Source organism: Polistes fuscatus, unplaced genomic scaffold (genome assembly GCF_010416935.1).
Source record: "Polistes fuscatus isolate 324 unplaced genomic scaffold, CU_Pfus_HIC Scaffold1, whole genome shotgun sequence".
Lineage (NCBI taxonomy): Eukaryota > Metazoa > Arthropoda > Insecta > Hymenoptera > Vespidae > Polistes > Polistes fuscatus.
The window spans coordinates 2,650,781-2,794,959 of record NW_025112997.1 but is presented as its reverse complement, the minus strand read 5'-3'; the positions used below and the strand labels follow the sequence as shown (position 1 = coordinate 2,794,959).

The following is a 144,179-nucleotide window of genomic DNA, read 5'->3' as shown; positions in this document are numbered from 1 at the left end:
TTTATATTATATATATATGATTATTGTTTGATTTTCTTATATAGATCCATTTGATTATTTTTTACTCGACGACGATACGGGAGAATTGAGAACAGCTAAACCATTAGATAGAGAAGCATTGAAAGATTCAACGGGAGTGTTAACATTAAAAGTGAGAGCTCGTGAGTTAATAGATGGTATACCAGGTAACGATGAGTTGACAGTTTCAACAGCAGAAGCCACTGTCACGATCAAGGATGTCAATGACGAAGTACCGACGTTCAATAGACGTGAATACAATATCGAAATTCCTGAGAATGTACCGGATGGTACACCGTTACCTCACTTAGACATGACTGTTAAAGACCCGGACGTTGTAAGTAGAAATTCAATGAACTCTAAAAACGTTTCTAATAAAATAATACATCTCATCATTTTTATATTTTGATCACATCTTTTTTTCCGGGTAGGGTTTGAATTCCGTATTTTCTTTACGTTTGGAAGACATAACTGGTGCATTTACGGTAGAACCAGCTATGGCTACCGGAAGTACTTCAGTAAATATTCGTGTAACCAACGGTTCATTAGATTATGAGAATCCCAATCAAAGAAAATTCATCATATTGGTAATTTTAATGAATTTCTTTGAATATTCTAATAATTGTAATGAAATTTTGATCATTTTCTTATTCATTTATTTTCATTGTTAGGTTGTTGCCGAGGAAGTACATACGAATCCTAAGCTTGTATCTACAGCGACAGTTACTGTAACAATAACTGATGCAAACGACAATGCACCTTCTTTTAGCAGTCCAACTTATACAGCATTGGTCTCGGAAACTGCTCTTCCAGATTCACCGGTAATTACGATCACTGCCAAGGATCGTGATAGTGGAAAGTAAGTTGAATAAATAATAAATGGAAAAAAAAAAAAACAAAGAAAAAAGTTGGATCATTGACAGGAAAGAATTTTGATTCGATGATTTGATATTCAACAGATTTGGTACATCTGGTATAGTTTATCAATTACTTGGACAAGGCTCAGAACATTTTTCTGTTGGCAAAAAAACTGGTGCCATCACTGTTGCATATTGTCCAAATCCTGGCACATCACCTTGCTTAGATTACGAGGAACAAACTGAATATTTTCTCACATACAAGGTATGATAACAATTTTGAATAAATCAATTTACAATATAACGAAGAGAAAAGAAATACGACAAATGTTATTTTTAATAAATATTTCATATTAAAAGGCAACCGATGACAATGGCGAAGGACAGACAACGAGCGTATCTCTTCGCGTTAGTTTAGCAGATGCTAATGATAGTCCACCGCGTTTCCTTCAAGAAAGATATCGTGCAGTAGTGGACGAGGGTGCAGAAAAATTTGAACCAGAATTGAAGGTCCAAGCACGGGACAAGGACAAGACATCAAAGATTGTTTATAGTTTGATCGGCGGAAACAAATTAGATTTGTTCGAGATCGATCAGGATACCGGTGAAATCAAAAATAAGGGTCCAGTCGATATGACGAATTCAACTCACGATTGGATAGCCCTCGTCGTGCAAGCGAGCGACGGTTTATTCGTTGACACTGCTCTGGTCAATATCACCGTACGTGACGTGAATAATAATGCACCGGTATTTCCTCACGACTTATATACCGCCAGTATACCTGAAATTTCACCGGTCGGTTAGTATCCTAAGATTTTATGGATGCTTTTCTTCGATATCACATATGTTACATCAAATTTTATTTATTTTCTTTTATAATTGTATGCATTACAACAACAAAATACCAATCTCCAAAATTGATATACGTTAAAAATTGTATTTAACGCTAAACGTATTAACGATAGGATCAAATGAGATCTGTTGTCAAATTTTTTTGATAGTATTATTTGATAAATCGAGAATTACATAAATGGTATATTTTTTATTATACATATATCCGTAAAATGTATAATTTTGGATTAAATTATTAATTTATCTTTAACACGTTCCATGTCAAGTGTACCGTTTTATTGTAGATACACATGGCGTAATAATAACACTTACAATTAATCGAATGCAACTCGGCATGGTAACATGATTAAAGAATCTTCATTTTAATAATTATAATTATAATTAATAATATTATAGGTACCATCGTTGAAGAGGTACTAGCAACAGATGCTGATAGTGGTCTCAATGCTGAATTAGTTTATAGAATACAAAAAGGAGCCTTTGATGATTTTGCTATTAACGAGACGACAGGTGTTGTTACGGTGTCGAGAAAATTAGATTTTGACGATAAGGATACTTATCACGTTGAAGTAATAGCCTTTGATAAAGGTGAAGATTTTGTTTTTATTTTATTTATCTATACAAATTGTTAAACAAATTTGTTTATATTATTTTTTCTTTGTACATTTTTAGGAACTCCAAGTTTAACAGGAACGACAACACTAATGATCAAAGTTGAAAATAGCAATGACAAGCCACCATACTTTACACCTGAAACTCAACGAGCTGAAGTAACAGAAGATACACCGATTGGCACGGTTTTTACCACGTTAAGAGCTACCGACCCGGATAGCGAAAATTCAGAAGCTTTGAACTTTGCCATTTCTGAACCAATTACGGCGATCGATAGGAATGGTCAACAAGTTAACGATAGCAAGTCATTTAAAGTATGTTAATAAAACAATGTAACTTGTATTAAAAAAAAAAAAACATTTTCTGCATTGCAATAACGTTTAAATTATTTTTATACATTTTTTTAGGACTTCTTTGCTGTTGATAGAACAACAGGACAAGTTTCAGTTGTCAGACCATTGGATCGAGATGTTGCAGCAACCGTCAGCGTTACTATAGTTGTTAGCGATACTACTGCACCTACTTTACAACAAGGGAGAGGTAGATTATTATTATTATTATTATTATTATTGTTTGTGTTATTATTTGGTATACTTTGTCAGCACAATTGTGATGTATGTTTTGTGTTGCTCACGTATAGGTACCTTGATAATCACTATAATAGACGTGAATCATGTTGCACCAGAATTTTTAAAACCCTGGACTAGAAATAATCCAAGATATTTAATCGAAATGCAGGAAGAACAACCAACCGGTGCAGTCGTAGGTGCATTCACTGCAACCGACGTTGACAGTAACATAGCAGGATACGCGATTGAACCACCAAGTCCTTATTTCAACATAGACAATATTACTGGTTGGTTTATTAATAATAAAAAGAAAATAATTTCCTATCCAAATTTATTTTCATCTGTTTAATTTTAAATCGATTTTATTTTAGGAATCGTTAGAACCAGTCAAGTTATCGATTACGAGGAAACGAAGCAATTGGAGTTCACTGTTGTAGCTTATGATTCCGGGGTACCACAATTATCCGCAGCTGCTAAAGTGATCGTTACGGTTATTAACGTTAATGATCAGGATCCGAAATTTGAAAAAGAAGCTTACAACGCATCCATCAAGGAAAATTCACCACCGGGATCTCACGTTATTGTTGTTAAAGCTACCGACGGTGACGAAGGCTCCTTCGGTGAAATTATGTACAGTCTGATCGGTGATCATGCTGCCGATTTTAACATCGGTACGTGGAAATAATTACATAATTTTCGATTTAAACAAACAAAAAATAAAATTACGACAATTGAACTTTTTTTTAATAGGACACGAAACTGGAGAAATAACCGTTGGCGGTGCTGCAGTACTTGACAGAGAAATTACACCAGAAATTGTAATAACAGTTATGGCCAGTGACAACGCTCATGTCAATTCTCGACGTAGTACGTCAATTCCTGTTGTTGTTAAATTGATCGACGTTAACGACAATCGGCCAATATTTTCACAACACAGTTACAGAGCATCGGTTGCTGAAAATTTGTCCGTTAATCCTCCAGCTCCAATTCTACAGGTTTCATTATAAAATTATATAATTTTTTAGTTTTAATTTAATCAATACATTTTTATTTATTCATTTATTTAATTATTATTTAGGTGAGAGCTGTTGATCACGACGAAGGTGTTAACGGAGAAGTTTGGTATACTATCGTTCATGGAAATGAAAATGATTCTTTCTCGTTGAATCGAGAAACTGGTATTTTGTATCCAGCCGCAGCTTTGCTTGGTAGAGCTGGTTCTTACAGAATTGAAGTTGAAGCAAGAGATGGTGCTGGAAATGGACCACATTCTGATAGATGTTATGTTGATATTAGAGTCACACCAGTAAACACTCACAAACCACAATTCGTAATGCCTGAATTAACAAATGCAACTGTCGAGGTACCCGAGGTACGTGCATTAATATAATTTAAATGTATGTAGATACGTTTGTAATAAATTAATTATGAATTTAATTTGTTTTACTGATAACATGCAAAATCATAAGAATAATTAACGTAGAAGATTAATGAATTTTAGAACGCCGGCGTACCAAATTATTTAATACTAACTGTGAAAGCTATCGATCGTGACCCAGGTGAAAATGGACGAATTAGTTATCATTTGAAAGTTGGAAATAAAAATGCTCAAGAAACCGAAGAATTTTCGATAGATCAGGAAACCGGTGAACTTCGATCGAAGATCATACTCGATCGTGAGATCAAAAGTAAATTTGAAGTAAGTTCTTTTTTTTTACAAATATAAATTACGAACAAATAAATAAATACGTATAAACATCATTAATTTTCATTTCAGCTTGTCCTAGTAGCAACCGATCATGGTACACCGACAGCCTACGAAGCTTTACGTCTTTTAACAGTTCAATTAGTCGACACTAACGACAACGTACCACAATTTTACGACGAGTACAATTTCCAAATATCCGAGAACCGTCCTAAGGATTATTTCGTAGGTAAAGTAACTGCTCAGGATGAGGATGAAGGTAGACACGCTAAAGTTTACTATTACATAGAAGCAGGTTTGTAATAATCATTTAATTTTGAAAGACTGTATCAATAAATCGCGTACTAATTGGTCTTTTTTTTTTATAATAATTCTAGGTAACGAATGTTACGCATTTTACATGGATAAATCGGATGGTAGCATATACGCGAACAAATCATTCGATCGTGAGACAAGAGACAAATATGTTCTATCCATTCTCGCATCCAACAATCCTGACCTATATATCAATCCAACGGAAGCAGGTCGTCCCTTATCACTAAGTTCAGATCATGGTCATGTTAACGTAACGATCTTAATCCTCGACGAAAATGATAATCCACCTATTTTCGAAAGAAACGATTATTATGCTGGAATTAATTCTATGGCTAACGTTAACGATTTCGTTACCAAAGTAGTTGCATCTGATTTGGATGTTGGTGACAATGGTACGCTTCATTACTACATAGCTGGTGCCAATTTGTATAAATATGGATCGGACAAGCCTAGTGGTTCGATAATACCAAGCCCATTTAATGTCACACAAGATGGTAAATTAATAACCAGTGGATATATGGCTGAATATAATCAGGATAGATTTATCGTTGAAGTTATAGCCAAAGAGACAGCCATTCCAGAGAGATACGCAATGACTCGAGTTCATGTAAGAAATTTTAATCACAATATTTATTGATATTGTCTTTCATTTTTGTTAATTATTATCTTTTTTTTTCCTTTTTTTTTTATTAAGGTATGGGTATTCGAACCATCACAATTAATAAGAGTGATCTTATCACGACCACCGGAAGAAGTTAACAGACAACGTGATGAGATTGTTTCTGAATTATCGAATGCTACTCAAAGTAGAGTAGTTGTAGATGATATTAGATATCACGTAGATGCTTCTGGTCATATTAGAAGAGAATGGTAAGATGATTAATTAATTAATAATACATAGATATAATTATTCGTTTTTTTTTTATAATTGTATTATCGTTTTTGATTTAGGTGCGATATGTATTTGCACGTGGTAGAATTAAAAAGTCAAACGATAGCTCCAGTTCCGCACGTTCTAAAAGTCATTGATGCCAAATACGATTTCTTAAAAGATTATTACGCCGGCTTTGCCATAGAAAACGTAGTGGTGAGTATTTTTTTTATATTCTAACTGTATTATAAATTAAATAAAAACTAAAATAAATTAATTTGAATATTTCGTATTTCAGCCAGCTTATGCTGGAGTTCAAGAAGAACCTTTTGATCCTGCGTTAGCAGCTTTGATAGCTTTAGTAGTCGTTTTAGTAGTAGGTGGTGTTACAGTTACAGTAGTTTGTTGCTGTTTACGGCATTGGTGAGTTTTCAAAATTATATATACATATATATAATTATATATTTTTTAAAATAAAATTCCACTTAAAATTCATATTAATTAATTTTTATTCCCCTTCAGGGTAATTACTGTGCCAAATGATATTCGTAAGAAGGATGGTTTGATAAAAAAACAAATAATCGATGAATTAAATACCACGGAAAATCCTTTATGGATCGAACAGTAAGAAATTAATTCTAACATATTTAAATATGTTCCAATAATTATTAATTTCTACAAAAAAAGAAAATATTAAATTTTATTGATTTACAGAAAATTAAAATTATACGAAGAGCAAGAATTAACGATGCAAGTATTTAGCGAACCTGAAGGTGGTCTTGGTTTGGAAAGACGTGGAAGTGGTGTAAGCCTTGGTATGGGTGATACATCTCAAGACAATACTTATGCTACTATTCAACACCCGTTACCAGCAAACAGGCATCGTTCTACTACTCCAGATTATACGACTCTTCCAGGAAATCATAATGTTTGTAAATTAATCTAAACGTTCGTCTATGATAATCGATTAAATTATTATCAAATTTATAATATTAATCATAATTATTGGTGTGTATTGTTTTTTAAGGATGTAGGTATTTAATTCGTAAAATTATTATACATTTATCATTTTTCCTTTAGTTATATGAATCGGCAATGGGATTTCAAGGTTCAACGTTTCAGCCATCGCCAAATGTAATGCCACAACTAACGCTGGACCGAGACGGCCAACCCCAATTTGTTTCAGGGCTAGTATAAAGATAAAATTAAAACAAAAAAATACCAAAACGAAAAAAAAACAGATAATACCTTGGCGCGAGAGAAAAAGAAAATAAAAAAAAAAGAGAAAACCCTTTTCATCTATACGTAATTATAAAAAAAAAACAAAAAAAGAAAAAAGAAAAAAAATCGCCGTACGTTGTACCTCTTTATCTACGGCTCTGTCTATTGCACGCGCCTCTTAAAGAAAAACTAATTAAAAAAAAAAAATTAAAAGGCTCGCATGCACACACCTCTGAGACAATAACAGAAGAATAGTTAAATGTGTTCCTTCGTGAACGGAGATGGGATATTATAATCGAATAAATTTGTTTGCGACAAATATAGACGCGTGTAAAAGAAGAGCAAGATATTTTTTGTTTTATATACCTATATTTTTTTTTTTCTCAATGTCCAATATAAATGATTTTACTTCGTTTTGAAATTCGAGCTCATTCCATGACGACAGTATTAACGAGTAAAAAATTTTGATGGAATGGAGAGGAGGAATATGAAAAGGAGGAGGAGGAGGAATATTTTGAAGGACAACGACGAATGATAGTCAATATATTAAAGGAGAAAAATATATCCTGTAGCCGGTGTGTGCATGTATATATGTGTGCGTTGCCAACCTGGAGTCCTATCTATAATTTATCGTTAGAATTTAGTATTAGGGAAATCAAAAATACTAGCTCATAGATCTTAAATGAAAATATTAAGGGGAATAAATAGATAGAAGACCGAAGCTTGGCACGACAGATATATGTATATAAATGAATGTGTAGATTCCGTCCAGCCCAGTTTTTATTATTATTATTATTATTATTAAAATTAATTATTATTATTGATTATTATTAATTTTTATATATACGGGGTGTTAGGTTTTTCCGGTCAAATGGTGTCAGCGTATTCTGTGGATGAAAATAAGAAAAAAATATTACACAAAAATAGGTCATTTTTAATGAATCTTTAAATGAAGCTTTAACCCTGACGCAATTCTGATGCAGCCCTGTATATATATACATATACATATATATATATTACAACATTTTTTAATTACTTTTAATATTTATATAAATATATATATCGTAAATTTATATGATATAGTTGTTTTTTAAGAGAGGTGGTATCGTTAGTTAAATGCCATATATATAAGTTACATCTTTTCATATTTTAACAAAATTTTAGGAGAAATTATGGAAATTAAAGTTTTTCGATTATACATATATATGTTCGTTCTATATATTTAATATTATTATATACTAAGAATACTTATGCTACAAACCTCTTATATATATTTATATATATATATATATATATGTGTTTGTAGATGGCCCTAAAACTCATATCATCTAATCTATTATACATAAGTTATTTAAGTTGACATTAAATGACTGACATTGTCTGATTAATCTGTGATTTGATTATGCTCGAGTTAGTGTGTGCTGATTTGTTTTTAGGTAACCCGTATATAACATTATGGAAGTTACTGGAGATGGGCGGATATAGTTGTATGAATTAGATAAATGATATTGCTTGCAGTGAATTTCAGTAGAATCGAACTTAATTAAAAAATGAAAAAGATTAAAAAAAAAAAGAAATTCATTCTACTCATGACATATATAATATCATCTTTCAAACATTCATTCAAAACCGTCCTTCTTCAATGCTAAGAAAATTAAAAAAAAATATGCGCAGTTGTCTTTGGATTTCACTGCAATCAATGGTCACCGTAAAATATATCTTATACTCCGAGAACGGTAACTTAACTTCGATCGAGTTATTTCTATGAACATGTACTGTAAAACTATTATCAGCATTATGATATTACTAGATGGTTATAAATATTCCAGTTAGCAAAAGTGTCTGTTTATTAATTACAAATTTATTGTAATATTGTAACATATTTTATGTAAGTGATTAATAAAAAATATTCGTACATCAAATTTATTATACGATATTAATGACTAAAATTTATAGACTACACGTCGTTCGGATCTACGTTGAGATTATTGTCAGATTTGTTTTTTATCCTCATATTATTAGTAGATTCAGTCTTATTATCGTCCTTTACTTTACTTTTATCACAGTCGGCAGACTTTTTTTTAGGAAGAAAATGAAGAGTTTCAACGATTGCTTCTGGCTGTTCTATCCATAATTTGTATCCTTTTTTAGTAGGATACATTTTACTATTCAAACAGATCAAACAAGTCCATTTAACTCCTTTTACACGCTTAGAACATAATCTAACTCTAGCTGTCTCTCCGGGTATAAGAGGAGAATTACATTGTTTGCATACAGTTCTTTTTAAATTTGGCTCCCTATATAAAAAAATATGATAAATCCTTAATAGAATTAAAATATAATTCTAAATGTTTATATTTATATATATAGCACCTACACTCGCAGTACAGCTTTCTTCGCACAACCCATCATCATACTTCCATAATAAGAAGCAGCAACTCTATTTTTTAACGATATCATATGACTAGCCTATAAAAAAAATATAAAAAGAAAAATGTTTGAATCATCTAGGAATTATTGTTGAGTATTTCTTACCTGATACAAATAATTCATTCTCTCGAAAATATCTTTCCCTTGACAAAATTTTGCTTCCTTACCTGTGAATATTAAACGTATGTATATATATATATAAAATTTATTTTTAATTATTAAAGAACAATTTTGTTGATTTAAATCTTACCCATTATTAATATAAAAATAAAATCACAATTAATATAATATATGTGTGTGTGTGTTATGTATATATGTATACTATAATCAAAACTTTAATCTCACAATTCTAACTTCAAAATTATAACCTTAAAAAACAGGGTATTCTATACGCGCATATAAAAATCGTTAAATAAAATATAAATAAAATATATCATTTTTGCACCAATAATTGTTTTATATATTAAATATTATACATAGAAAAAACGTTTAATATAATAAAAAATGACAATTTGCACACACAAAACTTGGTTTAATACTAGATGACTCTAGAATCGGATAACCTAGACGTAAATTGGCGCTCGTATAATTCGTGGCGGTTTTATGTTCAAAACTTGATTAACCTCAAATCTAGTTGCATGTTTAGGAATTAATATTAATATACAATGTCAAGTTTAAATACTATTACTTTTGCACATGTTAAAAAGTTAGGTAAGCTTTCCGTGGTTATAAGAAATAATTGATATATTTTAAGGTTAACTTTTTCTAATAAATGTGTGGAATTTTAAAAATAATATATTTAATTTTAGCGCACAGTATTGATGAGATTAGAGCAAGAGCATTAGAAAATATTATTTCTAAGTTAGATCTTGGCTTTGGATGTGATTCTGATGCTGTTAAAAAAGAATTGATTGTCAAACTATTTCATTGGTTTTCTTTTGACAACATACCTCATCCTCAAGAAGCTTTAGACTTGTTACATAGATTGATAAAGGTATACTAACTTTTTATAATAGTAATAAATATTTATAAAGAATCTATAACGTCATACATTGAATGTCTGTTAATTTCTTTAAGGGTGGAAATAACAATTACTTAAATGCATTTGGCAGATCGCGCTTTCGAAACGAGTTAGATCAATTGAAAAAAAAACTTGATGATTCATGGCACGAAAAGATTCATCAAATAGAACAAACTATTCTTAATCCAGATCAAGAAGAATCTGTCAGTGACAGATGTAATTATAAGGTAAATAATTTATTTTATACGTTGATCTTGTTTATACCACGTGAATATTTAATAATGATTTGTTGTAATCATTGTAGACGTTAGATCCTTCAAGAATATCATTGAAACAATCAGAGTATGTTACAAGAGTTCATAATTACGATAAGTATGGAAGTAGAGATTTTAACACAGACACAATTAATGCTTCCAATAATATTGGTACTTTTATATCTCCATTGGACAGGTAAATACATATACTTGGTCTTTTTGTATAATAACAATTTTTAAATTATATATTAAATATAAATATTATGATTTTTTATTTAGTACATTGCCCGCGGATCTTACTGTTCAACAAGACAATGGTACACTTGTATCCAAGACAGTGGAGGGTGGAATAAAATGGTTAGTAATGCCATGGCAACCATTAGTCACATCAGATAAGGGTGTATTAGGAGCAGTGGAGGAAGCTTTAAATAATACGGCAGATACTAATCTAATATTACATACATGTCAGTTTATAACTAATGTCATGTTACAAGATTTTCCAGCCGAAGTTTTCCTTCAAAGGCCAGCAATAGTATCTGTGAATATTAATATTATTAATCTGTTTACGAATATTATTTTTTTCCTACATTAATCTAACAATATCTTTCTTTTATTTTTCTAGGTGTTACATGCTCTACTCGATACAAGCATAAATATCATGGAGCCTGATATTAAATGTATTATACCGGCTGTATTGAAAACATTGCACAAATTAACAAGGTGTCTACGATTTAGAATTTATTATTATTATGATCCTTGCGTGGCTAATAAAAAGCAAAAGGTAAAAGTAAATATCTGTTTGTACTATTAACGTGTATGTGTATGTTTAATAATAATACAACCCTGAACTATTCGATAACTGATTACTCACTATATTAATTTGTATTTATTTTAGTTACTTACAGAAAAATTAGATAGTAATAGTTATCATTTATCAGAAGCTAGGGATAGTCCTGATGGAGGAATACCAGAAGCTAATTATCAAGCATATCAATCTGCTGTAAGTAATTTTATTTTTTTAAACCATCATATTTACTATAATTATAGATATTTTTCTTTAGGCTACAAGTGACAGAAGTGAAAGTATCATGGATAACGTAGATGAATCCGTATTACGGTTACAACAAATGCTTATTCCTACCTATTGTATTGAAACACTAAAACACGTTATTTCACAATTGAATATTCCTAACGATTCAACATTCCCATTAAAAAATATTAAATATATAGTTGACTTGATTCACGAATTAGTGCAATTATTATTAATCACAGTCATGCCAAATATATGGATATGCAACGATAGTATGGCAAAAAAGATGAGTGACGAATTGAAAATGTTGTTAACATTACTAGGAGATTCTTTGGAATATTTTGGAAGTTACAGTAGTATAGATTATCATAGGATCACGTATCTTCATCTTCTTTGCATTACAGTCAACTTATTAAGTAATATTGTGCCATTTGAAGTAGCCAATATTATTTTAACTAAGTCAATAAGAAATTCAATGTCTATTGCATTAATGGATGCTTCCATATATTTGATGTATCCAAAATTACACACTGCACTTCAAATATACATTCAGGTAAATTGTATAAATTAAAACAATAATATTTTCTTTTTGTTTATATTCAATATTATATTATATATATATATATATATACATACAGCATTTAGAAGATTCAAACGAATTAGCGACAATCAAAGTTTTCGATGAAACTCGAGTTATCATTAAATCGATGCAAGCAGCTATTTGTTCGATAAAAGATTCCTCTAGAGGATCATATTCCGATATGTTAAAAACATTATACGCATCTAAACTAAGTTTGCCTTATCATAAAAATATGAGCATAGTTAAAAAGGCTATTAAATTTCTACAAAATATTAACAGGCATGTATTGATTAATAATCAAATATTTATTTGTCATATTTTAATAATCATGATATATATAAATTTATTCACAGATATTCCTTCAACAAGGAAGATCATCTAACATGCACGAAATTAATATTAAATTTATTAGCAAATGGAGATACAGATATTCAAGAAACTGCTTACAAAGAGTGCCATAATTTAGTTAAAAGTATTTTAGGAATAGAATATAATAAAGAAAAACTTACTTGGGAAAACTTAATCTTCATTTTGGAACCAAGTGTTTTAACAGAGATTATTTGCTACGGTTTATCCAATGAAAATAAAAAAGTTAGCATGTATTATTTTATTTTTTATTAATTTATATGCATAACATTTTTATTAATTTTATTTATTAATATATTTTATAGATTAGAGAAATGTCTGACGAGATAATAATTTATATATTGAAAGGAAAAGTGCAAGCGGATGAGACAGGATGGTTAAAAATATTGGAAACAATTATACCAGTATTACCACTTCTTCAATGTTACGCACATTCATCTACAGTTATTGGAAGATGTATTACAAAAATGCTTGATCCTGATATTTTTAATAGTATACACTTACCATACATCGAAGTAAATTATCTATATTTTATTTATCATTTATATATAATGTTTAATTATTTAAACATTATGTAATATTATGTTTCAGGTTTTAAAAGGTAATTTAAGACTGTTGTATTCAGTTGAATACGATGTCAGAGAAGAAGCTTCTTGCAGATTGATTTGGTTACTCGGCAAAGAAAAAGATTCTATGAAAAAATTACCAAGATTATCTTCGTTGCACGGTCTACCTCTCAGTTCTCTTTGCATATTCGAACGTCCATCTGTTTTCAAACGCCTAGAAGGAAATTATCAGGTTCTATATTTAATCACACACATTTTTCTATTAAGATATAATATTTACAAATTAAATAACAATGAAATAATTATTTTAGAGAAGCAGTTTATTATCAGTGCTAGAAATGTTAAGAGATTCCGATGTTGATCCTAAAATGCGTAAATCTGCATTAGTGCAAATAAATGTTATGCTTACAGACATCTCTCTGCATAAATTATTCGTAAATGAAAATGGATTATCGTTAATCTTACATGCATTCAACAGTGCTTTGGTAAATACAATAATATTTTCTACATTTAAAAAACTATGAAATTTATTTAATTGTATTTTTATGTGATGGATTATAGGTAGAAAATGATTATAAAAATTATCCTGATTCTGTAATCCCGATACTTGCGATATTAAAATTAATTATTGCGAACGAATCGTCAGTGAGATATGAATTATCCACTAACGCTGACGTTTACATTAATATTATTCGTAGTACGTATACTATTTATTTCAATATTCTTAGTTTAATTATTTATTTTAATTATTATTTAAATTTTTAGGTATCTTTTTATTTCCAAATAATGAATGCGTCAAGGCTGATGGATCATATATTTTATGTTTACTTTTATACAATGATTATATTATTAGAATGAATGAAAAACACGTAGAAAGTAATGTTCAATTAACAATATCATTGCCTCACATTATTGTCATTAAAATGAGATTACCATTAATTTGTAAATCTCATTGGAAGACCAGTATACATAGAAGATCAGAAATATCAGGTATGTACATATATATATAATAATTTAATATATTTAATATATATTATTGTAATAATTTGTATATACTTATTATAGTTCTCCATGGAAGCAATCAAACGATACTAACATTTGTACGACAATATTGGGCATGGGAATGGAACGGTGGATGGAAAATGTTATGGAAAAATTACGATGATGTTAATGATTCTGAATTACCAGAAAAATTGAGAATACAAGATTACGAATTCTTTATTTTTCAATACAGTTGTTCATATTTTTATTGTCAAAAACAATTATATAATATACAAAATTCTACGACTCATGATGGGGTTTTAAATGCTTTGGATTATCTCATAATGTAAGTTTTCTTTTATTAAACGAAAATTATACACATCTTCAAATATATTTTTATAATAAAATATATTTATTAGGTATTTAAAATTTTACAACATGTTGAGATACGAAGAAATCAAGGATATTCATTCTTTGCCATGGGAACAAACATTCGAAAGATTTTTATCGTCGCATCCGTCGAGTAAAGAGGATTGCGATTTATTCGTTAATATTATTAATTTTTTACAATTATTTATCGGCACGACAAAAGGTAATTAGTGCGTATAAAACCTAGGATGATTAAATTATTTAATCCTTAAGGTATAAATTATTACTGTAGGTAAAAGTTCATGGATCAGTAAGATGATAAAAAATATGACAAAATCATGGACAGATTTATTTCAAAATTTGGAGATGGATAATCAAGATGTACATCAATCAATTTTGAAATTAGCACGCACTTGTGCAGCCATTGAAAGAAACGAAAAATCAGACATTAATCCGATGCATACGTGGATTCATTTTATCGAATTAGTTGTTTCTACTTTATGTTTTGGCAATCAACAACATTTTTACAATCTTGGTAAGAAAATATAACATTTTATTTTTACTTTCAAACTTATTCTAATTAATTTTTTGTTTTCTAGCATACTTGGATTGGCTGTTGACATGTTTAACATATTTAATAAATCAATGCGATTGGAGCAATCATAAAAATTTATTAGCATCCTTAGGAAACACACTAATCGAAATGATTATATCTTTTCATGGTGCTGGTACAGTCAGTTTCATGGGTTTATCTATAACCAGGAATTCTATTATTTGTCTCAATCATTTGCTCTATCAAATGCACGAAAATTTTAATAAAAATGTACAAATATTTTTATTAAATCAAACATGAAAAAAAGTTATTTATTTAATTAAGTTAATAATATGTCATTGTGTTTTTAGACGTGGATAGCATTTTGGTACGAAGATAGCAGATCTCTGAGTTGGTTGCCAATGCTTTGGCAAAACCGAGATCCTTTGGTACGTGCATCAGCATTGCAACTTTTGTCAGGATTATTAAACGAAATGAATTCAGCGTCCAAAATTTCTAATGCTATTGCTGTTGCACCTAACGAATTATGTTACACGTTATTGCAATATATTATAATCAGAGAAGAATCTTGTATCGTTCGAGAACAAGCGTGTATTGCGTTCAGCAACTTAATTAAAAATTACAACTCCATGTCTTTTCAACACGTAAGATATTTTATGGCACATATAATTTAATAAATTTTTTTTATTAATAATTAATTAATTAATTTTTTAATAGGAAGATTCGTTAAAAACAAATATCATATTAATATACACAGAACAAGTGAATTTTTATTATGAGATGAGCATATTGTATTCCAACATTTACGTGCTACCATCGTTAGATTTTGATTTGTTAAATAATCAACAACAAAAAGATGATAAAGTACCATCCATACAAGCTGCAACATCAGGAAACATTTCGTTAGTACCACGAACTATTTCATATTTATACAATTGTCAGGATGAATTGTTACCATGTAAGCACTTCAACTATTTTATTTATATTAATTTGCTTATATTTTTTATTACATGGTATTTGTTATTTTGTTATGCAGTTTCCACCGTGGATTCTGAAAGTGTGGATATGGATAATTATTTGCAATCTATTGCAACTCCTGCTTTAGTAACAGCAAGCTGTACTCTTTTAAATAATTTAATACTTATTGGCCAACAGGAAGTTGTACGTCACGTTTACGAACAATCATTGGATAAATATCTTATTGGAAGTTTAAGAGAAATTCCACAGAATATTGATACTAAAAAAGATGTTATACACTATTGCGAGATTTTAGAAATGTATACCAGCATTTGTGTGGTCTTATCGAATTGCATCGTGCATAGCAATGAATTTGCTGCAGTTGCCAGTTTTACTCCGGATTGTATTTATTCTTTATTCAATCTTCTTCATAACGATTTGTACAGTAAGTATTATACAGATAAAATGTTCTGGTAAATAATTGGAACACCTTGTATGTAAAAACTAATGTTAATTCTTTTTAAATATTTTTACAGATATTCATATGTCACGTTTGATTTCTTTGTACAACAAATTAAAAGCAGAGATATACAATTTTTTATCAGTACTATCGTTAACGGATGATCAACACTTTGAATCTATTCAAACAGCTTTGGAATTACATGGTCCGGATAAAGCACTGACTTCTATTTGCACAGCAATAAAAGATTCTGATACAGAATTACGAATGAGTGCTATCGCATGTCTTACCTTTCTTCTTACTCAAGAAATTCAGAAAGAAACTTCAGGAAAGAATAATATTTCAATAAAGATGATCTTAGATAATATTATATATATTCCAAGAAATAATCAAAGTAACAATTTACAAGAAGTTATATCCAATGTTAACAAGCTTTCAATAAGGAGTATAAATTTGCATTCTAAAAAAACAAATAGAAATGACGAAACCGAGGATTACACCGTTAATTCGGATAATATTCAAATGAAATCAGACAACGAGCACCAGTGTACGATTGGTGCTGAATTATGCAAAGTTTTATTAGCTCTTTTTATTGCTCATAATTATACGAGATCAAAAAAAAATCGTAAACATATAGAAAATAGAGATCTCATTGTCAGTTCTCTGGCTAATTTATTATGCGTTTCTGTGGAAGCTAAAAAAGTTGCATTGAAAGAGAACTTATCGGAGACTGCGTTGATGATACTTAAAGAATTGTATGTCAAATTAAATCTACAACCGTTTGAACTTTATAAGAATCAAGTTGAGCGTGAAAAAAAGGTACACGTTTTTATATTTTCTCACGATATTTATTTATATTAATAATTAAAGAGAATCTAATTATTTCTTTTTTTCAGATTAATCCTCTGTTCAGTGATATAAACAATATTCTCATATTATTAATGAATTTTATGCATGAAAATTTACAAGTTAAAGAAACACTTACCAAAGACGGCTTAGCTGATGTGTTGCATAAATTGTGGGCTTGGATAGCTTTAAATAAAAATATTTCATCTTGTGCTTTAAAATTATTGGCAACGTTCACCACTAAATGTTCCGCTGGTATAAATTAAAATTACGTTTTTTTTATTTATGTAATATTTAACAAACATATATATACGCAAGTATTTTTTATTTTACAGCATCACAATCTTTGACTTTAACTACAGTATTGCCAGGAGCAGGATTGAGAAAAACACCTAATACAATTGCTATAATACATATCATTATACAATTGATTTGTAAAGAGATCGATAAAGCTGGACACCTTTTTGATAACAACAAATTACATTTTGCATTTCATGTATTACGAAATGCTGTTCACGTGCACGAATGCAGAGTTTCTATTTCAAAAGTATTTACTTGTTTTTACATCACTAATATCATTTATTAATTTAATTTAATTTAATTAATCTTTTTTCAGAGTAATTTATTACAGTTTTTTACGAAGATTCATCCCGTTACCACAAAAAGAGTAAAACCTTGGCCCTTAGTAGAACTCTATTGTTTAGAATTTCTAATCGATTTTACATATTACGAGGAAGGACAAATTTGTGTGCCAAAAGTAAAAAAATATATAATTATAATTATAATTTTTTAATGCATGGAAGAACAAATTTGTATCATCGTAGTACGTTTAATTTGTTAATTTATTTATTTTAGGCTGTAGATAGTTTAGATGCTTTGATACATTTAGCAAAATGTTCATCATCGCCAACAAAAATTTTAGCTATTTCTATTCTACGTAATTTAGCATTTAATGTGACAAATAGGCCAAGAATTCTTAGCTCAGGTTTGTTTAAAAAATTGTTAGATTTAAAAATAGGTATATTTATTAATTTAATAAGGTTTCTTAAATTTCTTTTTTATAGTGGATATAATCAATCTTCTTCACGACGTTTTTAAAAATGGATCATTGTGTGAGATCAGAATAGCGGGATCAATGTTATGGTCGTTAATATGTAACAATCAAAAAGGAAAATTAATAGCACGAACTGCTGGATTTTCACAAAGTATACAAGAAGCGTTAGGTAGATTAACGTTATTAACAACAAATAACGTGGAACAAGAGCAAGATGTTGTTAAAATATTGGAATATGTGATACGTTTAATAAGTCCTATCGAGAATAAGTCTGATTAATTAAATAATAAGAATTTCTCACAACTAATTGTTATATAAAATCTATATATATATTATATATTTATAAATATTTATAATTATTCCATGAGAAATATTTTTAGATAAAAATTTGTATAAATTTAGGTATGAATTATTGTAAATATGCCTAGATTTTTAATACACATATTTTACAAGTAATGTAAATTATTAGAAAATGATTGTTAAAAATATGATTATTATTGTTTAAATAGAAACATTTTTGTTCCTTAGATATAGCCTAAAAACGAAGTTACATATACAGAAGACAACTTGTATATAAAGAAAAAATGTTAATAATTAAATACACGTTCGAATATAGAAAAAATGAAAGTTAGTATGTACGAGGGTGGGTTGAAAAGTTTTGAGCCTCAATGAAACTTATTCATCCATCTACATATACATATAAATAATTAATATAATTTATTCATATTTTTAACTTTATTTCGAAATTGTAATAATTTTTATATTAAACAAAAGTTTTGAATAGTGCGCTCGAAAAAAGAAGAATCATATAGATACCATAGGAAGATAAGAAGATTTGATAAAATAATCAAAGAATATAGAAGTACATAAAAGCTCATAAGTCCACTATTCGCGTAACTAAAATCATCTTAGTTAGTACCGGGACCACCAGTAAGCGAGAGTAGGTACTTAACGCGATTACGGTGCAAACTATCAAAGAATACTGTATTCTTTGGTAGTATATATAGTATATTTAAATAGTAATAGAATTTTAAATAATTATATTTAATTTTTAGTGTATAAACGGGTGTGTGCCTTCAGAAATGCATTTATATATATATTTTAAAATGAATGAAATAAAAAATAATCCAGAAGGGTTGATGATAAATCCAACGATGATCACCTGTAACAAGAAGAAAACTATATTAATCATACAATCAAGTGATACAATAGCCTGACATATAAGTGGTCCAATTCGCAGATGCACTTTTCAATTGAATCCTTTATATACTTTTTATCAAATCACTAATTACCGTTGCAATAAAATTAAATTTAAACGCGTGATTTTACATTTATATAAAATAAATAAAAATAAAGAAATAGGAAAAATAAGAATACTATGTTACTAAAAAAGTAATATCTATTAATTATTATGAAATACTTTTAAACTGCATTATATAGAAAAGAAAAATTGCAAATTTAATAAAATACGATCAAAGTGAAAAATTTAAAAGATGAAACAAGAAAAGAGAAATTACTGTAATATTTACCGAACGTTATTTAAACTTCAAAATTTAATAATACAAAAATTTTAATATTTCTGACTGTAACTAAACACATATGCATCTTTTGGACGATATGGCACACAGATTTGATGTGCCAAGGAGATGGAATGGTCCATCATCTCCGATTACAATTACAAATTAATGACGAGCAAATAAATAATACAATAGAATATAAAATATGACTAAAGAGCTATTTTCGAAAAGTTCGAACTTATTGTTGAACCTTTGAAAATAACTTAATAGTCTATGTAGTTGCCCTCTTCAGCCACAATTAAGTGGGGGCCTCTTCGGCCTTAGCCTCTTCTTTCTTCATCCCTGAAAACTGCATTGGACATTTTCAACGTGCAAGAAAGATAAGATATCTCATATCTTTTTTTGCAAATTAACTTTTATTTCGTTATGATTCTAATATGGAATTATGAAAAAATTAATTTATATTTAATGTTAATTATATTCAAGCTCGTATAACCATGGATGAACTTAGAGTTCATTGCATAATATTACACGAGCACAATTAATCAAACGTCCAAGCAGATAATTTCCCTCGATGACCTAATAACACGTCGCACTTTTAATATCAAATAACAAAATTCAATTGAAATTTAATAATGCAACAAATGTAATGCATTTTCTTGCAATATTTTCATTTCATTCATTTGTTATATTGAACTATATCAAATATTTTTCATTACAAGAGAAAATCGCTATTGTGCGAAGTGCTAATCTCATAATACTTAAAACTAAGTATCAAATTCATCAAAGGCTTTGCTAATTTGATTCGACTCCATCTCGTTCGAGATAGAATCGAAAAAGAAATGAATCTTCCAAGTGGTTGCAAATACCTCTATAAATTATGATACATACTCAAGATTACAGAAGAGTCACAAAATAAATTTACAAAACAAGTATAATAGAATGAGATGATAAGATTTTGCAACAATTCTGTATAAACCAGGAGGCGGAATTTCCACTCCGGAGTGAAAGTAAGCCTAGTGCCATCCTGGATCCTACCTACTTAAAATTAAAGTTTTCACATTCGCTCAAAGAAGTATGCTACCTGTCTGCCAATTAACCGTATTTAAAAAGAGCAAATACACATACGTACCCACCCACTCACTCCACGATTCTCTCACATACCACCAGGGTGCAAAAGCCTAAACTAGAGAGCATGCCCCGGGGCACCTCCGACACCCTAGTTCAAACGCGTTTTCTAAACTTATATGTAAAGGGTATACGTACTGATTGCTGTAATCGTCTGCCAAGGCTAGTGATTATTGCATAAAAAACTACAGAAAAATACAAGTATACACTAGTATATATGCATACTAGTAATATACGAGTATATCAAAGTTTCCACAAATAAATGCGGTAACTCTACTATGCAAAACGATTGTTAAAAAAAAAAAAAGTTCGTATCGTACACGTGACTCTACAAGTTATTTTTATTCAATAACTTTAAAAAATAATAAGCGCGGTATTACGTGACGCGAAACGATGTACAATGCACACACCTAAACGCACACACAGGTGCAACGTACACCGTGCAATCACTAGCACAATGACAGCCGCCAATAGGGGAAAAAACTTAAAACTAAACCCACACTAACTGTTTCTCACCTATACGAGTAGCACCTGGGCACAGGCATAGATGAGAACGCAGAAAGTATAGGGGGGAGAAACGGGAGATTAGTATATTAGAAGCTGAAAATCCTGATCTAAAAAATATGATTAAAAACACATATATACATAAGACATAAATACATTTTTATAGAAATTTATCTAAGCGGCTAAAGACTCTACAATTTATTTGATAAATATTAACTTTTAATATCTTTTAATATCTTTTAATATATTTTAATATATTTAAAAACCTCGGACGACTCCTTTCATTAAGTTGGCTGTTCTAATAAAAGAACTGGGCTTTGAGCCACCACTTAACTGCTAGAATCTATCCGTCGCGAATGAGTTTGTCTTCTTGCTCTTTATTTATAATATCGAAGTATCGATATATCAAAATTAATCGCGATTAAATAAACTAAGTACGGAACAATGCATGTAAGACATTTATTACATGCTTTTCTGGACGAAAACGAGTAAATTAATGCTCGATTTCGCCACTACTAACCACGAACAAAACAAGTAATAAAAAAGAAAGTGCATTAATTAATTGCACTGTTAATTAAATGATTTAACGATGAGACAAGAAAACCTATCCTGAACTAATAAAACATACAATACAATACAATATAATATACAATTTTCATGAGTAACTCCTAGAAAGAATTACTCATGTGCTCGTCACTAATTTATTGGAATAATTACAACCAGTAACTCGTGCCGATTAGGACCTTTCATCCTCGACATGATTGAGCACCGGAGGGACTTTAAATTTTAACTCACGGCATAAGAAGTTCTACGATGGCTCCAAAACACTCCTACTTCGCAGCAAGTATTGTAGAATGCGAGTATCGAAGATCCATCGAAGATCCATCGAAGATCCATCGAAGATCCATCGAAGATCCATCGAAGATCCATCGAAGATCCATCGAAGATCCATCGAAGAATTCATTCCACATCTTTGATAAGGTAGAAAGTCCGTCGTCATATCTGTAAAATAAAATAGAACAAACGATAAGTTATCTGCAATATAATCTAAAATCATATAAAATAAAATCGAATAAAATGTAAATAAAAATAGATACTTACAATGCATTCCAATGGGATGAAATTCAATTGCACCATGGCGATGCACCTCGCGTGAATCTAAAAACGCGGTATAAACGAAAATAAGAAACTATAGATGAGTTTCTTATCGCGAAACCGAAATTTTATTATACGACGAACAACACTGATTCTAATTCGCGTTTGATTTTAATTTGTTTTACGCCCGATCACTGATTCTAAACAACTAATTCAAAGACTGCTTTGCACACAGTCAATGCAAGTAGAAAAATCTTCATTGATGCACTGATTCTAATACGCGAACAGTCTGTGCGACTGTTTAAAGATAAAAATACAACTTTACTCGAACAAACTCTAATGCAATTACTGCCTTGGTCGCAGTTAATTTAATATATATATTTCAAAAATGTTCGCGAACGCGACGAATTGAAATGAAAACGAACGAACGTGCTTCTAATCCGTGATTTTAATTATATTTAACGATACAACACTCCCGTATATTGCTTCGCGCACGATAGCAATGCACGAACACTTGCAACACTTCACAAACACAATTCACAAACACTTCCAACACTGATATATTCCCATGATGATCTGAAACAGAAATAAAAACAAAATTATAAATATCATTGTTGTAAATAAAAAAATTATTATAATTATTGAGAAAGTGTTTAAAATAAAAATTGACTTACGTTTATTCTTCATGATGAATGCACGATGGGTATCCTACCCTTAGGATGACGATGAGCACACGTTTAAACCGAATAGAAGAAACTTACGGAGTTTCTTACCGAAAACGAAACTTTACATACGGCGTACAACACTGATTCTACTTTCCGATTCTTTTATATTTATTTTTACGATGCAACACACGAGTACCTCATTGCCTACGCGCTCGATTGCAATGATGTTCTGAAACAGAAAAAGAAAAAGAACAATTAATATCATCGTTATAATAAAAAACCATTAAAGTTATCATAGAAACGTTTAATAGGAAAATATACTTACTTTTAGTCTTCATTGATGACTGCAGGATGGGTATCCTACCCTTAGGATGACGATGAATAAAATAAAATTAAATAAAACTCTGAAAAGCTGAAACATACTAAAAAGATTATAGAACAATATATCCTGTGAATCATTCCTGAAGGCATTGCACACTTTTAAAGATATTTTATCATAAAGAATCAATATAAATTCAAGCAATATTAATTGCCTTTATCTCACTACTTGTATAAAATTACATATAAAGTATTTAATATCAGTAAAAATTGTTAATAAAAATCGATAACGTTATATATATATAATAGTTTAATACGTCACGTCGTTAGATCTTATTGTTAGCTCGTTGAAGGAATGATCTGGAATGAACACGTAATCGCGTCCTTCATGTCGAACGTTCGGCTGTCTTCGTTTTGTTTTCGGCTGTCTTCGTTTCTTCTGTTCTCACTTCGAGAAATTCCTGGAATATACGTACACATTCGTTATTGCCCGTAGATAGAATATTTTGTTTTCTTATTTTCTCTCTCTCTCTCTCACTTTCGTTCTCACTCTTTGTATACATTTCTGTATGGTTTAAAAAAAAGAATAACGCTTACCTCGATGAATATGAAGATAAAAAAGAGTAAACACAATTGTTAGACTGAGTATATGTATTCCTGCTGGACTCTCCTAATGCTCGGTACCTAAAAAAGGAAAAAAAAAGATTACATTAGTATAACATAAAGAAAATCAAATATATGAGTGTATGTGTACGAGCTACCTATACTTATGAATATGCTTGTATGTGTGTGTATGTACAGGAATCGAATTTAATACGAAATACGATCTTTGAATACATAATTATGAAAAATAATTAATTAGAGCATCATTAGAGATGGTAGTAAGTATCGATACCATGAAAAAAGCTGGAAATTAGAAGAAATATTGTTAAGTAACATTGGTGAGATTTGGCGGGATATCGAGATATATCGATGTTATATTCTCACAAATTTCTTACGAACTTTTTAATATTTCGTTTTGAAAACATTCACGTATGAAAATCTTATGTGTAACTATCGTTTGATATATAATAGGAAGGTGTAAAATACTTTTCAATTACCTGAGTTAAACGAGATGACAGGTATACAAAATGGTGGTCATCGCTGTGACGTAGCCGCAAAGAAACGAAGCGACATCTGAGACGACATCATGGCTGCTTCAGAATTTTGTTTTTTCCATCTATCATAGAAAAATATCGAATAGTTAAAAATAGGATATAGGAACATAAAAATTGTCGAAATATATACTTTATTAATCCAAACAATGAAAATTGAACATTATAAGTCGATATCCATAGAAATGATGCTGTAAAACAAGATATATATATGATTGCGTAGAAAAATGCATACCAATGTACACGGAATTTTTTTCTACGCAAATATTCTTTATCCTCGACATTATCGTAATCTTTCGATTATATCACTTGGAAGTCATTTGCTAGGAGAATCTATTAGTATATAGGAAGATTATTTACGTTAGAAAATACTTTTTAATTACCTGAGATTAACAGGACGACGTAGCATCCGTCCGATCTCCAGCACCGACGCCGCGAAAAGAAAGAGGAATGATCTGCAAAGAGCTCTGATTGGCTGATAATTATTGCAAAAGAAAAAGATGACCAATCAGAAATTCCCAATTACCATATAGGAATGTATTTTACGCACACGTACGTAACTCGCCTTTCTTCATGACCACTCTAGTCAAGCTTGATATGATAATTTATTTATTAAATAAATAAAAAATTTATTCTATTTTACTATTTAAGGCACACGTATCTTGTTAATATTTAAAAAATAACGAAAAGAATAAAGACAATATGCACTATAATCCTTATCACACGGAACAGAAAAACATACATAATTTATTTATTACAATAATTAAATATCAATTTTATGAATTATTATAATTATCTAATTTCTAATCTTATTAATAGTTATTGTTATCTAATTTATTTTTCTATTAGGTATACACGTTCCTTTATAATATTTAAAAAATAAGAAATAAAATAAAGAGGTTATACACTAAAAACCGCACAGAAAAACGCAGTCGTATAGAAAAGAAACCTCGTTGCAGATATTTTAAAAACAATTGACATACAGCATTGTAGCCATCCTTCAAGAATTAAAATAACAAGAGTTTTTCCATATCAAACCAGAGTATGGGAATTTATACTTTCATCGTTGGCATGAGAGATGTCAATTGTTTTGTTTCAATTTATTTTAATTCTTTAAGGATGGCTATATTGCTTTATGTCATTTGTTTTAAAGATTTCTATAACGTGGTTTCTTATCTATACGATTATGTTTCTCTGTGCAAGGTGATGTCAATTGTCTTATAAATATCAACAACGTGGTTTCTTTTTTATATAATTGTATTTTTCTGTGCAATGTGACAAAGTTTTTAGTGTATATTATCTTTATTCTATGCATTATTTTTTAAATATTAACAAGGAAAGTGTTACACGTATAATAAATACTTATATATTTAATTTTCTTTATATTATACCAATGCTATGTTATTTTATACTTTTTTTTAGGTTTCCAAACATTGGTAGAATACAGCATGAATACAGATACTCATTGTCAGTCTAATTGTGTTTACTTTTCTGTCTAAATAATAATTGTGTTTACTTTTTTATATTGCTATCAGCTGTGGTAAGTTTATCTCTTTTCTTTTATAACATAAAGAATAGTAATATTAAGAGTATGATAAAGGGAAAGAGAGAGAGAGATATTTTATACAAATATCATACATACATATATGTAGATTCGTTCAGTTTACTTTATACTTTACTAATACAATCTTATGATTTTCAGATTTGCAAGTATTTGAAGATTTTAAGAAGCACAGCATCGATTATGCTTTTTTATTGTTTCGTATATCAAGTACATACATAAAAGAAGAGTTTACAAGATTTTAAAATGAATCCAGGCAATTTTTTTATGGTATTCAAACGAACAAACACCTCAGCTTTCTTCTATCATAATGGTAAACTTTAATAATTCATATTTTCCATTAGTATATTGTTTAATAATTGTTTTAATATATTGGTTGTATAATTGTTTAGAGAAATGTACTTTCTTTTTTCATTTCCATATACGTGTACATTATGTATACATTATTAATTATTTTAATGCACTAATGCACTTTTCTTATATTGCAGCTAAATTTGACCCTCGAGGTCCTCACTGCGCAGGAGCACTAAAATAATTACACAAAAATTAAAAAAATACTAAAATAAGAACGTTACAATCTTAAATATTATGTATTAGACGTACGACACCCTTTATACACATGCGCAACGTTAGGAAAGTCAGATAAACAACGTTTAATAAAAGTACTTTCATAGAGGACAAGAGCTCATTTCAACGGTGGATTTCGAAGGGGACGGTACATAGATCGTATATTCCTAGCTTTTAGACAACAATAGACATTCCTATCGATTATTTAACAATTTTTTAAATATTCTGATGCAATCTCTTTATATTTCAGATTGTTTAAACACATATGTACTGGTTTAAACATTACATACTTATTAACATACTTTGAATATAAAATAATTTTAATGTGATATTTTTCTGGATAAAAATTTTATTATCCAAAGTCATCATTGCACAGGGATGTTAAAACAAATGTATATTAGTTTAAACAATTACATAAAAATTGAAGGAATGTTTAAATCAGAACGTTGCCATGTGATAAAGTTTTTAGTGTATATTGTCTTTATCTTACTCGTTATTTTTTAATATTACCAAGGAACGTATAACGTAATAGAAAAATTAGATAACAATAATTAATAAGATTAGAATTAGATAATTATAATAATTCATAAAATTGATATTAATTATTGTAATAAATAAATTATGTATGTTTTTCTGTTCCGTGTGATAAGGATTATAGTGCATATTGTCTTTATTCTTTTCGTTATTTTTTAAATATTAACAAGATACGTGTACCTTAAATAGTAAAATAGAATAAATTTTTTATTTATTTAATAAATAAATTATTATATCAAGCTTGACTAGAGTGGTCATGAAGAAAGGCGAGTTACGTACGTGTGCGTAAATACATTCCTATATGGTAATTGGGAATTTCTGATTGGTCATCTTTTTCTTTTGCAATAATTATCAGCCAATCAGAGCTCTTTGCTGATCATTCCTCTTTCTTTTCGCGGCGTCGGTGCTGGAGATCGGACGGATGCTACGTCGTCCTGTTAATCTCAGGTAATTAAAAAGTATTTTCTAACGTAAATAATCTTCCTATATACTAATAGATTCTCTAGCAAATGACTTCCAAATGATATAATCGAAAGATTACGATAATGTCGAGGATAAAGAATATTTGCGTAGAAAAAAATTCCGTGTACATTGGTATGCATTTTTCTACGCAATCATATATATATCTTGTTTTACAGCATCATTTCTATGGATATCGACTTATAATGTTCAATTTTCATTGTTTGGATTAATAAAGTATATATTTCGACAATTTTTATGTTCCTATATCCTATTTTTAACTATTCGATATTTTTCTATGATAGATGGAAAAAACAAAATTCTGAAGCAGCCATGATGTCGTCTCAGATGTCGCTTCGTTTCTTTGCGGCTACGTCACAGCGATGACCACCATTTTGTATACCTGTCATCTCGTTTAACTCAGGTAATTGAAAAGTATTTTACACCTTCCTATTATATATCAAACGATAGTTACACATAAGATTTTCATACGTGAATGTTTTCAAAACGAAATATTAAAAAGTTCGTAAGAAATTTGTGAGAATATAACATCGATATATCTCGATATCCCGCCAAATCTCACCAATGTTACTTAACAATATTTCTTCTAATTTCCAGCTTTTTTCATGGTATCGATACTTACTACCATCTCTAATGATGCTCTAATTAATTATTTTTCATAATTATGTATTCAAAGATCGTATTTCGTATTAAATTCGATTCCTGTAACATACAACACATACAGCATATATCATAAGTATAGGTAGCTCGTACACATACACTCATATATTTGATTTTCTTTATGTTATACTAATGTAATCTTTTTTTTTCCTTTTTTAGGTACCGAGCATTAGGAGAGAGTCCAGCAGGAATACATATACTCAGTCTAACAATTGTGTTTACTCTTTTTTATCTTCATATTCATCGAGGTAAGCGTTATTCTTTTTTTTAAACCATACAGAAATGTATACAAAGAGTGAGAACGAAAGTGAGAGAGAGAGAGAGAGAAATAAGAAAACAAAATATTCTATCTACGGGCAATAACGAATGTGTACGTATATTCCAGGAATTTCTCGAAGTGAGAACAGAAGAAACGAAGACAGCCGAAAACAAAACGAAGACAGCCGAACGTTCGACATGAAGGACGCGATTACGTGTTCATTCCAGATCATTCCTTCAACGAGCTAACAATAAGATCTAACGACGTGACGTATTAAACTATTATATATATAACGTTATCGATTTTTATTAACAATTTTTACTGATATTAAATACTTTATATGTAATTTTATACAAGTAGTGAGATAAAGGCAATTAATATTGCTTGAATTTATATTGATTCTTTATGATAAAATATCTTTAAAAGTGTGCAATGCCTTCAGGAATGATTCACAGGATATATTGTTCTATAATCTTTTTAGTATGTTTCAGCTTTTCAGAGTTTTATTTAATTTTATTTTATTCATCGTCATCCTAAGGGTAGGATACCCATCCTGCAGTCATCAATGAAGACTAAAAGTAAGTATATTTTCCTATTAAACGTTTCTATGATAACTTTAATGGTTTTTTATTATAACGATGATATTAATTGTTCTTTTTCTTTTTCTGTTTCAGAACATCATTGCAATCGAGCGCGTAGGCAATGAGGTACTCGTGTGTTGCATCGTAAAAATAAAATAAAAAGAATCGGAAAGTAGAATCAGTGTTGTACGCCGTATGTAAAGTTTCGTTTTCGGGTAAGAAACTCCGTAAGTTTCTTCTATTCGGTTTAAACGTGTGCTCATCGTCATCCTAAGGGTAGGATACCCATCGTGCATTCATCACTGAAGAATAAACGTAAGTCAATTTTTATTTAAACACTTTCTCAATAATTATAATAATTTTTTTATTACAACAATGATATTTATAATTTTGTTTTTATTTCTGTTTCAGATCATCATGGGAATATATCAGTGTTGGAAGTGTTTGTGAATTGTGTTTGTGAAGTGTTGCAAGTGTTCGTGCATTGCTATCGTGCGCGAAGCAATATACGGGAGTGTTGTATCGTTAAATATAATTAAAATCACGGATTAGAAGCACGTTCGTTCGTTTTCATTTCAATTTCGTCGCGTTCGCGAACTATTTTTGAAATATATATATTAAATTAACTGCGACCAAGGCAGTAATTGCATTAGAGTTTGTTCGAGTAAAGTTATATTTTTATCTTTAAACAGTCGCACAGACTGTTCGCGTATTAGAATCAGTGCATCAATGAAGATTTTTCTACTTGCATTGACTGTGTGCAAAGCAGTCTTTGAATTAGTTGTTAGAATCAGTGATCGGGCGTAAAACAAATTAAAATCAAACGCGAATTAGAATCAGTGTTGTTCGTCGTATAATAAAATTTCGGTTTCGCGATAAGAAACTCATCTATAGTTTCTTATTTTCGTTTATACCGCGTTTTTAGATTCACGCGAGGTGCATCGCCATGGTGCAATTGAATTTCATCCCATTGGAATGCATTGTAAGTATCTATTTTTATTTACATTTTATTCGATTTTATTTTATATGATTTTAGATTATATTGCAGATAACTTATCGTTTTGTTCTATTTTATTTTACAGATATGACGACGGACTTTCTACCTTATCAAAGATGTGGAATGAATTCTTCGATGGATCTTCGATGGATCTTCGATGGATCTTCGATGGATCTTCGATGGATCTTCGATGGATCTTCGATGGATCTTCGATGGATCTTCGATACTCGCATTCTACAATACTTGCTGCGAAGTAGGAGTGTTTTGGAGCCATCGTAGAACTTCTTATGCGTGAGTTAAAATTTAAAGTCCCTCCGGTGCTCAATCATGTCGAGGATGAAAGGTCCTAATCGGCACGAGTTACTGGTTGTAATTATTAATAAATTAGTGACGAGCACATGAGTAATTCTTTCTAGGAGTTACTCATGAAAATTGTACATTATATTGTATTGTATTGTATTTTTATTAGTTCAGGATAGGTTTTCTTGTCTCATCGATTAAATCATTTAATTAACAGTGCAATTAATTAATGCACTTTCTTTTTTATTACTGTTTTGTTCGTGGTAGTAGTGGCGAAATCGAGCATTAATTTACTCGTTTTCGTCCAGAAAAGCATGTAATAAATGTCTTACATGCATTGTTCGTACTTAGTTTATTAATCGCGATTAATTTTGATATATCGATACTTCGATATTATAAATAAAGAGCAAGAAGACAAACTCATTCGCGACGGATAGATTCTAGCAGTTAAGTGGTGGCTCAAAGCCCAGTTCTTTTATTAGAACAGCCAACTTAATGAAAGGAGTCGTCCGAGGTTTTTAAATATATTAAAATATATTAAAAGATATTAAAAGATATTAAAAGTTAATATTTATCAAATAAATTGTAGAGTCTTAGCCGCTTAGATAAATTTCTATAAAAATGTATTTATGTCTTATGTATATATGTGTTTTTAATCATATTTTTTAGATCAGGATTTTCAGCTTCTAATATACTAATCTCCCGTTTCTCCCCCCTATACTTTCTGCGTTCTCATCTATGCCTGTGCCCAGGTGCTACTCGTATAGGTGAGAAACAGTTAGTGTGTTTAGTTTTAAGTTTTTCCCCTATTGGCGGCTGTCATTGTGCTAGTGATTGCACGGTGTACGTTGCACCTGTGTGTGCGTTTAGGTGTGTGCATTGTACATCGTTTCGCGTCACGTAATACCGCGCTTATTATTTTTTAAAGTTATTGAATAAAAATAACTTGTAGAGTCACGTGTACGATACGAACTTTTTTTTTTTAACAATCGTTTTGCATAGTAGAGTTACCGCATTTATTTGTGGAAACTTTGATATACTCGTATATTACTAGTATGCATATATACTAGTGTATACTTGTATTTTTTCTGTAGTTTTTTATGCAATAATCACTAGCCTTGGCAGACGATTACAGCAATCAGTACGTATACCCTTTAACATATAAGTTTAGAAAACGCGTTTGAACTAGGGTGTCGGAGGTGCCCCGGGGCATGCTCTCTAGTTTAGGCTTTTGCACCCTGGTGGTATGTGAGAGAATCGTGGAGTGAGTGGGTGGGTACGTATGTGTATTTGCTCTTTTTAAATACGGTTAATTGGCAGACAGGTAGCATACTTCTTTGAGCGAATGTGAAAACTTTAATTTTAAGTAGGTAGGATCCAGGATGGACACTAGGCTTGCTTCCACTCCGGAGTGGAAATTTCGCCTCCTGGTTTATACAGAATTGTTACAAAAAATTTTTTTTTTAATCATTCCATTATGCTTCCTTTGTAAATTTATTTTGTAACTCTTCTGTAATTTTTATTATGTATCATGAGATTCAAAGGAATTTGCAACGATTTGAAAGATTCAGTTCTATTTCGATTCTATCTCGAACGAGATAAAGTCGAACAAATTCGCAAATACTTTGATGAATTTGATACTTAGTTTTAAGTATTATAATATTAACACTTCGCACAATCGCGATTTTCTCAATTAAAAATATAACGAATGAATGAAATGAAAATATTGCAAGAAAATGGATAACATTTATTGCTTTATTTATTTCAATTCTATTTTATTCTTTAACATTAAAAGTGCGACGTGTTATTAGGTCATCGATAATTGTCTGCTTGGACATTCGTTTAATTGTGCTCGTGTATATATCAATGAACTATAAATTCATTGATAGTTCACGAGTTTTACTATAATGAACAGAGAATGTATATTTAATTTTTTAAGAATTGAAAATTATCTTTCTCGCACGTAGAAAATGTCCAATGCAGTTTTCAGGAAATGAAGAAAGAAGAGGCTCAATGCCGAAGAGGCATTATGCCGAAGAGGCCCCCACTTAATTGTGGCTGAAGAGGGCAACTACATAGACTATTGAGCTATTTTCAAAGGTTCAACAGCAAGTTCGAACTTTTCGAAAATAGCTCTTTAGTCATATTTTATATTCTATTATATTACTTGCTCGTCATTAATTTGTAGTTGTAATTGGAGATGATGGACCATTCCATCTCCTTGGCACATCAAATCTGTGTGCCATATCGTCCAAAAGATGCATATGTGTTTAGTTACAGTCAGAAATATTAAAATTTTTGTATTATTAAATTTTGAAGTTTAAATAACGTTCGGTAAATATTACAGTAATTTCTCTTTTCTTGTTTCGTCTTTAAAATTTTTCACTTCGATCGTATTTTATTAAATTTGCAATTTTTCTTTTCTATATAATACAGTTTAAAAGTATTTCATAATAATTAATAGATATTATTTTTTTTAGTAACTTAGTATTCTTATTTTCCCTATTTCTTTATTTTTATTTATTTTATATAAATGTAAAATCACGCGTTTAAATTTAATTTTATTGCAACGGTAATTAGAGATTTGATAAAAAGTATATAAAGGATTCAATTGAAAAGTGCATCTGCGAATTGGACCACTTATATGTCAGGCTATTGTATCACTTGATTGTATGAGTAATATAGTTTTCTTCTTGTTACAGGTGATCATCGTTGGATTTATCATCAACCCTTCTGGATTATTTTTTATTTCATTCATTTTAAAATATATATATATATATATAAATGCATTTCTGAAGGCACACACCCGTTTATACACTAAAAATTAAATATAATTACTTAGAATTTTATTACAAATTTATTACTATCAAAGAATATACTATATACTATCATATACTATCAAAGAATACTGTATTCATTGATAGTATTGTACCGTATTCGCGTTAGATACCTACTCTCGCCCACTGGTGGTCCCGGTACTAACTAAGATGATTTTAGTTACGCGAACTGTTGACTTATGAGCTTCTATGTACTTCTATATTCTTTGAAATATCGTCTCTCGAATTCTCGAAAGATCGATGCTATCGACGCATCGATAAGGATAGGAATAGGGTAGTTGGTGGCGCCACAATCAACTACAACGACGGTGGTTTTCACTATGGCTGACGAGGAACGTGCCGTGCTTTTGAAGCTCATATACGACGAGGACGATTTATTGGGCTGACAACACCCGTTGTAATTCGTGATCATCGAAATTTCGTTTGATTAATAATTCGTGCGTGAGATTATGGATCATTGAAGGTGCGTGAACGAAGTATTTTATATCATTTTGTAGTGAACGAAGAAGGAGAGAAAGAAAGAAGAAAAAGGAAAAGAGAGATAGAAAGAAGGAGAAAGAAGAAAGGAAGGAAAGAAGAAACGTCGGTTTATCTCTCTCTTTTGGGGGTGCTTAGTGATTATCAAAGAAAATCAGTGCGTTTATTGAACGACGACATACGTGAATACATAACCTTTTTCGTGCAACATAAGAAGATCAATCGAAAAAGAAGTATTATCGTATTGGTCAATCGAAAAAGACCACAGCCGGTAAATGAGCGAGCTGACGAATGAGAGAGTGAGATAGGATCGTGCGAGTTGAAGGGAGAAAACGCCCCCATCTCTCGCGTATTATATTCTCTCTCTCTCTCTCTCTCTCTCTCTCTCTCTTTCTCGCTCTCTCTCTCTATCTTTCTTTCTCTCTTTCTCTCTTAAAGCTTCGAACGCGACCGCGCGAGTTACGCCCCTCTTCGTGCGTGCCAACTCCAACTGTGTGAGAGGGGGAAGGAGACTTAACTTTAAATATGATCGACTCTTCCTATTTACCATTATCGATACCATTTTCTTTTGTCAAATTTACTTTACGCGCTCATATTTCGCACCTCTTTCTATCTTTCATCTCTGATTTCTCTCTCTCTTTTTCTTTCTCTTTCTTTTTCCATCGTTTGCACGCTTCGCGCGCTCCTCTTCTTTTCGCCCGCTAATCAGAAACATGCGATTCAACCTCTCTAGTCATATATATATGTTTATTAAATTTTTGAAAAATCTTATTGGTTGATTTTGAAAGATAATTCAATCGAGGAAAGAAATAAATTTATTTATTCTTTTTTTTTTTCTACTAATTGGTTTTTATAATAATTTCGAACTTGAAAAAGAAATGTACGTAAATTTTATTAATATCATTATTTTATTTAATATATTATATTTAGTATATTATATAGAAGATAATAATCCTGACATCTGTCGAAAATCGGAGGAAACTTTTGGAACAATCCAAACTTGTAATACGTAGTGTCTCTCTCTCTCTCTCTTTCTCTCTGTACGTACGTATATTCATAAGCCCAGGTCGTATGCGTTTCTGTTGGTGTAGTAGTAATGGTTCGCACAATTTCGTTAGAAAGATACCGTGTACGTTTCTCTCGTTCGTTCGCGGCCGTTTTAACGTTTCTCCTTAACGCGCGCACACCGCGTAAAATCGATAGAGGGTTAGAAGAGGTGCGTGGAGAGAAGGCTACCACCAGATAGGAAGAGAAAGAAAGAAAGGGAAAGAGATGGAAAAAGAAGCACGTCGCCGACGAAAATAGCGGTGATCCTCGCGAATCTTCTCTCCTCTTCCAATATCTTCCCCCTCTTTTTCTCTCTCTCTCTCTCTCTTACTTTCACTCCTTCCATCTAAAAATCATTTCATTTAAAAAATTATCTTTCATTTTCATCTTATTCAAATTTAAAGGTAACGTAGATGGTTTCGTGATATAAAAGAAGGGCAAAGATACACACATAACACACATACACACACAGAAGGGAAAAATCAAAATTGGTTAATCAGTGTTCGTCTTCGTAAATTAAATAAAAAAAACCGAGCCGAGTGTGTTATGACGAGGACAAGGACCGGTGTAAACGGTTGTTCATCATTATTGTCGTCTTTATTGTCATCCTTTCGTGGAAAAAAGAAAAAGTTCGTGTCGGATGCAGTGATATTTAATATCAGACAGTAGGAACATTGAATGTTGTGCGCGATCTCGCGCTTCTTCGCTGAGACCAAAGCAGCGGAAGCGGTGTCGAGGACGAGGGTGAAGGAAGAAGAGGAGGAGGAGGAAGGAGAAGAGGAGGAGGAGGAGGGAGGAAGGATTCGACGACCTGCAACGGCCTGGCCGACAGGGTCGTCCATGGTTTCGACGACATGGATCGCAACGCGGGTGACGATCGACGTAAAGGACCCGCTGGCGAGCAACAACAACAACAACTATTACAACAGTATCAACTCGCTGGGGGTGATGCCGAACATTTCTCCGACGCCTACGACTCGCGACAGGTTAGTTTCATCATTTTATTTATCTTCTTCTTACTTTTATTTTGTTTCAGCCATTTTGATATATCTTTATAAATATCATTAAATTAGGTTAATTTTTAATAATAATATTTGTAGATACAAATTGCGTCATCTTATTATATTGAATGATTTTTTGTTTTCTTCTCTCTCTTCTAAGTATTTATAAAAATTAAGTAGTAAGCATTGTTATCGGGTAAAAGGGGTTGAATAGGAGCCGGCATTTTGTAATGTACGGTGGCACGAAGCAGAATCTCTCGCTCGTTTTCTACGAAATCGTATATTATCGTAATCGATCTTCTGTATCGTTATTATATTCATGAGAATAGTTTGCAATTGCATTCAGAATGTTGTTTTTTTTTTTTTTTGGTATTTTCCTGTAGTGAGGATAAATGATTAAATATATTTATTGGATAACTCGTTTTCGCAATTGCAACTGCTATTGGAAAAGAGTGAAAGCAGCTAGTTAACCCGCTTTCGATTCATACTCCAGATCTTTGACCGTTTATCGATCACCGGCAGATCGATCTACCATCGAGAAACATCAGAATTACGGTGGCATGAATTTTTTTTTTTACTTTGCCAATAAAAAGAAAAATACTTAAATAAAAGCTACAAGTAATTGTATACTTGTGTACGTTAGAATTAATTAATTAATTATTTATATGTTACTTTTGAACTTGAATAAACGAAGAATTTAATTGTATACTTGTGTACGTTAGAATTAATTAATTAATTATTTATATGTTACTTTTGAACTTGAATAAACGAAGAATTTAGGCAAGGAAAAGATCCACATGAAATTTAATTCAATAGGACAAAATGTTGTTTCTTGTTAGTTTAAAATCTCATACGAAAACAATTCGATTGTTAATCGTCTATGAAAGGGATAAAAAAAAAGGGAAGAAGGTTGGGAAGAAAGATAAAGACAGAAGTAATCACGTGGTCTCTTCATACAGAGACGGTAGTAAAGCTATTCCCGAGCTGTGACGCTATGACGAATATGGCGTTCGTTTCCTGTGTGCACAAGGTTATATATTGCGAACGACAAAATGAATGTGTTATATACCTGTACTGCTGCTCCTAGTCTTTTTAAATGTCGACTTATAACCACCAAGGAGACATAATTCTTCCTCGTAAAAAAATTAAATAATTTTCTTTTTTTGTATTATTCATTTTAAACTCGATTAACAAAGTCAAACGATGAATTTTCTATTCGACCGCCATTTTTGTTCCGCGGGAAATACGAATATTTCTTTAGGAACTTGGAACGAATAAACAATCGATACTCGAACGTCACAGCGACCTCCTTGACGCGATTTCTTTTCCTTCTTCTTTTTATTCTTCTTCTTCTTTCAATGCTTTGGCATTCGTCCAATGCTAAAGACGCTGTTTATTCTTTCATTTATTCCTTTTGCAAAAGTTATCGAGAGAATTTTAGTATTTTTGTAGGAGAAAGCTTTAGGCGTTAACTTCGACGGAAGGAAAAGTGTCCCCGAGGTAGAAACTAATAACTAAACTAAACTTAACTAACTCCTATACTAATTGTAAGTTATTTTGTTATCTCTATCTTGCGAACTTTACAAACTTATATCGGAAACCACATTACAATGTATTAGATTTGTTTGAAAAGAAATTTCCTTTTTTTTTTTTTTGCAAAAAAGATTTCGTTAAATTACGCTTGTCGAGATATTTAGGTTTACTTTGAATCTCAAAATCTTCGTTTATTTATTATTTAAAAATGAAAAAAACTAAATAACATTCCAATAACAACAGCATAATATTAACGCGTTGATAAATACCTTCAATTCGATTTTTATTAATTATTTGAAAAAGAATAAAAAAGAAAAAAAATGCAAAATGACGGAGAGAGTGATATTCAAATACGACGAATTAAAACGCCTTTCTCAACTTCGTCTGGTATTATTATGTTAGAACGAAATCTTTGAAAGTGTAATAGTCAGCTTGTAAGAGATAGATTGATAGATAGATAGATAGATAGATAGATGGATGGATGGATAGATAAATAGATAGATAGAGAAGAGAGGCATTTGTAATTACAAGTTGCTTTAGCACGAGTTCCTTCAATTGCTTTGATTAATATACCAATTATAGTCCTTGCTTTTTAGTCAAACAAATTTACTTTTATCTTTTCTTATTGTTATTGTTGTTATTATTATTATTATTATTATTATTATTATTTTGTTTATTAAAAGACAAATTGTTTGCTGCAAATTATTCGGAAATATAATTTTATTTTTACAACAATTTATATATATATATAACCTTTTCGTCTATTGTTTTAAAAATGATAAAAAAAAGAATCAAAAACAAATAAATAAGAAATAAATTATGAAGAATCGCGTGCACGTAGCAATGTATTCATCAAAGGTGATCTTATCAGGGAGTCTTAGAGGGGTCTTCGAGTCTCGATCGTTTCCGCCGATTAATGTAGCGGAAACTAATACGGAGGCCTAATCTTAGGTGTGTCTCTCTCTCATTTTCATACTCGCATGTTCAACTACTCCACAGAGAAGTTGCATAAAATATTTTCTCTTAAAGCAGTTTTATAAATTGCATTTTAATACGTACGAATCGATAAATATTTTTTTTTTCTTTTTTTTTTACCGATATTTTCATACGTGCAAATCGTTCAATTTTTCTTTCATTTTTACAATTATATAAACTATAAGTCAGGTAAATAAAATGGTTATTTTTTTTAACGCGTAGATTGATATAATTTACTTTAGAATATATATGTTCGTGTGTATGGGTGTATGTAAAAATAGACTGGTTGCGAAGTATGCGTATAGGAGTAACTCGTAAGCGATGTTCGATAACGATAAAACTCGAATCTGAAACTGAAAGGAAGGAAGGAAGGAAGGAAGGAAGTTATCGATAATAACAAAAAATTCTATTACAAAATATTTTATTTTCCTTTCATTCGATACGATAAAAAATAATCTACTTGTATATGTTATTCGTCGTACGATTTCGTTTAGAATTTCGTAAAAATAATAATCACGTTTTATCTTTCGTAACTTTTATCATGGATTTATATTTATCGTCCTATTGGATTAGTCGATGGTTTCGAAACGATATCACGATTTCTAGCAAACTCGAGAGTATATTTTTTAATTAGGTAGCATTTTTAGGATGATTCAATGAACATCAAACATTGATGTTTCATAATAAGTAGAATTTCTGTTAAGAGAAAAAAAATTAAAAGAACATTATTTATTAATCGATAAGGTAGAAAATTGTTCGTAACTTTCGAATAAAACGTTAAACATGAGTCGAAAGATTTAGTTTTTATATATAAAATCAATTTATTTCTATGTGTGTAATTTGTGTTTTTTTTTTTTTTTTCATAAATCTTCGCCTATAAGATAGATCCGAAATTTATTTCAAATTATTATTATTATTATTATATTTAATTTATTTTGTATTATTCTTTTGTATGAAACGATTAAATGGTATTAAATAAAAAAAAAAAAAAAGACAATAGTTAAATGTATCAACTTGATGTAATATCAAATCGAGAAAGACAAACTAATTAAATCAAAACTTGCTCCAGTGATCTTGAAAAGATTTATAGATCGATCTTGATCGAGGATGCAATAGAAGAAACTCGACTTCAAAGTTTTTCCGGTGCACCTGCATTCAAGATTTATCCTTTCTCGTTCGACTTGTTAAGGAATAGACTGGATTAGAGTAGAGTAAAGTAAAGTAAAGTAAAGTGAAGTGAAATAAAAGGAAGATAAAGGAAGGAAAATAAAAAAGGAAAGAAAAAAAAAATAAAAATAAATGGAAACACAGTGTACCTTCGCGTTCCTTACCTGGCAATTAACGTGCTCGTGACCCACACTCTCAGACTACTACTACTATTTTGTATCGTGCTTTCTAGGAAATGCAGGAATTGAAGAAGATCGTGTCTAAACCTAGATCAGTTACATCGTGATCGAGAAAGATCAGGGGATCTCCTATCTGTAAAGATACTTGATCGTTAAAACGAAACTATTCATTTCTGGTTAAAGTTGTATTTATTTTTAATTTTATTTCAACAATTTTACGCGACATTTTTTTTCCTTTTTTTATACAAACAATACAAATATAATCATCTTATTTATTTCTTTATTTCGTATTAATTCAATTGCAATAGACAATATTTTGTTAATTTATTGTAACAATAATATAATTGTTAGAGATATGATAATAAATCCAATGGAATCAAATTTTCTACGATTCGTAATATTAAATCCAGATGATTTATATTTAATATATATATATATATATATTCGTTGTTTTTATACGAACGGAATCGAATATTTCATTAATTCGTAAGATGTTTAAAAAGAAAAAAAACTATATAGATATATATATATAAATGTGTAAGAAAATTTGATGTTGTATAGAATAAACGTTGTTTCGTGCATCATCTAGTTCGTAATTAATGCAATTGGCCGGTGTAACGAAAGAAAAACGTCGTCAGGAAGGATCGTGACTGTAATTATCATTGTTATACAACGAATGACACGCTTCATAATATAGAAGTAGTATAAATGAAGAAGAAGAAGAAGAAGAAATAAGGGGCCAATCTTAAAGTCGCCTCGTGCGAGTCCTACTGCGTTCGCACGGATAAGAATGAAAATTATTTTACCGCATAACTGAACGTTTAGTTGTATTTATCTGTGTATGCATGCATGTATGTATGTATATATATATATATGTGTGTGCGTGTGTGCACCATGGAAAGAAATCAAGAGCTCTCCATTCTTATTTTTTTGTTAACTTCTCTTCGTCAACTTTCTCTCATATTCTCATAGGATCCTCCCATCGATAACAAATCATTATGATTATTATAATCATTTTCGCACGATCGTTAAATACGATCAATATTATTTTCGTTTTTTTATTTTTTACCTTCTTTCTCTATTTTTTTTTTTTTTCTTTCTTTTTTGTATAGCTTAGAAAATTACACGTATATTAACACGTTCCAATTTATATGTGATTATTATATTTATTTCTACATTACTAAACTATCATTATAATATTTTTCATCGTAATATTATAATTAAATAATAATAAATGAAATGTGTGTGTATCAATTACATTATATTTTTATTTATTTTATTGGAATATCATTGATAATATCGTAATCTATATGATAGAAATTAAAAAAAAAAGTTAAGATAATATCAAAAATATAAGATGAAATATAAGATCATCCTATTCGAGTTGTCCTTCTCTCTCGTGGAAAGTTCACCTCTTGGTTTTAAGATTACATACAGGGAAACAGAATCATAGTGACTCTTCCCTCTCTCTTATTCTTCTTCTTCTTCTTCCTCCCCTCTTTCTCTTCTTTTCGTATTGATACACCCTTCCTTTTCGATGTGCATGTATATATCCACATATATGTAATAGCAAAGTATTAAAGAGGGAGAGAGAATGATGATGATACATACCACACACACACACACCCGTACACTTATTACATACTTACATACATACATACATTTATACATTTATACACATGTGCATACATACATTTATACACATATACATACATACATATGCGTAGTGAAGCAGCTGACTCACGGGACCACGAGAAAGAGAGAGATGGAGAGAGAAAGGAGGTATAAACTATAGATAAAGATAGAAAAAGAAAGAAGGAATGAACGAACGAACGAACGAACGAACGAACGAAGGCTTGCGTTTCGTTTCTAGTCTTCTCTCAAACGTCGTCCGAGAGAGCTACGAGAATTCCTATACTTTTCATACCATAGTTTCACTCTTTTTACTATTTTTTCTTTTTTGTTTAAAGTCTTTTTCTCTCTTTAATCCTCTTTGCTGCAGACTATCATCATCTTTCCAGGATCATTATTCATTTTTAATGTGAAATATTATGGTGCGAAGGATTTAGAGAATTATTTCTTCTTTTCTTTTCCTATTTCTTCTTTAATTATTATTTCGTGTAAAATATATTTTTTTAATTATATTCGTTTAATGTGTGAATTCTTTTCTTTTCCCTTTTTCGGAAGGAAGGAAGGGGGGAATAAATAAATAATAGAAAAAGTTGAGTGTTTCTTTTGTGTATACGTGTGTGCGTGTATGTGTGTGTTTACCTTTTAGGCCTGTTAAAAAACAAGTTTCAAGAATTAAAGGTGAAACGTTTAGGTGGAATGGTGCCACTTTAGAGTAAAAGAGATAGAAATGTAAATAAAAAGAGACCTAGTGACGAGAAAGACATACAGACATACATACATACATACATACATACATACATACATACATACATACATACATATATACAGGCAGAGGTGTTATTACTTGCAAACCGAATTTCACAACAACAACAATCAATGTATCTATTTTAACATCGTGATAGTATTCTCACAATCAGTTTTATGCTTACTCTCGGATAAGTAACTGCTAGAAGAAGAATAGCGTGTATTATAAGTTAATGTGTGCGTGTGCGCGTGCGTGCGTGCGTGTATTAGTTCTTGCATGCGAGTTTTACGAAGGACGAGAAACTCTTAATGGAAATGAAAATGAAAATGGAAATCATTCTAATTTCAAAGTGAAATTTAATTCTCATTTTATATTATAATAATTATTATTGTTGGTTGTTGTTGTTCTTGTTACTGTGTTGTATTTCGTGCGTTATGTTACGATGGTGATGTTTAGTGTTGTTTAAAAAATATACCAAAAAGAAAAAAAAAGATAAAGTAGGAAAAAGAAGAAGAAGAAGAAGAAGTAGAAGAGTAAGGAAGATTAAAAGATATGGCGAGTGAAGTAATGTTGGCGCCGACAAATACGACGCCTGGAACATCAAGAAGAGAGATGAACGACGTCAGAGATATGATTAGAAATGCGACGGTCACTACCATTTACGTAAGTTCTTAACATATTTCTTTTTCTATAGTGTGAAAGAAGAAAATCAAATTCAACAAAAATGTAGAGAGAAAGAGAGTAATGCGGAAGAAAAATTAATAAATTATTCGACACACTGTATAGTAATCATTTTTAATCTTAAATCTGATTTTATTTTTTTTTATGTACTATAAAAAAAAAACTAAATCTATCCAATAAATTGCATAGATATAATAAAATAATAAATGAAATAATTTACATTTATATAATTGATATAGGAATTATATTATATGTAATTATAATAATTGGTAATAATTTTCATAGTTATTGTAATCAATAAGGATTGCATGTAAAATATTAATAATCGATTATCATTTGGATTGTAAACGTAAATGGTGGTAACCATTTAGCGTTAAATATGTTTTTCATTAGTGTGAGTTCCCCTGTGAGTTGGGGGATGGAATAAGCTTACAATGTATATCCCCCTGCTTGTCGTAAAAGGTGACTAATAGGGAGGTTGAATTTTGGCATTGAAATGTTAAATTCAAGGATGAATGGATGAAAGGATGAATGGTTGGATTTAATGTGAATGCGACAACGAATGTTAGAATTTATTACTCCATAGATGCATACCAAGGATATTGGATATTTTTAATTATAATAATTTTTTAAATTAATTAAAATTTTTTATTTTTTTTTTGCATTTTAAATCAAATTAATAATTATCTTAACAAAAAATTTTACATTTAAATATTTAATTTAAATAAAATTACTGAAAAACCATTATAAAATACATAGTATTAGAATTAAAACTTCTCATGTCATTTATCAGTTTCTAAGATATACTTATGGTATGAAAAAAAAAAAGTATTAATTAGTATATGAGGAAGCTCCGTCATTAGGTTAATTAACACGTTGAAATGCTCTTATCCGAATTTATTGGCGCACGCGCGCACACACACACACATATTTATATTAAATTTGATCTCATATATTAGAAAGTATACTGTTCCTTTTTTTTTTTTTTTTTTTTTTTAAATTATCACGGAAGAAATATCAACATTATTATTAATCGTTCCATAATTTTCCGTTTCTAATTTATTTCCAATGCATAAAAAAAAAAAGCAATAAAAATACTTTTTAATATCGTAAATTATTTATTTATAAAGAAAAAAAAAACAAAAAGAACTACTCGTATATTATTTCATTCAGGAAATCTTCGTAATAGATAACGAAAGTATTAAGGATATTAGAAATGACGTTAGAAATAATATCGTGCAGTTTAAACTATGCAGCTGCAGGTTCGAGACAAGTTTTCACGATAAGGAATAATAATAATGTTTATGGTATATAATAATAGAAAGGGAAAGAAGAAAGGGTTAGAAGAGGATGGTTTAAACTAAAACAGTTTTGTCGTCTTTGTCGTTGTCGTCGTGTGTTGTTGTCGTCGTCGTTGGATACTGGATGCTAGATCTAGTCACGAAGTAAAATAATGTCAAGGACACGATTTCGCTCTCGACTATCATCTAACGATCGCATTGGGATAAATCATCTCTCTAGAATTATTTTCTTATTAAAATCAACAATTGTATCATTTTAATTAGGATCTCGTTTAAATAATTAACACGCAAGGTGCATATTTTTATTATTTTTTTTTTTTTTTAAATAATTAATCGTATCTTTCGATCAAATAACCGTTATAACAAAGTAGGCCAAAAGTTTTCTACGTGATTTTATAAATTAATTTCTTTTTATTTTATTTTTTCTGAGACCCCTTTTCTTAAAACTAATTTTTATTATTTTTATAGAGTTTTAAATTAGAAATTTAGTTATGTAAATTAAATGCCTGTAAATGTTTTGAAAAAGGAGTGCGGAGGTAGTTTACAAAAAACCAAAAAAAAACTTTGTTATAATACTCTGCAATTTAAAATTATTGTTTTTTATTAATTTATTTATTCTTTGTTTTTTTTTTATTTTTTTTAGTATTCATTTACATATATATATATATTCTTTTTTAATTCTCTTTCTAAAAAGTTGTTAATTTCTTGCACAACTCAATTGATAGAACAATCACATACACTGTTTAGAAAAATATATATATACGCATGATCACACATTATGGCACACGCTTTTTACTCACGTAGACGATTCGTTTCCTTTCAGTTTGTATTCTGCACGCTTTGTCGAAATAGCGTAGGTTTGGTATGACGATCAGCTACCTACTACCTACTCACCTACTCGAAAGAAAAAAAAGAAAGAAAAAAGAAACTATGTACTAGTACATTAGTCTCTCTACGAAAACCTAACTCGAATTCTAACCATTCATTCATTAATTCATTCATTCATTAATTCATTCATTCATTCATTCATTCATTCATTCTACTTTTGCAACTACTATACTTTATCGATTTTATTTGTAACATCTTTTATGAACTTGATATCTTATTCAAAGTAGTATTTCAAAGTAGTCAAAAATGTTTATACATTTTTTTTCTCTTTTTTTAATTGATCTTTCGTTATATAATTTTGTTCAAATTGTAAAATAAGTTTTTACGAACGTTTGGTTTATTTTACGTAACAGTTGAATGAAATTTAGTTTTGAATGAAATTTCGTAGTAATTATAATTTTCTAATTGTTCAACTATGTGTTGTTCTATTACGAGATAGTGTGTTAGTATTTGACAGATGTTTCCTTCTCTTCCATCACGTTTCTCTTTTTTTTTTCTTTCTCTTTCTCCCTGCGAGAAACTTCAAATCGATGTTGCATAGTTTTAGTTACTTTATTTAATTTTACTTGACAGTTTAAAAAAAAGAAAAAGAAAAAAGAAGAAGAAGAAGAAGAAGAAAAATATTCATAAAACATCGAAAAGGAACTACTTTCACGTTTGAAGTTTGAATCGTAGGCGGTTCGAAATCGTGCAAACATCTGAACGTGTACTTATATGGTGTCACGTAGGATATTATTTTAAAAGATTTTTCAATCCGTACTCCTCGTACATTGTGTTGCGTGTGTATTTAAATACTAAAATAATTTCATTACTTTTTCTTTTTTAACAAATGCAACGAAATTATTTGTTAAAACAATTAGGAAAATATTATTCGAAATAATTCGTTTAAAAAAAAAAAAAAACGAAAGAAAACAAATATGTTTATAATCATATCTCGACATTTCTAAAGATTAGAACACAAAGGAGAACAAAAAATAATTACTATGAATTTTTTTCTTCTCTATCTCGTCAAAGGAAACACGGATATATTTAATGAACACGAGTAGTAGCAGCACCAGGAGAAGTAGGGGGAGGGGGAGGGGGAGGTAAGAGCACCCTCGAGCATTTGCTTAATTATAATCACAGACGCATTTGAATTTCTCAATGAAACTCTACCATTTCTAGAGCTCGTGATATTATAATCAAAAGATAACATTTATTATAAATACACTCTCCTTTTATTAACCTATTTTATTAAAAAAAAAAAGAAAAAAAAAACAGAAATAAAAATTATAATAAAATGTATTAAATCGTTCGAAAAGTATAATTTCGTTGAATCGAATAACGAAACATTTTACTCCAAATTTCCAAATTATTTTTAAATCAAGAATCCAATTAACGAATATATTACCTTCAATACGTCATTTAAAAATCACTTTTTACGTTTCCTTTTAAAAACTTATTGAATTTTACCCATATATGACAAAAAGAAAAACAGAAAAAGATATCGAAATTACTTTTCCAACAAATCTCTCTAAATACATTTATAATACGTGTATAATACGATTCAAAAAAAAATATAACAAATAGTTCCTTTTTACGGAAGAAAAAAAGAGGATAGTAACTTAAATCGAATAATCGGATATGGTTTCATAAATGAAAATTAACTTTTAGTTATACCTGTACCGATCAAAGCCTTTAACTGCGTTTTGCGTGGGTGTTGTACGAGTGGGTGTTCTTACTATGTATTATCTTTATCTCGATGTTTAAAGTTTCCTTCGAAAGTATATATACACACACAGACACACACTTTCATACTTATTCGCCAGATTTATTAGTACCATTATCCACAATAACGACTTTTCTTTTGATAGTATAGGTGCCTTCGTGTTTCTTCTAACTTCATAAATAATTATTCCTCGACGTTGCAATATGCATCGTCGATCGGCCCCTCCCTTCCCCCACCAACCACCCCACCCCACCCCACCCCTCATCTCTCCCCTTTTTTCTTCCTTCTGTTCCTCTTCCTTCCTCAACTGATATGACTTTTACTAACGATCGAAAGATTTGTAACCGAGGTGCATCGTGAATGCACACACGTGCATGCATGCATGCATGCCCAGTTACACTTGTTATTCGATGTTGTGCGACTATGTTCCCTCTCGTCTATTGTTTGATCATTCATACCCGTCGTGTTGTATTATATATTGGTATATTAGAATTGTTAAAGGAAAATAAAAGGGATAATATTATTATGTAACCTGTGGTTTCAGTAATTTGTAGGAGTTTTGAGTGTATTATAGAAAATTAGATAATGTTTATTTATGAGATCGCAAAATTGATTTTAATCGAAATATTATAGTTTTCTTTTCCTTTTCTTTTTTATTTTTTTTTTTTTTGGTTTAATTTGAAAGTAGTAATGTGTTTAGATAATTCATCGCGAGTTCCTACTTTTTATTCGTGTTTTATTTAGAAAGACGATAATAACGGGAATGATTAGATCAACAAATAATATTTGCAATTGTTTATTTAGTGAAAAATTACTTTATCCACAAAAGGAAAAGAAAAAGAAAAAAAAGAATAAGTAATATGTACCCCATAGAATTTTTCAAACAGCCTTTCTTTGTGTATAATTATCATGATTTTCTGGTTACTCAGGTGCATTCGAGTTTTATAGATAATCTTATCATGTCCCTAAGGCATAAGGGAACGAAGAAATAAAATCTCTGTTTATATAGTGCAATACTTGAACGTGATTATTATCTTTTAGATATGGTTATCAAAAGAAAAGAAAAAAAAAATATATATATATATATATATATATATACACGCACACACACTTGGGTTTCTTTATATTTGTATTTTCTTGTCCACGTTTATTTTATTGGAGGAATAATAAAAAAAAATCAAAAGAAAAAAAAATTATAATCATGTTCGAGAGGGAGAGAGAGAGAGAGAGAAATATCTTGTAACTAACAGGTCGTCGCGTTATTATATAGACGAAATTATTTTACAAATTAATTTCTCTTTCGTCTCCTCTTTCACTTCGCGTGTTACGACTCTACACACATACACACGACGTTCATATACATATATTTCTTTCTCTACTTTTTTTGTATATATGCATGCGTATATTCGTGTGCATGTGTATGATGTGTGTGTTTGTGTGTGTGTATTAGGCTGTGAAAATATGAGAAGACGAGAATACAAAATAAGAAGAGATATCCTGGGAATGGGTTTTCTTAATTAATGCCAACGTTAATTAACGTCTATGAAATCGTATCGATCGAAGGATGCATTTTTTTCTTATCGACAACAATAGTAATATCTCATCTTATTTTCCTATTTTTTTTTCTTAATGTTACTCATGATTAACGTGCATGATATTAATTAAAAGATAGATAACCCACCTTAAACAATTCGTTAGATATAAAATGTCGAAAATATAAAATCGTGTAAAATGTAAAACCTATGACGAATTTATTCAATGATCAAGGATGCGTATTATATCATTATCATTATATTCTTCTTTTTTTCTTTTTTTTTCTTTATATCTTTCCACTTTTTTTCTCTCATTCGTTCATTAATTACATTCTTTCTTTACACGCACATCCATATACCCATATATGTACAACTTCTTATTGAATGCAACGATGCAATCAAATCCACATTTCCAAAAGAACGTTCAATAGATTTCACCGATCTTCTTGAAGAACTGCATTCCAGGGTGCACAGGAGATTACGAGGAATGGATTAGGAGGAGGGGAAGGGGGAAAGGAGGTCAGTACGAAATCAGGAAACGTAACGATGCGCTTTTGCAGTCTCGTAGGTCCGGCCAATAGCTTTGAAGTATATAAATATAGCGCTAAAACGGCTCTCTGCAGCTTTTACCACGAACAGAATATGTGAATAGAGTATGCGAACAGTGCACTTATCCTCTATCTCTATATGTTCGTTCGTGTGTGTGTGTGTGTGTGTGTGTGTGTGTGTGTGTGTCCAGGACCCCAAGCTCTTTCTTTCTTTCTTTCTTTTTCTATTCTCCATTATCGATCATGTTCTTCCGTCTCTTTTCTTTTCCTTCTTTTTCTTTTCTTTTTCTTTTCTTTTCTACGTTCATAACATAATCGTTTATCGAATTGTCGAGTCGAACATTTTTGTTATCTATCAATTACGTTGTTAACATAAGTGAGCAGCAGATACACGTAATGAACAATTCGAAAATTGGATGATTGGATGATCGTAATGATTTTAAATGAAATGCAATTATGTTTGTTTTTTTTTTTTTCTTTTTTCGGTTATCTAAAATTATTGATATTTTAGTTTTATGTATCGTTGTGTTAGATTTATTTGAAGTGAAATTGAGTTAAAATGAAAATATCGAAAAGTAATCTGAGATTATCCCCATGGCTATTAGCAATTATGTTTTATAATACATGATAACATTTACGGAAGTTACGTACTAAGTAAGAAATCTCATTTTAGATGTGTGATAGGAAGTAATGTAGTATAGGTAAATAAGTATATGTAGGCTTGCAATGCGTTTAAATGGCCGACGCGTGAATCTGCATAAATATGTGTATAATGTGTGCATATATTTACACGTATGTATGTATGTATGTATGTATGTATGTATGTATATTTGTGGAATATGCGTGCGTAATAACGTGCATAGGCGTCGAAACAGATGTCAAGGAAGAAATTCTATACGTAATTTACGTTACTCGGTTGCTATGGTCAATTTTTCAGTTCAACGAACTTCGAAAATGTTTTTCCATCGATTTTATATGATTGATATTTTATAGACGAGAATTGGTGTCGGAATTGGTTAGAAAAAAATAAAAATAAAAAAAAAAGAAAGACAAAATTGGAATTTTGGATTTAGAAATTTTGTAAAATATTTTATCACGCTGATCTATTTATCTATCAATCTATTCATCTATCCGTTTATGATTAGATCGTAATAGGTTAGAAAAAAAATAATAAATATGTACATATATATAAATCTTGTGAAATATTTGATCACTGATCTATTATTTATCCTATAAATTTATGTTTCGGTCGTAAAATGTTAGAAACAAAAAAATATATAACTTTTGAATTTTGTTAAATATTCTATCACCGATCTAATTATATTTATCTATCAATTTATCTATTCATCTGTCATATTATCATTCGATCTGATTAGATTAAAAAAACAAAAAAAAAATTTAAGAAATTTCTAAATTTTGTTAAATATTCTATCATTGATCTATTTATTTATGTATCTATCTATCAATCAATGAATCAATCTATCCATCCATCTATTTGTCTATCTATCTATACATCTATACTACGTTACTCGGTCGTTAACCCACCGTTGTAATTAACGAAGTGGACATGGTCAGACGGTCTTGACTTTAAACGATCATTGCGTTCAACGAAGAAGAGGAAGGAAAGAATGAAGAAAAAGGAACAGGAGGAATCATCAGATAAGAATCGCTTGGAATTTCCGCTTACTCGGTTTTTACATTACCAACTTTGTTTGCCTTTTTTATTTTATTTTATTACATTTTATTACATTTCATTCGATTTTATTTATTAAGATTTTGTTCCTTCTTCGATTACTCGATCCCCCAACTTCCTGCTGAATATTTTGTCCTTAGTGCCGGATCAAATCAAGTTGGGAATGTTACACCCCCCAAGCGTTCAAAATTTCGAGCCCTTCGAACTGAAGTCAGGGAAAAAAAAATGAATATTACATAATAAAATCACCATTAAGTTATTAACAAAAAAAAAGAGAAATAATTAAAAATTTTATACCATAACACGTTAATTAAATTTACCAAAAAAAAAAAAGTAATTTTCCTAGAATCTTTTAATGAAAAGAAATTTGAAGACCTCGGGGGGCCTTTTTGGGACCGTTTAGAGTCCCAGTGCTGCCTTGTGTGCCACCGATTAATCCGCTACTGGATTTCTAATTCATTTTATTTGACTCGTGTATCTTCTTCATTAATCATCGATGTTTACTTTCGATCGAGAATTCTTTTTTTTCTTCTTCTTCTCTAGTATGTTTTATTAACGTAGCATAAGATGGTTGAATTAACGATGAGATAGGTGAACGATGAAAGTATTAGAAAGTCTAAAGGCCAGGTGTCATGCGTTAGTTTTCGAGCATTAAATCGGACGTGTAAAATGCGCGGGTGCAACGCGAAATGCAACGCGAAATGCAACGAGAAATGCAACGAGAAATGCAACGCAAATGTTGCAAAAGCTAGCTAGCTATGCGTTTCCGCGTGCGTCTCTTATTTGTTGTGCTATTTTCGCGTGTAACCGCTTGCACGTGTTCTATCTATGTATTCCTGTGTGTTTATATACTTATATGTATGTATGTGTGCGTGTGTGTGCGCGTGTGTGTATCTATGGTCTTCCCTTTTACCCCTTTCTCTTTCTCTTTTTTCCTTTTCCTCTCATTTTCTTTCTCCACTCTGTTTGCATTCCTGGAAAGTTACTTTCAAAGATTTACTATGTGTTACAAAGCTGCCAAAATTTCCCTATAAATTTTACTCAAACTTTCGAAGAAAGTTATACTACTGAAATATTTCACAAAGAAATTTAATTATACGTGTCACTCACATCATCACGTATACACGTATGAAAAGGATAAAATTATTCGTTAGTTAAAACGTGTCCACAAAATGTGTGTTCAGTCCTCCAATGAGTGTCACTTACAACGTACTTTCACTGACAAATTTTTTAAGAATATAATTAATCGATGCTTCTAGTATGTAATCAGGTGTAGAATTAAAAAAAAAAATTATGAATATAATTTCATGTATGTACATAGATAATACACACTCGTATGTCGTTATTAAACAGAGAAATATAGAAGATAGATGAAATTAAATGGTAATGCTAATTTGAAATTTTCAAAAAATCCAACATTTTTGTTCTTTTTGATTTAAAATATACCTGGGGGTCTTGAAATACGGTGAAAGAAATTTTATCGAGATTACAAGTTTTTCATGTGGGGGTGGACTCTCGAGAAAAATATTAAAACAACTTATATTACATTATATAAAGAATATTAATATTGGTATTTAATGATTTTAAGAATGTAAACTTTTTACTATAAAATAAAGTTTTTTTTTATGCTTTTTAGGGGTGAGGGGAGAATATTAAAAATTCAATAAACGTAAAATGTATGTTTTCTTTTCGTGTATGAATACTTTCAGTCCGATTTAAAATTAATGATAATTTTAGAGAATAAATAAAAAAAAATATATATTGAATCTCGAAAAACACCCCTACCAACTTCGCAATCTCCTCCTTCCTCATTCTCCTCCTCATCCTTACCCAAATTACGAACTTTTACAATATGTAGGTCCCCCTTTCCCCCGTTCCCTTTTGCACTTAATAGAACTTTCGATAGAAATTTGCCAAGAAATGAATGTTCTTTTAGGATGATGAAATTTTTCATTCGAACGGACGATCTCGAAAGGATGAGGAGGATAATATTTAACTCGTCCGGTACTTGTACTTCCTGGATCGTGTGCGAAACGATATATCTTATTATTATCGCATTATATATGCAAATTATAGGAGTTGAGTTAGTCTTGTGTTGTAAAGCGCACGCGTTCTCTTCTTTACCTTCTCGAATATACGATGGTGGTGATGATGATGATGATGATGATGATGATGATGATGATGATAATGATACTGATGATGATACTGATGATGATGATTCTTCTTCTTCTTATTATTATTATTATTATTATTATTATGATGATGATGATTTCGATAAAAGTTAGCAATGCACTTGTTATTGTAGGTAGGGGAGGACTGTACGAGTTTTGCTTGCTAGCTAGCCTAAGCTAGCAACCATAAACTCATCGATAATATCCGTTAAGCGGTTACTTCTTCTTCTTCATTCTTCATTCTTCTTCTCCTTCTTCTTCTTGTACTTCTACTTCTTCTTCTTCTACTACTACTACTACTACTACTACTACTACTACTACTACTACTACTATTGCCACTACTACTATTACCAATTCTACTTCTACTTCTTCTTCGGCTTCCTCTAAGAATTACTACATATATATACATATACATAAGTTTTACTGGAAGATAGTCGCACACGCATTTTGTGTGAACGAGGCTTAAAAAAGAATTTGCACCTATCGATGGTGTATGCGAAGCCAGAGCAATCGTGATCCCTTTCATCGTCTTATCTTCTACCGGATTATTGCGTGAACTTTAAGTTTTTTTTTTTGTTTCGAGATCGATCCATTTTCTTTGAATTATATCTATTAAAATTATTTATTATATCGTATAAATTAAATAGGATAAATATATATATATATCAAATAGTAAGAATCAACGTGTTGAATAGATATTTTAAAGGGGTGATAATTTAATGAAACAACGATCATCGGTCAATTTATAAATCGTCTTTTTATTGAGAATTTTTGCAAAATAGATCACACAGGATAAACAATGACGACAACAACAACGACACGTGTATATGGTGTGTCTTAGACAAATAAATTGATGAGTTAATATTTTAACGCTCAAATGAACGCGAATATTATTTTCCCGTATAGTTGATTGATTTACTCTATAAGATCGGTGATTTTCTCCTTTTGAAAATGAAACAACAAATATAAAATAATATATATTGAATATACAATATTAACACGATAAATCCGAAGGAAATTTTATTCAATACGGACGAACCCTTGATATGGAACAATAAATAAAAATTACGTAGTAGAGAGGGGGGGGATACGTAATAAATACTTATGATATTATATAAAAAGAATAAAGGTTTGGTTTATTGTTTGGCAATTGTGTAAGCCGCTTAAAACAAGAAGTGGACGTTAAATAGTTAACGTGGTCGTCGGTGCGTGGACCACGATCCACATACGAAACAGTGCGAACGTTCTTTCTTCGTGGCTAACAGCAGCAGCAGCCTGCAGTAGCAACAACTGCAGCAGCAACTGCAGTTGCAACAGTAACAAACTCCATTAGTGGTGGTGATGATCGCGAAGAAGGAGGTGTATTTTTAGAAGAAACTAAAATTCAATTTCTATTTTCTATTATTAGTTAAGAAAATAATAAAAAGTTGTCGGTTACGTTAATACATTAAAATATAATCGCGATGTATTTTATTATTATTATAATAATAATAATAATCATAATCATCACAACTCTGTTCTTCATTGTTAGAATCACGAAGTTTAAATGGACGACGATGAGTCAATTTTCGCGATGACCTGATCGATGATGATCTAATCACGAATTCCCAATTGTGTTTTTAAGATCGTAGAGTTTTAATCAAAAAGAGTTTAGAATTTTGTATTTATTATTTGTGAATTATTTTGTTGTTCTATACTTCGGCCGAATGATTTGGATACTACGATTGGTATTGGTAAGATTTTTTAATTGTAACTTTGTATTTTTATATATATATATATATTAGACTGTGCCAAATAAATCGACTATTTTTTTTTTTCGGTCCCATATCAAAATTTCGTTGAGAGTGACGAAAAAAAAATTGTGTCAAAATTTGAGCCCTCTATCTTCATTTTTCAGTTAGCGCTCGCTAAAATAAGAATTTTCGCCAAAAAAAGTTTTTTTTCACTTATTTTTTGGTTATAGACAATTCAATATACCAAATATAAAAAACCCTTGGTATGGTTTTGTAGGAAATTAAATTCTCTACAAAGATGATTTTTTATCGAACTTAAAAAGTCAACAGCTTTTTTTTTATAGCTGATTAAATTACATTTCGTTCTATAATTTTCATTTTTAATTATTGATGAACACTTATTAAACTACTTCCTAACGAAAAGAATATACTAATGCAATTTTTCTAGGAATATTTATGATCTAAAAAAATAGTTTTTATGCCGTAATGAATGTAAATACTGTTGAGTAATTTATATTCTTTACTTTTAAAATAATGAATTACATGTCAATTCTATTTTTTTTTGTTTTTCACCTTATTGATTCACACACACACACACAAAATTCGGTGAAATTTTTCTGTTTACAGTGAGAATTGAACAAACCAATGATTGTATAAAAAATCATTAGTATTTTAATAAAAATAGAAAATTACTAAAAACGAAATATCTTAAAAAATTTTAATAAATTAAAAAAATGATATGCTAATCTTTATTATTGTCTTTATTCATATGTTTTACTAGTTTTAAAGAGCTTACATTTTTTAAATAAACATTAATATAATTATGATAGACACACTTTTAATCTTGTTATATATAAATGAAACTAATAAGATCTTTACTTGAATTATTTTAAAATCAGTTATGAGATTCGAATAAACATATTACTCACATAAATTTCGTTTGTTACAATTGGGATATTTTTAGCGATGCTCAGCAACAACTTGTAATAAAAACTGTTTTTGTTCTTCATCACAAGTGAGACTATCATTATATTTATCAATTAATGCTACAGCTCTTTCGGCAATATCATTTACAACTTTTATCGATCGAACAATTTTTAAAGAAGCCTTGTACTCGTCATCGAATTCCCATTGATCTACAGGTAAATCAAGAAAACTTGTAGATAAACCGAACTTCTCGAATAAAACCATCGACTTTTAAGTAACAAAATCACTTATATCTTTTGAGCCGAATGATTTTAAATCTTCTTGTTTCAAACATAACTTTCTCGTATTTTCTGTTGTACTCTGTCGATTTTTTATTGCTTGAACCATTTTTATCTTGATGGCCGATGGAATTCTTTCATCGAAGAATGATAATGCCACAAGATCTTCGGCCAAGTACCAGAGATGTCTAAGAAATTTAGTTGATGCAGCTTCTTTTTTTAGATTAGCATATCATTTTTTTAATTTATTAAAATTTTTTAAGATATTTCGTTTTTAGTAATTTTCTATTTCTATTAAAATACTAATGATTTTTTATACAATCATTGGTTTGTTCAATTCTCACTGTAAACAGAAAAATTTCACCGAATTTTGTGTGAATCAATAAGGTGAAAAACAAAAAAAAATAGAATTGACATGTAATTCATTATTTTAAAAGTAAAGAATATAAATTACTCAACAGTATTTACATTCATTACGGCATAAAAACTATTTTTTTAGATCATAAATATTCCTAGAAAAATTGCATTAGTATGTTCTTTTCGTTAGGAAGTAGTTTAATAAGTGTTCATCAATAATTACAAATGAAAATTATAGAACGAAATGTAATTTAATCAGCTATAAAAAAAAAGCTGTTGACTTTTTAAGTTCGATAAAAAATCATCTTTGTAGAGAATTTAATTTCCTACAAAACCATACCAAGGGTTTTTTTATATTTGGTATATTGAATTGTCTATAACCAAAAAATAAGTGAAAAAAAACTTTTTTTGGCGAAAATTCTTATTTTAGCGAGCGCTAACTGAAAAATGAAGATAGAGGGCTCAAATTTTGACACAATTTTTTTTTCGTCACTCTCAACGAAATTTTGATATGGGACCGAAAAAAAAAAATAGTCGATTTATTTGGCACAGTCTAATATATATATATATATAATAATATATATAATAAAGTTTAGAAAATTATTTATTTTTATTTATAAAAGTTTACAGTTTCATTCGTTACCACGAATTTCGGTATTATATACATATATATATATGTGTGTATTCTTTTTCTATTCCCTCGTTCCATGATGGGGAAACCATAGGAAATCGTCCAACGTTGAGTATGCGTGTAATCGTCTTCGTCTATTGGTCGAGACTTCGACTTTCAACTTTTCACATTTACCTTCTCGTATCTAACGTTTTGGTTTACCTATTCTACCTCCGACAACGGAAGCTTTGCAAAACCATCGAACGACTATTTATATTTGTATATATATATGTGCGTATATGTGTGTATGTGTATGCGTGTTTGCATTCGAATCGAGTAAAAAGTATTTCTATTTTTTCATGCTTTTTTTTTTATTTGAGTACGTTGAAAAGAAAAATATTAAATACATTTTTGATCAGAACTACTACGATAGGAAATAGAAAATTGTTTAAACTTTTAATTGGTTCTGACGTTAACACAGTTATTTTGTGTGTTGATTTTTATTTTATTTTATTTTTTTTATTTCTTTTGAAAGAAAACAGTTGTAAATGCATGAAAATTTTTATTTCACACACACATATGTATATAAAATAAATAGAACATTTGTACTTTTATCGTAAATGAGGGGGGGGAGGAGAAAGGGGGGCAATTTTAGTCGGACAATAACAGTTATTCCGCTTTGAAAAAGTTTAAGTACTTTCAAAGAAATTTACCGTTCGGTGTTACATAGGTTAAGAGTACGTTAAGAGTACAATCAAATAATTGCATGAAAAAAAATCACGACTCGTTTACTCGTTTATATATAACCCATTATCAATTCATTAAATAATTATTAAGCGAGTTTTTTTTTTTTTGCATATATCACATTAAAATATACGTCGAGAAATAAATCTATGTTGTAAAAATTTGTTAATTAATCAAATATAAAACAGAAGAAAAAACATTGAATTACTTATAAAACAGAATTTAAAGGTGATCAAAATTTACAAAGTTAATTTAGAAGCAAAGAAATAATTTACAAAGGTTACAATATATGATAAAGTTTAGGAAATGAATATTTAATTTTGTAATAAAAGTATATATATTTATATATATATAAATTTATGATAAAAAGTTTACAAAATAATTTTTTATTTGTAAAAGTTTAAAGTTTTATTCGTTATCACGAATTTTGATATTATATTATTTGTCTTTATTTTTCACGTACTATTCCATATATCTCTTAAGAAATTAATGGGGTGGGGGGGGTGACAAAAAATGTGAGAAATATGAAAGAGACCTCGAAGAAATGAAATTCTTCGAGGATATTTATTATCCTCCTTTCTTGTGCCATCCAGGCTAAGTAAAGTCTCTCCTTTCTTTCTCTTTTTATTTTCTTCTCACTCTTTTTAACTCGAACTTGTCGTTATTCGATCGCCTTCGGGCTTGAAAGCTTCAAGTAACGAGGACTATCCAATAACGGTGGTTCTTTAAAACTAAAGATATTAAATATTTTTCAATCTTTCATCAGCAACACTGGATGGGAGGGGGGAAGGGAGGCTAGTGTTATATTTATTTCTAATTTAAAGCTGTAAATAATAAAATAAACTATTGAACAATATTCTAGAAACCCTAAAGAGTATTAGTCAATTTTGTCAGATTGTTTTATAAATAACAATAACATTTAAAAAAATATATTCACAGTATAATTAGTAAAACCTACTTAACCTATGGTTACTAAAACGGATGAGTGACCCGTTCGGAAAAATAAAAACCCAAATTCTTGAGTCAATCAATCCAACTGGCCCAATTTCGTTCACGAATCTTACAATTAACATTTATCTTAAACGTAAGATGACAAAATATGAACGGTTAACAAAACAAAAAAAACATTATATAATAATTTCTTCGATATTATTTAAATTAATAATGTGTTTTTTAAATGACTATTGTGTAGAATTTGATTATAGAATCGTGAATAATTTGTAGATGCATTTGCATTTGCATTTGATATTGCGTTAATGTTTGTTGCGTATGTGTGTAGTATGTGTATATACGTAGAATATACGTTTATTAGAGAAACTAACTAGTACGATCCTTGATACGACGATGGTCAGGGCTATTTGCCATACTACGTGGGTGGAAATTATCTGAAATTCGATCTAACCTCGCTCTTTTGTCCAATCATTTCACATATTATATATATATGTGTATATACATATTATTGTATGGGTGTAGATTTTTTTTATCCATGTACTTATTCGATCTAATGATAAATGTGAGCGAGATGGAACATTAGAAATGTGAAATGCATTTCTTGAATAAATACCTAATCGATTAAACATTTTTTTTTCATTTTGTATAATATTTAAATACAGTTAGGGTTAGTGTGGTGGGTGTATTATACTGCGGTTGAAAATCTACGATATATTTTAAATAGTTAATGAAATTAATTAAGTTAATTTCTATTTATTTTTATTTTAAATCGATATTTAATATTATTTAATCAATTATTAATTGAATTGTTATTCAAATGTTATTCGAACAACAAATAATTATATTTCATTAAATTCTTCAATTGAAACTTTAACCACACAACTAATACTTACACACTTATCTTAGAGTGTTTTTATCTATTATTATCAATTGGATAGAAAAATTAAATGAACAATTAAACAAAAAAAACAGAAAACAATAGAAATTAAACTAATTAAATAAATTAAATATATAATTAAAAATAATTAAATAAATTAAATATATAATAATAATAAATTAAATACATAAATAAAAATAATTATTATGTTAAGAAAGGAATAGAAAAAGAAAGGTAGATAAGTATATATATATAAAAGAAAAAATCCGTTTGGTCGACGAAAGGGAAGGAAGTAGTCGTTCAGTTTTGTTTGACTTGGCATAGGAAACTCTATGAAAAGCCCTACAAGAAGAACTACCAGTGATACAGAAAGAGAAAAAGGAAGATAAAGAGAGAGAGAGAGAGAGTGAGTTTTCAGTTCTCTCAGTTCTCTTTCTCTCTATACTACTACTTCTGTTTTATTATTTCTCTTGTTGTTCACACTCCTCGTAAATCGGTGAACCTTCGAGGAGACGTACCAGACATGCCTCCTTTCTTTTTTTGCTTTGATCTTCGGCCTTCCTTGCGAACCAAGTGCATACATGCGTTTTATTTTTCTTCCTATCGTGCCATACTATCTTCTTTCCCTTTCTCTCTCTTTTACTCTTTCATTCTATGTGCATATGTTAGAAAGAAAGATGTACCTACAAGAGAAGGGAAATGAGAGAATTCATGCGTTGAAACCATTTATCCTGAAAACGTTAACGTGTTTCGAGAAAAGGAACAAACAAGTGGAGAGAGAGAGAGAGAAAAGAAAAATCTTGTTTGAATTTTCTAAGATATTATATTATAATGTAATATTCAATTAATATTATGAATATATTTTTTTATTCTAATTATTTGTTATTGTTAGGATGAACCAAAAGTTTGCGCGTTTATTGTGTTGCTTCGGATAGGGCAATTTTTTGAAGCCAATAAAAATTACTTTATATGCAAGTGAAATATTCATTTAAAAACACACAAACTTTCGGTTTACCCTAATATATTTTTCTCTCTCTTTCTTTTTCATAGAATTTTAATACAATCATTCCGAAAAGTTACGCGATGATAGGTAATGGAACTAATGAAAATCGCATATGTCGAGGGTAGGTGGGTGGGGGTGGTAGTGTACAAGTTTGCATTTCGTAATAACTATCGATTCACTTATATATTTCATCATACACATACATTCTCACACAATCGAAAGATAAGCGGGTTTAGAAGGAAATATTTTATATCTGCTTTTTTACTTTACCGGTTTCTCATTTGTCAGTCTACAGAATATCTAGGAAATGTGAAGAATATGAATATATTTCCTACATTGCCGGATTTTTTTTGGCGTTGTCAACAATGTCGGAGGTCCCACTTTGCTTATAACATATATATACCTTTTAAGAAAGTAAAAATGGTGTCTTTCGTACCAACCAACTCTTTTCCTTCCGAGTACCCCTCCCCCCGCCCTTCCATAAGCGCACGCGTCGACAGAAGATAAAAGAGGCGAGAACGATGGTCTGTGTGTCTCTGTGTGTGCGTGTGTGTGTGTGTGTTGTTCTCTCGAGGATGCACCAAAAAAGGAAACGGGAAAGATACCACCCGTGCTTGGGAAGTCGTCTCTCGTAATGGCTCTTACGAAGAGTCCATCGATGCGTTGACTTGTTTGCTTGCATTTGCTGCATTTACTGTTGCTGCTGTTGCCGGTGGTGATATTACTCTTGCTCTTGCTATTTTTCTATTGGTGTTAATGTTGATGTTAATGCTAGGTCCCACCTTATTTTCTATCCAACTCATACGATGCAACCTACCAACCTACTCATGAGAGAGAGAAAGAGAGAGAGAGAAGTTTCCTTGGAAGTCGAGTCACTTAACGTTTACCTAGAAAATAGACACACACACACACACACATATATTATATATATATATACATATACGTTTTTCGTGTCAACGTGACATTTTTAGATGTTTGTGAGATATCTATTTAAAATATTTTAATATCTTTCTTTTTATATTTTTGTTCATCTCGATGAGAATTTATTTCATCGTTCGTTTCATTATTTGTTGCATAATAAATAAACAAAGAATTTATTTTTTTTTTATAGTTTCCATTGAAAAAAAAAACAATTAAAAAAATAACTAAATTACTTTTCCAGGAACTATTCAATATTTAGTTAGAATATAAAAAAAGTAAGAAGTTTTATTATTATTAAATTGTTCTATTTATACATGGTGTCTTATATAGATCTGTTTATATATAGAGAGAAAAATTCTTTGTACTTTTATTCGAAGGAAAAGGATGAGTTAGGAAAGGTTTAAGAACATTGAAAAAGAGATGAAACTTTTTTACTTCTCTCTTTTTCTCGTTTTGATGCATTTCTATGCACTTTAGTATTTCCTTTATGCGTTCTATATATACCGGGTGTCCCAGTGTAATATTGATTATCACAAGCACTGTTTTTTAATTTTTTTTCTTTCTATCTTCCCGACACAAAGGTGGACTTTTCTGAAGCATGCCACATTATGTGGGCAGTGTCCATGGCCGGAATCCATATTAAGAATTTATACCGTTACTCCGTTGATTATTACGAGAGTTAGTTTGCATTGTGTCTACCTTACCAGACGTTAGAACTGTCCATTAATTAAATCTAAAGGGACACGAGAAGGTTCAGAGAAAATATCTCTCTCTCTCTCTCTCTGTGTATTTTTTTCTTTTTTTTTTATTACATGAAAAAAATTACACTTAACATTTTAATATCTCCTACTCGCACGTTTACTTTCATGGATCGTTAAATCATTTTATTGATATACATTAACAAATTTTTTTTTCTTACACCTTTTTTTCTTTTTCTCCTTTATCCACCTAATTTTCGGTTTCCTTATATCTTAGAAAAAATTTCTTTCTTTTTTTCTACACACTTAACACAGTTACAGTTATATACTATATATTACATATTTACATTTTATACTTCATTTTGTAATAATTTCTTTTTTATGTTCTTTCTTTTTTAAAATCAAATTATTGGATATTCGAAGATACTTAAATGTATTTCAATATTATTTTTATTTTCTTATCGTGAATATTAATTTATTTTTGATAAAATTTCAAGTGCATTTAATGATTAAAATTTTGGTAATTAACATTTCAAAAATAAGATCACATTCGTGCGATGATCAAAGATTAACATCATAACTCCTTGTGAAAAGTTCGATCGAACGAACGTGTACCCATTTTATGTACTAGTAATGCAATATGTATTTCATGTCTTACATACACATTTCTACTTAAACATACATACATACACACATACACACGTACGTTTACTGTATACATAGTGTGTGTGTGACTCTCTTTAAGCTATGACCTGGCATCTTTTTATAGACAAGAAGCCACGCGTATATAAAAGCACCGCTGCCTGGACGTGCGCACGTGCGTTGCATTCCCCGTGCGGACGCTTAAACGCGCCTCCGGTTTTCTTTCCAACATCGTAAAAGGACAATTTTATTTTTTCAATCGTATATACAGCTATACAGCAGCGGTGGTTGTTGTTCTTCCATTTTTTAAACTCCTTCCTCTTTTTTTTTTCTTTTTTTTTTTTAATTTCAAAATTTTCAATGCCGCCTCGCCGCCCCCTTTCCTCCCCATCCTCCATCATCGTCATCGTCATCGATGTGTATAAAATTATAAGAGAAAAAATATAAACATTGTTTGGAGTTTATATTTTAATTATATTAGATAATTAAGCACGAAATGTTGTCCAATTTGTAAATGAAAATAATTCGAATAATTATTAATGATTTAATTTAAATGTAATAAAAATTATTTTTAAAAAATATATGATACAAATAATATATAAGAACTTAAAATTGAATAAAAGTGATTGTAATAGTATTCTTAAAATATTGTAAAAAGAAAAGAAAAAAAAAATTATAATAAATAATAATAGATGCAGATTTTTTATTCATATAGTAGGATATTTATTTAAAAATAAAATAAAGTTAAATAGGAATTTCAGAAGAACCACTGGTATATACAATATACATACGACTAATGCATTTACTGACACGTAATTTTAGAATAATCCATAATATCCAAACGAGACTGAGATGTGAGATTACTTTAAAAGGATATAAATGAATTTCTCTTAACGCGTTTTGTAACATTTTTCTCAAATGCATATTTCAATTTTATCGATCGTTCTAATTTTGAACAAATTTTATCTACCATTTTTAGATGGATAATTGTATTTTCTTTCTTTTTAATTAAAAATTTAAAATTGAAAATTTTGTTTGTTTTTCTGAAAGAGTGCTGCATTGATTTTTGCTTAAATTATCCAAGAACTTTTTATATTTTGTCTGGAATATTTTTTAACGAGTAGAATTGTATATATATGTGTGTATGTTTGTGGTGTACGTGTGTGTTTCTCGATATTTCATGTAAAACGTCATTCCAGATTTCTTTCCGTTCTTATCCCAACGAGTCGATAAAGAGGCCATTGAAATATTTCTCAAACTCGAATCAGTATTCCAGGAAAGACGAAGAAAATAGTAACATCTTTCAAGTTGCTATCTTCTATTCTTTAGAGAACAGTAAATCGTGTTTTATTGTACTTATCTTCGAGTTTTCTAGAAAATCAAAATGATTTTGTTCGAACAATAGAAATGATCGATACAATTTTTATAAATATCAAACAAAGTAAAATATAAATAAAATTAATAAATTTCTTTATCAACAATTACTTTTTGGTTTAAATAAAAAAATCAAATTGTCCAACGAGTCTATGCAATTATTTTCTTACCGTTAATTTATTTATTTATTTAAAAAAAAATAAGAAAACCAACCACGTATAATCTAACGATCAATAATTATTATTACGTATATAAATGAAATTTAAAATATATATATTTATTTATATATAAATGCGCGTTAATAAAATGCATTAAAAAATGTATTCAAACTTTTGATACATAATATAAGAAACGAGTTTCTCGTGAATTGAATTATAAAATCAGTCGTTTCTGTGTGATATATATAAAGGAGTGGGGGGTGGAAGTGGGGAGTGTTTCATACGATAGAATGAAAAAGTTTCTTTTTTATTTTTCATTTCTAATGACAGTTAAGTTAAAGATGAAGTGTATTAATGGAAAAAGGGAAAATTTTTTCCCTTCTTCAATCCCTTCTGCATTCCCTTCTGCATTCTCTTTTTTATTCCTTTCCTTATTCCTTTATTCCCTTCTTCCCTTCAGGGCTGTCTATTTTGAAGGATGACGTTTAATGGCTTGCGAACAAGCATTCCTCGATAACAATGATTGTTAAACTTCGCTGATCTCTTTTAACACGTTCGAGAGATCCTCCTTTCCCCCTTCCCCTCTTCCTCCACCACGTCGCCTCGCCCATTCTTGCGGTAAACTATCCGAGTAATATTGTGGAAAACTTTCCTACTACCCGATATAAAACTTTATCGAATATTGCAATCAAGAATTTAAAAAAAAAAAAAAAAAAAAATAGAAAAATTAATTACGATTCGAATAATAATTATTTATTTCTTTATCGATCGAAAAGTACAACGCAAAAAGGAAGGGTGTCGTTCAAAAAATGTTACCGAGTTTTGATTTGTTTAAAAAAACGCGCGTTTATATTTAAACATTTCGTACAATTTTTGCTTTTTCGTAATTTCAAAGTGTTCGAAGTGTTTAAGAGTAGAATTGATATTTTAAAATCGTTTAGAAACTTTAAATAGTACAATCAATCCCGTAATATAATATATTATATTTGAGCACAATTCATTATTTAAATTTGTTAAATTGCAAACTTTTAAATAAAGTCTCTAGGAAGAATTGATTTAATCTCGTTTTGTAGAAATATTCTGTACTTTTGCTTAATTTGTTATTTAAATTAAAAAATTTCAAACTAAAGAAACCTCTCCAAAGGGGTTGGAGGGGAGAAAGGAAGAATAATTGATTTAATATTGTCTAGGAACTTTAGTCCATTCTGTAGAAATATATTACACTTTGGTTTAATTTATTATTTAAATTTGTAATATTTCAAACTGAAAATGAATCACCAAGAATAATTGATTAAATATTGTCTAGAAATTTCAATAAAATCTTATAGAAATTCCTTTTTTTTTATAATACACCACCATAACAATACAGCATCTTTTGAGAGGAGGAAGAGGTGGAGGAGGAAAGGAGGGGGGGGTGTAGGTACGAATAAGAACCCTGTCTCGAGTGGCTCGATAGTGAAAGCTTCTTATCTTTCTCTTAGCATGTGTTAAAAGATAGCAAAAGGGAAGATGTGTTTAAAGTATAATGAAGGAAGATAAGTAAAGTATTCTTGATAACAAAGTATTTATTATTTATCAATTTTTATGTATATTCTTAATCGATAAAAGACACGAATGATCTTTTTTATTTTGTATTTTTCTTTATTTCTATTTCTATTGGTAATTGACCTGTGGGGGCGGGGCTTTAAATAAAAACATGGCCGACTATTGTCATCTAATCAAAGAGTTATCCGTTTGCTTATATTCGATAATTATATTTATTTGAATTAATTTATGTTATCCTTAAGTGATTATATTTAACAAAGGTAATTTTATCACTTCAATAGTATATATTAAAAAATATTTATTTACCTCGTTATTTTATTTTAATGAATCTTACGTTGCTTTAATAATTTATTATTGTATATTGTACATTGAAACTGGTGGTTTCTTTTTTTGTCACCAGACGTCGTGACTAAAGTAATCGATTCCTAAATAAATACATTTATTAATTTAAGGATTTGTTTGTTGTATTTTTCAGGCTAAACAACGTGCCTCCGTGAAATGGCTCCTATCGAAGGCATACAATAATCGAGTACCAGACAACCTTCGCGAGCCATATTATCGTGATCACGAGGTAAACGATTTTTTCATTTTATATATTCTATTTTTTTTTTTTATTATTATTATTAACCTGAACAATGCACCAGTGCAACGTTTCTCAACCTTTCAATCTAGGAGAAAAATAATCATAATTTATATCATGGGGAAACAATTATGAAATAATTGCAATTCGCGAGTCCAACATTTTTCAATCTTTTCATAGATATCCAAATTGGGGGAATATATATATATATATATAGTTGCATTAAATAAATTTATTTTAACTTATTTATTATCACATTTGTAATTCATAATTATTGCAATATAGTAATAAATTCAACTAAATCGTTGAACTTTAACCAATTAATTTATTTGTTTATTTTGATATTGATTTGTTAAGAATAATCATATCGACTGAAAAAATATAATCTTTCATAGGATTGATCTCGATTTTGTTAAAATATATTTTCTTTGGAAAATAAATTGTCATAAACACGTTGCAGAAAAACGTGAGTTCTGATGATAGTTGATTTAATTCAAATCTCAATAGTTGATCTAATTTAAATCTCAATTGTATTATTCTTCTAGAACGTCGTACACATTCGTTGTCTCTTCTTTTTCTTCTTCTTCTTTTGTATTTAACAATGAAACGTGTAACATCGTTTGTTTTAACTTTATTATTTTGATTATTTTTATTATTTCCAATTTTATCTAAATGTATCGATTATAGGAAATCTATTTTCTAAGTTTCGTTCAACGACTTGCACACGAATACACACACACACACACACACACACATATATATATATATTATGAGACTTTTATTATAAAAGTAATATCTAATTATAAATCATTTGCAAAATATTATATTTTTCAAAAGATTTAAAATTATTTTTTATAATCAGCGATTTATAATATATGTATTATATACGTGTTCATATTGAATACATGGTGTTAAACGTTTCTAAAATGTGTTTTTTGGATTTATCATAGTCTAGTTTGACACACACAAAAGATTTAGAATATTTATTATAAATAAATAAAAGATTGCACTTTCTTACTATTTCACTTATTCTATTTATCATAATAATATTCATTTCAACTGTAATATCGAAGTTTCGAAACAACATCATTTCCGTACCATTAATTATCTTACTAATGACTCGAAGATTGTATTTCGTTTTGTGGAAAATATACATTTTCTCTGTTTAAAACTATCCACGAATGAAAGTTCAAACTCCTCTCCCACGAAGAATTGAGTATCTGAACTTCATGAAACATTAATTTTCGATTCCTTTTATTGTCTATAAATTCTAACACAAATTATAGTATATATAGAAATATCCAGGGGGGGGGTTTGATTTATTTTCTTTTTTTATCGATAAACGAAATTATAGATTTATTTATTTATTTCGGTTTTTTTTTTTTTATTGGAGCTATGAAAAACTAAGGAAATAGTTTCGAAACAATTTGTTGAGTTGACCAATAGTTGTGTGAGTAATGTCAATAAAAAGAATATTAAATTACAATGAAAATAAATATTAAAATCAACATTATAATTACAATTATAAATTAAGATAAATGAAAAAAGTACCATTACCGTTAGTTACTTAAATAAAATATAGTTAAATAAATAAAACATTTCTACAATAAAAAAGAAAACAAATATAAAATAAAAATATAAAAATCATTTATCACATAAAATTTTTGTTGAAAGTACTTATTGGTCAATTCAAAGAACACTCGTTCATCGATTATCTGTCGATTACTTGAGAATAGTTCAAGTTTTAATGCGTTGATGATTATAGTTCTAGTTCTAAGAGATAGGTAAGAGGGGATCCTGGCTGATTTCCAAGAGGTCGTTATCACATTGCACTCTTCCTTCCTTCCCCCCTCTGTTTCTATCTCTCTCTTTATATATATATTTCTTTCTCTTTCTCATTTACACCTGAACGAAAAAGAAGCTACGAGCATCGTCGTCCGATAATTGATATCTCTTCTTTCATTCCTTCTTTCCTTTTTTTCTTTTTTTTTTTGTTCATCGTTTCTCCGTAGAAAAGAAAATCTCTACGGCAGAAAACTCTAATCGATTGGAATTTAAATTCCCTTTCTAGTTTTAAATCATATCGTTATAATCAAAACGGAATCATTAATTAATTCTTGCCCTATTATCTTCTACCAGCTGGTTGTGTTTTGCTACTTGCTATTATTTGCTACATTACTGTTACTACTACACACATTTTCTTTATTTATTCTCCTGATTATTGCAATAGAATATTTTTATATCATATTGCAACTGTGTGTGTATGTGTTTTTTTTTTGTCATTCAACTAAATAAAAATTTTGTATAGAAATATTATCGATTAATTATCCATAGTCAGTGTTGTTATCATTCGAAACATTGTAACGTTTTATTAAATTAATAATTCCCATTTTTGAATTTCTTCATTTTTATTTTGTTCACTTAATGACAATTTAACACAACAAATAAAAAAAAAGAGATCTGTTGAAAGAGATCTGAAATGTTGTATTGCAACAAATGCGAAACGTGTAACAAAGTATTATTACGGCATAGAAATTAATTTGATAAGAATTAAATATTTGAATAGTAATTATCAATTTATTTTGATAAAAAAATGTGATGATTTTGTTCTTTACGTTAGATAAAAAAGTTGTGTCTTTCAAATATTTTATATTATCTGTATACGTTTATGTTGACATCAGCACATATATATATTACGAGATTGTCTTCTTCTTCTTCTTCTTCAATATTTATACTTCGGTCAAAGCAACAACCAACACACAACCGTCTATTTTCCTTTGATGGTTCTTCTTACGTTTTGCAATATGTAGAATAAGGGATGGTGTGTCGTGTCGGTGAATCTTACACAGTATTATGTTTCATTCACATCAGAGTCACCACATATAGCAAACGTGTTGTGTTGTGTGCAGTAATACGGATCGATAATTCAACGCAGAGAATTTATTATTTTTCACTTTCTTCGTCATCGTCCAATTATTTTCATGGGAATATCTTAGTGATGATGATGATGATGATGACGATGATGAGAAATCCATGCTAACTCGTTTATATATATATTTTTTTTACTATTAAATTTTATTTCACAATTGAATTTCGTCTGTTTTGTGTTTTTTTGATTATACTAATATTGAATTATTATTTTATAGGATCAAGAACATTTGAAACCGCAGATCGTCCACGCACTCTCCAATGCAGAACTTTATTGTCTCGCTTTGGCGAACATTTATTCTGATCCAAATTATCACAATCAGAATCATTGCGGTATACTCCAAGCATTGGCGAGGAAGGGCGTGAACGTTGCCGAATCAAACAATACTCAGCTCACCGAAACGATTCTCATTCAAAATTCACCAATTAAAATGGTAAGATTGTTGTTTTGTAAGTATTTATTTGTAATGTATATATATAAATGATATTTTAAATAAATTCAATTCAATTTGAATGATAGAAAGAATTTAATTGATATATTTTATAATAACTTACTTATTAATTTTATTATAGTCGGCTCATATGACTGTGATAGAAGGCCTTATGGTCTTATACGCGAAGGAAGTGGTAACTGGTGATCGTGTCGTGTCAGCAATACGTAGATTTGATCCTCAAGCTGACGTAGAAGTTCCAAACGATCACGAGAAAGGACTTTTACTTTGGATAAGCCACGCTTCGCACGCATTAATCGCTAAAATTCAAAGTGAGGAAGGTGGTGGCGATAAGACAAGATTACCAGAACTGCCAGCCGCTAAAGATTTCCATTCTCTCTGCGATGGTGTTGGATTAGCAGCCGTCGTTGCCTTTTATTGTCCTGGCGAATTGAATTGGATGGACATCAGGGTGTCTAAAAGACCTTCTGTTGCTGATGCCTTGCACAATCTTTCATTGGTACATACTTTTTGTACTAGATGCTTACCCTATTCTATTTTCCATATGCAACCTGAAGATGTTACCTATATGAGAGGGTAAGTTAAGTTATAATTAAAATTAATTTTAATTACAACAAAAAAAATAACAATTATATATGATATTTTAAATGATTATTATTTGGACAGATCTATGAAACCAAATTTGGTAGTCTTTCTGGCGGACATGTACAACGTTTTGGAAATTCATCCAGCCAAATGCGTACGATATCCTGGCGAGGAAAGGGCAATGCAATTCTTGGATGGTACGTGATATATTCTATGAATAATCGTACATGATTTCCCTCTGGATATATATACTTCCTATTTGGAAAGATCGGTTCGATCATGTTGACAGCCTACCTTGAATATTTAATGTATTATTTATAACACTGCGGGATTTTAATTATAAAACTCGTTGTTACTCTCGGTGGTGGAAATTAATTTATTTAATTGTTTAAGAATGTTTGGTGAAGGCTGGCATACATATTGCATCCGGACTTTTTTTTACCCGTTCTATAATTTGTGTTATTATACTTATTTTTTTTTCTTCCATGGAATTCCATTGCTATTGCAGGCAATATTTTTACATTCTATTATGAAAAAAAAACATATCGTTTCGTTTTATTTATAATATTAATAATAATAATAATATATTTATATAATTTATGTTAAAACCTTGAGAGAGAAGCATTGCCTGCAATTGGATTGGTATCACGCTTTTTATCAGTGTCAATACACACACTCGCTCCAGCCTTAAGAAACCAGATAATATCCTCAGCAACGACTAATAAATATATCTATCCTAATTAATTTGATACTTTGTAAGCAGAAAAGAAAAGAGAAAAGAAAAACAGTGAAAATGAAAGAAAGATTAAACGTAAATATATATATATTAAAAAAAAAAAAAAAGAATAAAAAGAATGAAAGAAAGGAAGGAAAGAAGGGGAAAAAAATAATATGCAAAAGAAACTAAAGTGAAATTAAACGATAGTATATTAAAATATACAACTGTAATACTCGTATTTCCATATATTTCTATGGCATAATCTTCTTGATGCTTGACAACAACGCTACTATCCTCCTCGCCTTCTTCTTTCGTCAACTTCCGGTTGCCAATGAACCAATACTGTGTGTGCGTGCGGGTGACACGGGCAATGTGCAGCGTGCCCGCGCAATAGTCATGGCGTAGCTCATAAAAGAAGTCTACCACAGTCTATAGCTCCGATACCTGATCTGAGAAGCAACCTCTCCGTATCCGCGCCAGGCTTCACAGGTACCCACCACACGTTACCAAACCAATCATCAACTAGGTGGTCTTCTCTTGTGAATCGCGTTTCGCAGACTGACATGTTTTCACATATATATTATTATATTTAAATAGAGAGAAACAAACAAAAATAATAATACATATGACAAATCTAAAGGATCCAAGTGTTATCTATAGGAGGATTTCTCTACATTTTTAATTATATACATATATCCACATTATATATATACCTTTATTTATATATATACTTCTTTATACTTCGTTAAAATATTTCTATATTTCTCACGTTCATTTATAGTTCACATTCGTTATACTTTTAATGTGGAGATCAGATCGGTATATATATAGCTTCTTTACTTAACACATAATATATATATGTATATACATATATATATATATATACATATATAATTTTATACTTATGAAATATATATGATGTTATATATACTTCTTCTTTATAATTAAATTATATAAAACGAATATTATTTTAAATTTATATATATGTGTATATATTTGTGTGTGTTGAGCACAATTTTTGCTGATTATTACTCGCTTTTATCGATGTTACACCATCCTCTTTGACAACACAACTAAGGGAAATCAATGATGATTATTAATAAAGTGAACAGATTCGTTTTTTTTTTCTTTTTTATTATTCGTCAGTCATACAAATGCGTTTTCAATTTCTAAGAACTTATCTATATATATAATTATAGTATTTATTATCTGTATTTAAGTACAGGTATTAGGAGCGCACTTGCTTGTTACTAATCCATAATATGTGCATAACATTCCGATCATTGTCATAAAGCGTAGCGATATCCCCCTTCGAACATGATTGCATGTAAATTACCATGTGTTTAGCGAAAGAAAAAACACATTTTTCTTATACGTGTGCGCGGCAATGGCTGCTGTGCTTCTTGCATTCGCTTAGAATTCTATTTATTTTGCATGAGGTTGAGACATCTAATTACAATAATATCAATTAATATAAAATAGCGTCACTAAATGTGAAAGAAAATTTAGGGTATTCATTAAAAAAAAGATTTAAAAAATAATATCTACTCCATGTTCAGTTAGTATGTTTGTTTTGCAATGTATATTGTGTATATGTATCTGTGTTATTTATGATTTTATATATATGTGTATATATATAAATATCATTTTTAACCATCTCATCATTCGTTCCTTTTTCCTTATTTTAATTTTTTTCTATTTCTTTTCAGAATCGTTAATATGTTTAGTATATTTGCTAGTTAATAGTTAGTAATTAATTAATTAAATTGTAATTTTTACATGAACATCTTATATCTATATCTTATAATTATATTGTAAATTATAGACTTTTATTTTATACTAATTTCTTCGAAAATTGTTTAATCTTGTATAGAAATTTTGTTCTATTTCTTTGCTTTGAAGGATCATGATTTCTTCTCCCATAATAATAGCATTAGAATTTTAATACTGAGTGATGTTTAATCTCTTATTTTTTAAGTTTCACATATTTTAGCTTAATTAATATGATATGTATATATATATATATATATATATACGTATATATATACAGAATTGATTTTTTATATTCATCATGTCTATTTTTACTTTCTTTTTAATGTTATTTTTTTGTTCTTTTTCTTATATATTTAGATATTTATATATTTGAGATTTTGTGCGTAAATCGTGTATTCCAGATAACTCGTACGATTAAATGGTTTTTCTTTATTTTATTTTCTAGTTGCTAAAAGCGTGCCATCCAGTACTGTGAAAAAGTCACAATCTTTGCAACAAACTGCTGAAAGTCATTCTTATGATGACAGGTATGCAATGAGCTTGAAACGTCAAAGATTAATTTTGATTAATTATTAATATAAATAATTGGTTGTATTATAGAAGGGCAGGTAGCGAAGAAAGTTTCATAGTACATCGTGGAAAAGGTATTCCTACTTTGAGTTCAGTGGCTGATGAGAAAATAATTAGCAGAGCAGAAGCTGCAGGAAGACCGAGCAATTGGGAAGATCAAAGAAGAACTTCTTATGCCGGTCGTCGATCAAGACGTAACAGCGTTACTGATGATTCTCAATTGACCATTGAAAATTTTGGTGGATCTCAGGTATATTTTCAAACTCAGCATCGAATTTTGAAATTAACAAAAATAACGGATTACACTACGAAAGATTTTTTATGCAGGATAATTTACATAACTTTGGTAGAAATCCGGATAAAGAAGTAGGAGTGTATACTGGTAAAAGAAGTAGCACCGAACCCACTTTACCTGCACGTTCAAGTGTTCAGGATGTTTATGGAAGTGGCGTTCAACATATACTTTCTGATAATGGTTATAACAATGAAGAACCATCCAGGTTGAGAAGACAAGCCTCGAATTCTAGCTTGGATAATGTTGCCCTCAAGAGCATTTTACATTCCAGTGAAAATGATAATAACGATGCTAGTACTACGAAATTGTCCAGTTTTTCTAACCTCAGTAAACAGAGTATGGAAAAGGGGATCAATCTTACTTATACTGATCAAGATAGAGGAGATGATAATTCAACGACCAAATCTAATGTAACTAATAAAAAGTATGGTCAAAGTAATGGAAATGGTATTGCTGAGAAAAAGACTACGTTTGCGACATTACCAAATACTACAACATGGCAACAACAAAGCACACAACATTCTCAACAAATGGAAAATCAATCGATCGGTGAGACTTTGATCGATCAAATTTTACTCGTATTATATATATTTATGTAATTTAACATTTTATTTTTAATATATTAGACGAAAATGGTGGTAATACCGTAATGGCCTCGCAGCTGAACAATATTAGATTAAAGCTAGAAGAAAAACGTCGTCATATTGAAAACGAAAAAAGAAGAATGGAAGTGGTCATGTCGAAGCAACGACAAAAGGTTGGAAAAGCTGCATTTCTACAAGCAGTTACAAAGGTATATTAAAACGATATATATATATCTAGAATAATTCTTAAAATCATTGATACTACATTACGTTCTTTTTACATTTATTCATAACCGTTTCTATTTTAGACCATGACTATTAATGATTTGTTTCATCTTCGTTGATCATAAAATCCTAGAAAATTTGTCTATCATATCTTTCAAAATTTATTTATTTGGGAAACAGAACATTATATGTAGACATGAGTCAATGATTATTAATTTAATATTAATAATTATTAATTTCATTAAGTCATTTTATATATATATAAAAATTTAGGCACGGGTGTTTAGTATAGATCAATGCATATAGAAAACACTATGAACAAAAATTTAGTGTGTTTCTTTTTCTTCGTCTGGTTATCGTTCAACAACATTTATGTTACGCATATCTCATATTAATAACATTAATTATTGCATACACATATGTTTATATTTAGATAGTAGTGTTAAATATAATGCATCCCACGTTAATCCTTTGTACGATCATTCAAACTATGAATATTTGATCACAAAATTATAAAGTTTGATATGTGCAGTGCTTAATGTGGAACGATTCATTAATTTTTAACTTTGTAGATACTTTTATCATTTTTTTCTTTTTTTTTTGATCGTATATTTTATATTGTACAATTTAAAAGTATGTGTGTGTTTTTTTTATTATTATATTAACAGAAGAAAATAAGCTTGTGGAGTATGTAAAGCCTACTTGGTTTAAGGTAAAAATCTGCGCATCTTTTTCATCAATTAATTCATTTATTCGTTATCATAATTTTGTAGAAAAACTTCGATCCAACTTCTTCCATTTGATTTGCTTCAGTAATTCGACTTTTTTCTTTTTGATTTTTCTCTCTGCATTATTGTAAAGTAATTATCGAAATACTAACAAGATTATTTTTAATACTATTCTTTTTTTCCATCTTTCAGCTGTTCATGGTGGTAAGTGCATATTGATGCACATTGAATATCTTTTTTGTTTTTCTATATTTACTTTTTCTTTTCTTATTTAAAAAAAGAAAAAAATTGAAGGTTTATATTCATTTGGTTATCCTTATAGTATTATTGCTTTTATGAATTATTTTTATGAATTATTAATAGTTTGTATATATATATGAAACATTTGGAAGAAAAATATGATCTTGTGAGATTGCATTTTCTTTGTATTTTTTATTTTTTTTTTTTTCGAGGTGCTGGTGTGCATGTTGAATTGTTTACTATCGATGTATATATTATAACAGAAATGAATTCAAGCATTTTATTTATTACATACTTAGACAATTATTATAGAAATATTATTAAATTAAAAACCAAATCTATTGACACAATATAATCATTTGTATTTAGAATTATTGCTATAATAGAGAATTCACAAATGCCATAATCAAGATAGAATTATCATGAATTTGACAAATGAAAATTTATACATATAATAATATATTGTGTTAAAATTTATCCTTTAGTTGGAGCCATCGCATTGTTAATTGCCTACTCCTAGTTTTTTCTTTTTCTTTTTCTTTTCCTATGTATCGAATATTTTTCAAACGAAAAATTTAGAACAGAGTTTGCGCACATGTAGTAAATTAGCTTTAAAAAAAAAATTAAATATTATATATAAATAAATATATATAAATATATATATATGATTTGCAAGAAATTTTTTCTTAATTAAATAAGCTTTGGCTCTTTGATGCTTGAACGTAAAATAAAAATCTGGTTATGGACACACGCACTCTTCCATGGTGTACAATGGTTGGTGGCGGACTCTGAGTACTTAACAAGGCACGCTGGTTGGGCTGGTTGCAGGGTAAGGTAAAGTCTCCTTCCTCGTCAACATCTGGGGGGGACAGTCCGGAAGAAATTGGTCCCCCCACCCCAGTAACCTCTGCATCTTCGGGGGAGACCCCAACAAGTGTATCTGAGGCCAATCCTGTACCCCCTCAACAACCCTCTCAAGAAAAACCACAGAGACCCTTCTCGCTCAAGGTACGACAACTATTTACAAAAAGGTTTCTCTCCAGGTGGGAAACTTGGACGTTGTAATGCAGCAATAATTTTCTATTTCTTTTCTATTTTTTTTTCTTCCTTTTTTTTTCAATAAATAAAATTAATTAATTAATATGTGCTTTTGTGTATGGCTTCGAATATATATATCAGTCAGATTACTTTTTGTTCATTTTCTCTGATGCATAGCATTTAGCAGCAAATGAATCAAATTAAATAAATCTTAATTTTATTTTTATATATGTCTCATTGTTGAACAAACAAATTAAAAAGAAAGGCCATCAATTTCTATAGCGTATGATTGCTTTTTTCTTCTATTAAATCTTCATGGTAGAAATTGTTCGCATTTTTTCTTTTTTTTTTCTTTTTTCTTTTATATAACAATCGAATTAATTATTTATGCTTTTTAGATAATAATAATAGTTGAGTATTCGAGGAAAACGAAACAATTCGGAGAGTAATTTTTAATTATAAATATTGTATAACAATTATCATCCTTTTCCTTATAAACCTTTTTTCTATATTACATGAATAACCAATTGTGAAGTGCATGATGCAGTACTAAACACTCTTGAGACAATGTTTGTATGCTACTCACAAGCATATTTTTATTGATATTTTTTTTGTATTATTTTGTTTGTTTGTTTGTTTGTTTGTTTTGCATTTTTATTCTAACATTTAAAAAAGTATTTTATTTTTATGGGTTATTGTGTGCGTATTTTGTTCATATGAATGTTCTGTATATAATTTGTTTCTTTTTTAATTATTATTTTTATTTTGGTTTGTATTTTCTTTCTATTGCTTTGATTTAATTTATGCCACTATGGCACTTTATTAATCTAAAAAAACAAAAAAAGCTGATCATTAATTTTATTCACTAACTTTCTTTTAGTTTTTAGTAGACATATGATTCTTGTTATGTTTTTTGTATAGTAATACCAAAATATTGATCAAACAAATAAATAAATGTGACATATTTTTAGCAGATCTTCTTATCACGAGTATTGTCAACTATTCTCGAGAGAATATAATAAATGATTTTAAATGTATATTTGTAATATTTACAATTTAATATTTTCTATTATATTTTATAGCAAATATTTATTATTAACATTAATATTTTCGATAATTCACTCTTTCACACGTTAGACTATTCGCAGAGTTATTTATAATATCACGAATAAATTATTTAATATTTGATTAATATATATATGCAGGAAATCAGTGAAGATGTTCGAGATGTAGAACATAAATGGTTGGAGCAAGACGGTAATGCACCATTTATCGAAACAAGGCGTACACCGGACATCGAAAATATGGATTTAGATCAGTATCATCAATCAATATCACTGTAAATATATTTCAATTAAAACTATGTAATTTAATGTTGCTTTCATCATAGAATGCAATTATTATTAATGATATATTTTGAATACAGAATGAACAGCAGTCTTAGTGAAATACAAGCTGATATACAACGTTTAGCTAATCAACAAAATCAAATACAACAACAGCACTTGATGACGCAGCATCAGCAACAAATGCAACAACAATTGCAACAGTTACAAAGTCTTAGTCAGCATCATATGCAAGTAAGAAATTAGATTTTTAGTCAATTGTTCGTTCTTGGACCATTTGAAATAATATTTTCATTCTTATATAGCCTTATGGCATGTCTCAGATGGGTACGTTAACTCCGAGAATACAAGATTCTCAACAGTCACAGTTTTATTTACACGATCAACCACAGTTGCAAAGGAGAACATGGGGACAACCTCCGCCAAGTCAGAATTTAGCTAACGAAATGACTAATGTAGGATATCAGCAATCTATTGACTCGCGATTTAATCCACAAACAACTGGTAAACAATTTCTTTTCATTTTCTTTCACGTTATTTGTCATTTTATTAATTAGCACCAAATATATTGAATTATTTTAAATTATTAATAGCTTACCAACAAGATATGCGTTTATATCAAGATACAAGAAGTTGGAATACTCATCCACCTCAACAAAAAGGTTTTGTATTTCATGAAACATCTCAAGAGCCAAGGTATCTTAATGGTGGTGATCATAGTCTTTGTAATAATCAAATGAATCAGCCAGTATCTACTTATCCAACGTCTGCATCACTTTTTAATCAAACTGCATCAACGACTGCTAGTCCTCAACATCGTAACGCCGTAAGATTAATTTATTATAATTAAAATTAGAAAAAGAGAAGAAGGAAAACCAAATACAAAACACTAGTTGACAAAATAATATTTAATTATATTTTACATATAGATTCATCGAATTAGTCAGTTAATGAGCGAAAGTCCGGAATCGAAAAGGCCAACTGTACATCATATTCCAATAACTTGCGAAAGTCCTACAGAAAAAAGACAATGTGCTACTTTACATACTCCTGTTCCAGCTCCACCTGTTGATGATATGAAACCACAAAATATATCATTCATTGGTTAATATTATATTTATAAATCAATTATCATTAATTGAACAATAACTAATAATATATATATATTAATTGTTAATTTAATTTAATGATTTTTATTTTTAGGAAACGATGATGAAGTCGTACATGGTATACGAGGTTTGCATATTACTTCAGGTAGTCGAACTTATAGGATACCATCTCCAACTAGGCCTTCCATATCACGAAATTCTTTTCAACCTCATCCATCGCTTAGAGAAGCAACACCATCTCCTTCGAGAACTCCAGAAGTTACACCGCTCGATCCTACAGATGCAGGTGAAAAAGGCTTCTACATTTCCTTTGACAATGACGTGCCTAAGAAGCCAAAACCAACTCTTAGACTTAAAAGAACATCTCCGAAGAAGGTAATTTCAAAATTACAATCTCGTCTTATTATTAACTTTTTACCTTACAACAATATCGTGTGAGACTCGTGGTAAGAAAATTGGACCAAATACAAAAATCACGATGTGTATAAAAATGTACTACGATTGTCATAACTTCGAATGCCTAATCGAACCGTGAAATGGTTCAACGTGTGACATGAACTTGCTGTTGATTATGGCACGCGTCATCGAAACTTTAAATTGTATGGCAAAGGATTGAAATACTTTTTATTATTATTATTATTATTATTATTATTATTATTATTATTATTATTATTATTATTATTATTATTATTATTATTACTATTAATAATATTGAGGGCGAGGCTAGTAATCTACCCTCAGTAAAAACAATAAAGCGCTCCCGGAAATAGCAATAAAAGCTATTATAAAAGGACGAAGTCCTAATAAAAAGAAGAAGAAGAAGAAGATTATTAATATTATTGCATTAAAATAATTTTGTAGGAAAGAAACGTGTCTTCTTATATAGAACACGAAGACTTCACAGTGCGTACGGAATCACCACCTGTTAGTATAACAGAAAGACAAAAGCAGTTGGAAGCGCAGAAAGATTTGGAAAGAGAAAGACAACGTCAAGCAGAAGAGAGAGAATTTTTAAGGCAAGAAATGAGGGATAGAGAATTGCAAAAGGAAATGGATAGAGAACGTCAAAGAGATAGACACCGTGATAGTAGCGCGGAAGGTCGTCAATCAAGCGCCGGTTTAGTTATTGGAAAGCAATTAACGAATCCTGATCCGGTATGTACTCGTAAAAATAAAAACGATAAAGAAACTATAATTATATTATTCTATATGTATAACTATACATTGATATTATTTACTACATGGTTAACTTGTTTTCCACAGAATTCATTGGACGAGATGGAAAAGAAAAAGGAACGTATAATGTTATTATCATTACAAAGAAGACAACAGCAAGAAGAAATGAAGGAAAGAAAGGAGGCTGAAGCTCAAGCACGCAGAGAACAAGAGAAATTAAAAGCTGAAGAGAGAACGCGTAAGAAGGAAGAAGAAAGACAGAGGAGAGCTCACATTTTAGAACAATATAAAGTTAAGAAAGCAATCGAAGAAGCTGAAAGAGAAGTAAGTTAGTTACAAATAAATTATTTTTTTATTGTCTATTATTATTCTTAGAGATTTAATTATGTCATTATCATCTCTGTTAAATCTTTAGGGAAAAGTCATTGACAAGGAATTGTTGAATGCAATAAAACCAACCAAATTACGTAACAAGACTGCAACTACGCGTCCACGACCAAAGACAATTCACGTTGACGCCGGTACGGAATTGGATTCTGGAGCTCTCACGCCTAGTCGTGGAAAGAAAGGTTCTTCCTCTAATTTGAGTACAGGTAGGTTTTTCCATTATTAAATTGCATCGTAATCGTTTATGACGATTACTTATAAATCCATTTGTGTTTTTTAGAGATAAGATTATGTATCAATTTAATTAAAATTTATTACAGCTGTGTAGACATTTTTTGTCAAATGGTCATTATTAATACTATGATGACTGATTGTCTTTTTTTATATATATATACATAATCAAGTCTCTAAAAAAATAATATAATTAATGTTGCAACATGTGTATTATTCACCTATCTTATTGTAATAATCTAACGATAGTAACAATACCTTAATGTTGTAATGTTGCATTTATTCTTTGCATGGCGAAGATACGGATAAAGATAGTTATTTGATTTTTTTTTTTTTTTTTTTAATTATTTGGCAAAGCCTACTTTGTATTTTTGTTCACTTTTTATTTTAGTGTTTCTTCTTTTTTTATTATTATTATTATTTTTTTTTTTTCACGATTTAATATCTCACCCAATCACGCGCGAGCTGCAAATTTTCTTATTTGTGCTACCACGTTACGCTACAATTGATAGATTAGGATATAGTTGATATCATTGAAAATATTCATGTATAATTAGAATTTCTTGTTTTTTTTTCTCCTTTTTTTTGTCATATCTATATGATACATATATACATATAATACATATTTATACATATAAATACATATAATAAATAAAATACTATCAAAGCGAAAACTAGCGTGTAGCAAAAGAAAATTCGTGCCGATTGTTGTGTTTGTGCACTAACACACTTACTGTAGCGTCGCTGACTTCACCGACGATGAGGCGAGACTACTACAGAGGTTCGCAGGACAGTCTTACTGCTGCTCACCTTGATGACCGACGTTCCGGTCCCCTTTATCGGGGTGGCAGTCTCAGGGGTATGCACTACACACACTCTCCACTCGCATTATCCTTAATAAAGTTGCACCACCAAAGAAATATTCTTACAAACAAAATTTTATATTCTATATTGTATTTTTTCAAAAACAAATACTTTCACAAACATAAACAAATATCAGGAATAACACTATTACACTTAATAGTTTTTATTTTAATACGTATGACATGTTTTGTAGGACAAGTGTTAGACGATATTTTAATACAATTACCTAATGATAATTATATATTTGTTTGTGTATCAATGTTAATAATATTATCCAATTTAAATTAATTGTTTGATTATTTAATTGGTTTAAAATGGAAGTTAAGTTTATTGAGTAAGTAGTCAGTCAATAATTGTATATTGATCAACTACTTTGAAAAATGAAATTTTCATTCCAATGAATAATTAAATAATTAGTTTCATTGTTAATCGAATGTGATTATTATTATTATTATTATTATTAATATTGGTTAACATTATATGTAGTTAATGAATTATGTTTAATTATCTTTTTCTTTGGTCACTGCACTAGTTTTATTTTTTATCCTTATTACGCATGCTTGAGATTGATTTTTAGATATTTCTATATTGCTAAGAATAATGTAGTTTGAAATTGAATTATCTTTAAATTTATTCATATCGTTAATATTATATATGTATATAAAAGAGAAGAACTTGATTGTAATAGCGCTACCCTATTTTAGTATCTTCCGTAGATTCACCCGACGACGGTAGAGGTTCTTCCCCATGTCGAAGCGTTAAGCAACTTGGAAGACGTGGTTCCTACAAAACATCGAGAGGTGGGTTTAATATTAATTATGAAATGAATGCTAAATGATGTTTTATATATTTTTAAACGTTTTGCTTGAAGATAGTAGAGAGATTCATTGCAGGATGTATATCTATCACTGGTATGGGCCGCCTTACATATATATATATTTATTTATATATATATTGATCTTACAAATGTTGATCGTTTTATTATCATTAGAATTGTTTAATTAATCTCTACAAATGACCACGATGAAAAAAGGGTTGTTTGAAGGGGTACGACATTTTTATTTCCCCTTTTTTCTTTTATTTTTATTATTTTTTTTTTCTTCTTTTTCTTTTCTCTCTTTTAATTTTTAAGTAGCGCCTATTTCTCGTAGTAGTCGTTAATTTCAGTTGGAACGCAACATTATTCTGCACCATAAAACTGCACCGGCTATCTTGACTTGTTGAAATATTTCCCAGCGGACATGGCTCGTAGTTAGACTCATACCTTCTCCTACGATGCAATGACGTACGATTGAAGCATCCCCAAATACTATTAATCTTCTGATCGTACATGGCGTTTAAGTGTAACAAAGGTAAACGTTGCATTATTCCAGATGTGCAGGAGCCTCAGCAACAGGTTAGAGGCAGGCCTAAATACCCGACTTACCAAAACTTTAAGGGAAGAAAATCTAATTCCTTGATGAATTTGTGTGGTAAGAAGCACCAGTGACTTGGAATATCGTTTAATTATTCCCCTTTTTAAACTATTATTATCATGTGCAAAAGTCTTTTTAATGTCCCACCACACTCGTTCTAATTTTTGTAGGCAAAAAAATAGCTATTGTTACACTGTAGTATAGCATGGTGGCATATCGGAGCACAGGTGGCAGTGATATATTTATATTCACAACAAACACGTACACACATCACAGTAGCCATGTTTTGTCTGCTATCAAAATTTCACCAATATATTATCTCATCGTTGTGTTGTATTACTTCTACTAACCATTATTAATTAATAGAACTCATTCAAGTTTTTAATAGAGATTGTAAATTTCTTATTGATTATTATATTGGTGTAATTTTGACAGTGTCATTCATAAGATATTTCATTTGCTATTGTAGATAATTTTTCAGTTGAGGCTTCTTGGGCTTTGTTGTTGTACAGCACTGGTTATGGGTATATGTTCTCTTCGGTGTCTTTTCAGATTATTGTTGGTGGTTCCAGTTCCCATTTTAAAAAAAAGAAAAAACAAACCTCTCACTTTGACTCATATTATTCTGAGTCTTGTATCATATTAAATTTTTCCCTATCACATTTTTCTTCTCGAGATATATATATATTTGTTTTATCGTTCCTATCTGTTTTTATTTCCAGGTGTTAACACTTTACCGACTGCATACGCGCACGTCCGACCGGCCGCTCAGCTTCAGATTCTACTAACAGATTTTAATAAGATGCTAATAAGATTCTAATAACAAATTACTGTTCATGTAATGATAATGACTATTCATCGCTATGTCAACCGATTAATAAACTATCGGACGATGACAAAAAGCCGATTAATAAATTTTTGTTCGGTAAGCGTCGGCGATAAAAGAAAAAACTATCAATAGGCTAGCGGTTGGTAAGCGTCGGCGATAAAAAAAGACTATTAATAGGCTAGCGGTCAGTAAAGTGTTAATTATGGTATCGAAGTATAGCAAATTCATAAAATGTATCTTAAGTTTTCTAACAATGAGTAGATTTAATATTTTAATATTATTGATCATTCTTTTTCAAGCTTTTGTAAAGCGAAGAAGGAAGCTTTATGAATTTGGTATAATGGTACCTTGTCCGTCTAATTTCGTAAAATTAAAAAAAGCAATGTCCATAATTTAATTCTAGATATAAAATAATAGAAGTTTTAAATTTAAAAATAAAATCGTTCGCTAGTTTAATCAATAATCCCCAAAGAAATTAGTATATTAGAATAAAACAGTAGTATATAATATATATATATTATATCGTTATTAGATTATTCTAAATCATAAATTAATTATTGGAAAGATTAAGTATAAAAATGAATACAGTATAAAATAGAAGCTTTTCCATAAATGTTAAGCTACATTTATATATATATATTGGACGCAAGCTATGAAGATGGATATTTTTGAAGTGAGCAGGTTTATCGATCTTTTTTTCTCGTAAGTCTTAACAAGTAACTAATATATCTTTTGAATTTACTAAGAACTAACAGTTCTTCTGACTTATCAAATTTCATATTCTTTCTCGCTTGGATGGGTCAACAATTATTATAATAATATAAATATTAATATAAATATAAATATATTAATAGTAATAATAATAATAATAATTTTCAACAAAATGTTCTCTATCTTTGATAATTTATAATTGACAACTTGACTTACAATTAGTTGTTTCTTTTTTTGTTTGTTCTTTTTATCAATATGGATAAGCTACGTATGTCCATATTTTTCTATCATTTATTTCTATCTTCATACGTCAAGCTTGCGTTCGCAGGTTCGAGTAGTGATCAAGACGGTATGATGTGTCGGTACACAGATACGGATAGCGGATTGGGTCGGGCAACACCACCTAGACGTGCACCTAGTCCTGGTATGGGAAGTATGAGACATCTTCCATCGCCATCGGGTCCTGGATCCTTGCCACCTGGTCTGATGACCAAAAGAAGAGTCTTTGATGATGGTAGCAGTGATATCAGCAGTACGCCTAGTTCGATGATGGATTATAGTGGTAACTATAATCCTTAAAAGTTTATTCAACAAATATTTAACTATTAAATTAAATTTTATTAACGTATAAACGTAATTTTATTTTAACAGGTCCAAGATTGTATAAACAGCCTACAACTAAATCGAACCGTGGTATTATGTTAAATGCTGTCGAATATTGCGTATTTCCTGGTACGGTGAATAAAGAAGCTAAGAGAAAGGTTTTAGATGAAATAGCAAGGTCCGAAAGCAAACATTTTCTCATATTGTTTCGAGATGCTGGCTGCCAATTCCGTGCTCTCTACTCATATTGTCCAGATCGAGAAGAAGTATCGAAGTTGTATGGTACTGGACCTAAGCAAGTCTTCGATAAAATGTTTGATAAGTTCTTTAAGTAAATATCCGTATATAATTATTTATTTATTAATTATGATTAAATATTATCTATAAATACGGATAATAAAATTAACGTTATTATGTTTTTTTTTTCTTTTTTAGATATAATTCTGGAGGAAAGTGTTTCTCCCAAGTTCACACAAAGCATCTGACTGTAACCATAGATGCCTTTACGATACACGACAGTCTTTGGCAAGGTAAAAAAGTGAATTTACCGAACAAAAAGAACATGCCTCTCGTCATATAGTTTTACACAAGTGTCACTCTTAACATTATGCTACCACGCCCTCTGTTGTTCATAGTTACTATTTTAATACAGGCCCATATTAAATTAATGCAAAAGTTGCGTTCTTAGTCAATTTTATAAGGACACCCCGATGGATCGGTGCTGACTCGATTATTAAGAATTGTATTTGTGAAACGAGTTACGTGCGATCTTTTTAAGATCCCCCTTCCCTTTTTCTATTTCCTTCTTTTATAAGATCGCACACTAATAATGTTATTTTTAAGTAAACAATGGTCATTATAATTTTTCTTTTTTTTTCTTCATTTTTCTGATCTCTCTCCATCTTTCCTATATTTCTTTCTTCTATCCTTTTTGTTTGTTTATTTGTTTCTTTGTAATATTTTTTCTTTTTTAATTGCGTTTTGATCTCAGCACCGATTTTTGTGTCATAAGATTACCAATATCTACGATAGGAACGGCTTGTTGCCGTTGCGTAATATTCGTGCGGATTAACTCTCGACATGTAATCTTGTAATCACGTAAACTGCTGTTGTGTTGCAAATGGAACGCATGACTGATATCAACGTGTTATTCATTTTCCTAAGTTCATTTTTGCAAGAGAAGAGAGAGAGAGAGAGAGAGACAGAGAGAAAGAGAAAGAGAAAGGAAGAGGCAGGATTATTGCATTTTCATGTTAACAAAATAATAATTAAAAAAAAAAAAGAACAAGTCTTGTCTTTATTATAGTGCATACAATGACCTGATTCGCACAGGTTTCTTTTCCATCTTTTGTTTAGATTTAATAACAAGAAAAAAATATGTGAATTATAATTATTAATATTATTATATTATTTTTATTATTATTATTATTATTATTATTATAATTATTATTATTATTATTATTATTATTATTATAATGTAGTACGATTGGCTTTTAATAACAATTAAAAAAAATTAAGCGGACGAGGAATCATTGATTATCACATAGAGACGTTGATTTAATTAATAAATTTAAAACAAGAAATAGACAAGAGTGATATTTTGTCGTTAATGATTAATATTTATAACACTAAAAAAAGGAAAAAAAAAAACACTAAATCAAGCTTTCAGTTCGCTTCAATTTATAATTTAATTTTATAATTACAATAATAATAATATCTTTTATTTCTTTTTTCTTTTTCTTTGCAAAGACTAGAATTGTTAACATATTTCCAATTAACTTTAGATGTATTCAGAAAAATAAAAAAAAAATGATTCTTCGTCTGGCATAGTATTTGCAACTGTTGACGGTTGTAGCATACGTAGCGTAATTTGTAATTTGTAATAATTTGTTTCGAGGAGAAAGAAAGAATGAAAGAAATAATAATAATAACGTTTAACGGAAATAACAGCTCTCGCAGATTATAAAAAGAAGATGAGAAAGAAGGAATGGGAGAAGGAGGAGGAAGAGCAGTTTTGTAAATAAATAAGTAGAGAATGGAAAAAAAAAAATTAGTGAAGAAAATACCAAATCAGCCTTATGGTCAATCTGGGCATAGTATATATATATATACTATTATTATTATTATTATTATTATTATTCTTATTATTATTCTTATATTATTATTATTATTATTATTATTATTATTTAAAAAAAAAATATATCTATATATCATGCAAGGATGTTTTTTTTTATGATATCAAAGAGTATAATATATACATGAATTCGAATTGAACTAAAAAAAATATGCCGTCAAAATTGTACGCTACTGAGAAGAAAAAGAAAGAAAGAAAGAAAGAACGAATATGAGATTATAACTCATCATCGAGAGAGAAATGAAAAAGGAAATGAATGAAAGAAAGAAAGGAAGAAAAAAAAAGATATACTTAATTAATATTTTTTACTTATTAACAAATTCCGTTGTCTCTCTTGTAAATCCGTAGTTTTTTTTATACAACATTACCATCCCGTTTTTTTCTTTTTTATCACACGAACAAACAATTAAATAATTAATTTAACTCCTTGCGATCATCTTATAAGAGGAGATAGTGGAATATGGGTCGGTGTGTCGTTGTTGTCTAATTATTTCTATTCTATATATTCAGTGTATTGAAAATGCATTGTAATAACCGATAAGAACAAGTTTGACACGTGTAATACGTCTCTTATAATTATCTTTGGCCTGAGATTGATACAAGTTTTGCATACAAATTCAACTTTATTACAAATCAAATTCCGTTAACGGGTGGTGAATTTCATTTGTCTAAGATTGAATTTGGAAGTATAAAACTTGCATGCATAATATATAAAAATAAAATACACCATCCACATAAAACTGTATTCCTCGGAAAAAAAGAAAAACGAGATAAATAATTCAACAAAAGATACTACGAAGGATCTTTTAATGGTAGTAAAACAAAATAGAAAAGTCAAATTTATGCATTAGCACGATTATTCTTTTCTTTTCTATTTTTTATTCTATATTTTAATGTATCCTACATAAAAATGAAAGTTTAGTATCATATTAATGTTTTTTTTTCTTTGTTAAATATTGCAGAGAATGTGACATACATTTAGTTCGATTATTTTTATTTTTTTTTATTTTTTTATTAGTGGCAAAGCGTTCCGATTATATTTTGTTCTTTTTTATCTTATTTTGTTTATTTTACTTTTATATATATATAAATATGAAAATAAGATATGCCTGGTATGTATATGATGATGATTGATTATAATTAGTTTGATAAAGTATAATGGAAGAAAACTATTTATATTGTGCCATAAATTGAACTTGCGCCTTTCGCGTGTAAAACCAGCATTGGATCTTTATTAATTGTCTCTTTGGCAAACGACGAATCTTTTAAATGAAAAGAAAAAGAAGACGAGTTTTTTAATACGATATTATATTCCTATAATAAATAACATGATTAAATGGATAATATAGTGTTTAGATAGATACGAGCGCGCGATAAAATGAAAAAATAAAAAACATTTTATAAATTAATATGAAGGGTCTATCTATTTAAATATAATTCATCATCATTATTATTATTTATATATAATTATTATTATAATTATTATTACAATTTTAAGTTAAGCGTAACTATCAACGAATTACTATTATTATTATTATTATTATTGTTATTATTATTATTATTATTAATGTGGTTGTAAAGTTGCAATATTTGGTTTCTAAAAATTGTTTTAACAACCAACGAATTAGGTTCTATAGACCCTTCATATTTTTGAATTATTAGACACACACACATACACACACGTAATACAGAGAAAAGAACATATTTGATTATCTTTAATAAACAAAAACGAATAAAAATTATGCGACATATCGAATTTTCTCAAATTTTCTGCAGTCATATTTCGGGGAAGAAAGTTAAATAGAAACAAAGTAATAATAATAATAATAATAATAATAATAATAATAATGAAAAAAAGATAAAATGTGTATTTTTCATCATTAGGCAAAATGAAATTGTGAAATTTTGTCAATTGTTCAGAATTAATTAGTAATGTTCATTGTCCCGTCAGGGTTTTTTTGATAGGGACTTAAAAAAAAAAATAAAAATAAAACAACAACAACAAAATTGATAAAATCCGTCGATTGTGGTATCCGAAGAGTGTCATTTATTATATTCTCTTTACTGTAAATCTATGAATGATATTAAATTAAATTAAAATAATATATTGTCGTAAACGGTTAAAAAAAATGGTAGTGGAGGAGAAGGAGAAGAAGGAGAAGAAGAAGAAAAAGAAAAAGAAAAAGAAAAAGAAAAAGAAAAAGAAAAAGAAAAAGAAAAAGATGAAACTGTTAGTTCGTGTGTCTCTCTCAGGCATGGTCCGATTTGACAATATTGAATATGAAAAAAAAAAAAAGACAAAAATAAAAAACAAATAAATACATGCGCCATAAAATGACTTTAATAAGGTTGAAGGTGTGAGTTGGTTATAATAAGTTCATGAAGAGGATAATAAAGACAATGACGATAATATTAAACCCTTTCGTTAAAACATGTTTTGGTGTTAGTATCGTTCCATATAAAATTGGGTCGTACATACGTGTATCTATCGTTGCATCATGTATGTAACGACCTTTATATGGGTCGAAAGAACTTTTCCATGGTATAAGATTCGTATAAGGGTCGTTAATAACAAAAGGGGTTAAAATAACGATGAGATGCAAGAACAAAAAACAAACAAATAATAATATATACATGCATATAAATAAATATGTATATATACACATATATTTTAATATATGTATATATGTGTATATATATATATGTGTATTGTAGTCATTAATTTTAAGAGTCAACGAGAGACCATTTGGCTTTATGGGAGAAAGAAAATTTGAATAGGAAAAATGGAGCTACGAAAAAACGATACGAAAGTTAATAATGTAGCTTAAAAATTGAAAGAGAGAGAGAAAGAGAGAGAAAAAACGTGATTGCTTGTGCTTGATATTTATATTTTTCAAATGGGGCGGCGATATATTATTAGTGAGCTGTTGGATTTGACATTTAATGCATACCGTTTTAAAACACACTAAAAAAAAAATGGAAAGTGCTAAGCGAGCGAGAATGATAAAGAAAGAAAGAAAAAAAGAAAAGAAAGAATGATTAATTAAATAATTAAATAAAACTGGACTACTGACGTATTTGTACGCTACAGTAATCGCGCTTACTAATAATAATAAAGAATTACCTTTATGTAATAATCGTTCGTTTTTATTATTATCACTAGAACATTAATTAATTATAATTAATAATTTTCAATAAACCCTTTCGTTACTGTTGTATGTTTCGGTACGATGATTGTTGTTTCATATAAATTTGCTCGTACGTACACAGACTCGCACGAAGGCCCCATATATGGGTACGGTGGGGCCCAAAGGCCCCATATATAAATATAGACGGCACATATATGGGTTGGTGGGATGTTTTCATTGATAATTCTTATATGGGTTTACCAGTAATGAAAGGGTAAATGCGTATCTGTATATATATATATTTACTTAATATTTAATTTGATATTGAGTGATGGAAGAAAGAAGACAACAATTTTTATCGTATTTTATTGTTAGCATATCTTACAGCTAATAATGTCATTAATAAAATATTTAAAACGTGAATATTTGTAATAAAAAGTATATTACTATTCTTTTTTTTCATAGTTTTTTCAAGATTTAAAATTAAAATTATAAATGTGCATACGCGTTGATATTCCTTCTACGTTCATTGATTGAATTATATTTTCATTCGTGTTTCATATTATTTCTTAGTTTTTATTTATTGTACAGGACTGTCTCCATTCTTTACTTAATATTGAAATTTAACAGATTTGAGGACAAGCAAACTAGGAATACAACCAAGGTAATAATGCTTTTGAGAAAGAAATTATTTTAATAGATCAAATATATATATATATATATATCGTTTTTTTCTAAATAATCTAATCGTATCTTTTTCTAAGCACTGCTCTCAAGCTGGTGAAGTAAGAGAAAGATGAAGTCAAATACTGAAAACACACACACACACACATAGAATATATTATTATTTAATTATTAATGACTCATATTTACGTTTCAAAAAGTAAAATGATAAAATGAACATTATACAATTAATAAATATATACTTACAGAAGCATAATATTGAAAAGACAATGGCATCTTTATTTTTCCAACGTGAATTGTTTCCGATTTCTGCGATCTGATGATACATTGTATAAGATTTTTTCTTACAGAAGGACCACTTTTTAACCAATCCGAATTGTATACGTCCCAAGAGATGTTACTGCTCTAAAGAAAATAATACAATGATAAAATAATTATGTATAAATATAATTAATAAGAAATTAACAAAAATTACCACATTTATTAAATTATCAGCAGGCCAAACATAAATAAAGAGTTCTGCACTTGCAACGAACACGACGAAGACGTATTGTACTTTAACTGCCAATGGTTGTTGCTAATGTTAATAAAAAAAAAGTAAAAATAAATTATTACGTTAATCATCATACTTTTTTAATATAATTACAAATAAACGTTAATATTATATTAAATTTTTTGATAATACAAAAAATACAGAGTATCTCTAGCAAAAGTCGTAGTTCAATCGCAATTCTGATTATAACCGAGAAGAAAAATTCTATAAACAAAGACTTCGGTATATAAAATACGTTTTTAATTTTTTCAATTAGATAAAAAGTGATTATCGAGATATCTTATATCTATCTAAATATTATAATAATAATAAACATTGTATATTATTAATAATTTTATTACCAACAATTCATATACAGGATAACTAAAATAATAACGTTAATAATAATGTTTTTAAACTTACATCGACGATATTTAAACCAGCAAATATAATACCCATGGTAGTCGTTAGTATCGTAGTTAAAACCAAATACAAAATAACATCTTTAGTTTCAGCTGCGTACCTGTAACGAAATACTTTTTTCTTAAACGATGCAATGTCACGTTCTCGTTCGTTACCTGAGCACTTCCTGATGTCTCATAATACAAGCATTCAATTTTTCCATGTTTTTAAATTCTCTTATATCCTTTGACAGTACTTCAAATTTAGCAACAACGTACCAAAGAAGTGCAGCCAATTTACAGTCGATACACATACCAGCTGATACCTGTAAACCTACTAAACTCTGATGCAGAAATATTATTTCACGAATTGGTGAATAATCGACAACAAAGGGATATTTAGCAGTCGTTGGAAATTTTTGAGTAGTGTACAATGGACTACAGATAACGATGATAGCTGTTAAATAACATAAACTCATGTAAATTACATAAACGTATTTGCATTTGTCTATAAATCTTTCGAGAATAATTTTCTCTCCGTTGATATCAGTTTTGCAAGAATTTTCCAAATCTAATAACAACGACTGAAACAAACAAACAAACAAACAAACAAAAAAAAGACATTTAATTAATAAAATTATATTAAATAAATGAATTATTATAAAAAAGAAAAAACCAGTGTTTGTATATGTGTGTGTGTAGTATGTGTGTATGCGTATGTAGGTAATATATACATTTTAAGTGTAACTTTCGTATTTAACTATGTTTTGTGTACTAATAGATTACATTTATTTTTGTCTACATTTTTTATTGTAATTATTTTTATTAAATTTATATTATATTAAGACAGACAACTCTATAAGGTGGGGCGTAATTAAGTCAGGAGGTTCGTTAACTTAGTGCAATTCATAATTTTTTTGTTCATAAACTCGACGCCTGACCGCATACAGTATATATGATAGTGCTTACATATATTCGGACCCCTATTCATACTCTTACACAATTAATGCTACAATCTTTCATTTTTCGTTTAACTGATCTCTGACACATTTAGGTGAATGGGTTGAAAAGTTTTGAGCGTAACATGTCAAACGAAAAATCATCATAAAGCTCAGAACATTTTAATTCCTCTCGCGTGTTAATCTCAAAACTTTTCAATCCATCCACGTATATTATTTAAGATAATTAACATGATTTTTTATTATATCGATCTACCACGAATAATGTCTATGCGTGTGTTTCTATAATAAAGATAAATTTGATTAACATAAGAAGATCAACTTACTTGAAATCGAGAACGTTCACGACGACATAATATCATCTTAAAAGTGATCTGTGCAACAGCACAAGACAAACAAATTGATTTGGTCAAAAGTATGGTATCGGCACGGTTCTCATAAGTTGCATTGATCAATGGGAATAAAAGAAATAAATTATTGGCAAATAAAATGTACCATAAAAGTTCGAATAAAATAATATGCGAATATGTTTTTGATGTGATTGGCCAACAGCCAGTCAAACTGACGCTGGCTTTTAAAAAAACAATCGCTTTTTCAGGGGATATTTTAAACATTTTCTTTTTCTTCTTCTTCTTCTTCTTCTTCTTCAAATGCTGTTATAAAACGTCTGTTTATGTAAGTGTGTGAATGTTAACACTTGTTCATTTCCTTTGATGTACCTTGTTTTCCCTTCCGAAGAGAAAATGGTTCATTAATAATCCTCGAGTAAAAGAATCGTTTGAGAAATTCTGACTAAGTGAATTGACTGACTGACTGACGTGTTAACTCCTCCCACTTTGAATAAATCAAAATTTTCTTACCGTGTTACGTACGTAACCAGTAATTCCATTTTAAATTGTATCCTTCCTAGTGATAATAAATAAGGAAGTTAAGTATACACTTACGCACACGGTTTAAATGCTGAATTCGTATCGATTCGTAATTTTAACTACAGACTATCATTATTTCCCCTATTATCTATGAGATAATACTTCTTCGATTATTATACGATTGTGGGGTAGACAAAAGGGGTTGAACCTTTCACGATGTTGTTTCCCTTTACGGTTTTTAAATAAAATTCATCGTCAGGTAGAAAAAGAATAATACGTTTGAAAAATATCTTTTGCATTTGAAACTCTTGGGTGTGTTGTTGTATGTGTGCGTGTACGTGGATAAAACAAACATTTTGTTGAATTATTTAATAACGTGAGTATAATAAATAATTATACTTAAAAATTACTTAATAATTATACTTAAAAAATTATTTAGGGCCCACTGTTACTCATCGTAGTAAAAGATTATATTATGTTTAGACCGATATTCATAGAGATTACCATAGAACATCTGTATCTTTTGTTCCTTATCGTATCAGAAGATAAGCAGGTTTAGAAGGAAATATTTTATAACTGCTTTTTTACTTTACCGGTTTCTCATTTGTCATCCTCAAGCATTTCTAGGAAATGTGAGAAATATGAATACATTCCCGACGTTGCCGAAGAACACTTTGCATTGAAGACAATGCTGAGGAATTGCTAACATTGTATGATTTCCCACTATTCTGGTAATATATATATATATGGCGTTTTTCTACAGTGAAAATTAACGTTCTGTGCCCTTTTTAGTTGTCGGTGAGAGTAGCACGTAATGTGGTGAAGTAAGAAAACGACGTTGATAAGAACTAAAATATTATCGGAGAATAAGTAATTATATATATTTACATTTTTTTGTTTCTCAAAAATTAAACGCACATACAGAAGCGTAATATTTCAAGGATAATGCTGGAAGGACACTTCCAATATGAATATTTTCAGGCTTTTGTGATCTCAAAATACATTGGATAATAGTTCTTCTATTTTTTGGTTTAGTTGACAACCAATTAGAATTGTAAACGCCTTGGGAAATATTTTGACTCTGAAATAAAATTAACAATGTGTATTAAGACGTGACTAATATATAAATGAATATGAAATTTTTATAAGTTATTTATAACAAAATATAAAAAAGTACCATTGTAATTAAATTGTCTGCCGGCCAAGCACAAATAAAAAGTTCAGTACTCGCACTGATAACGATAACAATGTATTGAGCTTTCACGATTAGTGGTTGTTGCTATCGTATTTGAAATACTATTTTCAATTTTCAATTGATAAATTTTAATGTTATAGGGAATGTGTACAACAAACAATTCTTTTGTTTCCTACATTGACAAAAACGGCTCGGTATTGTGGACAATGCCTAGACATTGTACACATTCCCTATAACATTAACAATTAATAAATCGAACAATTGTAAATATTAATTACTTACGCTAACAATATTTAAACCACCAAAAATAATGACTACGTTAGTAGTAGCGACGATTGTTAGTATCAAATATTTTACCACACCTTTTACTTGTTCCGTATATCTGGGGAAAAAAAAAGAAGAAGTAATCGTTCGAATTTTACAATCACATATTGATGATGTATCTGTTATAGGGAAAGTGGGAAATGTAGGAATTGTTAGCAATGCCAGGCGTTTTTAGGCAACGTAGGAAATAGTTTCTTATAACATATCCATTAGATTATTAAGTACGAAATGTTCGATTTTTTTACTTAAACTAATTGAAATAATCTAACGTTTCATACTCAATGACCCAATAACCCTTTATCTAATCGAAATGAATATTAATTAATTACTTAATAATTTCTTGATGTTTCTTCAAGCAAGAATTCAATTGATTATCATTCTGAATATCCATCAATTTTTCTGTCAAAATCTCATATTTGGCACCGGTGTACCAAAGAAGAAGTGCAACTTGACAATCAATGGTCAAACCAGCAGATGCTTGCAATCCGACTAATGCTTGATGTAAGAAAATGATTTCCTTTATTGGATGATGATCTATTTCAAAAGGATATTTTGCATCGGTTGGAAAATTTTGACTTGTATACAAAGGACCACAAATGATTATAACGGCGGTAAGATAACACCCCAATGTGTAAGTAATATGTACGAATTTGCACCTTTCTACGTTTCGTTCTAATACGGATCTCTCTTGTTTGTCTGCGTTACGGCAAAAATTTTCCATTTCAAAGAACAATGCCTAGATAATAAAAATCAAAATTATAATAAAAATAAAAATAAAAGAATATGCGTTATCATAATATATATGTATATATAATAATATAATATACAATACAACATATACATATATATTTATTGGGTTGGCAATTAAGTTCTTACTATTTTTAAAAATTTGGTGTTGAAAGTTTATTTTTCAATAAAAATTAACAACTAATTAATCAATAATCTATTCTCCCTTGTTGAAATTAAAAAAAATATAGCGGAACTTATTGTAATTGCCAACTTTATATATATATATATATATATATATATATACAGTGAATGCATTTTTTTGGAGTTTTGCAAGTTTATAAAAAAAATTGATATCGTACCTGAAATTGTGTTCGTTGAAGCCGACTGAATATCATTTTCAAAAGTACTTGAATAACGGCGCAAAATAGGCAAACGGATTTACTTATTACGACATAATTATCTCGTAACACATAAATAGTGTTAAACAATGGAAATAATAAAAACAATCCACTTACAAATAACGCGTACCATGAGATATCAAAAATAAGAATTCGAAATTTGTTAGCCGTTTGGGATGGTGGCCAAGATGAAGCTAATCCAACGGCAAGTTTTGTAAAGAGGAGTGCTGCTTCCGGTGATGACTTCGGTAACATCGTGTGTAAATTGAATAAAAAGAAAAAAAAGAATAGAAAGAAAAAATAAAACACTTGGTGATGTTGGGAAAGGGATACGCAGTATTAAAAAATCACGAATTACTCTTTTATTCCGCCTATTTCTTTTTCTTCTTTTTTTTTCTTCTGGAAATAATCTTCCCTGTTTCCCCTAGTGGATTAAACATTTTTTCCACCTGATAGAACTATCCATTCTACTACGAGGGTAGTTTGATTCATATTTTCAATAAAAACCTTCTCATGCTATTAGTTTTACTTGTGGTATAAGCTATGAAAGGGATAAGCTATCGATTAATAAATTAAAAACTATACTTCTTGAGAAAGTAGTATGTAATCATGGTATCGTTAGTACTGTACAATTACCACCCTATTGTGAAATAGGGGTGTGTGCAGTTATGCAGAAGTAAACTATCGTTCAATTGAGTACCTAGTAATAGAAGAAAATATTCGTTTCCTTCTTTCTTTCATTCAGTTTTTATGCTTAGGGTTGGATAAGAGTTGTTTTCATCGTAGATTCGTTTATGTAACTAGTTTAGTTCATGCAACGATATGTGCTTTTTACATTGCTATAAACAGCTTATATTTTAGTATATTTTTTATTGTGCATCATGCATTAAATTATTTTCAAAATATATTGAAAGTAAACAAATGAAGAAAGAGTTTTTGTGTTGCATAGTTCAATCAATTATCAAATATTAAATCGACAATTTGTTTATCATGGACAAATTATAAAGTTGAAAGTAACGAACTGTTGAAATTGAAAGGAACGTTTAAAAAACACTTGCAGACATAAGATCGAAACAAAAATATATAGGTATGTATTAATTATATATTTTAATAATTAAACGGTGGATTTAAAATCCAATTTCACTCGTCTATCATTTGTCTCATTGTCATAAAGTATGATGAAATCGTGTAAAAGAACTGTAAAATATTAAAAAAACACAAGATTTATAAATAAAAATTGTCAAACGAATTATTTTATATTAAATAATATTTGAATATGTTTCCTTACATTCGCATAATATTCAAGAGTTAAACTGGGGAGTAATTTACCCATTGAAATCAAAATAGGTTTTTGACTTCTTAATATTATTATATGTGCGTCTATAGCCATTTTGGTTGGATCTTCGAACCATCTCGAACTGTATGCCGATGTCCCTAATTTCATACTCTACAAAATTATATATAAATAAAATAAAATTATTAATAACGCAAAGTAAAAATGTACAACGATGATTATAAATAAAAATAATGTTTACAATTTCTTTTAAATCGTCAGCAGGTAAAGCTGTAACATATAATCTTTGATAGCTAGCTATCACCATGCAAATAAACTGTAGTTCTATGTTTATTGGTTCATGCTGTAAGAGTCAGGTTTATTCATACTGACCAATTAATAATCACGTTGTGTAATTAACATTTATATTTAGATATTTTTATTAATTTGATTATAAACGCACATGTAGAAGCGAAAATGTTGCACCAATTGCGGTAGCACCCATCGTCACGTTAGTTTTGAACAATAAGGTTCCGATAACTTTTTGTGTTTTGGATATAAAACTACAAATAAAAACTGAATATTAAAATTTAAAGTTATGATCAGAGAAAATGAATTCAAGTAAAATAAATACTTACTTTAAAATCTCTTGATGTTCCTTAGCGCAATCTCTTATTTTGTATTTGTCCGTAGCGTTGCCCAATTTTAATCCTAAAATTTCTAATTTCGTAGAAGAGTACCACATCAACATAGCGATCATAAAATCAACGCAAACGCATAATGCAGTTTGAAAGAGGAGTATTACGTCCAACGCGTAAACTGGAATTTTAACGTGCCATGGTTTTAAATTGAATGGAAACATTGCATCTCCAGGAACTTCGTTGTCCGTGAATAATGGTGCAAAAGAAAATGCAATGGCAGCTGCTACGTTCGAAACTGCCATTGTTGTTGAGATCGAAGAATGATCTATATATTTTTGCATTATTGCTTCTTCCTCGGTAGAACAAGTTCTAATAAATTCTTTTACCTCTTCCATGAGTTCCTAATAAATTTATTTTTTGATTATAATATTTTATCTAATGTCAATAATAGAAATAAAACAATTTTGAGTCACCTGAAAACGTGTCCTCTTGATTCTGCACAAAATTAATGCAAATATAACATCGGTTAGAGTAGCAGTTTCGCATAAAGGTTTCATCAATGTAACTACGTCATTTCTATGATAATAATCTGCATAAAACAAAGCAAACAATATGAAAACTGCATTAAACATTCCTAAAATCCAACCGACGTCTCGTAAAATGATTTCCAAGCGGCTTGCATTTTGCGATGGCGGCCAAGTGCTGGTAAAACCCCCGGTTAGTTCTAATAAACGAATCATTTGATTTGGTTTGATACGAAGTAACGTCATTATTGAAAATTATATTTTTCAAAAACTATCGACGAAGAAACTCCATTGAAATAAAATTAAATACATTAAGAAAATACTACAGAGTTAATAAATCGTTGTACCATTGATACTATTCGATCAACGAATAAACGAATGAACTCGCTGAACGATCGATAATTTATTAATTATTACCAACCGACCAAGGATAATTATCATTATTTGATGCTACGTATCGCTACGCGATCAAAACACTGTCTTATAATTATAAAATACTTCTTCATGATCTCGCGTGACTTCCTCTTATATTTAAAATTTATTTTAAACTCTATTCTAACACGAAGAGTGTCTATACCGTCGTTATTATTTAATCTGCTATTTCAGACATCAAAACGCGTTCTAAGAAAATTGATACCTTTTGCTAATTATCCCTAGATACATTTTTAACGATACTTTGACGCTATGTGAGTGAAATTTAATGAGTGATTTTATTCCTTGTGTAGAAATAATTGTTAGATAGATTCTGGTATATACCATCGGTCGATAACATTCTTAATTAAAGTGTAGAACACGTTTTTAAATTGTTTTATTATTAATTCAAACTTTGAAAGATAGTGGAAAACAAGTTAGTAGTGAAATTTAAAAATTCCCGTCTACAAATAATTCTTTACCATTGAGCAGTGATATTTGTTCCTTTTGTGCTATCTACAGTTCATCTACATACAATCATTTCTATTGTAACCATTTATTTACTTGGATCAATTTTCTTATTTTCTTATTGGACTTTTGTATAAATATATATAATTATCAGATATAGATATTTATCTGTTATAAAAAGTCTACATTTTGATATGTCGTAGATCGTCTGCTCAAAATATTTCTTAATTCATCCTTGTCGTTATTGACTGTGTGTGCATCTAATTTAACAGTGGTTATTTGTTTAAATCATATTTTTTATAATTTTTAAAGTATTTTTCCTAATTATTTAACAGGTCAATCAGCGGTACCAATATACAATTGTCCAGTAAGACATTACAATTCTCAGTTTAAAGTCAGCATGAATCTGTAAGATTATTCATATTATTGGGTTGAGTATATTCTTGTTAATCAAAATTGGAACAATGGATGTAACATACACACCATATGGCTGGATTCAAAATAGCATTTATACTTCCATTATGAAAGAATTCGAATATGTTAAATATGTGATTGATTGTGCTGGACATCTTCAAGTAGTCATGGAAGTTTCTCATGGTATGAATTACAAACAATTTTATTCTATACGATAAGGATCCTTGTTTCTTTAATCTGAAAATGCTCATCCTAAGAAATAAATGCGACGATTATAGTTATCATTATATGTCAACTTGTATCTCGATATTTTCCTCGTTTTTAAAATGAACAATTTTTCCTTCCATAATTTTGGTCACGTTTTGTACAATTTTTAATAGGATTTTCTTATTAGTCAAGTCCGGATTTAAGATAGATAAATTATATAAAAGTTACGGACTGTTGGAATTGGAAAGAACGTTTAATAAACACTATAAATACAATCCAAACAAAAAAATGTAGTTATGCATTCATTATATGTTTTAATAATATAAACTGAGAATTTAAAATCTAATTTCAATCGTCTATCATTTGTCTCATTGTCATAAAGTACGATGAAACTGTGTAAAAGAACTGTGAAAGATAAAAAAATCAGAATTATCAAATGAATTCTTTTGTACTAAATAATATTTGAACATGTTTTCTTACATTCGCATAATATTCAAGAGTTAAACTGGGAAGTAATTTACCCATTGAAATCAAAATAGGTTTTTGACTTCTTAATATTATTATGCGTACATCTACTGCCATTTTGGTTGGATCTTCGAACCATCTCGAATTGTACGCCGATGTCGCTAGTTTCACGCTCTACAAAATTATATATAAATAAAATAATTATTAGTAACGTTTATATATATAAGGAAGAAAAGATGAACGATGATTATAAATAAAAATAATGCTTACTATTTCTTTTAAATCGTCAGCAGGTAAAGCTGTAACATATAATCTTTGATAGCTAGCTATCACCATGCAAATAAACTGTAGTTCTACGTTTATTGGTTCATGCTGTAAGAGTCAGATTTATTCATACTGACTAGTTAATAATCTTGTTATATAATTGATATTTATATTAAGATACAGTAAAACCTCTTTTTGTGCGGTGGATAGGGACCGCATAAAAGAAATCGTACAAAAAAATATTCGGTAATTTTATAAATACTTACATATTATAAACAACTTTGTACGATATACAGTAAAACCTTTTTTTGTGCGGTGGATAGGGACCGCATAAAAAAAGTCGCACTTAGAAAATACATCAATTATTTGCGAAATATAGATGTGAAAATGCTTTCAATCAAATTAAATAATTGTTAGGAGATTGTTTAAATCAGATGAACAGCGTCGCGAAGTCCGGATACATCGTCGTCAAGGAGACCATGTAATCAGTTCGTCCACACATGTATATGTACATTGAAAGAAAACATAAAACTGGTAGCAACGCTGCTGAGATTTAGATACCGCATAAAAATAAATCGCACAAAACAAATCGCACAAAAATAAAATCGCACAAAACAAATCGCACAAAAATAAAATCGTATAAAAAAGGACCGCACAAAAAGAGGTCTTACTGTATTTTTATTAATTTGATTATAAACGCACATGTAGAAGCGAAAATGTTGCACCAATTGCAGTAGCACCCATCGTCACGTTAGATTTGAACAATAAAGTTCCAATAACTTTTTGTGTTTTGGATATAAAACTACAAATAAAAACTGAATATTAAAATTTAAAGTAATGATCAGAAAATGAATTAAAGTAAAATAAATATTTACTTTAAAATTTCTTGATGTTCCTTAGCGCAATCTCTTACTTTGTATTTGTCCGTAGCATTGCCCAATTTTAATCCTAAAATTTCTAATTTTGTAGAAGAGTACCACATTAACATAGCGATCATAAAATCAACGCAAACGCATAATGCAGTTTGAAAGAGAAGTATTACAGCCAACGCGTAAACTGGAATTTTAACGTGCAATGGTTTCAAATTAAATGGAAACATTGCATCTCCAGGAACGTCATTTTCTGTGAATAATGGTGTAAAAGAAAATGCAAAGGCAGCTGCTACGTTCGAAATCGCCATTGTTGTTGAGATCGAAGAATGATCTATATATTTCTGCATTATTGCTTCTTCCTCTGTAGAACAAGTTCTAATAAATTCCTTTACCTCTTCCATGAGTTCCTAATAAATTTATTTTGGGATTACAATATTATATTTAATGTCAATCATAGATATATAACGATTTCGAGTCACCTGAAAACGAGTCCTCTTTATTCTGCACAAAATTAACGCAAATATAACATCGGTTAGAGTAGTCGTTTCGCATAAAGGTTTCATCAAAGAAACAACGTCATTTCTATTATGATAATCTGCATTAAACAATGCTGATAATACGAAAATTGCATTAAACATTCCAAAAATCCAACCGACGTCTCGTAAAATCATTTCCAAGCGGCTTGCATTTTGCGATGGCGGCCAAGTGCTGGTAAAACCTCCGGTCAATTCCAATATACGAATCATTTGATTTGGTTTGATACGAAGTAACGTCATTATTGAAAATTATATTTTTCGAAAACTATCGACGAAGAAAAAACATTATATATACTTAGAAAACACTACAAAGTTAATAACTGGCTGTACCATTGATGCTGTACGATCAACGAATAAACGAATGAACTCGCTGAACGATCGATAATTTATTAATTATTACCAACCGACCAAGGATAATTATTATTATTTGATGCTACGTATCGCTACGCGATCAAAAGACTGTCTTGTAATTATAAAATACTTCTTCATGATCTCGCGTGACTTCCTCTTATATTTAAAATTTATTTTAAACTCTATTCTAACACGAAGAGTGTCTATACCGTCGTTATTATTTAATCTGCTATTTCAGACATCAAAACGCGTTCTAAGAAAATTGATACCTTTTGCTAATTATCCCTAGATACATTTTTAACGATACTTTGACGCTTTGTGAGTGAAATTTAATGAGTAATTTTATTCCTTGTGTAAAGATAATTGTTAGATGGATTCTGGTATATACCATCGGTCGATAACGTTCTTAATTAAAGTGTAGAACACGTTTTTAAATTGTTTTATTATTAATTCAAACTTTGGAAGATAGTGGAAAACAATTTAGTAGTGAAATTTAAAAATTCCCCTCTGCAAATAATTCATAGAATTCACAGATGGCAGTAGTGTTGGCGAGTTTCGCGCTATCAGCTGATCTTTCATTTCTACTCTAACCTTTTATTTACTTCGATCAATTTTCTTATTTTCTCTTATTGGAATTTAGTATATTAAATATATATATCAGGTATAGACATTTATCTGTTAAAAAATCAAACTTTTGGTGCGTTGTACAGCCACTGTTCAAAATGTTTTCTAATTCATCCTTGTCGTTGTTGACTGTGCGTTTATCGAAATTAATAGTGTCAAGAAAAAAGTGGTCCTTGCGTTCGGGTATTGTTTCTTGATATATATGTTTCGTTATTTATTATAATTTAATTTAATATTTCTTTATTTTGTAAGAATATATATATACATATGTTTTCTAAAATTGTTAATATTATTTCTCTTTATAGATGCATATCTTAGCACATTTATTACAATAAGTTATAATATAATTGGACGAGTGTGATGTAAATAATGTGGAAAGTAATCGAAATAACGAAAAGTGAAATAGCATCAAATAATGAACATCTTTTAAAGATTGAAGCGGTGAAAAAAGTAGATCATAAATTAACGTATAATGAATTTTTTCATAATTATTTAATTAACAATGAACCATGCATTTTCGATTCAACGATTACCGATTGTTGGCCATCTAGGCACCAATGGGTATCAAAAGACGCGCCAAATTTTGAATATCTCGCCGGACAGTTCGGTAAACGTTATTCAATATTTTTTACAAATAAAAATAAACCTGCAAAATATATATTATTTTTTTAAGAACAATATTGTTCCTTTATTTATATTATTATAAAGATAATAATTTATATGATCTATTTGTTTAAATCTTAATATTTCATAATTTCTAAAGTGGTTTTTTTTGTTAATCATTTAACAGGTCAAGTAACAGTACCGATATACAATTGTCGAAAAAAACATTTCAATTCTCAGCTTAGGGTCAGCATGAATATGCAAGAGTATATAGATTATTGGGTTAAATATAGAAGGAATAATTATATTGACGATATGCCGCTTTTGTATCTGAAGGATTGGCACTGCGCTAAAGAATTCGCCGATTTAGTTTATTACGAAGTACCTTATTACTTTGCTTCTGATTGGTTGAATGAGTATTACATCGCTAAACCGGAATTAAATGATGATTATATGTTTGTTTATATGGGTCCAAAAGGGACATGGTAAATTAAATAATATATTTTATTTTTCTTATAACATCATTTCTTAATTACCGTTTGGATTTTTATTTTTCAGGACGCCGTTGCACAAAGACGTCTTCCAATCGTACAGCTGGTCTGCCAATATCGTTGGTAGAAAACGTTGGTTGCTCATTCCGCCAAACCAAGAGAATCAATTTCGTGACGTGCGCGGTGAATTAGCGTACGATGTATTTTCTGATGATCTTAAGGATCGTAGTAAATACAAAGATTACGATGACAACAATCTTAAATGTATAGAGGTAATACAAGAACCTGGTGAAATTATATTTGTTCCATCTGGATGGCATCATCAAGTCTGGAATTTGGTAAGTATTTTTCGGTATATATGCAAATCGTTTAGAATTATTTTGTAAACAAGTCAAGTGTCGTTCAATAGGAAGATACTATTTCTATTAATCATAATTGGATCAATGGGTGTAACATAAACGCTGTATGGTTGGATTTAAAAGAACATTTCTCTTCCGTCATGAAAGAAGTTGATGATGTTAAGGATATGATCGATTGGGATAAACATTGTCAAGTAATAATGGAAATTTCTCATGGTATGAATTACGGACAATTTTATTCTTTCTTATCTTTCATCGCTGAGAAACGTTTAGATTTTATTACTAAAGGAATTAAAACGATTTCCTTTGATAAATACGAATATGGTAAAAATCATTGTTTTTTTGATCTGAAAATGTTAAAAACTGTCTTGGAAGATTTTATAATCGAAATTGAAGAAAAATGTATTTATAATTTAATATCTACTGAAGTTCAACCTGCCGATTTGTTAGAAACAATTAATTGCGTCCTTCGAAACGAAAATGAGTGATATTTTGTATTAAGATCGTGATTTTATAAATTAATATCGTCTGTATAGATCAATGTAACCATGTAAGGATAGATCAGGAAATGAATTTTAAAAGTGTGTTCCTTGGTGGTTGATAATACTTTATACATGTTATACGATCTAACCATGTGCCCCTTGGTATATGCAATACTTTATACAGGTCATGACATCTAGTGATAAAATTAGCGAGCTAACCACGTGCTCCTTAGTGATAGAAAACACCTCATACACAATTATAAAAAAAAACAATATATTTACACATCGATCTGTTAATATTTTTAAATTAGATTTAAAAAAAAAAGAGAAAGAAAGAGAGAGAAAGAACTGCAATAAAATTTTATTTTTTCATACTTTTTCTAATCTTCTTCTTTTCTAATTCAAAATCATTAATTATTATTTATCTTCTATTACGTTAAATTATTCCTTTCCTTAGGAAATGTTTTTGCATCGTTGAGATGTACGAGACTTAAATCGGTCGAAATTAAAGTCCAAAAAGATTAGAAAAAAATGTTCATCGTAACAAATAATTGTTTCGATTATAATTATTATTATTATACGTCAACTTGTATTTCGATATCTTCCTCGTCTTCGGAAATAATGGTTTTTCCTTCGACAATTTTCGTCGTCGTCGCGTTTTGTACAATTTTTGTTGGGATTTCTTTTTGAGTCGAGTCCGGATCGGCTATAGATGAATTATTGTTTTCACCTTGCTTGGTGTGCCGCCATTTCATTCGACGATTTTGAAACCAAACTTTAACCTGATAAGATACGACGATAAGATGATTGAGAATAAATTGATCGTTCAAAAAAAAAAAATAAAAAAGAAATGAAATAATATACTTGAGCATCTGTTAATCCCAAAGTAGCAGCCAATTGTCTTCTGTCGGGTTTGGTGATATATTTTTGCAATGAAAATCTCCTCTCTAGGCCTTTTCTTTGCAACGAACTAAACACAGCTCTGGACCAAGATCTTTTTCTTCTGGCATTCGTTTCCATGTTGTTGTTGACGATATTTGACGATGCCGCCGTAGTTGTCACTGAATAAAATAAATAAAAAAACAAATTATATGCATGTAAATATTATTGGGGGGGGGGGAAAGAAAACAAAAAAAAAGGAAAGAAACTTAATTTCATACAATCGTGTTCTTTCCCAAAAAGAGAGAAGAGAAGCAAGCCCCCCCCAAAAAAAAGAAAAGAAAAAAAAGTATCATCGATAAAGTTTAGAAAAATTTTGACTTTAATTTACAATCCGTGTTTTATGAGATTAAAAAGTATGCAACAACAAATCCGTTCGAAAATTTACACATAGTTCTGAAAATATCCGTACGCCTGATAGATATTTTTAAGATTTCGCATAGCCTATTCTCGGATTCCTATTGGTATTCTTCGAAAAAAAGGAAAAATAAGAAAAAATTCATATGCGTCCAATATATTTTCCCGCCAAAAAAAAAAAACGTTCCTTCATCTTTCTAACTTTTATTTCTTCTTCGAAGATGTAATAAAACAAGAGAAAAAAAAAACAAAAAAAGAAAAGAAAAATCTAAATGTCTTTAATTCAAACCCACTTAGGATGTTTAAAATTCATCCCCCCCTCTCCCTTTTCCTTTTCTCCACTTCTTTTTCTCTCTCTTTTTCTCTAACGTCAGTTATATTCGAACAAAAGAGAGAAAAAGATAGAATGAGAGATTGAGAGAGAGAAAGAGGAGGGGGTAAGAGGGTGCAGGGAAGGGTAGGGAGTAGGGGGTAGGGGAAGGGTTGGTTAGTTCTGTAGAAAAGTGGCTGCAGAAAAGCACATCGATGCCACTGAAAAGGTTGAAACTATAAAGCTATGAAAGACAAGCGGTTAAACCGCTGTTTATAAGTGTTGTAAACGCACGGTGCCACTTAAGATGTCGTTTAAACACAGACAGGAAACACGAGAATACATTGGCGCATAAATATTTTGGCCTAGTTGCTTGCTTGCTCGCTTGCTTCCTTCCTTGCTCCTTCTTTCCTTCCTTTTTGTTTGCTGCTTGTGCTATTAGGAAAACCAAAACGGTTCAAACAAACCCATATGGTGGCATTTGTTAATGACGTAATCCTGATCTTATACGATGTACTTTAATTAGGGATTTTTTTTTATTTCTTCGATGATTGAAAGAAAGAAAATAAAAAATAAAAAAAGAAGAATAGTAAGAAAAGAGGAGGGAGAAAATAGCAATGAAATAATAATAATAAATTTTGTAATAAAATAAATTGTGTAAATTTTTACCTCTTGATATAGCACGAATGGCAGCTGGTCGATATAAATTTCCATAATTGTCGGAATGATTTCTTTGATAATTAATCATTGTTGTTTGAGTCTCGATTGGAGTTTGTCTGAAGGGATAAACGGAACTTGTACGAAGATCGCAACTTGTACAACTTCCGGGACAAGGACATGCCACTGTGGAAAATTGTACTGCCAGTGGTCTCAATATATCTTGAGATGGAATCATCGATGTCGGATTTGGACGTATTGCTTTGGACATTACGAATATATATATAAAAATATAATTTGATTTATTATTTATATATAAATATAACGTTTATATATATATATTAATTTATAATTTTCTCATTATTTTTATTATTAATTACATATAATCTAGAAATTTTATTACACTGACTAATTATTGTTTAGTTTTTGATGCGTTATATTTTAATTATAATATCCAATTATAGATATCAATAATAATTAATATTATGTTTACAGTTTCAATATTATAATTCAAAAATCTATAATTAGAATATCTACTATAGAAAAACTATTGAAAAGCGATAAAATATGTAAGTAAATATAATTTCAAAAATGGAAGAAAGTAGGAATAAGCATAGCAAATGTAACATTTTAACAAATCAAATTTGCAAAAAAATCGAATGAAATCGTTTGCATAATTATATTCCATATGATTTTATCCGATGACACAAAATTCAAACTGATTAATCATTTATAAATATTAATATTCTCACCTGTCCTCTTCGAAGAAAATTCATTGGACAAAATACGTTCAACGCCAAATTTCAATACCTTAGGACGATTAACTTTATCTAAGAGATTAGTATTCTCGGTATTCATAGTTTGAAAATAATTCAATTACGATGATATAAGGTCGATAAAACGATCAATCTTTTCCATCACTATTTAACACAGAACAAAACGATTACGATTAATCTGTTAAATGAACATCGATCTATTTATTAATCACGCACGAAATGATTATGATCACTGAATGAAAGTGCATAAGGGTAATCCTAACGTTTTGCTTTGCTTAACTTAGCCAGAGTAAGAGAAGCCAGGTTTTCCTGAAGAGTTGAAAAATTTCAAGTCAGCTTCGTACAGAGTTTATCTGCGATTGGTTAACGAAAGTGATGTAGGCGTGGCTTATTTGAAAACTCCTTCTTATTCCAAAACCGATGATGATGATGATGATGATGATGATGATAATAACGATCACGACGAATATAATGATGATCTATCAATCTTAACAATGATCAATTTTTAATTATAATAAGATCATCAATTATTTATTAAACGATAAATTAAATATAACGCTCACATATACGCGTGATACTTTGATATTTACGTATAAGTGAAATAATTTGAAACAATGAAATATATAAAAATATTGTAAATAATATTAATGTATATATATATGTAATTTTTTTGTTTATAATGATCGTAATTGGAAGATATTAGAATAAAAAAAAATAGAAAAAAAAGAAGGAAAAGGAAGAAAATATTAGAGAGACGTCTATGATACCTCCGGTGGTAGCCATATGGTTATCTTTCTACGTGGGCCTTTAGAGTATACAGTCACTTAGGTGTTTATTTGAAGAGCCATGTTTGAAGCAGCCTCAACCCACACGCCAAGAATATTCTTCGAAGATATGTACACATCGTGGTCCTCTATTCGATTTTATTAGGTTTTAGGATTTTCGAGGATCCACCACCGGATTTGTGATAATCAAAGCTTCGATTCAGTAGTCGATTAAAATCACCAATCCGATGGCTTTTATACTTTAGAACACGCGCTTATTATACTTTATATCTTTGACTATTACTATTACCTTTATTGTTCTATCTTTTAATACTATTTTATCTACCTTTTTATTTTTTTATACGGAAAAAAATTATTGTCATACGACGTGGAAAAATATTTTGCGTGAGAAAATGAAATGGTTTTTTTTTCTTTTCCTTTTTTTTTCTTTTTTCTTTTTAACGTTCGAAACGCGCGCAAGTACGCGACAACATGATCATTCCTTGATAAAGTTTGTCGGTTTGAAAATTATTTTCCGTAGGATCATAAATTAAAAGGTTCCTCTTGAGTCGTTGATTCTTTTGTGGACTTTGCAAATTCTATGAAAAAGAAGATTATTATTTGACGTTTAACGCAAAAATATATATATTTATGTTAAAGAGAATAAAAAAAAATAAATAAGTAATAAAAGGATTACAAAAATTTACCGAAAATACGATTACGTTTCCGGTATTAGCCGCGTTCGAATTTCTTCTAATCGCAGTTATGATCAACGTCAAAAGATATCCGCCAAATGCCAAGAACGAAAGTGCTGTTACAGCTAATTGAAATATTTTTGATATCTTAGTATCCTTCCCTTTTTCTTCGTAATGATCGCCACGTCTTTTAGGTAATTTGTAATTTCTTTTCAACGGCATGGCTATTGGTAATGTCGATTTTATTCTTCCTTCCGGTTGGTCGGATTTCTTAACCATCATCGATGTTTCTGAAATTCATTTATTTCACATTATTGTCAACGAGTTAATTTTATTTGCGTGTGTGTGTGTGTGTTGTGTGAATTTCATTCCTCCCCTCCTAAAAAAAATGTTAAATTTTTAATAACAAAATCTTTTATAGGAATTAATTGTATTTGTTTAACTTCTTTTTTTTCGTATGTATGAGAGGGGAGTGGTTTAAGTTTCAACTTTGAATAACTTAATGAAATATAATTATTTTGTTGTTTTCAAAATAATTTGATTATTAATTTAATATTTAAAACTTTTTAATGATACTTAATTTGTACTTTTTATTGCATATTTATTTTGTATTTATTTTTCCATTTGCAATATTTGAAAATCCACAGTTAATACAAGAGTACGATGTATTCTTTATTAATTAATTATTATTATTTTATAGAAATGTATTGTTTATTATTATTAAAAATTATAAATAGAGTCGAAATTTTTCATTAATTATTTAAAATGTGTGTTTCTTTTTAAATTTTCAACCGCACATTTATCTTATTACGATAAAAATGTATTGTTGTTTATTACTAACCCAATATTGGTTTAATCGATGATTTGATTTTGATCAATTTATCCATAGGTAATTCGCTCAAACTTTCAATTTCATCTTGATAAATATCAAACAAATTTACACATTGAAAATTCCACAAAATAATTATGAAAGAAATAAAAATTCTATTAGAAATCATCGTGTACTGTGGTCAAACCGAAACTGTGAAAACCGGGTTGTTGTTTCTTTGTCATCCTGTTACTCTCGTTTTTTTTTTCTTTTTCTAAATGCTTGATCAACAGAGCGGACGAGTACGTCAATTAAAACGCGCAGGATAATTATTTTTGAACACCCGTTACAACGGAGAACGAAAATTTCTCATCGCAGTCTTGAAATATTCTTCATAGCGTTAAAATGTTTTGCGTTAAAGTGATCCTACAATTTGTTTTAATTTTAATCATTTTCGATTCGATTGTTTATACCAAAGCGGATGGTAATTGTTCTTTATTATCTTTTTTTCTTTTTTTCAACATCTGTTCAACAAATAAATTAAAAAGATGATGATAATAATAATAATACACAAATTACTTTTTTCAAATCATTTATTAAATATAGGAATGTTTAATAAAATCAAAACTGGTTTACGATATGCTAACGATTATCTGGAAATTGTTAAAGACGTTACCAATCTCGTATCTAAAAGTTTCAATTCAGATGATAAAAGATACACGTCAAAACGCGGAGATCCGGAAGAAGAAGAACCAAACAAAAATCAAGATTTTCGACCGACCAATTTGATATCGGCATTCTTCAGATTATTCGGTCTTGATTCGCAAAAGATTGCAGCCATTGCCGTTAACAGTGTAATTTTTTTAGCACAAATGGTAAGTCACGAAAATAAAATAAAATAAATCATTCTGTAAGGAAATGAAAACTTTTTAATAAAATATGCAAAAAATATATAATTAGAGAATTTGCGAATTTAAAATCTTGAGAAAAAAAGCAAAATTTTATACTTTAAAACATTAAATACTAATATTAATAATCTTTATACAATGTAATGTAAGTTGTTTTTTTTTCTGAACCATGAAATTATATTTTACGGAAAGGGAGGAGGAACAGGGCCACGAACATTTGTAGCTCCATCACTGATCTTCCGTTAACATTTTATTTTAACATATTTTTAAATGTTTCTTTTTTTTTTTAGATCAGTTCACTGTTCGACTTACCACCAGTGAAAACCGACAAAGTTGATCGATCCGTCGAAGATGAATCTAACGATGAATCAACCCCTCCTTGGGATCCATTGAAATTCATCCTAGAAAATAAAAACGATAAAGTTAATATCAAATCTTATTAATTAATATTGTTTCTTCTTATTTTTTTTTTAAGCATCTAAAATTATTCTTTTTAAAAAACTTGTTTTACTGTTATTCGTTAAATAAAATAAAAATATTTCCAAAAACAAGAAAAACCAAAAGACAAAATAAAACTAACACGCATCGGGATCTTAAGATGCGTTTCGTAAATAGAAAAAGAAAAAAAAAAGAAAAAGAAATAAACCAAACGGAATAATCGTATAAACATCTCGATCGATCCAATTTGTAAAACAATATTATTTCCGTTTATGTTTAGATGAGAATATTGTTGGATGAGGCACGAAACGATGCACTTACAGATAAATTGATGGACACAATAGACGGTTTTGATTCTCCCTGCATAAGATTGTTACTATGTAAAACATCCATAGTGATCAAATCTGTTCAACAGTCATTGAAGAACAAGAAGTCAAATGGTATTGGTTCGTTTACAGCTTGGTTTCCGTCTAAAGAAGACTTCGAGAGGAACTCCGATGAGTGTGAGGACAAATACACAGATTGTAGATTATTTCCGGAATCATGAGTTCAAGGAATATACCAGGATAGAAAGAGAAAGAGAAAGAAACATATGATCTAAAGATATCCGATGAAATAAAACCCTCAAACAATTTCATCTATTAATATTATTATTATTGTTGTTTATTTATTTATTTATTTAGATTTTTTTCTTTTCGTTTCTTTTCTTTCCTTTACTTCAATTTCTCTTACGGACGCTAATGTTTCGTATTTTTCACTTTGTACAGAATTCCTTTTTTTCATCCATTCAATTTCTCAATAAATTAGACGAATTTTAAAAATGTTCCTCTTATACTGTCTTCAAATTTTCGTCCATACAAACAATATCAATGTTTTCTTTTCCTTTTTTTCTTTTTTGTTAAAATGAAGTACAATAATTATTTCAGTAATTACGACAGTCTCTTTGTAAATCCATAAATAAAAGAACATTATTTTAATGATACATTTTCTATTAGAGTTTTAACAATGAAATAATATTGTTTTTTGTGATTTATTTTTTTTTTATATATATTTAGAATCCTCCAAATATGGAATGCAATTATTTTGTATCATATATATATATTATTTCATTTAATTAAATCAAATGAATTTAATTTTATTTTTGGACTTACAAATAATAGTCATTATTATCAAATTATTTGTTTCACACGTATGTGTAAACTAACACATTAAGAGGAATAATCTTAATTAAATAACTTACTATATTATAAATCATGATTAACATAATTGAATACTAAAGGACGGTACTAAAGTACTATTATTTTGGAACTGACATTTTTATACATAAATAATAGAAAATCATTAGCAAGTATATTCTAAATCATTAATAAATCATTGATTATTTTCTCGTTATTTCATTTATATTAACAATAAATATAAATGTACAAATTACATAGAGAGAAATAATTCAATATTTATGACTAGAAATAATTGTTCTCTTTGTTCTTGTTTTCTTTTTTTACTTTTATCGTTTATAATTCATTATTATTATTATTATTATTATTATTTCTCTCTCTTTCTCTTTGTATCGATCTAATCAGTTTCTTATTAATCATCATAATCATTATCGTCATTACCATCATTATCATTTTTTCAAAGTGTAAGATCTCTAATTTTACATTACATATTATATATTTCTAATAAGATCACAATTACTGACGTAAGAGATCTAAAAAGACGCATCTTAGATTTGCGCTATGAAACTTCCTAATCTCGGAAAAAATCTAATCAGTACATCGAAAGTTTTTATTTTTATTTTTACTTTTAATATTTTTTCTTTTTGCATTTATTCATTTATTATTTTTTTATTCGTCGTATAATTTACCGACCGAGCTTATCGATCGATACGAAAAAATACATTTGGCAATAATAATACCTGTATTCGTTTCTTTATTCGTTTCTCCATATCATGCCTTTGTAAGTGATTTTATTTCTTATATTTTTTCTTATAATATGTCATTCTTTCATTTTAACGATTAAAACGTTAAATTAAAAGATTTCTTTTCTTTTTTTATTTCTAAATACTACGATTTGGCAATTGAGAGACGTGCTTTGGTTAATTATTATGTTCCGGAGTACATTGTTAACGTTCTTTGTGTTATTTTTATAATTATTGTTTAATTAGAACAATCGGTAAGATATATATATATGTATATACATATATATTAAATGTTTATAATATACAGGGTGTCTAAGATTTTTTCGGATTAAATTTGTCTTCACATTTTCGTGCATTATATATACTGACACGATTTTATTGGAAAAACTTCAGACACCTTGTACATATTGCGAGGGATATTGTTGATCAAAGTATACGTGTGTGTGTATATATATATATAATAATTACGTATTAGTTACTATTTTTAAACGATTATCTTAAACGAAACGACATATTTTCGTACCTGAGATATAATCGATTCGCGACATTCAATTAGGCGATTTGATTGATATTTACCTTCGAAAAGAAATCATTTCGATATTAATATTATTACAATGTTATATATATATATATTTTTTTTTTAATATAAATGAGTCTTGTTTATGCGTATATAAAAACATATCTACGGAGTGTATATATATATGTATACACGTATATGTATTTGATTTTTTTCGATCATGCTTATTATAACATATATTATTTTTTCTTGATTTATTTTTTTCGTTGACAATTTTTTTTCTTTAATTTATATAAAAAGAAAAAAAGAAGAAAAATATCGAAATAGATTTCTCAAATACGAAAGATAGAAAAAATCGAACGATTTTGTTAAACGAACGAAGTGGGTATTGTTTTTTTAATTTGTAAAATACGGTTTCATATTTTCTCTCTCTTTCTTACGTACACACATGTATATATTTATGTATCTGTATATTATACATACGACAATACTGTAAAGAGGGGGTGGGTGTGGGGTTGAGGGTAGGGGTGGAATTGTTTGACGAATTAATGGATCATAAAAATATATATACAGAAGATAATTTGAAAAAGATTCGTCAGAGATCTTTCTTAGATCACATTGATCTATCTTATCGATCACGAATGTTTCTATTTACAAGTAAACCGGGCGTAGAAATTTCTTTTTTTACGATGATTTAATTACAAAAAAATAATAAAAAACAAATTAATACCGATCAATCGATAACTTAAAACACAATTCAAATTAATTTCCATTGGTTTTCTTTTTGTCTTTCTTTCTTTCTTTTGTTTTTTTTTGTTCTTATTGTTAAATCAAACAAATCAGGCACTTGTTATATTTTTTTTTTTTCTAATCTTTACATGTAACACAACAACCAACAATGACAAAAAAAAAGAAAATAAATTATTAAAAAATATAACGCATAAAATGATAACAAATATTATTTCTAATTATTAAAACAAAGGTAATCATTTTCGAATTAACATATTAATATCTCTAATCACAAAAAAAAAATCAAATTGTTTCAACGTAATCAATAATGATAAAAAAAAAGTAATAATTCAAAACCTTTTCTTTTTAACAGAAAATAATAATCCATTTCCTGTAATTTTGTCTATTTAAAAACATTTATCCCGATTTTAAATCGTTGATTCGATTAGAAACGTCACAAAAAAAACTCATCACGAAACTTATCTTAAATTTAACATTAATGATAACAATAATTATAGTAATAATATTATTAATTATCGGCACATATTTTACGTTCGTATGATAGTCAAAAGACTTTTAAAGATTCACGACTGAGGTAGTAACAACAGTGTGAACTCTAACAGCTAAAAAATTCGTTATATATTATTTCTCTCATTCTCTTTCTTTCTTTCTTTTTTCCTATTTATATATATATATATATATATTTATATATATGTTGATAAGTAAATGATACAAACGTTACACTCACAGAGTATTACACATTGACACGTTATTTAAATGGGTGGTCAAGGTTTTTCTATTTCAGGATTGAAATAGTATCGAAAATATTGGTATTTACAGCCTCCATTTTTTCCTCTTCCTTTTTCTTTTTTCTTCTTCTTTCCTCTCTTTTTTTTTTTAATCATTGACTCTAGTATTATATATATATTACATATGTGTATATATATATAATAGTAGAGAAACGTTTATCATCTTAAAATATAATGCACTTAAACAGTGTATATCCTCATTGTGTTTTTATTTTGTTGTTTTTCTTTTCTCCACGAATCATCAAATCGTTCATCAATTTTTAATTAAAAAACTGCATGATTTTCTCTCTCTCTCTCTTTCTTTCTCTTTTTTTACACCTACAATTCTATATTTTAATTGAATTGAATAAATTCATTCAAGATAAATGCGATTGAAGATCATACTTTGTTATAAGATTCATCGTCAGACAATTTTCTATTTTTATTTCAATAAAGTTTGTCTTCCTTTCGTCATCTTTACTTATGGAAGTTGATTTGTGTGTACGTGTATGTGTATTTTAATCACGTTTAGAACTATTTCAATCATAAAGTAGTATATATATATATATGTATATAGTTTCACCCTTATTTACGAAAACTAAATTCTGGTAAATATCACGTCTAATTCGTTAATATAATTCAAGAGAGGATTTGATATTTTGTTTTTTTTTTTTAAATAGTCGAGGAACTAATCGTCAGCAAGAACGTATTTTTTGTCAATTTCTTCATTCTATGTTTGATAAACGATAGTTTAAGTAAGAATTTCACAGCTACGGATAAGAGATATACGAGGAAGAAGGACATTAGTCTTATTGTTATATACAGTGGCGGATCAATTCAATCGGGGGCCCCACAAACTCAAGTTGGAATAAAAAAATATGTTTGAAAAAAATTCCCATTAAGTAGTTATCAATCGAAAAGAAAAAGTTATGAACAATTTCGTATCGTATAACGGATTAATTAAATTTATTTTTATAAAATGTAATTTTTCTCGAACCCTAATGAAAAGAAATCTTGAAGATCTCGGGAATTCATTTGGGACCCTTTGGTATTTCGGGGCCCTACGCGACTACTTAATATACCACTGTTGTTATAGCTGATATATTATTTTATATTCTTCTTGGTTGGTTTTGTATGAAATTTTTGTTTAGAGGGTTGCTTGTCCAGGGCCAATCATATCGGTTGTCTCAACACGAGCTTGTCTCAACCAATCCCTGAGATTTCTTGTTCTATCAGCCAAATTCGATGAACTTTTTTCTACCGTGTTTCCAACGCTGGTTGTGAAACCACTGTTAGGACCATACTGTGCGATTATGTTTTGAGTGGTTGTTGTTGGTGGTGGTTGCGCTGCGGTTAATTGCGACAAAATGTTTGATTGTATATTCGGTGTACCGAAAGTACCTAAAAATAATATATCTGTAAATAAATTGCTATCATAAAACCTCCGTCGGTAGGGTGGATTTTTTTCTCGATATTATCGTTATTTAAAAAATTATAAAAAATTTACTAATACTCTTTATAAAAAAATGTTTCTACAATATTTTATATTAATTTATTTTATTATTTAGAGCTTCCAAATTTAAAATAAAAATAATTATTCAAAGATAAAACTGTGCTCATCAAAGATAGTTCTTACCGATGGAGGGTTAAATTCTAATGTAACTGTTTGATTATTTTTCTTAAAAATGAATCAAATTAATCTTTTTTTTTATTCCTATTAAATTTAAAAGAAAAAAAATATTATTATATATAAACGAACCTTGTATGTTACTAGTCGAAGCAGTTAATGGATGAAGACGTAGCCATCTTAAATACGAATACATCAAAGTAGGTGGAGGTATATTATTACTATCTTGACGTTTATTCAAAACATTCCAAATCTCACGTATCTCAGAGTTAAGATTCTCCAAATTGGCGATTATTTCTGTCGACTCTTGATAATGATCAGGTTTGTCTAAACGAATGAAAAGAAAAAAAAAAACAAGAAAATATGAGAGCGAGTTCTAATACAATTAGAAAATCTTTTTTACCTAATCGACTTTACCTATAAAGGTATCAGTTGCAATATCTGTTGAACTGAATCCGCTACTTGCGCTGGACATATCGCTTAGGGTCAATTCGTCGTTTTTCGTAGAAGTAGCATCGTTTTCGTTTCTTTTAGCATTAGCTACTCTTTCCAACGATTGTTCCAAGTGTCTCAAGTGTATTACTTTTTCACCTAAAAGACTTCTCGTACGATGTAAACTGACCTCCATGTCAGAAAGTTCACGTTCTTCCTAGAACGAAAAAAGATAAAATGTCTTGGAATATAATTTTATAATTATTTTCTTTTTTCCTAATCAAATATTGATCCAAAAATATCAATATAATTATTATTATTATACCTGGACCAATTGTTCTAACGTAGCTCTAGCACTTCGTTGTTTCAAAGCCCTTTGTCTACCCTGAAAAGCATTCCTCTGTTGTTTCCATGCTTCTCTAGCCCTTCTCACTGAATCCCTTTCAACGTGTATCCGATGCCGAAAGAATTCCAACTCCGAGGACGCATTTGCTGGTGCTATAATTAATAATAATCATTATAAATATCATAATAATATATATATATATATCTTATTTATTTAATTCAAATGAATTTTAGCTTCAAGTATATGAGAAAGATTACGTATATTATATGTGTGTGTATGTGTATGAATTGACCAATAATAAATGAAATAAAAAAGAAAAGAAAAGAAAAAAAAGAGAGATTAATACGAGTACAATGGAAAAGTTCAAAGTCCGATTAACACGAGGAGATTCGAATGAAAATAAAATATGAGTAATAAATACCTAATTAGCAAACTTCTTTGATTTATCACATAATAATTTAACTTACGAAAGAAGATAGACGAAGGGATGTAAGAAGAGGTTAACCAAAGTAAAGTGTATAGATTCCTAGGAGAAAAATGATACAATAATGTACTTTTTCTTTTTTTGTTGTTGTTGAATTTATACGAACAAATAATAAGTAAAAAATAGAAAATATCAAATAATAATAATAATAATAATCATCGAGCGAGATAAAGGAAAAATTTAGCAATGAGTAGTAAATAGGGATATTATAATAATGTTCATAATATTTCGGATACTTTTTTATATAATCATGTATACAAATAAATTTACTATAATTATTGATTATATGGAACGTTAGAATAAGAAATGATTGTATTAAATCGGTTTGTTTGCATAGAATTTTCGAACGACCTCGCTGAGAATACTCGAATATCAATGATTGAGTCATAGCGGTTTTTGTTTACTAACGACGTCTGTTTGCAAACACGTCTCGAACGTATATGTACATACGTATTGTTATATACGATTTTAGTATTCAGTCAAAGAAATATTTGAAAAGAATTAACGTGATTTGTAACATATATTTACAAAAAAAAAATTGATTTATACATGTACAATCCGTATATGGGTCGCTAGTAACGAAAGGGTTAAATATTTATAAATATTGATTTATCTATCGAATTAATCGAATGAATTAATTAGAATATCGTATTTAAAAATCATTTAACCAAATAAAAATAATAAAAAAGTATCCGATATAATAATGAAAATTATTAAAAGGTATAATTAAAAGCTTGAAAAAGGATTAAACAAATAATTTGTAGAATTCTTTTCAAATGATTTATTACCTTTATCTTGGAAAGGATATCGAAGAGTGTAGGCCGTTTCGTTGCTCGGTAATTGATCTCCAAGATGTTCGAGCTTCTCCAATTGTTTTCGGATATTTTCTACGGGATTTTCTATATTATTGTTGTTATTGTTGTTGCCGCCACCGGTAATAACGGTATTGGGATTAACATTTAATTGTTGTTTGTTATTAGACGTCATTTTTCTTCCAAGACTTTTACGCCTTCTCATTGTGTTCGCGTTAGTTTCACTCGCCGTAGTAGTGTCGTCGGATTCAAATTTCGCGGCGTTCTTCGTAGAAGGCACGCTATTGGTCTGAACAATGCCGCGAAACCCCCCCTGGCTGCTGCTGCTCCTATTGGCCGCGCTTTTCGAATCCTCGCTTTCGTTTAAACTCTGACTCTTGACGTTTGTTCCTGCTGTTGTTGCTGTCGTATTTGTTCCTATTCCTGTTGTTCCTGTAGTTGCTGCTGCTACTGCTGCTGTTGTTGTTGTTGTCCGAATTATATCCGTTGGCTTAGCGTTTGCCATCGAATTCGTTGAATGTGTGCTCCTCAGTGGGGTACTACGGGCACGATTTAAGGCCTATAGCCAGATATTAGGGCGAATCGCATGAATATGACCGACAATACCTTTACAATTCTCAATAATTTATATATTTTTATTTTATTTAATCATTTCTATTGAGAATTGTTAAGGTTATGATTATAATGATGATTCAATCGAATGATATGGCTTATGATACACGATATATATATATGGATTATTATGATATGAATCATCTTAATCTTTTTCTTCGTTGTATTATAATTTAAAAAGAACATTTTCATTTCATTATTTTATTATTAACCGTTTCGTTACGACACGCATACGAGTGTAGTCACACACTTGTACGGCTCTTATATAGGTCGTTAGTAACGATAGGATTAATTTATAATTAAATTAATATATTTAGAATAGAATATTAATATCGTAATAGATAAAAAAAAAATAAAAAGAAATTTTTATACAATATAAACGTAAAAATAGTAAGATTAAATGAAACAAATTAACAAAATAAACTCACTTTTGATCGGATGAATCAGTTCTCTCAGTTTTTGATCTTTCAGTTTCCGATGTCGTCGTGTAACCACCACCACCACCACCACCTCTGCTTTTATTCCTTCTTTCAACGGTTAGCCTAACATCGTTCTTCAATTTGATGTATTTCTCCTTCAAGGCTATATACTTGTCTTGCAGTAGACGTTTCTCGCAACGTATTTTCTCGAAGTCCATGCATTCCTGTTGTAGGGCACGTTCGGTCTGCTTCCTAGCTTCCTTCTCAAGGTCACGCGAAAAATCAGCACGGATTTCTTCTAATCGTTGTTTGTACATCTTACGTGCAAGACCCTCCTGGAAATATGGCAGGACACCAATGATCCATGTACGATATTATCATAACAATTATCGTAATCCTTACAACAAACACAAATTGGTGCTATCATCAGACTCCTGTATTAGTCCTCCTGTGCTTCAAAATTCATCCTATCGTATTGGATCAATTCCATAGATCGATTAATTAATTAATTAATCGATTGATTGATTGATTGATTGATTGATAGATCATTCGATAGATCTAACGCTAATTAAAAGATCTGTACAGATCTTTTTGAATTTGTTCTTATTTTGTCATGTTAATTGATAATTTATTTTATGAATGGAATTAAGACGATGTGCTCTTTGTTAAATGATTTATGAACCTGATCAATCTACGACGTATGATTTGATTATTAATTAATGAATTTATATATATATTAGAACTAATTTCAATGATTGCAATTTAATGACCCGTGAGTTGTCCGGGGGGTAAAGTATAAACGTTTAATACACAGTAACTTACGCTGTGTTTTACGAACGAATCGTAATATTTTATTTCTCTGTTTCCTTTTTTTTTCCAAATATAAACTCTTAACACATTTAAACGCTATCAATAATAGTTACCTTTTTCTATTCTTCTTATAAACTATTTTATATTTCATATTATATATTATATATGTTATCATTAAGAACAATTGATATTAGACCTTTGTGACTATAAGCTTACATGTGGATTAATCAAATTTGTTTATCCAAAAATTGACATGTATATATTAATATATTTCGATTTCATTGATCTACGTTTAAAATCTAATAGAAAAATCTCTGCGTATATAAATATTGCGTATATGTATTACGATCTTTCTTTAAACGAATCGATATATTTAATAAGGCCTAGGAATGTTATTTAAAACATTTCCTTTTATTGTTCTAGATATATATATTTTAATTTAACCCTTTCGTTACGATATCTTTTTGCGCGAGTGACCCATATATGGGGGTCAACAGTAACGAAAGGATTAAATAAATAAATATATTTTTTTTAATTTGTCGTTTTTGTTGTTGTTCAAATCCTTTTTCGTTATACTTAGAAGAAAAAACAACAAAAAGGAAGTGCGCTTTTGCATAATATTTTGTTGCTTGCTTTAGCGGGTGTTTCGGGAGAGGGTTTTCAGGGTGTTTTGTTTTTTTTTGTTTCTGTTTTAAAGAGGTTTCGTTTTCTATAGTGTTTTTTTTTTTTTTTTAAAACAATAGACAGCATCGTCAGGTACTCACGTCGATTCTAAAGTCACGCAGGATCTCGGCAAGACACTTATCGTGTTCCTCGGTAAGCTTAGTTATTTTCTCCCTCTGTTGCATTCTTAGTTCAGTTTTAACTTCATCGAACTCCTTGTCCAATTCCTTTTTCAATGCCTCGATCCTTTCCGTTTGTTGCTTATTCAATTCAAACTCGTTCAATTTCGCTAATTTTTCTTCACCCAGATCACGTTCGTGTTCGGTCTCCAGCTTCTCCATTTCTTGATTCCTTAACTCGAGAAGTTCACGCTTTCTTTCGTTAAGTTCGCTCTTTAAACTCGTCAAAATTTCCAAACGTTCCTTTTCGTAACAAACTTCTAATTCTTCTCTGACCTTCTTCAAATTTTCTGCCCTTGACTCGTCCATTCCTGCTATTAATTTTTGTATCTCTTGCTCTTCCTATGAAAAATATAAAGAAAACACAAAATACGGTGTTACGCGATTGGTTTATTTGATTTTTGTAATTTTTTAGAAACAACAATAAAAAGAACTGTGTGTGTGTGCGTATGTGTTGTAACTTATATATATATATAAGATAATAAAATAAATAATTTTGTCTATATATTTATATATAAGTATACTCACCTTTTCAGCCAGTTCTCGTTTAAATTCAATCAACTTTTCTTCGAAATCACGCCTGAGTGTTTCCTTTTCTATCCGTAGATTATCTTCAAATTCTTTCCTAGCAAGTTCTAATTTTTCTTCAAATTCTTTCTTCAACGTTTCAGTATCCACCTCGTGTTCCTCGGTTAAATTTATTTTTGTATCTTCCAAACTTCTCGAATGTTCTAACTTCGATTTGCCAGTATTACGATTAGAACTTTCAAATTTCTTAACGATCCTGGCAAGATCTAAATTACCATTGGTACCGATATTATGTAATCTGACGGTGGTCTTCCAAGTTTTATCTGGTACGCTAATGGAGTCAGTATTTTTCGTAATACTCGATTCAGTTTCGCCTTTCGATATCAAATCGATATTTTTAATATTTTCAAATTTACTTTTAGTCATTTCTGGTAAGTTCGTAGTAGTAGTAGTAGTACATTCATTGTCATTGTCAGTTTTAATAACAGACGTTGTCGTTGCTGTTGTTGTTATCGTATCGTTAGCGTTCATTTGTGTTCGATGTTCAATTTCGGAAACGTTCCTTACGACGAATCTCTTTCCAACTATTTTACTACTCTTTGGTAATGGTTGCAATTTGGTTATCAATGTACTCTTTTTAATATTAACATCGTCAACCTCAACTTTATCATCGTCATCGTCAAAGGAACGATTAGGTGTTGCTTTCCATACCGACGTCGTAGTATCCGATTGACGATCAACAATAGTCGTATTAGATATTGGTGGATTATGTTCTTCCGATCCGGAATCCCATTCGTCTTCCGATCCAGAATACGTGAATTTTATATCGACTTCTTTTTCTAGATCAAATCGTACACTTTTCCGTTCCTCGTCCAATGGCCTCTCGTCTGCCAAATTAGAATTTCAAAAGTTTCATTAAATTAAATTTAAAACAAGTGGGTTTTCTCTACAAGTTGTTTTTTTATTTGCTTTTTTTTGAGACAGATAGATAGAGAGAGTGTTTGTTTCTGTTTTTGATAGTTACTAGACTGACGTAAACTGAAAATGTTCGAAGTACAAAGGTATCGCGTTATACTACAAATCGTAATAAAAATGAATGAATCTTGGCTCACCATCCTCCGATTGTTTTTCTCTCAAGATTGACTTGAGCGCGTCCGGTAGAACAACAACATCAGCACCTAAACCTACGCGAAAATCTTCTAATTTAGCACTGTCCTGACTAGGGGTAGTATCCCTGCTACGATTACTTTTTAAAAACATCGAACCACCGCCGCTTAACGTTAATTCCTTTTGTTGGCCCAATTGACTTGGATGTTTCTCTTTGTCAAACTTGAGATCGGTTTTGTCCGACCTAGCCAACGCACTGGCACTTAATTTATCAATATCAATGATATTCTCTTCCGAACTGAATTTACTCGACAATTGTTCCCAATCTTTTTCGTGTCTCGGACTCAACGATTCGGATCTTTTCAATACTTCCTTCAAATCCAATTCCTTTTTAGGTGTCGTGATTGGCGTTGTGGTTTCTGTACTACCAGACACTACGGTTACGTTGTTGTCCAACAATTTTGGACACTCGTAAAAATTAGGATCTTGAAATTTCAAATTCGTGTAATCTCTGGCAGCACGATCGGTTGATAACGACGAAATCATATCGGATTTGGTATCGCTTTCTCTTCGTGAACGTATTCTATCTTCTTTCTTCCTGACATCTTGTTGACTGCGATCAATTTTTTTCAATGGCGCTAATTTAGTCGGTATCTTCGTTCTCAAGGTCGACGACGTATTTTCACGAGAAACGCTAGGTTCTTTCGGCAAACTCGCTTCCTCGTGAGACTCCAAATCTTTGGCCGTTGTCTTTGAGTCTTCTTCTGAAAGGAAAAAGATGAAGAAGAAAAAGGAAATAGAAAAGAAAATGAACGAGGGCAAAATATCATCGGTAAGTAATAGCTGATACAGAAAAATTTAATTATTTTTTATCCAGGGACGGATTTAAGAATATAATTGGCACCCCAGGGGGTAACGTTGGATTCGATGAAAAATTAACAATAAGTGAAATTAAATATGTGTATTAATAATTAATTCTCTCTCTCTCTCTCTCTCTCGAATACTTTCCATTAAAAATCAAATATTTTATATTGAATTTCTTGAAGTTAATTTAAATAAAAAATTATTTAAAAGTTCAATTACCAAATGCTTCGTTATAACAAATTATTATATATAATATTATAATAAAATTATAAAAATAATAATTTTTATAATATAATATTTTTTGTTATAGTCAATTTCAAAAGTTGTAATACAATATTATTATTACAACAATTTGGAGAAGAACAAAATTAGAAGAATAAAAAAACAACAAATTATTTTTATCAAGGCCCTTATTAGGTCCTATTATTTAGAAATCCCTACTTGTTGCCCTTTCCCAAAATCCGTCCCAGCTTTCGATCGTTGCTTACTCTTTTGCATATCTGTCTCTATTAAAAAAAAAAAGAATAAAAAATGAAAAAGATAGAAAAAAAGAAGGAGACAGGGTCAACGTTCCCTCGAGTGGAAATGCAGTCGACTGCATTTTCACACTATTCTCTCATTCTTTCTTCCCTTATTCATCCATCTATCTATCCATCTATCTATCTATCATTTATCTATTCATCTAAAAGTAAAACAGGTATTTTCTCCGAGGAAAAATCCTTCTTTTTATTTCATTTCTATCGAAATAGTTGACATGCAAAAATATTCTTCTTCTTCTCCTTCTTTCTTTTTTACTTTTTATTTTTTGTTCTATCATAAAAAAAGGATTCCGCGTCCTTGAGACAAACAACTTCCTTTGATTCTCATCTCCGATATCAAGTGGAGTAGATATATTTCATTTTTTTCCTTTTTTTTTTCTTTCCATCATTTTTTTGTCGTTGCGTTGCATCGTTCGGAAAAAAAGAAATGATAGGATGAGGAAGATTACGTAAAGATATATATAAAAAACATAATAAGAGGGAAGAGAGAAAGAGAGAAGAAACTGAAATAGGTAACATAACACGCGTTGCATGATATTATGTAATCATGTATTAGCTACCGCATAATGAAACATAGATAGAGATGATGAGACTATGTTTACTATAACTATAACTATAATTATACTATAGTAATATACGTATTACGATTACTCGTGGAAAGTTCAAAAAGGGAAAATAAAAAAAAGAAATATATTATACGGTTTTATCAAAATTACCATAAATCGTTTCACTTTTTATTTATTTCTTTCTTTCTTTTTTCCTTTTTTCTTTTCTTTCATTTTTCTATCTTTATGTTTCTCGTCTAACTATCAAGAGACTCGTCGTTTAGTTTGCTCGTTTGTATAGTTCAAAGAAAATATTTTGACAACCAGCCAGACTTTCCATCTTTTTCTTCTTCTTCTTCTTCTTCTTCTATTTCTACGTACTAATATTTGCCAAGTAATTTAACATTTCTTTCATTTTTTTTTTTTTTTTAATTATATTACGAAATATCTTTTTGTTACTTTATCGAGAAGATGATTTAATTATAGTAGCGCGTGTGAAATTTATCTTTTTTTTTATTTATTTATGCTCGCGCGTGTATATTGATATATATATATATATATTTATTTTTTCTTTTTTATATCAATTTTATCTTATCGAATTGATAACGATTGATAATATTAACTCGAATCGCTTTTTGGGAAAATTAATTTCGTTGTTTATTTATTTTGTTTGTTAGATTTTAATTTCCGAAGTATCCAGCTGTTAGTATGTAAAATAATTTCTTTTTTTTCATATTTGTTATTATCGATAAACGGGATTAACGATATGTACGTGTCAATAATAAAAATAGAAATTATTTTTCCAGACAATTAAATATTATCTTTCGTAAATATCTATACAGATCCAACTTATATCGTTTTTCGTAATTTTTTCAATTGAAAGATATATATAAGATAAAGATGTTTATACGGTAGCATAAATATATCTATCATTTATTTCTTTTTTCTAATCAATTTAATGTTCAGGGATACGTCTTTTCAAGAATCGAGATAATGACGAATCGATTATCAATTTTAAATATCAACCTGACATTTTATATACTTCTATTATAATTTCTATGTTTTTAAATGTTAATAGTGAAAGAATAAATTATGCGTAAAATATGTGATCGAATAAATAAATGTCAACGTTAATATGTTGAGAAAAATTATTATTAAACATTGATATAATAATTAATCGATTATCTGTTTTTAAAATATCAACCTGACGTATTATTATTAAGTCATCATTTTTTTTTATAATATTTAATATTAATAACGGAAGTGAGTAAATTATGCATAAAATGTGTGATCGAATAAATGCCAACATTAATGTGTTGAAAATAAATCTCTTTAACTAATCTATATAGATAACATATATATATATATATGTTAGTATATAATACTATATATCTATAAAAATGGAATAGATGAATAGGATGGACTCGTATAAAATTGGCCGAGTATTTAAAGCCGTATAATAACGTATGATAAATCTTGGCACGTCAAGATAATGTTTCATTTCTAATCTCTGACATCAAATCCGTTTAAATATTTGTTTAGATTGAAAAGAAAATTAAATTAATCTAATGATCGTAATTAATTCTTTTCTTCATATAACATCGAAAGAAAAATAATAAAAGATAATATATTAATAAATAGAAGAAGAATTCATTAATAGAAGAATTAAAATATATTAATTAATTAAAAGATAATATAATATATATATATTACTATAGATAGTATATAGTAACTATATATAGTAACTATTTAATATATATAGGTAGATAGATAGATAAATAAATAGTTATAATGTTAAATTTAATCTACTTAAAAATAATCATTTAATTAATAATTTGATATCGTACCAACACTCATTTGCCGGTTACCACTCCTAACTTGATCAACTAGTTCCCTATAAACCGAATCTAAAGGATGTTCCCATGTTGTTGTACTTGTGGATGCTTGATAATAATACCAAGCACCACTTGCCTCGTGATAACAAGGTATCCATCCCTTTGGAAGGGCAGCCATCAGTCCTTCGCGTGCCAATGGAAGTAAATGTGCTTCGGTATCCGGATCGATTCCGAGTCTTTTCGCATAATCCAATACCTCTGAAAAATGTTACGAATTACACGTTAATACTTAATTGAACTGTTACCAATCGTATGTTGACTATTGCTCGACGTTACATATTTTTACACCGAGTCTAATATCGAGCTACATTCGACATTACGCAACGTTGTTTAGGGGATTTGTTGGTAGTTACAAAAAAAAGGGGAAAAAAATAACAATTAAAGAATTTAAAGGATAAATTCGTATACGAGTAAAACGAGATTTTAAAATAAAAAGAAAAACACGTTCTAACGTAGAAACAACAAATAATTACCCCTTCCCACACGCATACATACATACATACATACACATATTCAAGGATTTTATTAAATAATAGACAATAGATCTAAAAATAATCTGAAAATATTCTAGCCCCGTGTAACATAAAACGTAATTCATCCATACTATCGATAATCGCTAATGTTAAAATGTTCATTCTCAAAATAAGTACTGTTAGAGCCTGTTGCATGAACATCTAACACACTTGCATACAACGAAAATAAGATATTGCAAAGTTTGTGTTTCAATTTGTGAGCTTAAAGTCTAGCCTAAGAAAAAAAAAAAGATCTAATCCGGAAATAAAGGTTGCTGTAAGGAATGAAAAGAATGAGGAAGAAGATAGTGGTACAGGGTTGACAGGGTTGAGAAAGGGATTGGGGTAAGGGGGTAAGGAGGTAAGAGAGGGAGGTAGGATTAACCAAGCATGAGAGCTTAAAAATTCCATCAAGGAACTTCTTCTTTGACAGGTGACCCTCGAGGGTACACCTTCGAGGTACCATCTGTTCATACACATACAAATACACACGTACACGTACACGTACACGTAAATATGTTCAAAGGACAGAGAAAGAGGAGGTTCGGCAATTCTCGGCGTTATTCGTGAATGGGGATGGATAGGTGGGTGGATGGGAATAGAGGTGGGGGTAGTTGGTTTAAAAAACATGAGCGAAACCAGACAAAGTTTATAGACCGTGATGTTTAAATATTACAAGTATAATTATGATAACAATTCTTATAAAAAAAACAGGATGTTATCAAAAATATTCTCACTGATGGCAACAATTCGTTTTCTCATTGTCAGATGAATTTAATAATTTACAAATATATATATATATATATATATATATATATATATATATAAGGGTGAACTACAAAAGTTTGTGCATTTTTTTTATTAATATTTCATTTGCATACAAAGTAATTTTATTGACTGCAAAAAAATAGCGCTATCTGAAGCAACACAACAAAAACACAAACTTTTGGTGTTCACCCTAATATATATTTTATTAAATATTTATTAATATAATATATATAAAATTTTCTTTTTCTTTTAATATAATTTTTTTTTAATATAATACTTTTATAATATAAAATTATAATATAAATAAATAATAATATATATTAAATAATAATTAATATATATATATATATAGATTTTCGTGTAGTTTTATAGTTATATGAATAGATCGAATATATAGATATACATGTGTGTATGTATGTGTGGGTGTATGATAGATATAGGTAGATAGATAGATAGATAAATAAGTAGAGGGAGTGAGATAGAGATAGGTACGACAAAACTTTCGCCGCAGTGCGGAAGCTATTGATTTTCCTGGTTCGCGTTGGGGAACGGGTTCGTTGCAGTCGGCTCCCTGCACCGACCCTGCGCCCAACTCGAACCTTCTTTTCTTCTTCTCTCTCTTTCTCTCTCACTCTCTCTTATCACTCTCTCCCTCTCTCTCTCTCTCTTTACGCGTCTCTTTCTCATTCTCGGTGTAAATAAACAAGGAAAGCGTGCCCTTTTTCAAGACACTACTCTCCCCTCCAAGCTTTTTTCTTCTTTTTTTGTCTCTTTCTCGTTGAGATATTCCTCTCTTTTCGTTTTCTCTCAGAGGGACTACCAATGATGATGATCGTTGCTTCGAGTAGAGAGAGGATGGATGATGATGGTATACACGAACGTGTAGATACGTATTTGTAACGCAGAAAGGGAAACAAACACACAGTGATGAGAATAACACTAAGGTTAGAGTTGAAACCATTAAATGAGAGATAGAGTGAAAGAGAGATAAAAAAGAAAATGTCGTCGAAGCTATTCCGTAAGTTACAGTTATTCCACAAAAAATAAAAAAAAAAGAGTAAAGAACTATTGCAGAATTATTGTAATTTAAATGAAATCACACGTAAGGTCCCTGGTTCTATTACTTTCTTCGTGGTCAAGGACATGTATAGGAAACATGTTACGGAAGTGTATTAAAGAGGGGATGCGGGTGGGGTGCAGAAAAAGAGAGAGAGAGAGAGAGAGAACGAATAACGATGAAGTGTATTATAGTTAGTCCCTGGGAGATAAGATAATGACAATTCATAGAACAAAAAAGAAAGACTAGAGGAAAACGTAAGTTCAGGTGTTAGCTAACCGTTATCGACCATGTTCAGGCACGCGAACGCACACACACACACATATATACATACACACATACGCACCTAAAATACATTTTTTGGGGAATCATAAGATTGAAATGTATTTTATATGTAGAAACAAAAAGGTATCATTTTATTATTAATTTTTCTTTGTAATTATTTGAATACCTTCGTTTGAGGGGTGAGAAGTTTCGTCGAAAACCTCCCTGCAGACGATGGTAGTAGCATTTTCTTGCTGAGAAGAGCTCATCCTGAACTACTACGACACCACCACCACCACCACCACCACAATCACAACCACCACCACCACCACCACTAGTACTACCACCACCACCACTAGCTCCTCCTGCTCTTCTTCTTCCTCTTTTCTTTTTTCTTCTTCTTCTTCTTCTTTTTCTCGACGAGCTTGTTGTTGTTGTTGTTGTTTTTGTTGTTGTTGTTTATGATGACTTTTTAAGGAATTCACTTTGTTTGATAGAACGAATTTGTAATAGCACGATGTATCGTATTCTCCTCCGATCATTTTCCATATCGAGGAGGCTCTATCTAATACGAGGAAAGAGGACCTACTACCACCTACGTATGGTTGTGCGCGCGCGCGCACGCATGCACCTTCCGCAAAGGAGATCGCGAAGAGCGCAACTACGACGACGACGAACAACCGCCGTTGCTGTCGCGGTCAATGCGAACCAGAACTTCCACAGAGTGTGAGAGAGAAAGAGAGAGGGAGAGAGAGAGAGAGAGAGAGGGAGTGAGAGTGTTAGTGAAAAAGAGAGAGAGAATGAGCGTGACGACGGGGGTTATACTTGGGACTTTAAACAGTCGGTTAATATCCTGTGAGAGTGACAAGGACAACAACAAATCGAGCGCACTCTTCAGGATAATTTTAGAATTACCGACGCGTCGTTCGTCGGTAAAGTAGATCCGTAAATTCTTATTGACATCTGTCGAGATTTTATCCAACTAAGATAGCAGGTAAATCAGTCGCGACCTTTCTTATCGACTGCATTGATTTGAAAAAAGCTGCGCAAAAAAATAGATTCGATTAGAAGCGAGGGTTAGATTCGGTTGAGATCGATCAATGATATTTTTCATTAAATTCTTATTTTGAATATTTCGATTCTTTCGTTTGGATCTTGTTTGTTTTTTCTTGATCAATTTTATTAACGATAATTAGTAGTTTTGATGGAAGGTAAGAAATATTTTAATAGGATCGCGTATGGAAGTTATCGATGTTAAAAAGGGTGTAAAAGATAGTACTGATTGCTTTCAGCGATAGGTAGAGTCACCGTATGTATAATTTTTAATATTCCAAAAGTATATATGTATAATCGTAAAAGGGGAAGGGGGAAATATTAATTATAATTATTTATATTTAAATTTATGCGCGTACAGATCGTAGTTGTGTTATTTATTTATATATAATCATTTGACTTAAAATAAAATTGTAATGCAAAATTTCTCCTGACAGTTTGTCATATCGGAATATTTAATTATTTAGTATTTGATGAATATCGAATTGGAATGATTTTTAATGAAAAAAAAAAGAAAGAAATAAAATGATTCGATAATGTTTCACGTTCGTTATTTAAAAAAAAAAAAGGAAAAATCCCATTTACTCGCGATAAAGTTTCGCTAATAAATTTATTTGTTCTCTTGTTATCTTTTTCTTCTCTTTTTACATATATATATTATTTATTTTTTTTTCATATGACTGACGCACATCGAAACGTATTATCATCTAAAGTGAATTTAATACGCTTTATAATACGCATCGATCGGCGCTTTTAAAACGAGTTCGATGGCGTTTTCCAAATAAACACACACACACTCACCACTGGCATTTTATTTTCCGTCTAACCTTTTTTCATACCAATCGTAAAAACCCATACCGATCGACATTAATTTTTATCTTAACAGGGAGAATAATTAATGACGACACCGATAGAAATAAATTCGATTGGATCGAACTTTTACGTAATAATAATTATATATTTATATATATAAAATCGTGCAAAAGAATCGTTGAAAAATAGAGCAGGAAAATATTCCGAACTGATTCGATGGAAAAAAAAAAAAAAAAAAAAGAATATAATCGCTTTAAAGAACAACTCGACGAATACGAAAGACAAAAATTCATTCGACGTGTCGTTTGAAAACTTTCGAATTAGGTGTATATGTTAAGAAATAAAAAAAGAAAAAGGAACTTCAATCGTAATCCGTAACAAAGCAAGTGTCAGAATAATACGAGGATATACGTAGATTAGAAAAACTACGTTTGTAATTTATTTTATCCTGAAATTAAAAAATAAAAACCAAAGAAAATCATAAGAGTTTCAATACACGTATCTTTCGTTACGATCTATCGAATAGAAAACACACACACACACACACACATAGTGTTACTTGTTAGTAGTTACTTGCTTGATATCGTATACTCGGTATAAGAACATTTTGAAATATTCAACGAGAAAGAAACGATAAAGATTTCGCATGGATAAAAAATAAGAGGGTACCAATTTGTAAGAGAGAGAGGAATAACATTCGGCTTCGAAACGACCATAAAAATAATGATCTTGCGCGAATCGGTGGTGATCGATTGGGATATTTAAATTTTTGACGGTATATCCCAACGGAAGAAAAAAATGAGATAAAGAGAGAGAAAGAAAGAAAGAAAGAGAATTTTCTCGCTATATAACGTTAACGAGCATAGAATCAGAAATTCCTTTTCGTCGAACGTGAAAATTAAATGATAATGATATCCCGAGTAAGGTTGGTAGTATATACTACGTGACACGATATAGGTCTAAAGAGAATATGTTAGAAAGAAAGAGAGAGAGAGAGAGAGAGAGAAAATAAAATCCTATATTTTCTCTTTTATCTCTCTTGCGAATTTCTTTCTCGAGTAAATCGTATTCCTCGTTAAACGCAAAAGAGAAGAAGAGAGAGAGAAAAAAATAAAATGATCGATGCAATGGCGTATGCGATTTATTTTCTTTTCCACAAATCGATCGTTAAACTTATACTTTTCGAAGATGGACGATGGACAAAGTTTTTGTCATTTTTATATCACGAGTTTTCTTTTTTCTATCAATTATATTTTTATACATATATATTGTTTTCCTTTATAAATATATTATATAATAATTAAGTTTCTTATTATATATACTATTTCAACGCTTCATTTTTTGTGTTTCCTTTTTATTCTTTTTCATTCAAACCGAATGATTTATTTTTCTTAATTATTTCAACAAAATACATTCATTTTACCTTTATTTGTTTTTCTAATCGCTAACAATACTTTAAAGCAAGATTAAAAACCTTGAAATACGGTATTCGATGTTTATTCGTTATTTGAATTAAAATAATTATTAATCTCGAAGAAATCATTTAATCGTTACTATAAATATCAACATTTCTATATATTTATAATATCGAACAATAAGAATATCTAACAAAAAAATGTCTATATAATTTATAATTAAATCAAATAAAATATATATATTTTTATAACGATTCCTTAAATATATTTGATCATTCGAAATGTTACGATAGCTTACGTAACACGTTAATAATTATTCGTACGAACAATTATTTCAATCAACTAAAAGAATAACAAATTTCCAACATATACATTGGTACAATTGGTCCAATAAAAAAAAAGTATTCTATAAAAATTCCCCCGTTTCATCTCATCCCACGCAATTATGTAATAATAAAATTATTTCAATCGATGAAAAGAAATTAAATTTTCCAACACGCATTTTACAATTGGTTCAATAAAAAAAAACAAAAATTCTATAGAACGTTATAAAAATTCTCCCTTCATCCCTTCCCACCTCCATATATCCTAATCCCTATATAAAAAAATCTACTCTAACACGTACATTTGAAACGATTAATTCTATCAAATTGACGAAGTATAACAAAAGATACCAACAAAAAAATAAAAAAGAAAGAAAGAAAGAAATAAAATGTATTCGATATAATAAATGAAACGTTTTAGAAAGTAGGATGTGAAAGAAACAGAAGCCGTTGGGTTACTGCTAGGGTAATAATAGTAGTAGTAGTAGTAATAATAATAATAATAGTAGTAGTAGTAGTAGTAGTAGTAGTAGCTTTGCTAACTCTCTCGTATCGTCAAATTCTATTGGTCGTTAGCCTCTCGAATTCACATCAGGGGATCCCCTAATCTAGCGTAACAAACGTAACGTCGTTAGGTTGTTAAGTAAATGTCACAGGGTGCGGCTAACGTTGACGACAACGACGACAAGGACAACCAAAAGGACGACTACCAAGGGCCGAACCACCAAGGTCCAACCCCCTAAAAACCCGAACGGAACGTACGACCCGTTCAAAATGGTGGCTCCCGAAACCTTTCGTATTCGATATTGAGAACAATAAATGAGAGAAAGAAAGAAAGAAAGAAAGAAAGAAATATGCGAATTCCAATGTGCCCTTTTTTTTCTTTTCTTATTTTTATTATTCGTCTGCTGGAATAAAGAAAGGGAAAACAAATTATGAATTTCTATCGTGTATTATTTTATCGAAGATTATTTAAGTGAATTTCTTACCGAACACATTCGACGTTTTATTTTTTTATTTTTTTTTACCAGAATAATAATTATATTTTATATATTATTATTATTATTGTTGTTGTTGTTGTTGTTGTTGTTTTTTGTTTTGGATTAATTTATATATTAATTTCGAGGATATTCAAAAAGTACGTAATGCGTTATTGGATTCTTTTGCCGTCGCTCGGAATCATTTATGTTATTTCGAATGATTTGATCTATTTAAGTTGAAAATAAATTTTTATTTTACAACATTTTGTTAGTTCGAGAATACGTGGTAATAGTTTTACAACGTTGCTTGAAATTTTCTAACAAATTATTTGCTAATATTAACAAAATTATTTATCCCTCTCTCTCTCTCTCTCTCTCTCTCTCTCTCTCTATGTTTGTAAGGGATTTTTAAATTGTTAATAAAATAATCTTCGATCGTATGATTTTTAATTAATCACTGTATTAATAAACCAATCATATTCCTACAATTTTTGCATTTTACTCGTTAAAAATGAACTATAAACATCGGATGTAAATTTACGATTATATTTATCAAATTTTTTTCGAATTTATCGAAGACGAGAAAATTCGTATTTGGAAATAGTAAAAATAATTAAGCTTCGTTATAAAAAAAATATGCGTTTGACTATCAAGACTTTTGTTTTTTTGACAATTCATTCGATTTATCGATTTGGATCAATCATCGAGATGTTTATCGAAAAAAAAAATAAACTTCAAACTAACCAGAAGATTATTCGAATGATTATTATTGGTTTCTTTCACAGTCCCTGACTTTCTCGTAGGGTTTAACAGATGTCCGTTTCTCACGTTAAAGTACAATCGAGATTCCAATCTACGTTTTGCTCGTTTAGCTGGCGTGAGTTTGGTTGATTCCCTTTGGGATAACGATGGTTAGCAACTGAAACGAAACGTTTAAGAATGACGCTTTAATATAGGGTGTTTTTACAAAAAAAAAACAACAAACATATTTCATTCTATAATACATTTAAATTCGGATTCGTTTGTATAATCGTAAAAAACAAATTACGATCAAGTTAAACATTTTCTATCCTATAATATTTTTGACGATTATTAAAATTAACGATGTTTATGATGTTACTAATTGTAAGATTGTAATGAATTTTTTTTTTTAATCAATTTCAATAATTCCAAGTATGATTTAATATCGTTGTCATGGCGTTTTATGATTTGTAAACGTGTTCAACGAGTTTTATGATTTATATAGCGATATTCGAGATGGTGGTTTATGATTCTTGAACATGGCAAATTTCTAAGAACGTTTAAAATTATTCTAAATGCGTTATAATATTTGTTACATCGTATTCTATGATTTAGATACGCGTTGAAGTTTTTAAATCACGTTTAATGATTATTATTAATATGATCTAATATTTTAATCGCATTGTTAGATCGTTCGTAAATGTGTACGAGAAGTTTCACGATCTTTGAAAATGTTTTATGGCGATGTTCTAGGATTTTTGAACCTAATTTCAATTCTAAGATCACGTTGAAACATCTTAAACACGATTTATTACTTTCCACATCATATTCTATGATTTTTAAACATGTTAAAGTCTCTAATATTCCTATCATCGTATTTCACGATTTTTAAACGTATTCAAATTCTAAGATCATTCTCAAAGATGTTAAACGCAATTTAATATGTTCCTCGTTATATTAAAAACTTCTAAACGCGTTTTAATTCTAAAATCATTTAAAAAAAAATCTTAAATATAAGCTAATACTTTCAACAAACTGTTCTATGATTTATAAATATGTTTAAGTACTATGATCACGTAAAAAGATTTAAAAAAATGATTTAATATTCTCATGATCATGATCTAACAATTTTAAAACATGTTCAAGATCATATGATTTATAATCAAGTTCTACAATTATATTCAAAGATTTTAAAAATGATTTAACATTCTCACGATCATAATCTAACAATTCTAAACCATATTTGAATAACCTTGAAACGTTAGAAACTAATAAAAAAATCCTCTTAAAAGTGCAACATATTGAAAAATTAAGGAACCAGTACAAAATGATTTCCTAAAACTGAATGAAATAATGAAAAATTTAGGAAAAGAAGATATTTGAAAGAAGTAATATACAATAAGAAATATAATAAAATCATAGATTTTGGTAGAGAAAGGTAAAGTGTGTAAAAAAAAAGAAAAAAATAAGATGAGCATAGATTGAATAAATTAGACGAATGCAGAGATAGAGAGAGAGAGAGAGAGAGAGAGAGAGAGAGAGAGAGAGAGAAAGAGAGAGAGAGAGAGAGAGAAAGAGAGAGAAAGAGAGAGAGAGAGAGAAAGAGAGAAAAAGAGAGAGAGAGAGAAAGAGAGAGAGAGAGAGAGAATGGTAGTGTTCTCTCTTTAGTCGTCTCTTTCCACTCAGCCATCAATCTCTCTCTCTCTCTCTCTCTCTCTCTCTCTCTCTTTCTGCCAGCACTCCGAACACTGTCACTAATTCCTCAATGTTCTTTTCTCCGCGTTCGCTCCGTCTAATGCCACCTGGAGGCTATGCTACGAGCGCAAAGCGGGAGATTATACGCGGGAGTGAAAAAAAAGGGTAAAAAAAAAAAGAGAGAGAGATAGAGAGAGTGTAGAAAAAAAAGCGCGAAAGCACGAGGCCCACGAGGAAAAAGGAAAGAAGAAGAAGAAGAAGAAGAAGAAGAAGAAGAGATGGACGTGATATTGGTGTTGGTGGAAGAGGATGATGTTGAGAGTCCATAAGTGAGAAAGAGATAAAGAATGAAAATAAAGTGAGAAAGAGATAGAATAAGAGAGAGTGAGAGAGAGAGAGTGTGTGTGTGCACGCGCGCACGTTGCCTACGTATGGCCGACGTTGAAGTCGATGTGGGGGTGTAGAGGGTGTTACGAGTTGCCAGGGGAGGGGGTGGGAGGTGGAATTTTACAGTGCAACAATCCACAAGGAACGGGAAAATAATTGCAGGTTCCGTCAACGAGTAAAAGAGAGCGAGAGAGAGAGTGAGAGAGTGAGTGAGTGAGAAAGAGGAGGAAAAAAAAGCGTATATACATTTATATACACACGCACACGCACACGCATTTACTGTCACAGCAGCAGCAGCAGCACAGCAGCAACAGCAACTGCGGCGGCAGCAGCAGAGACAGACAGACGCATATTTACGCATACATAAGAAAACAAATATATATATACACCTATACATATTGATATATATGAAATATGAGTGAGATAGGCTATAGGAGGGAAAGTTCGAGCGTTATTCTTCGAACCGAGAGAAACTAACAGCAGCAACAGCAATAGCAACCTTCTACCGATTCGAATACACGTTGATATTGGTGTGTTAGGGGTGGGGGGGGTGTTAGGTATTGGGTGGTTGAGAATGTTGGTGTCGTTGAGATGGTGCTAGGTGGTATATATTGGTGTGTTTGTGTGTGTGTGTGTATGTGTGTAGGTGCTTACGAGAAGAACGCCTTGCTTGGGTGCGACCGAGACGGAGAGATCCAATTAAAAATATTACACATTACCCGCAACACCGCTAAAATGTATTTACTGTTTAAAAGCGGCCCGACGGAGGGGCGCCCCGACCAACCCAACAACACGAGGGCTACCCTCCACTTTTTTCTCTACCACACAACTTTTTTTTTCCACTGCCTTCTTCGATGTTCCTTCCAAATGCACTTCTCTCTCTCTCTCTCTCTTACTTTTTCTCTTTTACCCTTTGTGTATCTGTGTATGCGTATGTTATTGTTGTTATTATTATTATTATTATTATTATTATGTTATTGTTAATGTTATTGTTATTGTTATTTTTACTTGTGTTTTTTTTTTTTTTTTTTTTTTATATATTTATTTTTATTTACCAGGAATAAGTTTAGGTTTCGCGATCAATGTTCGATGATCGAAATGATTTATTTTTTTTTTTTTGCGAATGTAAGTTTAAACGTACTTATGTTAAAATAGATGATAACGTTGAGTTTGTTTATTTTTTTTGTTTTTATACTAAGTAATAGAGAATGATTTTGTTGTTATTGGACGATTAAACGATGATCTCTGAAGATTATAAATTATTGTCCATAACTCTATTGTCGATGAAATTTATCGAATTACTTGACGACGACGACGACTATCTCGACTTTGGATTATTTCGAGATGGATTGATTTAAACGTAAACAGGAAGTATCGAATGTACAATGAGAAAGGATTATAAATAAAGGATAATGGATCTTCTCCGATTACTTTCTAACCCACGTGATATATCGCGCTTATGGTTGTGTGGTTATGCTTTTTAAAAGAACGAGTTAAAAAGAGAAATAAATCGAAAATAAAAAAAGGAAGAGGAAGAAGAAGAAGAAAAAAAAAAGTGTTTGGCGATTCGGATCGATGGCCAGAGCCGATATTGAAGGTGACATGTTTTGAACACACACCCCTTTCATCATCCTTGCTTCTACGAAGATTTCTATGAACGTATTTACGAGCTGGTTTCTTCCCACGTGCTTGCTTACTACACCAACCAGATAAAGGGATATACGTGTCGTGTTACCCGCCATTCTGTCGACCGCGAACCACCACCGCGAACCGGAAGAAATTTTGACCGGTGGTGGTAGTGGTGGTAGGGGGGTTCGGGGACTGGGGAGAGGTTAAGGCCTCCGAATGAAACTTGAAACGAATCGGAACTAAGCGAATGAATCGAACGATTCTTCGCATCCTTTTCTTTTATCATTTTTAACGTCCAATATTTGGAGAATGGCGGGGGCTTGAGGGAGGGGGTAGGGTTTTTTATTTTCTTTTTTTTTTCGTCTATTCTTTCGCATTATATCGAATAGATCCCGATAGATTATCGGTACTCGATATTTCTTTGTCCTTTTTATTTTTTTTTTCTTTTATTTTATATATATTTTGTTTGTTTGTTCATCAACAATTCTTTCGATACTTCGAATCGATTATTAAATGTCGATGATCATTTCGCGAACACGATTAAAAATATGAACAACACAAATATTGATGATTTTATTATCAGATTCAGTTAGAATGATATTTTACAACGATCGTTTAGAAATATAATTGAATTTCAGAATAAAAATAATATGTCGTAGGAATATAAATCATGGTATGGATATAATATGAGCATGACATTACATATCCTGCCAGGTATCGTTTGAATAAGTTAATTAGAACAGGTAGGGCTTTCAGTTTCAGTCTCGAAACAAAAGGGCTTCTCTCACTGTCAAACCTCCAAACGAAAATAAGAAGCATTGAGAAGAAGAAGAAGAAGAAGAAGAAGAAGAAGAAGAAGAAGAAGAAGAAGAAGAAGAAGAAGAAGAAGAAGAAGAAGAAGAAGAAGAAGGTGTGAGGAACAACCATCCCTGTAGAAGTTTCTACTGCTTTTGGGCATGACACCAACGTTTTTCTTCCAGTACACAAACGTTCATTGATTCTTTTTGTATATTTTTTATTTGACGAATTATTATTATTACTATTATTATAATTATTATAATTATTATTTTCTCATAGAATAGATTTGATCCACGTTGATGATGGATAATGTAAAAAAAAGGAATATTGTAAAAAAAAGAGACGAAGATCGAGAATAAAGATGCAGATTGCAAAAAGGTGATGATGAAAAAAAAATGTGAAGATGAAGAATAAAAGATAGAAGTAGAAGAGAAGGGGGAGAAGGGAGGAGAATATAAATATGTGTATGAAAATTAGGCGTCGGACGATTTTAGTTTTTCCCTTTCCGTTCAGTTCCCCATAGTGAGTGAGAACTTTGAGTGCACTCCGAAGGAAAGAAAAGAAATTCTCTCTCATTCTCTCTCTCTCTCTCTCTCTCTCTCTCTTTTCGTTCGTTCTCTTTATCTATCTTTTTATCTTTCTAGCTTGTTGCTAGATATACATACATACATACATATATATATATACATAGATAGGTTACAACATATGCAAGCAAGCAAGCAAAGCAAGCAAGCAAAGCACGCACGCATGCACGCACGCCATTTTCGAATACGAGGAAGACACTCCTTTTCGCATTAATTAAAAAAGCCGATGCGCGACGAGACGCGATGGGACATCAAAGAGAATTCCTTTTCGACTTCTCGCACGATGTCATCGCGAAAACGAAATAATAAAGAACGCTACGCTTCCTAATGGGATGGATGGTCGCCTCGGGGAAGTCGCGCTAAGCAATGCCTCCAAAACTCATCGTATTATCATATATTTTTCTTTTTTTTTCTTGTTCTTTTCTCCTTTCCTTTTCTTCTTCTCCTTCTTCTTCTTCTTCTTTATTTTTCCTTCTCTTACGTTTTTTCTTCGTTCGTTTGTTTCTTTCTTACGGTTAAAAAGTGCAACGACAATTGTGCCCCCCCCTCTCCTATCCACCCAACGACATCCCGTTAGACCCAACTTTTTCCATCATCAATCCCACGACGATTATTGTCATACCTGATTTGTTTAATCCTCTCAACGAAGAATTAGCATTGAAACAAAAATAATAAGGATAAAATAATAGAGGGGGTGGAGAAGGGGAAAATGAAAATTTGATTTGTTTAACTCGCGTCAATTCGAATGAGCTAAATAATCAAGAAATGAAATAAAAGAGAAACAATTTTGCAAACGATCCCATTTGTTTCACTCAATATTTCTTTCTTACCCTTCTTTTTAATATATGTGTATATATATATTTTTGTAATCCAGAGTTGTTGTTTTGATAATAAATTTTTCACATTTTGCCATCGGGAAATTAATGCCTTTGGCGATTAGAATCGGGCGAGCGTGAAGTAATCTTCTCTCTGTTGAAAAATTTCCATAAGCATTACACACGGTCTCGCGAGGTGAGAAACGTAATGACCGGAGGAATCGTCGAAGCAACAATCTTTACCTTGCAACGTGTTAATGAGAGAGAAACAGAAATAAAGAGAAAGAGAAAAATAGAGAAACGAGTTAAAATACGCGTGAAAAATATTTTTCACGGAAAACCTCGTTACCAATGTAATATAGAAAAGGAAAGATTAAATAAAGGAATAAATAAAGAAGAAAGAGAAAGAGGCTGTAATAACAAAAATGTGTAAAATGCATAATGATAACGAAAAAAGAAACAAGAAGAAAAAGAAGAAGAAGAAGAAGAAGAAAAAAACAAGGTAAGGTAAAGTAAGAAAGTAAAAACGTAACGGCAACAACGTGTTTCCGTTGGCAAAATCATCTAACGAGAGAGTAGGGGAAGAAAGAAAATCCGATTGAAAAAAAAAAAGAACAAAATCGAAATGTCAAATCAAATACGACGAGAGATATCCCGATATATATTTAAAAAGATCGGTAAGAAGAAATATTAGAAAAGTATATGCAATACTATAGGATGAGTTTAGATGACGGGAATGGGTCTATGGGGCCCATCCTTCTCTCGATAATATCAAAAGAGCGTGTGTTTGATACTCATGTGCGATAACGTTCGTGACTTTGCATATATTATCTCGACTGTGAGTTGAAGAGAAATAAAAAAAAGAAAAAAAAGAAAAAAAAAGAAAGAGAAAGAGAGAAAGAGAGGGTGTAAAAAGTCAGAGGGGTGTACGAGAGTAAGCGAACCCCCACCCACCCCACCCACTCACTCACCCACCCATCAACCACTACCACCACCACCACTGACGCCGCGAAAGCCCCTTTTTTTTCACGGGACGCCCATATATATATATATATATATTATATATACGAAAGGGTAGTAGTAGTAGTAGTAGTAGTAGAAGAGCGGCGAGCGGCGTATAGAAAAATGCAGGATATAAAAGGAAAAACTTTTCTTTGGGCTCTGATTGGCGGTTGCCGTGGCAACACCCGGGCCACCTCGGCCTCTAATTATTTCCAGACACTGAGAATCGAACGAGCTCTCTCTCCCAGCTCGCGCCGAATAGCTCGACACACGGCCCCAACCACCACCAGCACCATCACCATCACCATCACCACCACCACCACCACCACCACCAGCTAGCACAGACACGCGGACACATTTTTCTCACCCTATCTCTTTCTCACTCTTTTTTTTCCACCCTCCGTAGTGGTACGTCTCTTCCACCTCCTCATCCTCCTCATCCTACTCCACCGCCACTGTCACCCCTCCCCCCAACTCCATTTATCTCTTTTTCCTTTTCTATCATCCCCCCTTGTCCTCCACCCAATCTCCACCATATCTCCACCACCTTCGCCACCTTCTTCTTTTTCTTCTTCTTCTTCGCTCCCGCCATCTCCTACGGGGACTCCTACACATTATGGGTAAAGTTGAAACGAGTAGTTGGAAGAAGAAACGTAAGGCACGCCGTAGGGAAAACGATCAGAGGACGAAGAAACTAAGCTAGGTGGAGGAACAGGAAACAAGAGAATGATAGAAGAAGAAGAAGAGGAGGAGGTGGGGGAGGGGTGGATCCGGAAGAGACTAATGGCGTCGAGACTTCTCTTATTCGATATCGATACGAATCACCACCGCAAAAGCTTCTGGACCCAACGCTGCTCTCGCAGCAGCAGCAGCAGCAGCAGCAGCAGCAGCAGCAGCAGCAGCAGCAGCAGCAGCAGCAGCAGCTTCTTTTCCCATTCGCACCATCCATCTTTTGCTTGCCCATTTTTCGTTGCCCCTATCAATTGAGGGGGGGGGGACACCTTCTTCCATATTTTCTACTCAGCTTCGTCTTATCTTTCGTTACCTTTTTTTTGTTCTTCCTTTTTCTTTTTTTATCATTTAATTTTTCTTCAATATTATTCGTTCCCATCGTGAAATTAACCCTTTTGACTGCTGTGAAAACGCATATATGTGTTTGTCAATATGAATGTAAATGTTAAGAATGAAAAACTTCGATTATTAAATATAATTTATTATTAGATATCTGATTAATAATATCAATCAACGGAGAAAAAAAAACAGTTGCACTAATAATAAACTATTCCGTTCCTAGAAAACACTTCAGCTAAAAGTATTCATCATTCAAAGGGTTAAAAACATCACGGATTTTCTAATTTTCAATGAAAGATTAACGAGTCCCGATGTAATTTGATTATGGTGTTTATAGTCCG

The 144,179-nt window shown here is 30.0% G+C and overlaps 12 protein-coding genes across 33 annotated transcripts in view; 4 read left to right on the top strand and 8 right to left on the bottom strand.

Moving 5' to 3' along the window:
- The window catches only part of LOC122521362 (cadherin-87A), an 81,848-nt gene extending 74,838 nt beyond the window's left edge, over positions 1 to 7,010 (top strand). The window contains exons 7-27 of the mRNA XM_043642031.1: positions 45 to 355; positions 450 to 605; positions 690 to 877; positions 978 to 1,140; positions 1,236 to 1,674; positions 2,124 to 2,315; positions 2,400 to 2,653; positions 2,747 to 2,879; positions 2,980 to 3,195; positions 3,280 to 3,579; positions 3,659 to 3,903; positions 3,987 to 4,280; positions 4,410 to 4,607; positions 4,686 to 4,908; positions 4,991 to 5,535; positions 5,623 to 5,798; positions 5,880 to 6,015; positions 6,098 to 6,222; positions 6,322 to 6,423; positions 6,514 to 6,727; positions 6,880 to 7,010. Coding sequence (XP_043497966.1) covers positions 45 to 355; positions 450 to 605; positions 690 to 877; positions 978 to 1,140; positions 1,236 to 1,674; positions 2,124 to 2,315; positions 2,400 to 2,653; positions 2,747 to 2,879; positions 2,980 to 3,195; positions 3,280 to 3,579; positions 3,659 to 3,903; positions 3,987 to 4,280; positions 4,410 to 4,607; positions 4,686 to 4,908; positions 4,991 to 5,535; positions 5,623 to 5,798; positions 5,880 to 6,015; positions 6,098 to 6,222; positions 6,322 to 6,423; positions 6,514 to 6,727; positions 6,880 to 6,996 — 4,727 coding nt within the window. The 3' untranslated portion in view covers positions 6,997 to 7,010. The remainder of the gene's footprint in view (positions 1 to 44; positions 356 to 449; positions 606 to 689; positions 878 to 977; positions 1,141 to 1,235; positions 1,675 to 2,123; positions 2,316 to 2,399; positions 2,654 to 2,746; positions 2,880 to 2,979; positions 3,196 to 3,279; positions 3,580 to 3,658; positions 3,904 to 3,986; positions 4,281 to 4,409; positions 4,608 to 4,685; positions 4,909 to 4,990; positions 5,536 to 5,622; positions 5,799 to 5,879; positions 6,016 to 6,097; positions 6,223 to 6,321; positions 6,424 to 6,513; positions 6,728 to 6,879) is intronic.
- A 1,833-nt stretch (positions 7,011 to 8,843) lies between these two features.
- On the bottom strand, positions 8,844 to 9,735 carry LOC122522491 (ribonuclease P protein subunit p21). The gene is made up of 4 exons (XM_043643671.1): positions 9,701 to 9,735; positions 9,556 to 9,617; positions 9,398 to 9,489; positions 8,844 to 9,317 (listed from the first exon to the last, which is right to left on the bottom strand). Exons 1-4 carry the CDS (start codon positions 9,702 to 9,704, stop codon positions 8,978 to 8,980), a joined length of 498 nt encoding a protein of 165 aa, XP_043499606.1. The 5' UTR covers positions 9,705 to 9,735; the 3' UTR covers positions 8,844 to 8,977.
- Positions 9,736 to 9,997: 262 nt separating this feature from the next.
- On the top strand, positions 9,998 to 18,795 carry LOC122522470 (rotatin). 3 transcript variants are annotated; one of them, XM_043643651.1, is made up of 28 exons: positions 10,071 to 10,161; positions 10,260 to 10,444; positions 10,528 to 10,698; positions 10,776 to 10,921; positions 11,005 to 11,263; positions 11,348 to 11,506; positions 11,621 to 11,725; positions 11,787 to 12,308; positions 12,394 to 12,614; positions 12,689 to 12,926; positions 13,007 to 13,216; positions 13,293 to 13,499; positions 13,579 to 13,752; positions 13,829 to 13,964; positions 14,033 to 14,257; positions 14,333 to 14,594; positions 14,668 to 14,840; positions 14,910 to 15,152; positions 15,217 to 15,440; positions 15,521 to 15,814; positions 15,888 to 16,128; positions 16,207 to 16,572; positions 16,664 to 17,406; positions 17,484 to 17,688; positions 17,769 to 17,980; positions 18,050 to 18,190; positions 18,289 to 18,418; positions 18,498 to 18,795. In XM_043643651.1, exons 1-28 carry the CDS (start codon positions 10,116 to 10,118, stop codon positions 18,764 to 18,766), a joined length of 6,507 nt encoding a protein of 2,168 aa, XP_043499586.1. In that variant the 5' UTR covers positions 10,071 to 10,115; the 3' UTR covers positions 18,767 to 18,795. The 3 variants fall into 3 exon arrangements, with proteins under 3 accessions (XP_043499594.1, XP_043499586.1, XP_043499578.1); XM_043643643.1 differs by having other exon boundaries at positions 11,348 to 11,512; XM_043643659.1 differs by lacking the exon at positions 18,289 to 18,418 and having other exon boundaries at positions 9,998 to 10,161; positions 11,348 to 11,512; positions 18,498 to 18,601.
- Positions 18,796 to 33,926: 15,131 nt separating this feature from the next.
- Positions 33,927 to 85,802, top strand: LOC122523153 (patronin). 16 transcript variants are annotated; one of them, XM_043644790.1, is made up of 29 exons: positions 33,927 to 34,392; positions 34,560 to 34,615; positions 35,573 to 36,154; positions 66,216 to 66,311; positions 69,467 to 69,682; positions 69,822 to 70,276; positions 70,367 to 70,482; positions 71,382 to 71,492; positions 73,222 to 73,303; positions 73,377 to 73,596; positions 73,674 to 74,190; positions 74,268 to 74,434; positions 75,371 to 75,382; positions 76,247 to 76,426; positions 77,662 to 77,795; positions 77,883 to 78,036; positions 78,108 to 78,306; positions 78,396 to 78,628; positions 78,732 to 78,906; positions 79,006 to 79,286; positions 79,773 to 80,066; positions 80,175 to 80,411; positions 80,503 to 80,680; positions 81,445 to 81,564; positions 82,274 to 82,369; positions 82,943 to 83,041; positions 84,853 to 85,086; positions 85,176 to 85,458; positions 85,563 to 85,802. In XM_043644790.1, the coding sequence occupies exons 3-29, from the start codon at positions 36,023 to 36,025 to the stop codon at positions 85,705 to 85,707; spliced, it is 5,166 nt and encodes a 1,721-aa protein (XP_043500725.1). In that variant the 5' UTR covers positions 33,927 to 34,392; positions 34,560 to 34,615; positions 35,573 to 36,022; the 3' UTR covers positions 85,708 to 85,802. The 16 variants fall into 16 exon arrangements, with proteins under 16 accessions (XP_043500725.1, XP_043500733.1, XP_043500760.1 ...); XM_043644798.1 differs by lacking the exon at positions 34,560 to 34,615 and having other exon boundaries at positions 33,927 to 34,107; XM_043644825.1 differs by lacking the exon at positions 34,560 to 34,615 and having other exon boundaries at positions 78,126 to 78,306.
- A 5,489-nt stretch (positions 85,803 to 91,291) lies between these two features.
- On the bottom strand, positions 91,292 to 94,445 carry LOC122521260. The gene is made up of 5 exons (XM_043641840.1): positions 94,423 to 94,445; positions 92,184 to 92,660; positions 92,003 to 92,128; positions 91,768 to 91,774; positions 91,292 to 91,650 (listed from the first exon to the last, which is right to left on the bottom strand). The coding sequence occupies exons 1-5, from the start codon at positions 94,443 to 94,445 to the stop codon at positions 91,471 to 91,473; spliced, it is 813 nt and encodes a 270-aa protein (XP_043497775.1). The 3' UTR covers positions 91,292 to 91,470.
- Positions 94,446 to 94,622: 177 nt separating this feature from the next.
- LOC122521254 (odorant receptor 30a-like) lies at positions 94,623 to 96,735 on the bottom strand. The gene is made up of 7 exons (XM_043641830.1): positions 96,598 to 96,735; positions 95,683 to 96,089; positions 95,312 to 95,411; positions 95,206 to 95,259; positions 95,012 to 95,113; positions 94,757 to 94,921; positions 94,623 to 94,682 (listed from the first exon to the last, which is right to left on the bottom strand). Exons 1-7 carry the CDS (start codon positions 96,733 to 96,735, stop codon positions 94,623 to 94,625), a joined length of 1,026 nt encoding a protein of 341 aa, XP_043497765.1.
- A 1,353-nt stretch (positions 96,736 to 98,088) lies between these two features.
- LOC122521152 lies at positions 98,089 to 99,164 on the bottom strand. Its single transcript, XM_043641633.1, has 3 exons — positions 98,868 to 99,164; positions 98,392 to 98,795; positions 98,089 to 98,316 (listed from the first exon to the last, which is right to left on the bottom strand). Exons 1-3 carry the CDS (start codon positions 99,162 to 99,164, stop codon positions 98,205 to 98,207), a joined length of 813 nt encoding a protein of 270 aa, XP_043497568.1. The 3' UTR covers positions 98,089 to 98,204.
- A 1,602-nt stretch (positions 99,165 to 100,766) lies between these two features.
- Positions 100,767 to 102,795, bottom strand: LOC122521143 (odorant receptor 30a-like). The gene is made up of 6 exons (XM_043641620.1): positions 102,499 to 102,795; positions 102,023 to 102,426; positions 101,850 to 101,949; positions 101,154 to 101,255; positions 100,899 to 101,057; positions 100,767 to 100,823 (listed from the first exon to the last, which is right to left on the bottom strand). The coding sequence occupies exons 1-6, from the start codon at positions 102,793 to 102,795 to the stop codon at positions 100,767 to 100,769; spliced, it is 1,119 nt and encodes a 372-aa protein (XP_043497555.1).
- A 651-nt stretch (positions 102,796 to 103,446) lies between these two features.
- Positions 103,447 to 105,722, top strand: LOC122521589 (2-oxoglutarate and iron-dependent oxygenase JMJD4). 2 transcript variants are annotated; one of them, XM_043642443.1, is made up of 5 exons: positions 103,447 to 103,567; positions 103,836 to 104,137; positions 104,321 to 104,618; positions 104,692 to 104,962; positions 105,034 to 105,722. In XM_043642443.1, exons 2-5 carry the CDS (start codon positions 103,900 to 103,902, stop codon positions 105,469 to 105,471), a joined length of 1,245 nt encoding a protein of 414 aa, XP_043498378.1. In that variant the 5' UTR covers positions 103,447 to 103,567; positions 103,836 to 103,899; the 3' UTR covers positions 105,472 to 105,722. The 2 variants fall into 2 exon arrangements, with proteins under 2 accessions (XP_043498378.1, XP_043498370.1); XM_043642435.1 differs by having other exon boundaries at positions 103,447 to 103,713.
- Positions 105,723 to 106,040: 318 nt separating this feature from the next.
- On the bottom strand, positions 106,041 to 108,957 carry LOC122521054 (H2.0-like homeobox protein). Its single transcript, XM_043641467.1, has 4 exons — positions 108,481 to 108,957; positions 107,741 to 107,989; positions 106,330 to 106,526; positions 106,041 to 106,247 (listed from the first exon to the last, which is right to left on the bottom strand). Exons 1-4 carry the CDS (start codon positions 108,584 to 108,586, stop codon positions 106,041 to 106,043), a joined length of 759 nt encoding a protein of 252 aa, XP_043497402.1. The 5' UTR covers positions 108,587 to 108,957.
- A 353-nt stretch (positions 108,958 to 109,310) lies between these two features.
- Positions 109,311 to 112,589, bottom strand: LOC122521604. 2 transcript variants are annotated; one of them, XM_043642452.1, is made up of 4 exons: positions 112,439 to 112,589; positions 111,992 to 112,080; positions 109,976 to 110,253; positions 109,311 to 109,867 (listed from the first exon to the last, which is right to left on the bottom strand). In XM_043642452.1, the coding sequence occupies exons 1-4, from the start codon at positions 112,504 to 112,506 to the stop codon at positions 109,727 to 109,729; spliced, it is 576 nt and encodes a 191-aa protein (XP_043498387.1). In that variant the 5' UTR covers positions 112,507 to 112,589; the 3' UTR covers positions 109,311 to 109,726. The 2 variants fall into 2 exon arrangements, with proteins under 2 accessions (XP_043498387.1, XP_043498394.1); XM_043642459.1 differs by lacking the exons at positions 111,992 to 112,080; positions 112,439 to 112,589 and adding an exon at positions 110,805 to 111,301.
- A 3,919-nt stretch (positions 112,590 to 116,508) lies between these two features.
- On the bottom strand, positions 116,509 to 130,874 carry LOC122521572 (myosin-6-like). Of its 3 annotated transcripts, none has more exons than XM_043642420.1 (11): positions 130,720 to 130,874; positions 127,884 to 128,129; positions 124,094 to 124,852; positions 122,982 to 123,868; positions 122,376 to 122,795; positions 120,811 to 121,136; positions 119,747 to 120,309; positions 118,454 to 118,626; positions 118,114 to 118,345; positions 117,829 to 118,023; positions 116,509 to 117,470 (listed from the first exon to the last, which is right to left on the bottom strand). In XM_043642420.1, exons 1-11 carry the CDS (start codon positions 130,799 to 130,801, stop codon positions 117,217 to 117,219), a joined length of 4,137 nt encoding a protein of 1,378 aa, XP_043498355.1. In that variant the 5' UTR covers positions 130,802 to 130,874; the 3' UTR covers positions 116,509 to 117,216. The 3 variants fall into 3 exon arrangements, with proteins under 3 accessions (XP_043498355.1, XP_043498358.1, XP_043498361.1); XM_043642423.1 differs by having other exon boundaries at positions 124,094 to 124,849; XM_043642426.1 differs by lacking the exon at positions 116,509 to 117,470 and having other exon boundaries at positions 117,929 to 118,023; positions 118,100 to 118,345.
- Between the last annotated feature and the right edge of the window lie 13,305 nt (positions 130,875 to 144,179).

Coding starts and splice junctions, on each gene's coding strand:
- LOC122522491 (XM_043643671.1), bottom strand. Junction 9,490..9,555: donor GAATGAATTATTTGTATCAG/GTAAGAAATACT, acceptor TTTTTTTTATAG/GCTAGTCATATGATATCGTT. Junction 9,318..9,397: donor AAGAAAGCTGTACTGCGAGT/GTAGGTGCTATA, acceptor TTTTTTATATAG/GGAGCCAAATTTAAAAAGAA.
- LOC122522470 (XM_043643643.1), top strand. CDS start 10,116: ATGTCAAGTTTAAATACTATTACTTTTGCACATGTTAAAAAGTTAG. Junction 15,441..15,520: donor ACGAAAATTTTAATAAAAAT/GTACAAATATTT, acceptor TTGTGTTTTTAG/ACGTGGATAGCATTTTGGTA. Junction 15,815..15,887: donor ACTCCATGTCTTTTCAACAC/GTAAGATATTTT, acceptor ATTTTTTAATAG/GAAGATTCGTTAAAAACAAA.
- LOC122523153 (XM_043644798.1), top strand. CDS start 36,023: ATGGATCGCAACGCGGGTGACGATCGACGTAAAGGACCCGCTGGCGAG. Junction 77,796..77,882: donor TATCATCAATCAATATCACT/GTAAATATATTT, acceptor TTTTGAATACAG/AATGAACAGCAGTCTTAGTG. Junction 80,681..81,444: donor TTCCTCTAATTTGAGTACAG/GTAGGTTTTTCC, acceptor CACTTACTGTAG/CGTCGCTGACTTCACCGACG.
- LOC122521260 (XM_043641840.1), bottom strand. CDS start 94,445: ATGACAAATGAGAAACCGGTAAA. Junction 92,661..94,422: donor ACAAATGAGAAACCGGTAAA/GTAAAAAAGCAG, acceptor TTTTATAATAAT/TCATTTATTTAATATAATTT. Junction 92,129..92,183: donor AGACATCAGGAAGTGCTCAG/GTAACGAACGAG, acceptor ATTTCGTTACAG/GTACGCAGCTGAAACTAAAG.
- LOC122521254 (XM_043641830.1), bottom strand. CDS start 96,735: ATGTTACCGAAGTCATCACCGGAAGCAGCACTCCTCTTTACAAAACTT. Junction 95,412..95,682: donor AAACATCAAGAAATTATTAA/GTAATTAATTAA, acceptor TTTTTTCCCCAG/ATATACGGAACAAGTAAAAG. Junction 94,683..94,756: donor CCTTGAAATATTACGCTTCT/GTATGTGCGTTT, acceptor ATAATATTTTAG/TTCTTATCAACGTCGTTTTC.
- LOC122521152 (XM_043641633.1), bottom strand. CDS start 99,164: ATGACGTTACTTCGTATCAAACCAAATCAAATGATTCGTTTATTAGAA. Junction 98,796..98,867: donor TCAAGAGGACACGTTTTCAG/GTGACTCAAAAT, acceptor TAAATTTATTAG/GAACTCATGGAAGAGGTAAA. Junction 98,317..98,391: donor GAACATCAAGAGATTTTAAA/GTAAGTATTTAT, acceptor TTTTATTTGTAG/TTTTATATCCAAAACACAAA.
- LOC122521143 (XM_043641620.1), bottom strand. CDS start 102,795: ATGACGTTACTTCGTATCAAACCAAATCAAATGATTCGTATATTGGAA. Junction 102,427..102,498: donor TAAAGAGGACTCGTTTTCAG/GTGACTCGAAAT, acceptor TAAATTTATTAG/GAACTCATGGAAGAGGTAAA. Junction 101,950..102,022: donor GAACATCAAGAAATTTTAAA/GTAAATATTTAT, acceptor TTTTATTTGTAG/TTTTATATCCAAAACACAAA.
- LOC122521589 (XM_043642443.1), top strand. CDS start 103,900: ATGTGGAAAGTAATCGAAATAACGAAAAGTGAAATAGCATCAAATAAT. Junction 104,138..104,320: donor ATATCTCGCCGGACAGTTCG/GTAAACGTTATT, acceptor ATCATTTAACAG/GTCAAGTAACAGTACCGATA. Junction 104,619..104,691: donor ATGGGTCCAAAAGGGACATG/GTAAATTAAATA, acceptor TTTATTTTTCAG/GACGCCGTTGCACAAAGACG.
- LOC122521054 (XM_043641467.1), bottom strand. CDS start 108,586: ATGAATACCGAGAATACTAATCTCTTAGATAAAGTTAATCGTCCTAAG. Junction 106,527..107,740: donor CATTCGTGCTATATCAAGAG/GTAAAAATTTAC, acceptor TATTTTATTCAG/TGACAACTACGGCGGCATCG. Junction 106,248..106,329: donor TGGGATTAACAGATGCTCAA/GTATATTATTTC, acceptor GTATCTTATCAG/GTTAAAGTTTGGTTTCAAAA.
- LOC122521604 (XM_043642452.1), bottom strand. CDS start 112,506: ATGTTTTACATAGTAACAATCTTATGCAGGGAGAATCAAAACCGTCTA. Junction 110,254..111,991: donor TTTGTCGGTTTTCACTGGTG/GTAAGTCGAACA, acceptor AATGAATTTCAG/AAACATCGATGATGGTTAAG. Junction 109,868..109,975: donor GAAACGTAATCGTATTTTCG/GTAAATTTTTGT, acceptor TCTTTTTCATAG/AATTTGCAAAGTCCACAAAA.
- LOC122521572 (XM_043642420.1), bottom strand. CDS start 130,801: ATGAGCTCTTCTCAGCAAGAAAATGCTACTACCATCGTCTGCAGGGAG. Junction 124,853..127,883: donor TAACCGGCAAATGAGTGTTG/GTACGATATCAA, acceptor TTTTCCTTTCAG/AAGAAGACTCAAAGACAACG. Junction 118,346..118,453: donor CGTTAGAACAATTGGTCCAG/GTATAATAATAA, acceptor TTTTCGTTCTAG/GAAGAACGTGAACTTTCTGA.